The 128,366-nt window shown below is 36.9% G+C and overlaps 3 protein-coding genes and 1 pseudogene across 6 annotated transcripts; 2 read left to right on the top strand and 2 right to left on the bottom strand.

The window, feature by feature from the left end:
* Positions 1–35,066: 35,066 nt before the first annotated feature.
* On the bottom strand, positions 35,067–109,871 carry BRCC3 (BRCA1/BRCA2-containing complex subunit 3). Of its 3 annotated transcripts, XM_045538941.1 has the most exons (12): positions 109,647–109,871; positions 108,961–108,977; positions 108,200–108,254; positions 104,140–104,259; positions 101,174–101,261; positions 89,981–90,069; positions 88,647–88,702; positions 66,315–66,389; positions 41,367–41,498; positions 40,818–40,861; positions 36,398–36,567; positions 35,067–35,512 (listed from the first exon to the last, which is right to left on the bottom strand). In XM_045538941.1, exons 1-11 carry the CDS (start codon positions 109,767–109,769, stop codon positions 36,416–36,418), a joined length of 951 nt encoding a protein of 316 aa, XP_045394897.1. In that variant the 5' UTR covers positions 109,770–109,871; the 3' UTR covers positions 35,067–35,512; positions 36,398–36,415. The 3 variants fall into 3 exon arrangements, with proteins under 3 accessions (XP_045394897.1, XP_045394899.1, XP_045394898.1); XM_045538943.1 differs by lacking the exon at positions 66,315–66,389; XM_045538942.1 differs by lacking the exon at positions 35,067–35,512 and having other exon boundaries at positions 36,093–36,567.
* On the bottom strand, positions 49,872–50,537 carry LOC123628908 (annotated as a pseudogene).
* A 623-nt stretch (positions 109,872–110,494) lies between the features above and the next one.
* On the top strand, positions 110,495–117,250 carry MTCP1 (mature T cell proliferation 1). Of its 2 annotated transcripts, none has more exons than XM_045538945.1 (5): positions 110,495–110,579; positions 115,180–115,331; positions 115,439–115,609; positions 115,691–115,742; positions 117,193–117,250. In XM_045538945.1, the coding sequence occupies exons 2-4, from the start codon at positions 115,227–115,229 to the stop codon at positions 115,736–115,738; spliced, it is 324 nt and encodes a 107-aa protein (XP_045394901.1). In that variant the 5' UTR covers positions 110,495–110,579; positions 115,180–115,226; the 3' UTR covers positions 115,739–115,742; positions 117,193–117,250. The 2 variants fall into 2 exon arrangements, with proteins under 2 accessions (XP_045394901.1, XP_045394900.1); XM_045538944.1 differs by lacking the exon at positions 117,193–117,250 and adding an exon at positions 115,830–115,921.
* Positions 116,302–122,800, top strand: CMC4 (C-X9-C motif containing 4). Its single transcript, XM_045538947.1, has 2 exons — positions 116,302–117,260; positions 122,432–122,800. The coding sequence occupies exons 1-2, from the start codon at positions 117,152–117,154 to the stop codon at positions 122,578–122,580; spliced, it is 258 nt and encodes an 85-aa protein (XP_045394903.1). The 5' UTR covers positions 116,302–117,151; the 3' UTR covers positions 122,581–122,800.
* The last annotated feature ends 5,566 nt before the right edge of the window (positions 122,801–128,366 follow it).

Here is a 128,366-nt window from a genome sequence, read left to right as displayed (position 1 = left end):
TCTACTTATAAACTGTACTGGATTCTGAATTTTTCTAGTTTCCTCCAATATTTGGCTATAACTCTTTAACATTTCCAATTTTTCTCCCACCTTTCTGACTTGGAATCACCACAAATTAAAACTGCCCTTTTCCTGAAGCCCTGTAAGCAGAAGCTGGATGACTTGATTTAAACTTCAGAGAAATCCCCACAACAGCTCATGTATTGACAACCCTTATGCATGTTGCTGTGTGGGCCACTCAGAAAGTTCACTGATCCATCTAATGACATCACCAAAGACATTCAAACTACAAACCAGGAAAATCTGTCAGAATGACACTGCCTGCCCTCACTCATCTAAAGATGTTTTGAGCTCAACATCTATAAATCTTCTCGACTGACTGTCCTCTGGACTTAAAAACTGAGTTTATTGTTTGTTCTAACCATTAACCTTTGTTTTTCTTTTGTTTCCATAGAAATACCTCTTATTAAAAACCTGATCACTTGTACCATATAGAGGCCTAACCTTGGTGGGAGACTACCTGCAACACCACCTGCTGGAATGAGAAACAAGTGTTTAAAGGGACTGGCCTATTTCTAGGACTAAGAGACTGGTTCAATAGAATGTGGGACAATCAGCTTCTGGACTGTGAAACTTCTTAGGGAAGTTTCAGATGAGGAAATGATGGGGTTCAGGACATGCTACTCCCAAAATATGGCACCTACACGTAATGAATGTTTTAGGCTGAAGGAATTTGAGAAAATAACAGATGCAGAAAGGTCTCTCTGACATTTCCCTACCCTTCTCCTTGGAAGTAGCTCATAAAACCTAGGAAGGATTTTCTGACCTTTCCCTGAAAGAAGTCAAAAGACCCCCTAGTGAGAGGTGCCTTCCCTATACCTGAAGGAAAGAAACATTCTTATGTCTGAAAACAAAGGGTTACATCTGAACAAATAGGCCTTGCTAAGTTTCCCCTAAGTTTATCACCATAGGTAATAAACATTTAGAAAAGTGCAGATCATGCCCTTTTTGTCCTATCACATGTCTCTATGACTATCTACTCTTCATCAAACCTGACATAAAAATACACAGGTTTAACTGTTTCTTCAGGTCTTCATTTCCCTATGAAGGCTCCTGTGTTATGTAAAACTTAAATATATTTGTATGCTTTTCTTTTGCTAAAAAAAAGGTCTTATGGCTTTAACTACCATGTATATATTGACTACTCAGAAAACCTTTATCTTCAGCCCTAATATCCAGACTCATATGTCCACCTACCTCTTGGATGTCTAATATATATCTCAAACACAACATGTCAAAACAAAACTCTTTTTTTTTTTTTGAGACAGAGTGTCACTTTGTTGCCCTGGCTAGAGTGAGTGCCGTGGTGTCAGCCTAGCTCACAGCAACCTCAAACTCCTGGGCTTAAGCGATCCTACTGCCTCAGCCTCCCGAGTAGCTGGGACTACAGGCATGTGCCACCATGCCCGGCTAATTTTTTCTATGTATATTTTAGTTGGCCAGATAATTTTCTTTCTATTTTTAGTAGAGACGGGGTCTCGCTCTTGCTCAGGCTGGTCTCGAACTCCTGACCTCGAGCAATCCACCCGCCTCGGCCTCCCAGAGTGCTAGGATTACAGGCGTGAGCCACCATGCCTGGCCAAAACAAAACTCTTGATTCAATTTACCTACTCAAACTATTTCTCCTCCAATCTTTCTCCTGATGATATGTGACACCACCATCCATGTAATAGCTCAAGCCAAAAATTTAAGCACCATCCCTTGATTCCCTCTTTTTTTCCTTACTTATAATAGTATGTGCTATCAACTCTGCCTCTAAAATGTATCCCAGATTCATCTACTTTTCATTACACCACCTCCGGTACTATCATCCCAGACAGGGTGTTTCATATAGCATACACCAATAGAAAAGAAGCAATCTGTATAGGCACTAGATTTTTAAATTTTATTCCTGGATTTTATTTGTGAATCTTTTATTTAGAATTCTGAAAAATATAATGAATAAGTGAGATTAGTCAGCAGTTTCCTTTCTTTAGTCTGTCTTCATCAGCTTTGGCATTAGAGTTATATCATTTTCTATACTGAATTGAAGATCTTCCCTTTTTCTATGGCCTGAAATTATCTATTCTTTAAGGGTTAGATAGCTCAATTGTGAACCCTTGATATGTTGGTAAATATTCAATTATTCTCTCAAAGACTTACGTGGTAATTGATCTATGCATCTTCCTGCTTCTTCTTGGATAGCTTTTAGTAATTTATATTTTGCTTGGAAATCATTGATTTCCTCTAGATTGTCAAATATGATGTTCCCAAATAGTCGCACAGAGTATTTCACTTATAATTATTTTAATCTCTCCTACATATGTAGTTATGTCAGCTCTTTTATTCCTAATGTTTTATACTTTTGCATTCTCTTTTCTGTTTAATCAGAGGAGCTTATTTTATTGGACTTTACAAAGAACTTTTGTATTTGTTTTTGTTTGGAATGTTATTAATTTAAGCTTTTATCTTTATAAATTTTATCTTCCTAATTTTTTATTGTTTTTTTCCTATTTTCTTAAGATAAAAACCAAATTCTTTCTTAAAATGTCTCTTCTTTTAGCAATGTCATTTAAAGGTACAAATTTTTATCCGAGTTTAGCTTTCACAGTACCCCGTTAGCTCTGGTATGAAGTTTTCTTTTTCATTACCTTTAGACAGTTAATAACTTTCCTTTTAATTTCTTCTTGGGCAAAAGGATTATATTTTTAAATTTCTAAATGGTTAAGATTTTCCTGGTCAACTTTTTATTAAATAGTTCTAATTTTATTGAATTATGAGAAAATATAGCCTGCAAAATTCTTTATTTCAAAATTTTGTTAAGGTTTTCTTTGTGGCCAAGCATATTATTGCTTTAAAGAACACTGTGTGTGTTTTTGTGTATACTCAGGTTTATCATTTACTTATTATGTATTATTCAAATTCTTCTCTTTACTTATGTTTTATGTACAAGATCTGTCTAATTATGAAAGATGTAGTTTGAAAATACCCATTATAATTATATTTTTCTTAAGTTCTTCATGTATTTCTGATAATTTTTGGTTTATGTATTTAGCTTAGTGCATACAGTATTGATACCTTTATGTCTTCATAAATAGTGCCTTTTATCATTACATGATATTCCCCCTTATCCTGTTTAACATCTTTATCTGGCTTTTAACCTTACATTTTTTATTATTTGTTATCAATATTACCACTTCTGCCTTCCTTTGGTTTCCATTTGCTGGATATTTCTTTGGCTGAAATTTTAGGGATTAACTTACTGAAGTAAAATTGGTTATCTTATGATACACAGAAGCTTCAAGTAGTAGTTGTATTGTCTTTGCTTAATAAAGCAAAAAAAATACTCATTTAATACAGTCTAGATCATAATTTAAGAAAAGTACCAAGAATACAAAGATCTATGAGGAATGCTGCAGGGAGTTAGTTACGTTTCCAGCAAAGAATAGGGTCACTTAGGCAGGGGTCGTTGCAAAGGATGAAAAAATAGTAGGAAATAGAAAATAGAAATAAAATAATACATAGAGGCAAAAATATAGTTTATAAAGAATAGATTTATGAATATAGAAAAAGGAGGGTGTTTGGGGCACCCCAAAATATCCCTGTGAATTTTGAGGTGAGGACTGAAGTTTTACATCAGTATTTATAGGTACAGTGATTGGTTGCCAGGGGTAACAGATTTACATAATAATAGGTAGTTTGTTTTAGGTTCAAAGTCTCCCAAAAGGTTTCTATAGGTTTTTAATTAATTGTATTTATGTGAATAAATGGTTACAAAATTTTTTTAGGACAAACTTCTAAGTTTTAAGATAAAACTATCACTTTAGTAAAATAGAGATATAATGGTTTCATATTTTATCTAGTTATTGTGTATTGAGACAGATTTTTTGGAAGTTAAGTAAGAGTTGTCTCTTAGGCTAATTGTTCTAGCCATAGGTGTTTGTCTTAGGCGGCACATCTTTTTGATCAGTTCTCCATCCTGTGGCTTCATGTAAACCTGCTTTGTCGTTCAAAGAGGCGACAACTACAGGCTTGAGACTGTAGTGTCATCTTGGAATGTAGTTGTTACTGACCATTGAGACGTCCTTCTGAGGCAAGGCAGCTTTTGATACGTGAACTATCACCTTCACATATTTCTTTAGGGCAAAGCCTTGCAAAACTCCTGAAATTATTTTTGTCTCTAATATTATAGGGGGCACTTCTATAAATTAATATTTCTTAGGTGCAAGAGAATGCTAATATTTAAGAATGCTCAGAAAAAGAAGATCCTTTAGATGAACCAAGAAGGGATTATCATAGGGGTAGGAGAACCATGAAATACTTTAACCAAGAATTTTACCTACAAAAGTTGGAATACTATATAAGAAATAAATTTTCTACTTTAATTATTTAAGTAAAAAACCCACATATTATAGAGTTTTATAACAAGTGATTATGATATCTAATTTACAAATTATATTCTAGTCATTACTCTTATAAGTCTCTTCCTCTAATATTTATTGGCTATCTTTTTTAAATAATAAAAACTTACTCATTGACTGGGATTTCTTCAATGTTAAGATCTGTTTCATAAAACAAACACAAATTTTATATTATTTTTGTGTAAATACTTTTTCTTAAAAGTGCATTTAAAATATATTTAAAATATTAATTTAAAAATAGATGCTTACCTCCTACAAGGGTAGCAAGTGAGTCATCCAGGTTGCTTGCTATAATTGTTCTGTCTTGCTGTCTGGCTTCAACAGGTTTGTGGGCTTATGAAGGTAATGTTGGTTGTAATGTACCATGTAGGAAAAATAATCTGAAAACAAGAGACTGAATGAGATGAAAACATAAACTAAATTTATATTAATATAGTAATAACATATGTGTACCTTCCCATTATGAACTAACAGGACCTCAGATTACTAGGTGAATAAGTATAAAGTGATCTTCAGTTATTATATAAATTTTAACTGAGCACTTGTTATGTGCCAGACACTATACTAGGTGCTAAAGATACATTAGTGAGCAAAAAAGATAGAGATCCCTGCCTTCATGTAATTTACATTCTATCAGAGACAGAAAATAACCATGACAAAGTATATAATACTCGAGATAGTGGTACATGCTAAGGGAAAGAACATGCTCAGGGAAGGGATATGATATGTTGGTGAGGAAGATCTGTCCAATAACGAAAGAAGTGGCTTGAAATTGCCCAATACATAGTATTTTCCTCAAGTTCTCTATGTTTCTAATAATTTTTGCTTTATTTATTTAGCTTAGTACATGCAGTAATTTAAATTTTAAATTGCCGAGAAGGGGACTTTTAAGTAAAGACCTGAAGGATGTGAGAGAATGAACCATGTTGATTCTGCAGAAGAAAATGCATGAGCAAAGGCCCTGAGGAAAGAATGTGCTTGGTTTGTGTGAGGAACAGTGAGAAGGCCAATGTGTCTGGAGTTAGAATGATCAAAAAGGTCAGAAAGGCAATTGAAAGGTGGGAGGGTTCAGATCATTAAGGGCCTTGTAAGGGATTGTAATGATTTTGACTTTTATTCTGAGGCACTCGGTCAGGCCAATTTCTTTGAAATAGAAAAGCCATTGGAGGTATTCGAATAGAAGAGAGATGTGATCTAACTGGTATTTTAATGAGAGCACTCTGCTCTGTAAAGAATGGACTGCAGGGAGCAAGGGTAGAAACAGAGAGGTGGTCAGGAAGTTCTTACAGTAGTCTCTGTTGATTTTCTGTCTCCCTGGCTTTCAGTGCTGTGTCCCCAGTGCCCACAAAGTGCCAGGCACACAGTAGGCAGTAAATAAGCCAGTAAGTCAAGAAATATTTGGCAAATGAGGAAATAATATGCAGTATTGCACAGAAATGTATGAAATATATATTCAAAAAGCATTTTAGCAACATAACTGCACATAATGACCTAAATTTAAATGTTAGTAGTTCACATTTATAATGTAACTATTCAATTGCAATAAATTTTTCACTGCTCTTAAATAATTTTCATTATCAATTTTTAACAAATGTCAGAATATTTATACCCAAAAATCTATTTCTCAATGATAATGTTAGAATATAATTTTTCAGAAAGTCATTCTTATATATAATATTTTGCTAATAATCACCCTTCTCGGTGATTTAAATTTATTATAACTTCATGTAGGGAATCAAGAACAATTCTTCTGTGTTAGTTAATGCGAAACTTAAAGGAGCTGGAACCCATTATACTAAGTGAAGTATCCAAAGAATGGAAAAACAAGCATCACATGTACTCACCAGAAAACTGGTTTCCCTGATCATCACCTAAATGTACATCAGGGAAGGATACCAATTGGATATCAGACTGGGATGGGGGGTGGGGGGAGGGGATGGGTGTATGCCTACATGATGAGTGCGTTGCACACCCTCTGGGGAATGGTCATGCTTGAAGGTGCAGACCCGGGGAGGTGGGGGGGGAAGGGGATGGAGGTATGACTACATGATGAGTGCCAGGTGCACTGTCTGGAGAATGAGAACGGACGCGCTTGGGACTCTGACTCGGGGGGATGGGTGGGACATGGAAAATGTATATAACCTAAACTTATGTACCCCCATGATGAGCTGAAATAAAAAAAATATATATAAAAAAAAAAAAAAAGGATAAAACTAAGGATGTGGCAGTTTGGAAGGACATAAGAGGAGAGAAATGAGAGATCATTGAGTAGTAGAACGAATAGGATTTGGTGATGGATTGGATATGAGAGTGAGGGGAAAGGAAGTGTCAAAAAATAACCCCCAGGTAGCAACTGAGCACCTGGATGGATGGCAGTGCCACTTACTACAGCTAAGACAAAGCCAAAGGCAAAGGAGCAAGGTTTTCACAGAGATAGTAAGTGGGCAATTTCATTTTGGATAAAGTGAGATGACTGCAGAACATCCATGTGGAGAAGTCCAGTAGACAGCTGGATATACATGTATTTGGATCTCTAGACATAAATATAAACAGGAATATAAACTATCTCTGTCTATCTAGAATATAGATAGTAATTAAAACTGTAAGGGAAGTATCCTTAACCAAGGCCAGAGATAGAGAAAAAACATTCAACGAAATCACCAAGGATGTAGAGCAGCTAGAAGATTTGAGAAGAATGAGCAAAGTAGACAGTGGAAGGAAGCTGAGACACAGGTCAAGTGACCTGCTCCAAAACACACAGTCCATGAGTCTTAGAGTGAAATTTGAACCCAAGCACTCTGGCTCCATGACCAGCATTTTTGAATCACAGTAATTTAATTTAATAGAAAAAGTAGTTTCAGCTGGTCATAGGATTGTCAAGCGAATTGGCTGAAGCAATAAAGGTGGCATGTGTGGAGATCACCTGTAGTCTTGGTCTGTTGGTAATCAGGCCTATAGCCTTTTAAAATAATGTAGTTCCCCTATTTCTCCTACTCTCTACTTGGGATTCACATTCACTTTGGACTGAATCCACAGCTTGTTCTCTTAACCACTATGTTAAATTGTCTTATAATATCTTTCGCAAGCACTAATGATTCCCAAACCACACTCAGAAAAGTGAATGTAGTCAACCTTTTGGAAATGAAGCAAATGTATAGTACATGGTTTCACTAGAAGGACTTATGTTCATAATAGTTGTGGTCAAACTCACCCATTAAAAATGCAGAAGGTGTGTCCATTGAAAACATATGTACAAAAGAAACATAAAAACATTTAAAATAGATATGATTTAAATCTTCAAGTTAAATTAAGAACAAAATTTAATTCAAATACATATAGACCCTATGATACTATAGCTCATTATTACATAGATTTGTGTCTAGAGAATCAAGTAACCTCATTGAAACAAAATAACTTATTAAAAACCAAATATGGCTGCCTATGAGTAGTTGTAGGCCAGTAAATAACAACTAGCTCTTGAGAAAAGAGAGGCCTTATTTGTAGTGTTTACCCATTTCTGTGGTGTAAATACTCCCATCATGGCCAATTTCAAGCTACCAAAGTGACATAAATCAGCTAGCCAAATTCCTGAAAATTTAATAATTGGCTCTTGTAAGCTGGTATGAGCTGGCTTCAGCACACCACTTAAGTATGAGGCAAACTAACCTCAAGGGATTACAAAGGACTTCCACCTTAAGCATTATAAGGTATAACACTGTATGTATATTTGTGTTTCTTTGCAAAATTTACATATTAATAGGTAATTATTTGCATGATACAAATTCAAAAGTTACAAAAGTTACAAAAGGCCATACAGTGAAGACTCTCTCAGCCATTTCTTTCCATTAACCACCACGTTGTTTCTGGAGGCAACCCATTTTAACTCATTTCTTATATATCCTTCCAGAGGTATCCTTTAAGAAATTATAAATACACATATATTCTTTCTTTTTTCTGTTTTAAAAAACAAAAATAATAGAATACTATACTTTGTTCCAAACTTTGCTCATTTGTCATTTAACAATACATCTTGGAGATTGTTTCATTTCAATACATAAAAACAAGCCTCTTATTAATGTCATTTTGCTATTACTATGTTGCAATGAATATCCTTGCTCATACATCATTTCACAGTTGTGAATATATATGTTGGATAAATTCCTAGCAATGAAATTGCTGGGTCAAAGACTGCTTCAGGGAGAGGCAGAAGATATAGTTGGTGGTTGAGCAATGGAAAAATTAAAAATTCTAATCCTGTCTTCAGTTGTTACCACCATAATCATGTAATAACATCATATTACCTGCAAAGCAATCTCTGATTGCTGAAGCTTTCACAACTGGAATATTTGGGATGGATGCAATCAATGCATGCTGGAGACTTAAAAGATCATGAGAAAGATGAGGCACTCTGAATAATAAACAGAATCATATATATCCTACCTAGCTGAGTCTATATTTCTTAGATTCATTGACTTATCCATCCATCTATCCAACTATATACTAACTATATATCTATCTGTGATAGAGATAATTAAGAAATAGCACTGGACTTGTAGCCTAAGAGAGGGTAATAATATGAATTATATTATAAGTTATAATATAATTACAGTCAACATAATATAAAGAAGTGTAATGAATACATAATACACAACCTTTGTAGAAATTTTAGACAATAAAGAAAAGTACAAAAAAGAAAACTGAAATCAACTATAATTGTTCCACTCAGAAATAGCTAATATTAACATTTTGAGGTAATATACATCAAATTTTATATTATTCAATTTGTTATATATGCATGTATAGAGAAGTACATATACAAATATGTGGGTATACATACACACATATGTGTCTTGAATGTTACTGTGTACGCTGTATCATGAACAGTTTGCCATGCCATTAAATAATCTTCTAAAATAACAGTTATTCTCACTAGAGGAGCCCCTAGGGGAAAGAATCAAGTTCTTGAAAAGAGGGGGATATTCCCATCCCAATCTCTGACTTCGAGAATTATTCGGTTTAATAAAAGATGTTCCTTTGGGAAGCATATCACCCTTGTGAAGAGTATGGAATCACAGAAAAGACTGAAAAGTTCTGTTCCATATCATCATTTAAAATAGCTGAACAGTATTCTATCATACTCATAGCCCATAATTTATTTAGTCAATCTCATATCATTTAACATTTAGGATGTGGGAAATTATTTAGAGGAAAACAAAATTAACCTATATTAAGACATTTATTAACTTACCTGTAAGGAGGGAAAATGTCATTCTCCTCCTCCAAAGATGCTAAATGCTGTTTTAGTGCTTCAAGTAAACTGTGGGGTGCCTAAAAAAAGTTATGAAAGACTTATCATCTGGTAGTTTTAGCAAATTCATACCCTTCTATATTACAGTCAGCCTTCCATGTCCATGGGTTCCACATCTGTGGATTCAATCAACCATGGATTGAAACTATTCTGGAAAAAAAAAAAACACGGACTGTTACATATGTACTGAACATGTACATACAGACTTTTTTCCTTGTCATTATCCCCTAAACAAGACAGTATAACAACTATTTACACAGTATTTACATTGCATTAGGTATAATAAGTAATCTAGAGATGATTTAAAGTACATGAGAGGATGTGTGTAGGTTATTTGCAAATACTGCATCATTTTATATCAGTGAGTGACTTGAGCATCCGTGGATTTTGGTATCCATGGGGGTTCCAGGAATAGTCCCCCACAGACATGGAGAGACAACTGTATAAAAATATTTTGTACAAAAATTAAAGCACCTCTATAGAAAATGCATTAAAGTTAAAATTGGTACATGTAAATTCATTAATAAAATGAATACACAGCATCTTGATATAAAATCAGATTTTTCAAACTATTCTTTGAAATACACTTCTAAAAACAACAAATTTTCTTAAAACAATCAAAGGACTGCTAAAATATCTATCCCCTGAGGAGAAGACATTGGACTTAAAATTATTCATTATCTATGGTTCCTTCATGCATGGCCAGATCACTACATAAATTTAAGTAAAGTATTAAGCCTAGTGGAGAAGAGGAAGTAGGGGGAGAGAAGGAAACAGAGAAAAAAAAGGGAAAGAGAATCTCATCATATTAGCAAATTCAATCAATACCAAACATATAAATAGAAACTCAGGTGTGGACATGGTCCCTTGTCTCTGCTGAAATGTCACCTCCTCAAGGGGGATTTCCTTGACTACTGATAGTCTCTTTATAAGTTTTATTTTTCTTCTAAGCACTTATTTTTTACTAACATTACAGGTTTCTTTCTTCATATGTTTATTGTCTATGTCCCTGCAATAGAATATAAGCTCCATGAAGACGGGGATTTCATCTATTTTGTTCACTAATGAATCCTAAATGCATGGCACATCATGAGTGCTTAATTAATATTTTCTGAACGAATGTGGATATATCTTTTCATTCTCTGTTTCCATTAAAAATACAAAAAGTAGACTTCCTCTTACATAAGGCCAATTTCCCACTAGGATTCTATATTCTACCATCTCCCTCCTGATCCATTCACTCATTCTTTATTCAAGAAAAATTTATTGATAATAATTTACTCTACAGTAGGTACTAGGGATATAGCCATGAGCAAAAACAACCTGATTCCAGGCTTCATAAGCTTACAGTCTACAGGTCTAGGGGAGAAGAGATATCAAATAATCACACAAATAAATGTAAAGTCAAAGTTGTGAAAAGTAGCATGAAAGAGAGGTACGTGATACTCAGTGTTGAAGGAAGAGAATCTGACCATCAGGGAAGATCAGGGAAGCAATTCCTCCTGAAGAAAGTAATAGTTTAGCTGCGATCTGAACAATAGTGGGGAAATAAGTAAGTTACAAGTAGAGGAAGGAGCATTGTAGGCAGAAGAACATGTGCAAAGGCCCTGGGAGAGGGCATATGGCACAGGCCAAAAATAAAGATGAACCATATTGCTAGAGCAGAGACTGCAAGGGGGAGCATGAGGGAGATGAAGCTGGAGAGTAGGTAGGGATTCCACAATGCAGGACCTTAAATTATAGGCAATGTTGAGGAGCTTGAACTTTATCCTAAGAATACTGGGAGACAATTGGAGGGCTTTTAAGTGAGGGGTGAAATGATCGGATCTGTATTTTGGATGCATTGTTTTACAACGAACAGAAGGGGGCAGAGTATATGAAGGCAGATTGGTTGGAAGGTGAGAGATGAGGGATGTTGAAACTAAGCTAAAATGGAGAGAAGGGGATGCAATGAAGATAAGTCTAAAAGTTGATAGAACTCAGTGTTGGATTGTTAAGGGGAGTTGAGGGAGAGGGTATCAAGGATGACATGGGGACACAGGAAAAGGAGCAGATTTGAAGGTGAAGATGGGTGATATAAACTGTTGAGCAGAAAGTGGAAAGAGGGTTTAATGAAGGAACTGTTTACAGTGGTGTGTGTTAGGTTTGTTCCAGGTGGGAACCCGAAAAGTATGTATAGGACAAAATGTGGTTAATGCAAAACTTAGACGTGTGAAACAATAGCCTCAGGAGTCTGGAGAGTCCCCAGACTTTGTAAATGTAACAGACAGCTGCAGCCAGCATTCCTTTCCCCTCCCTCCCTGATAGAGACCAAGGCTATCCCTCCCTAGCTCTCCTGATAAGAAGAATACCAGAGATGAAGGACGGACGCAACTGGGACAGGGGTCCTAGGAGCTGGTTGTTTGAAAAAGAATTAATTTCAAATGGTTGCTCTGGCCCACTTACTTTCTCCCCCCGGAAAAACCCTCCATAAAACCCAAGGCTCTCCCCTTTTCTCTGGTGGACGCTCTTTGGTCTCCACCCATCTGCACCCAGATGCTCAAAATAAACAGCATTTTGCTACACACAAGGCTTCGTGTGTCTCTCTCTCAGCTCCGGACCTAATAGTGTGGACAGAGCTAAGGCACAATTCTGAGAGAATAAATAGCAAAAGTTATTAGTATTTGAATAACATTGGTCAAAAACATTTTTTTTTGTCTGCTTTGCCTTCAAACAATTCACTGCCAGCTACAAATTTGTGGAAACACTGCCACGTGATCTTAGCACTCAAGATTGGCAGGAAACTGCTTAGAAATACAACTTAAAATGCACCAAGGTGCTCTGCATGAAAAGCGTAGCCGCAAGGCTGTAAGACCTCCTTGGCGAGGGACACGGTCCCTCTCCAGCCACCAACCCCACAGAAACGCTGTGGTAACTGAGGGAAAACACAGGTAGGCACAGGTCAGGGCGGAACCGTTCAGCAGGTCCCCGCAGTTGTGCCCCTGGAGCTCTGACAGGAGTGTGGCCCAGAGACTTTATGTTTAAACTATGCATTTTAGTGAAAACTGCAAATGCACCAGCCTGCAGACACAGCGCACTCCACCACTTGTGTGCACGGGAGCCACACACAACAGGAACTGCGGGCAATGGTGGAAAGGGGAGGGACAGACAGAGACAGACACACAAGAGGGCTGCTCACAGGAGGCTCTGTGAGTCCCAGACGACATTACAGTCAAGGCAGAGGGGATTAACTGAGGAAATGAGGGAGATTTCCTCTTAAGAAACGGACAGTCCAGAAGAGAGCGCCAAAATGGTGAGCGGTGTAAACCTAGCGGTTTAGCCTCAATTCACATCAAGTAAAAACTGTTGGGAGCACAAGCACAAGGAGAAACTGGTAACTGTGGTCACAGAGGAAGACCTTAATGCCCCTTTGTGGGATGTAGCAGCAGAGTGGCTGCAAAGGGTCCTTGCAACTCTGCATTGTGCTGAGCAGACCTCTCTCAAGAGACTGAGTGACCGAGTGGGGCGAAGGTGGGGCCGACTGGATTCCCACCTCCCTCTTCTCCCACATAGTGCTGCAGTTCACTCCATTCCAGGATTTCCAGGACACCCAAGAAAGCACGTAGCTGTGGGAGCAGTTCTGCCAAGTGAAGGCCACGACAAATGACTTTCTGTACTGGCTGAGGGCCAGGGGCCGGCATACTGATAAGGATGCTGTTCCAGTAAAAAGAGCTGATTTACAGAGGAATCAAGGGGGCTCTGCATGAAAATTTACCAGCAAGATCCTCTCCTGCCTTTTGCAGACTCTTCTGCAGCCAAGTACTTCATTTTTGATCCAGGGATCCCCGGGACCAGAGCTGAGGTAAGGACGAGGGTGGCCCAATCGGAAATGTAGCTCTCCACCTCGGTACTCCTCCTGGCAGATGTCCCCTAGAGCTCAGGCCACAGGTGCTGGACAGTTAATGCTAATCTGTGCCTCAAGAACAGCTGAGGCTATGGTTTCCAGGAAAGGTCCCCTTCCTGCCCGCACTACCTCCCTCAGGGAAGAAAGGCCAATGTAGAGAAAAAGCAGACAACTACATTCTGGTAGATATCTGGGACGCTTCTATGGTTTTTGTTCCACCTTCAGGAACTCAGGCGCTAGGATTGTGTCTCATTCATTATAACTGAATAGGGGTCGAGCATGTGTTTATGAATGAATGTTGATTGAAATCCACCAGTTATGGTGCCATGAGGCAATGAAACCTCATCTTCTACTCTACCAACCTAGACATTTTCATTATCTGTCTGTCTTCCCACCACTGGTCATCTGACTTCTCATTTGGAAAGTTGTGCATTATTTCACTCAACAGTGGTTCCCATTGTGGACCACTCTGTGGGGTTTGATGTCTATATACAAGCCCCCTTTGTACTTACCTGTACATGAAGGAATGTTGATGCTTGTATACTTAAGAGAACACATTCCTTTCCTTCAAGTATTGACAGGTCATCATACAGAAACTCCCTGCTTCTCTGCCACCAACCCTAACATTTTATTTGTATCTGCAACCATCCTCTCCTCCTTGCCTCCTCTATCCTCTTATTTGAGGCCACTGCTTCCACTTGTGCTCTGTATCCAGTATCTTCTCATTCCCTAAGGGACCTCACTCAATATACTACCCTCTCCCCCTACATCTTCACCTTCTCTCTTCACAGGCTTCTTCCCATACACAGAACTGCCTCCTGAACCAGGCACCATCTGAGCACTCTACGTGTGTTATCTCAGATAAGCCTTCATTCTTCCAGTCCCAACCAAGGCAGGTCTGCCATGTCAAGTACTGATATATCAGATGGAGATAGCTGATGGATGGCTGTGAAAGTCCTGAGTCTCCATATTTTCCAGAAACTTCTGAGCTTCCTTTTTCAAAGATGCTACAGAAGCCTCTACCCAACAAGTTATATGCCCCATCAGGATCTTCCCCCGTATCCCCTCCCTGGCCCCTAGGCCTATAACTATAGTTAAGTCACAGCAAAGCTCAGCTGGGGACATGCCTCTGAAATAGCCCCTTCCCATCTCCTAAACAAAATAGTAAATAAAAAATAAGATCCCCTCACAGGAGGATGGCAGAAATTAGTGCTGATCTTGAAGATACAAAAGATGTAGGGGTGATGGTCCCCATCCCCATCAAAATTAGTCAGGCTCTAGAGAATGACAAACTACAGTAAAATCAATCAAGTAGTAGCCCAGTTGCAGCCACTGCACCAGCCACTATAGTTTCTTTGGTAGAGGTGAGTTAACACAGCCTCAGGTACATGGTATGTGGCTATTGGTTTGGTGAATGTGCTGCTTTCTATAACTGTCAGAAGTGTGATTCAGAGAGTTCACAGGCACATGGAATGGATAATAGTATAATTTACACCTCTGACCCAGGGCTGTGTTAACCCTCTCATCTTCTGTCATAATTGGGATGGAAGAAGTTTAGACCATCTGGTCACCCCTCAGAACATCAAACTGATCCACTGTATCCATGATGTCATACTAACAGATCAGATGAACAGGAAGTGAGCAGTATAGTGGAGACCTTGGAAAGATATGTGGAGTCCACATTCCTTCCACACTGACTAAATTTTTAGCATTCCATTGCCTAGAGCAGGAAAGCACTCTGTAGCAGATCCAGGCTGGGCCAGCAGCCCTGTTTCTCAAGCCCCATGGTGCATATGGGATGGAACACAGGCATTTCCAGAGGAAAAAGCCTGAGCTCATTTGATTCTTCTTACAACACTACTGTGAGGTAGGAAATAGCATTACACCCATTTTGTAGTTGCAGAAATGAGGAACAGAGAATGGAAACGAGTCCCTTGAGATCACACTCCTGTAGGTGGTCAAGGCAGCCGTCAAATTTAAGTTCATTATTCCAAATACCCTTCTGTCTCCACTGATCATTTTAAAAGCATGGTCTAGTTGTTATAGCATGAGTCACCATTTGTGTGTGGGGGTGATATTAATACTTATGGGAAAATTAAAATGCACACATATATAAGTATATGGCAAAGGACAGAGTCTCAGATGATGAGTAATATAATAAACATATAAGCATAAACACAAAAAAGTCACTTAAATACATAAGAGAGATACACTGACCTGAGTAAGATAGGGAATGTTGCTCTGGTCAATTCCAACTTGCTGAATTCACAAAAAAGGGGGAAAATACACATTACAGCAGGAAGTGGCAACAAAAAATAGTAACTAAGAGATCACTGTATACATGAAAGAGAAAATAGCGCAAGAACATGATGTCTTCCTTGGCTGGTACCATATCAGGCTAAAGTATGCCTTGTATACTTAAATATATACTTATGTTATAGACTCTAAAAGAAACTACTTGCCAGGTATTGAATCTTTGATGTCTGGGGAAGAGCTAAGTTGCATTTTGGATATCATACAAATTTGTTCCAATTTTTCAAGTAGTCACCATTATTCATATTGTTGTTATCTTGTGGGTAAATATGTCTTTGTTTTCTTTGGTTTTCAGAAGTTTGACTATCATGTGCCTAGGTTTCTCTTTGTATTTATCCTGCTTGGGTTCTAAGTGTCAGGCAAGACATGAGGCTTATCTCATGTGTTTCTTTTTCTCACTGATTACAGAACTGTTCTACCTAACTGTTCATCCACTCCCTAAAAAGATTTATGTCATATGTATTTTGGTCCAGTTTTAGAGTTGTTTCTGGTGGGAGGGTAAGCTTGGTACTGGTTATCTTCATGGCTACAAAAAAAGTCCTTGTAAGATTGTTTTTGAGCACAAGTGCATTGGACAGTACATTTGAAGTATTTAACCTCAGTTTTTAGTTTTACCATTTACGAAGTAGTTAAAACTACTACCAATTTCTGAATGTTTGTGTGGTGATGGTGGAGGAGGGAAGAAGTATAGTTATGCCTGATAGTAAACTAATGCAAAAAAAAAAAAAAAGCAGAAAAGCCGTTGGTAGAAATGGATTTCTATACCTCTGCAACTTTCAGAAACTGTGCCAATTTGGTTGTTCTTCCAAGAAACTTGATGTAAATACTAAACTTTACTTGCATTGATTCTTCCTCATGTCGAAATATTTGTCTAAAAATAGAAAAAACTACCATGAAGAAGTCAATATCTTAGCAATTTTAAAGTTTCACCCCTTTCTGATTATTCTGTTTTAAGCTGATTCTGGATATGATTTTAACCTATTCAAAACTATTAAAGTTTTAATCAAGTTATTTTCTTATTGATAACAAGAAATAGCACTCCTCGATCCCTATAATCAACAGATTTTTATGTAGTCACTAGTGTATACCAAATACCAGTGCTGGGAATATATACAGAATTTAATAGCAGATAGTTTAGATTTTAATTTCTACAACTTCTAGCCTATAGTCTTTTTGATTAACATCGAGCTTTGCAGCTCTTTGAAGGAAGGAGCTGTATTTCCTACCCTCTTATAACCCTACAAATGTACCAGGTATTTATTCAGTATAAGAAAAGATCTCAAATTCTCATCAACAAAGTTCAGAGAACCTTTGCAATGAAATGAATCATTCTTTAGGGCTAAATGATGACAGTAGTTTCCTGAAAAGCCTAAAAAATGCATGTATATAATCAACAACAATTACTTACATTATAGGCTTTACCTTCTTGGGCAAGTCAGAACTGTTATTTGACCTTGGCAGAAATGGGCCTCAATGTACAATGTTTAAATATGGCAACCCATGTTGTTTCTCTGGTAAATCTCCCAGAAATATCAGTTAGCACTTACATAAAAATTGAGGCCGGGAGTGGTGGCTCACACCTGGGGTCCTAGCCCTCTGGGAGGCCGAGGCGGGTGGATCACTCGAGGTCAGGAGTTCGAGACCAGCCTGAGCGAAACCCTGTCTCTACTAAAAATAGAAATAAAAATTATCTGGACAACTAAAAATATATATACAAAAAATTAGCTGGGCATGGTGGCGCATGCCTGTAGTCCCAGCTACTCGGGAGGCTGAGGCAGGAGGATCGCTTGAGCCCAGGAGTTTGAGGTTGCTGTGATCTAGGCTGACGCCACGGCACTCACTCTAGCCCGGGCAACAGAGTGAGACTCTGTCTCAAAAAAAAAAAAAAAAAATGACAGTTATTGGATTATAATGATGAAATTATGGATGAGTTTCCCTTTTCATTTTCCAAGTTTCCTTTTAAATTACTCTTTTTGATTTTTTAAAATTTATTTTTAATTATTAACATGGCTACATAATACCTTTGTATCTTTATAATATACATGTAATATTTTGATACAGGTATAAAATGTAGATTAATCAAATCAGGGTAATTGGAGTATGGATCACCTCCACCATATAACATTTCTTTGGGTTATGAACATCCAATTCCATTCTTTTAGTTATTTTAACATATACACTAACTTATTTTTGATTGTGGTCATGTTGTTGTGCTACCAAATGCTGTTCATTCTATCTAACTATATTTATGCACCCGTTAACCATCCCCACTTTATCCTCCCCTCCCTACTGTCCTTCTTAGCCTGTGGTAACCATCATTTTACACACTGTCTCCATGAAATCACTTGTTTTTAATATTTAGCTCCCACATGTGAATGAGAACATGCAAGATTTGTCTTTCTGTGCTTGGCTTATTTCACTTAACATAATGTTCTTGAGTTCTGTCAATGTTGTTGCAAATGTCAGGATTTCATTCTTTTTTGTGGCTATATAATATTCCACTGTGTATCTGTGCCACAATTTCTTTTTTTTTTTTAAACCTGTGGCGAATATCATATTATACTTAATTGTGAGAAACTAGAAGTTTTCCCATTAACATCAAGATGGATGTGGAGTTATAAAGTCACACTTCGGTTTTTCCTTAGGGATAATCTAATCCTTAAGATTAGAATTAAAATGGCTCAAAACCTGTTTATTGATTTAAAATAGAAATTCTAACTGATGCCATCACCACCTTTAATACTTTGAAGCCTCAGAGGTTTCCAACCATGTCTAAACTAAATGATCTCTGAAGTTATGTTTAATTTTTAGTATCCATGACTCTTTTAGGTTAACATTACAGATTTTTTTTAGAAACAGTGTCTCACCCCGTCACCCAGGCGGGAGTGGAGTGGTGCGATCATAGCTCACTGTAGCCTCAAAGTCCTGGGCCCAAACTATCTTCCTGCCTAAGCCTTCCAAGTAGCTGGGACTATAGGCATGTACCACTGCACCCAGCTACCATCATAGACTTTTATACCCATATTGGTGCATTTTTCTTAATTCTTTTTTTTTTTTATTTCAGCTCTTCATGGGGGTACAAAAGCTCAGGTTATATACATTGTCCGTGTCCCGCCCATCCCCCTGAGTCAGAGCCTCAAGCGTGTCCATTCTCCAGACAGTGTGCCTGGCACTCACCATGTAGTCATACCTCCATCCCCTCCCCCCACCCCCCCACCTCCCCGAGTCAGCACCTTCAAGCATGATGTGCCACAATTTCTTTATCCATTCATCCACTGATGGACACTTAGGCTGATTCCAGATCTTGGCTTTTGTGGATAGTGCTGTAATAAACATGGGAGTGCAGATATCTTTTTTCTTCTTTTTTTTTCTTTATTTTTATTTCAGGATATTATGAGGGTACAAACATTTTGGTTACATTTTAGATATCTTTTTGATATACTGAATTCCCCTCCTTTGGTTATATACCCAGCAGTGGGGTTGCTGGGTCATATGGTAGTTCTATTTTTAGTTTTTTGAGGAACCTCCATACTGTTCTCCATAGTGTTTGCACTAATTTACATTCCCACCAACAGTGTACGGGGGTTCCCTTTTCTCCATATCCTTGCCAGCGTTTGTTATTGCCTATCTTTGACAAAAGCCATTTAAATTGGGGTGAGACGATATCTCATTGTAGTTTTGACTTGCATTTCTCTGATGACTATGATGTTGAGCATTTTTTCATATACCCGCTGGCCATTTGTATGTCGCCTTTTGAGAAATGTGTATTCAGATCCTTTGCTCATTTTGAATCAGATTATTTGATTTTTCCCTATTGAGTTTTTGGAGCTCCTTACATATACTGTTTATTAATCCCTTGTCAGATGGGTGGTTTGCAAATATTTTCTCCCATTCTGTGGGTTGTCTCTTCACTTAGTTTATTGTTTCCTTTGCTGAGCAGAAGCTTTTAAGCTATATGTGATCCCATTTACCCGATTTTGCTTTGGTTGCCTATGCTTTGGGAGTATTACTCAAGAAGTCCCTGACCAGACCAATGTCCTGAAGTGTTTCCCCAATGTTTTGTTCTAGTAGTTTCCTAGTTCTAGATCTTACATTTAAGTTCTTAATCCATTTTGCTTTGATTTTTGTATATGGCAAGAGATTAGGGTCTAGTTTTATTCTTCTGCACATGGATATCCAGTTTTCTCAGCACCATTTATTGAAAAGACTGTCCTTTTCCCATTGTATGTTCTCCGCACCTTTTTGGAAGGTAAGTTCACTATAGATGTGTGGATTTATTTATGGGTTCTCGATTCTGTTCCATTGGTCTGTGTGTCTGTTTTTATGCCAGTACCATGCTGTTTTGGTTACTACAGCTCTGTAGTGTAATTTGAAGTCAGGTAATGCAATTCCTCCAGCTTTGTTCTTTTTGGTCAGGGTGGCTTTAGCTATTCAGGGTCTTTTATGGTTTCATATAAATTTTAGGATTATTTTTTCTATTTCTGTGATGAATGTCATTGCTGTTTTTGCGGGGATTGCATTGAACCTATAGATTGCTTTGGGTAATATGGACATTTTAACAATATTAATTATTCCAGTCCATGAGCATGGAATATCTTTCCATTCTTTGGTGTCATCTTCAATTTCTTTCATCAGTGTTTTATAGTTTTCATTATAGATCTTTCACTTCTTTGGTTAAGTTTATTCCTAGATATTTTATTTTATTTGTAGCTATTATCAATGGGATTACTTTCTCGGTTTCTTTTTCAGATTGTTTACTGTTGGCATATATAAATTCTACCGATTTTTGTATGTTGATGCTATATCCTGCAACTTTACTGAATTTGTTTATCAGTTCTAATAGTATTTTTTTGTGTGTTTGGAGGTTTTAGGTTTCTCTAGATGTAAGATCATATAATCTGCAAACAAGGATAATTTGACTTCCTTTTCAATTTGGAGGCCCTTTATTTCTTTCTCTTGTCTGAATGTTCTAGCTAGAACTTCCAGTACTGTGTTGAATAACAGGGGTGAAAATGGACATCCTTGTTGTGTTCCAGATGTTAGAGGAAAGGCTTTCCGTTTTTCCCCATTCAGTATGATAATCACTGTGGGTCTGTCATACATGGCTTTTATCGTGTTAAGTTCCTTCTATCTCCAGTTTTTTGAGAGTTTTTATCATGAAGTGATGTTGAATTTTGTTGACAAAGTCATATGGTTTTTGTCCTTCCTTCTGTTGATATGATGTATCACATTGATTGATTTGCATATGTTGAACTATCCTGGCATCCCTGGCATGAATTCCACTTGATGATGATGAGTGATGTTTTTAATGTGTTGTTGAATTTGTTCTGCTGGCATTTTGTTGAGAATTTTTGCAGATATGTTCATCAGAGATGTTGGCCTGTAGTTTTCTTTTTTAGTTGTGTTTCTTGTATGGTTTTGGTATCAGGGTGATACAGGCCTCGTAGAATGAGTTTGGCAGTATTCCTTCCTCCTGGATTTTTTGGAATAGTTTAAGTAGGGTTGGTGTTAGTTCTTCTTTGAATCCTTGGTAGAATTCAGCAGTGAAGCCATTGGCCTTTTCTCTGATGGGGGACTTTCCATTACTGCTTCTGTCATGTTACTTGTTATTGGTTTATTCAGGTTTTAGATTTCTTCCTGCTTCAATCTTGGTAGGTTGTATGTGTCTAGGAATTTATCCATTTCTTCTAGGTTTTCCAACTTATTGACATACAGTTGCTCATAGTCTGTGATGATCCTTTAAATTTCTGCGGTATCAGTTGTAATGTCTCCTTTTTCAACTCTGATTTCATTTATTTGAGTCTTCTCTACTTTTTTCTTAGTGTGGCTAAAGGTGTGTCAATTTTGGTTATCTTTTCAAAAAACCCATTTTTTTGTTTTGTTGATCTTTTTGTTGTTGTTTTGTTTTCAATTTCATTTATTTCTGCTCTGATCTTCATTATTTCTTTTCTTCTACTAATTTTGGAACTGGTGTGCTCCTGTTTTTCTGGTTCTTTGAGATGCATCGCTAGGTAGTTTATTTGAAGCTTTTCTACTTGTTTAATGTAGACACTTGTTGCTATAAACTTTTATTACCGCTTTTGCTGTATCCCACAGGTTTGGATATGTTGTGTTTTCATTTTCATTTGTTTCGAGAAACTTTTAATTTCCTTCCTCATCTCTTCATTGACCCACTGGTCATTCAGGAGCATATCATTTAATTTCCATGTGTTTGTATATTTTCCAGCGTTACTCTTGTTAACTGAACTCTAGTTTTGTTCTATTGTGGTCAGAGAAAATACTTGGTATGATTTCAGTGTTTTTGAACTGTTTAAGACTTGTTTTGTGGCCTAACATATGGTCTATCCTTGAGAATGATCCATGAGCTGAGGAGAACATGTATTCTGCAGCTGTTGGATGAAATGTCCTGTAAATATCTGTTAGGTCCATTTGGTCTATAGTGCAGATTAAGTCCAGTGTTTTTTTGTTGATTTTTCTCTCTGGATGATCTGTCCCATGCTAAAAGTGGAGTGTTGAGGTCTCCAATGATTATTGTATTGGGGTCTGTCTCTCTCTTTAGCTCTGATAATATTTGCTTTATATATCTGGGTGCTCCAGTGTTGCATGCATATATATTTAGAATTGTTATATCCTCTTGCTGAATTGATCCGTTTATCATTATATAATGACCTTCTTTGTCTCTTTTTAGAGTTTTTGTCTTGAAATCTATTTTATCTCACAGAAGTATAGTTACTCCTTCCTGTTCTTTTTTGGTTTCCATTTTCATGGAGTATCTTTTCTCATCCCTTTGTTTTCAGTCTCTGTGTCTTTACAGGTGAAGTGTGTTTCTTGCAGACAACACATGATTGGCTCTTGTTTTATTAATCCAGTCAGCCATTCTATGTCTTTTTATTGGAGAGTTTAGTCCATTCACATTCCGTGTTATGATTGATAGGTAAGGACTTAGTACTGCCATGTTGTTATTTGATTTGTGATTGTTTTGTAGTCTTCTTTCCTTCCCTCCCTCCCTCCCTTCCTTCCTTCCTGTCTTCCTTTGTTAAAGGTGATTTTTTTTTCTGGTAGTGTGTTTTAATTTCTTGCTTTTTATTTTTTGTGTATCTGTTGTAGGTTTTTTGATTTGAGGTTACCATGAGGCTTGCAAAAAATACTTTATAACCAATTATTTTAAACATGACAACTCTGCTTACAAACAAACAAGCAAAGAGAAATCTAATGGAAATTCTACCCTTTAACTCCATCCACCCCCTACTTTTTAACTTTTTGTTGTTTTCATCCATATCTTTTTATACAATGTATCTCTCAAAAAGTTGTTGTAGTTATTTTTGATAGGTTTGTCTTTTAGTCTTCCTGCTCAGGATACAAGTGGTTTGTTTATTCACTGCCATTACAGCAATAGAGTATCGTATATTTGTGTAGTTACTGTTACCAGTGAGTTGTGTACCTTCAGATGATATTTTATTGCTCATTAACATTCTTTTCTTCAAACTGGAGAACTCCTTTTAGCATTTCTTGTAGTACAGGTCTGGCATTGATGAAATCCCTCAGGTTTTGTTTGTCTTGGAAAGTCTTTATTTCTCCTTCATGTTTGAAGGTTAATTTTGCAGAATATAATATTCTAGGGTTAAGGTTTTTTTTTTTCCTTCAGCACTTTGAATATGTCATGCCACTCTCCCCTGGCCCGTAAGGTTTCCACTGAGAAGTCTGCTGCCAGAACTATTGGAGCTCCTTTATATGTTTTTTTCTTTTTTCTTGCTTCCCTTAGGACCTTTTCTTTATCTGTGACCTTTCTAAGCTTGAATATTAAATCCCTTGAGGTAGTCTTGTCTGGGTTAAGTCTGCTTGGTGTATCTGAACATTGATATCTTTCTCTAGGTTTGAAAAGTTCTCTGTTATTATTTCTTTGAATAAACTTTCTACCTCAATCTTTTTCTCTATCTCCTCATTAAGGCCAAAAACTCTTAGATTTGCCCTTTCGAAACTATTTTCTAGATCTTATAGGCATGCTTCATTCTTTTTAATTTTTTTTCTTTTTTCTCTTCTGACTGTGTATTTTCAAATAGCCTGTCTTTAAGCTCACTAATTCTTTCTTCTGCTTGGTCAATTCTGCTGATGTGAGTGAGACTCTAATGCATTTCTCAGTTTTTCAGTTGAATTCTTAAGCTCCATAATTTCTGCTTGATTTATTCTTTACTATTTCAATCTCTTTGTTAAATTTCCCTGATAGGCTTCTGAATTCCTTCCCCTTGTTGTCTTGAAGTTCATTGAGCTTCTTCAGGCCAGCTGTTTTGAATTCTTTGTCTGAAAGCTCATGTATCTCCATCATTGCGTGATTGGTCACTGGTAGCTTTTTTAGTTTATTTGGTGAGGTCATGTTTTCCTAGGTGTTCTTGATACTTGTGGATGTTCGTCGATGTCTGGGCATTGAAGAATTAGGTATTTATTTTAACCTTCATAGAACCCATCCTTCTTGAGAAGGCTTGCCAGGTATTCAAACTGAATTGAGTGTTGCGATCTAAGTCTTTGGTCACTGCAGCTGTATCGGCACTGGGAGTATCCCAAGCCTAGTAATGCTGTGACTCTTGCAGACTCCTGGTGGTACCGCCTTGGTGGACTTGAGTAAGATACTGGAGAATTCCCTGGATTACCAGGCAAAGTCTCTCACTCTCTCCCCTCACTCTCTGTGCTGGGCTGCTAGAGTCAGGGAAGGGGTGACGTGGGCACTCCTTCATGGCCAGCAGCGCCAGGCAAGATGTGAAGCAAGCCCAGTCTCTCCCAAAGCCTGTGGTAACTGCTGCCTGGCTACCTCTGATATTTATTCCAAGCCCAAGGGCTCTTTAGTCAGCAGGTGGTGAATCCTGCCATGATGGGATGAATTCCCTTCAGGACAGCATGTTTCCTTCTAGCCTAGGGTGGGTCCAGAAAAGGCCATCCAGGAACCACGGTTGGATTCAGGGACTTCAGCAGTCTTCTTGGTACTTGATTTTACTGTGACTCAGCTGGTACCCAAGTTGCAAAACAAAGTCCTCTGAACTCTTCCCTTTCCTTTCCCCAAGTGGAAGAAGACTCTCCTGGAGCTTCACTGCCTAGAGTTTGGGGAGGGGTGACATAGGCACTGGCTTGGCCGGCGCTGGTGTCTCACTGGGTCACATGCATCCCAAGTCCACTGACTCGGAGCCAGCACAGCCACAGGAATTGCCCAAGGACTGCAGCCTTTGTGGCCCAACTGCCTTAGGAATTTAGTCCAGGCTCTGGGCTGCTTTTTGTCAGCCTGTGGTGGAGGTAGCCAGAACTTGGGTTTGGGAGTGGAGGATTTCCCTGTGGCCAGGCTGGTCTAAATGCTCCCTCTGTGGGCACCAGCAGAATTCTTCCCCGTACTGTGTTCCCTTGTGCCAGGACAGCCCTGAGTTTCAATGCAAACCCCCATGATCACTCCGCCCTCCCTCTCCTGAGCACACAGAGTCTCTCTCCACTTGGTGCGCTAGCACTGCATGGCCAGGGGTTGGGGGAGGAGTGGTGTAGGCAATGCAAGATTTTGTTTTCTGCCCTCTTCAGTACCTCCTTCCTTGATACAATGTTGAAACCAAGTAGCATGATCACTCACCTGATTTTTGGTTCTCCTGAAGGTGTTTGCCTGTGTGGATAGGTGTTCATTTTGGTGTTTGTGCAGAGGGATGACTGCTGGAGGGTTCTATCTGGCCATCTTGCTCTGCCCCCTCCCTACTTTTTTGGATTTAAAAATTAGACATTTTTAGTTTCGTGTTATGAAAGTAATATATGTTCATTTTAGAAATTAAAAAAATAGTTTACAGATGAATTCAAAGTAAAAAACAAGAGTCCTTCTCTCTGGCCTTAATCTCTATCACCAGAGGTTATTATCCACTTACCATTTTCTCATGTAGCCTTCCACAAAGTGTGAATTATATGTAGAATTTAAAAGTTTGTTATAATTTTAAAATTACCAAAAAGTTGGAGAAATAGTAGAAAGAACTTCCATATACCCTTCAGATTATTCAATTGATAATATTTCACCACATTTCTGCTTTATGTGTGTATCACCATTATCATTAGGCTTTTTCTGAACCATTTGAGGCCAAGCCACAGATATGATGCCCCTAATACTGCACCAGTTGTGAGATACCCCATTGCCAGGGAGCCCCTTCTGGACTGCAGCTAACAGTTTTATATTGTGTAGCTACACACTGAGTGAGGCAGAGCAGAGAGCCTCAGACCTCATCAGAATCCAGAAGGAGAAGAGAAACTGTCTCATGACAGACTCCCAGGGGACATAAGGAGGTCAGAGTGAGATGGCCTTGAGGCAGCACCTCACAAGGCTCCCATCCTCTTGTGTTATAAGAGGATCACAAGACATCCTGTCCAGACTCAGATAAGATGCAATTCAAGCTTTGCTTGCAAGGATATATGCATTCAAAGTCACAAGGGCACCATGGCAGACCCATTCTCTACAAATCCACCTCTGACTTTTCAAATATTGAGCTAAGAGTTCTCAAGAGCATAGACCACCCCATCAGATGCACTTTAATTAATTGTGATTTATAGGGGCCTTTACCAAATACATTCTGTTTTAAGCAACATAGGAGGAAGATGACTGTTACTATGATTCTGTAGTATTATGATCAGGTCTACTTGGAGAGTACATTTCAGCCAGGCTCCCCAACTGGAGCCAAGCCAGTTAAATATTTTGTTAATCCAGGTGCAGTAAGGGATGTTGATGGTTTCTCATAACCTGCCTTGACTGACCAGCAGGAAATCCAGGGCAATGTGTTATATGGTCCATTACCACTTACATTAGAGATTATATACCAGTTTGTGTGTGGCAGGCTAGTATAGGCCTGACCTTCATATAAGTTGTGTGACCTCAGCAGTGCCATTGTGCTGAGCTGGGATCAGCTGGGATCAGGGTCCAATTCTATTACGTTTTTGTACAAAAGAGTTTTGTTTCCACAAAGTTAATCTTGTTCTATCACCTTGAGTAGAGGCTGTTAACTCTTTGAGTCAGCAGCTACTAGGATGTTTCTTAGAGTCCTTGGATTAAAATTTGTTGGCCAGCCATCAAGTTGAGAGTGGAGGTAGCAGTCTGAGCTAGATTGTCCAGATGCTCTGCAGACAACAGCTGAGAGAGATGTTGGTGGTCCCTCCCCCATCTCTGACCTCCTAGGATTTAAGGTGTGCTCACCCCACCAGCCACAACTGTTGCCCTCCTTCCACAACCACGATTGATTTGACCAGTCCCTGCAGCAGTCACTTCACCCTTTTCCAGTCCTCTCCTTGGCTTACCCTGCTCCTAAACTTGTCCCTGGTTGCCCAGTAGTTTCTTCTTTGTAATCCTTACACCTGTAACATCTCTTGCCTGAAACATAAATCACCTTAAGAGTCATAATTTCATATTCATGATAACATAAATGTTCATAAGTATCCAAATCCAGCAAGCATACCCAGGTAGCAAAAGGAGTACCAAGTTAGAATCCCCCACCGCTGGCTCCTTTTTGCTACTCCCAAATTCCAGTAGCCCTGGGTCCCAAGGGTAGGCAGGGAGGAGCAAAGGTAGAGTGGGAAGGGTTAATTATGTAGTCTGTATCTCTTACAGCCAGTCTAAGCTGCTTCTCCCTTCCCTTCATCATAATTAAAGATTCTATTTTGATAGAAGGTATCCTTCTGCAGAATTGCCACATTTATAGCCCAGACTGTCAAAAGTGTATGCTACACTGGAAGCTGACCCTTGGTCATTCAGTTGTCTTTTTCAGTTTTTCCTTTGAGTCTATGCCATCTTTCAATAGTGCCTGCTGCCCATGAGGCAGTGAAAATGTAACAGAGTGCATTTGGTCTCAGGGCAGTGGGGAGGGTCCAAGATTAAGCACCACAGAAATCCTGCCTATTGTGCAGAGTTCCCTTTTTCATGCACAGTTTTAAGACGTTTTCTTTGGGGCTGCACTGCTCAGTACTGAAAAAAGATAACTGGACTACTAAGTTTTGATGCAGCATACACTGAAAGAAGGCAGTTGGGGCTGTAAATGTGCCAATTCTCTGGAAAAATATCTTCCATTTAAATAATTATGAGGTTGGGAGATGGTAAGAGGCTCAGTCTTGTTTTTAAGTGAGTTGATCTATCTCTGACTCAAGCCCAGGTATCTTCACAAACCTCAGGCCAAAGTCCCCAGGGAAAGAGAATTGGGGAGAGGTGGTCAAGGAGGTAAAAGTCAGTGTAATAATGAAAGAGCTAGTAGAAACAGGAGTGTGTAAGAAAACTATTCTGAACAATGTCTGAGCAGTCTTAAACATTCCTCTTTCTACTAGCTCCTCCATCAGGATAGTGATCCCCCACTTCTCTTGCCCTGGAATCCTATACTGCATTCCTGATGACATACAGCCAGGCTTGAGCTGCACTTGCACCACCATCATTGTTCTAACCTTGGCATTCTGCCATTAGAAATGTCCGTGACTACCTGAAGAACCATTAAACATTCTCAACACATCAAGAACTTCAATGGTGTGATCAGAGTCAGCTGATTGCACTGAAATAGCAACACTGTATCCTGAAAAACTCTTAATGGCTGTGAGCCACCAGCAGTAGCCCAAGATGGGGGTCAAAAGTCTGATATAGCCTCTTTTCCCTAAAACAAAAGGGCCAATTTTTGGCAAGAGTCATAGCTTTAAATATATATATAATCAACAACAACTAAGACATTATTTATACAGTGAAAACTTTGGACATCAGAGAAAATTTCTAACACTTTGTAAGCATATACAGTTTAAACATGTACCACATTTCAACCACCAATTATACATTTCACAACAATGCATACAATTAATTAGCCAAACCTTATTCACAATGTTAATTAAAATCATTTTTTAAAAATCTTCACTGCAAGTTTTGTCCAAACCATAAGGAGTTGGGAAGGGGCTTCAAGATGGCTGACTTAAGACATCTGGCACTTGCCCCCTCCACAAAGAACCAAAATAGTGAATAGATAACTATACTCTGAATAGATCATCTAAGAGAGAACACTGGAATTCAACAGAGAAGTGACAGGAAACACCTAAGGAAAGGAAGGAGAGCAGACTGCTTCTCCAGGAGCCTGGAGAGACTCCCCAGTGTGGGGAAAGGTAAGTAAGAGACCCCCAACAGTCCATATCCACACTACAGACTCCTGCATTCCTAGCCACAGGAGAGCCCCTCAACCATCATGGGCCCTGAGACTAAATAACATAGGGAGCTGCCTGGAGGCCACATGATGGCACTGCTCCACAGAGGGAGCTCATGCTGGGTTCTACACGCTCCCAAATCCTAAGCAGCCGCAGCAAGGCACCACTTGGAGAGCCCAGACCCCACCAGACTGCATCCTGCCCCAGGGCCCAGCAGACTCTGTATCTCTACATTCCTGAAGCCCCACTGACAACCCTCCCTACAGCCACCACTGCTGCTGCCAGGGCTGAAGCACAAGCCACTGGCAGCCACTCTGCTGCCCCCAGCAGTGGAGCCAGTGCATATTTTCAACACCCCAAGGACAGACTCGCCCACCTGCAACCACTGCTGCTTCTGACTGCCACTGCCAAGGCCAAAGCGTGAGCCACTGACAGTGGCCCACTGCCCCCATGCTGCCAGCAATGGAGTAGCCCTGCATTTACAAATGTCTTGAGGACAGGCTACCTGCCTGTAGCTACCACCTAGAGCCAAAGCACATGCTACCCAGATGCCTGCCTAGGGCTGCTGTACTGAAAACAACCACAGCCTCCCTATCCCTGCCTACCACAGCCAGTGCCAGCATGCACCACCAGGGAACCTGCAGACAGGCCCACCCAGACCACCTCCACTCCCCCAAATGCCCAAGCTCACTCTGTCCAGGGACTTGGGGATCGTTGTGCCCTGCTCCATCCACCACCATTGGCACCTGAGCACTCCTCCTGGGGGCCTGAGGATGGGCCCATCCAACATGCCACTACCACCACAGCTGGTACCCATCTGCATGCACCACCTACAGGCCTGCACACTGGCCTGCCCCACCTGTTGCAGCCACCGCTGACACCAGTGTGGACTGCTGGGGAGCCAGAGGGTTGTCCCATCACTGCTACCATCATCACCCATGCCATTCCCACTGCCCAGGGGCTCAAGAACCCATCCATATGCCCAGCCCACTGCTGCCATTCCCAGCACCCAAACAAACTACCTGGAGGCCCAAGAATTGACCTGCCTGGATCTGCTAACACCAGTGACAGTGTATACTGCCCTGGGGCCCAAGAACAGGCATGCCAGGCTCACTGCTGCCACCACTGGGGCCTGAGCTTTGACTCACTTAGTGTCCTTGTCCCCAGCAAAACTTCACCACAGCTTTCACTAACAAATGCACCCTAAGCCATTGAGGAAATCACAGACACCACTGACAGTGTTTACAGCCAAGGAACCATACAAAGACTACACTACTGCATGTACCCAGAATCAAAGCCAAAGTGCCCTGACCGACCAACACCATAGATACATCTTTGGGAGAAAGTTCCCCCCTACGAAAGCAAATTAAACAAATTGGAAGAAACAAATGTTATACCAGGTGTACAGATATCAATGTAAAGACACAGGAAATGTGAAAAAGGAAGGGAAGATGACACCTCCAAAGGCATACAATAATTCTCCCACAACAGATCCCAATCAAAAACAAATTTATGAAATCCTGGAAAAAGAATTCAAAATAATGATATTAAAGAGTGAGATACAAGAGGACACAGATAAACAATATAAAGAAATAAAAAAAACAATTCAGGATATGAATGAGAAATTTACCAAAGAGACAGATATCATAAAAAAGAACCAAACAGAAATTCTGGAACTGAAGAATTCATTGAATAAAATAAAAAACACATTCTAAAGCTTCAACAGTAGACTAGAGCAAAGAGAAGAAGGAATCTCAGAACTTGAAGACAAGTCTTTTGAGACAACTCAGTCAGAGAAAAATATTTCACCCATTTAAAGTGAACAATTCAGTGGTTTTTAGTATAGTCACAATTGTACAACCATCACCACAGTCACTTAGAATATTTTCATTACTTCAAAAAGAAACCCTTTACCTTTCAGCTGTCACCTCTCTATACCCCCTCCCTCCTGTCCCTGGATAACTTTCTATCTCTATAGATTTACCTATTTTGGACATTTCCTATAAGTGGAATCATACAATAAGTGGATTTTTGTAACTGGCTGCTTTCATTTAGTGTGTTTTTAAGGTCCATGTAGATTGTCATGTATATCAGTACTTCATTCCTTTTCATGGTGGAATAATATTCCATTGTGTGGATATACTATTTTGTTTATCCATTCATCCATTGATGGACATTTGGGTTGTTCCCACCTTTTGGCTATTGTGAATAGTTCTGCTATGAACATTATGCACAAGTTTTTGTTTAAATTCTTGTCTTCATTTTTGTGGGATATACACCTAGGAGTGCAATTGCTGGATCTTGTGGTAATTCTGTATTTAACTTTTAGAGAAACTACCAGAGAGTTTTGCAAATTTTCTTCACCATTTTACATTCCCACCTGCAGTATACAAGAGTTCCAACTTCTCCACACCCTAGCACTTGATATTGTCTTACATTTTTATTCTCATGGTTTTGATTTACATTTCCTCATCTTTTCATGTGCTTATTGACAATTTGTATACCTTCCTTGGAAAAAATGTCTGTTTTGCTCCTTTGCCTGTTTTTGAATTGTGGTGTTTGGTTTTCGCTGTATCTGAGGTGTCAGTGTTCTTTATATATTCTGGATACTAGACTCATAGATATACGATTTGCAAATATTTTCTCCCATTGTCTGAGTTTTCACTTTTTCACAATGTCTTTTGATGCACAAAATTTTTTAATTTTCATAAACTCCAATTTATCTATTTTTTTGTTGCTTGTACTTTTGGTATCATATTAAGAATCCATTGCAAAAACCAAGGTCATAAAGATTTACCACTATGTTTTCTTTAAAAGTTTTTATAGTTTAAGCTTTTACATTTAAATCTTTGACATATTTTGAGTTAATATTCATTTATTGTGTGGGGTAGAGGTCCAACTTCATTATTTTGCATGTGGATATCCAATTGTCCAATCACCAATTATTGAAGACTATTCTCTTCCCATTCAGTAGTCTTGGCAGCCCTATCAAAAATCAGTTGACCATAGATGTGTGAGTTTATTTCTGGACTTTAAATTCTATTCCACTTTTAATATTTGAAAACCAGTGTCTTGGTGCTGGGTGTGCTCATAACTACTGTGGTATCACTTCTAGTCCCTCTTGTTGGACAAAGCTAGGAAATGTATGTATGTATACACACACTCATCTATATCTGTGTATATATAGTTTTTCCTTTGAAACATATTTCATATTAGTACTTCCAATTTCAATCCAACACTATGGGGTTCATTTTACCCTTACCCCTTTTTAATGTTTGTAAATTATTTCTCTGACACTGAGAAACCTAGCTCCCATTTTCCTCAACATATTTACTTATTTGCTCAGTTTACTTATTTGCTTAATGTAACAGATTGCTGGCTGCCTCCTCACTCGAGGGCATTGACAGAACACGATTTTCACTAGATCTTTCCCTCCCACCCCCATGGTCCCATAAGGCTGGGAATTCTGATGCCTTCATGCAGTAATCCCAGTCCTGCTTCCTCAGCCATTAGGCACTTTGACACCTCCATGAACCCCGCCCCCACCCCACATGCCTACTCTACAAATTACAACTCAGATTATCAGGTTAGAAAAATAATTTCAAATTGCTGTAACTCTATCAATGTAAGTAGTTCAAAAAGTGATGGAGAGAGATGTTAAAGATATTTGTTTCATTTATGGTTTGTGCAAATGGATATTCCATTCACTGAGGTAAGAAATACTGGAAGGAAATATAGTTTAGACTGAAAAACCATGAGTTCAGATTTAGATGTATTGAGTTTGACGTGCCATTAAGACAGCCAAGTGGAAATGTCCAGTAGGCAGGTGGAAATGTAAGTCTGGAGTTCAGACAGAGGTGTGGATGGAGATACAGATTTATTTGTCTGCATATAGGTAAGCAAAGATAAAAAAGCTTATGAATGAATTCAAGAAGGAATAGCCAGAGAAGAAAATAAACCAGAAAGGAATAGACTACCAGAAGACAGAGAGGCAGACTTCAAAGAGGAGTGACCAACTGTGTCAACACTGAGAGGTTCATTAAGAACAGGGAATACATCTATGGACTTTCACTATGTGGAGGTCATTGGTGACTCTGGCAGGAGTGGTTTCAATGGAGTAATGTGGGCAGATGTCAGAATGCAATGAGTTAACTCTATAGTAGATAAGAAAACAGAGAGAGAACAAGTATATATTGTTCCCATCAGAACCTTGACTATGCTTGAAAATAAAGAATCTGGTGTCCAGGAAGGAGTACAGAGTTATGTGTGGAATGCAATATTTTTTGTAAAGGTAAGCCAAATTGGTACAGCTGGGAAAATAATGATATGTCTTGTTCACATCACTGTTTCTTGCAATGCTCAATACTTTTAAAGACTGAACACTGAGCTAAAAGGAAGCTAGGTGATCATCTACTCTAGTCTTCATTTTATACCCAAAGAAAATGAAACCCAGAGAGGGAAAGGGACTTGTGCTCAAGGTTGGCCTATAAAAAATATTAAAATCATTTTATTCCCCTCAGATTTTCTTTTTATCATCCTTTTCTTATTTCATAAAATAGGTACCATACTTTCTAATTCCTTACTTAAAACTTGTAGCTTTGTATTTTGCAATAATTATAGACTTACAGGAAGTTGCAAAAATAGTTCAGAGAGTCCCATGTACCCTTCATCCAGTTTTCCCCACTAGTAAGGTCTTACATAACGGTAGTATAACTTCATAACCAAGATACTGACAATAGTATAGACTAGATTTTATTCAGTTTCACCAGATTTTACATGCATTCATTTGTGTATATGTAGGTCTATACAATTTTAGCACAGGTATAGATTTATGTACTTAACACCACAATCAAGATACAGAACTGTTCCATGAGCAGAAAGGAACTCCTTGTGTCTTCCCTTTATAGTCATACATATCCCACATCTTCTCTAGTCCCTGTCCCTGGCAACCATTAATCTGTTCCTTATTTCTATAATTCTGTTATTTCAAGAATGTTATTAATTCAATCATAAAGTATATAACCTTTTAAGATTGGCTTTTTTCATTCACTGTAATACCCTGAGGTACATCCAAGTGGTTGTATCAATAGTTCCTTTTCATTGCAGAGTAGGATTCCAAGTTATGGATGACTTGTTTAACCATTTACCCATGGCAGGAAATCTGGGTTGATTCCAGTTTTTGGCTATTAAAAATAAAGCTGCTGTGGACATTTGTGTACAGGTTTTTGTGCCAGCATAGGTTTTCATTTCTCTGGAATAAATGTCTGGAAGTGCAATTGCTGGGTCATATAGTAAGTATATGTTTAACTTTATAAGAAATTCCTAGACTCTTTTCCAGAGTGGCTGTATCATTTTACATTTCTTAGCCATTCTGATAAATCATTATCTTATTGTGGTCATAATTCACATTCCCTGATGACTTACGAAGTTCAACATCTTTTCATGTGCTTACTTGCCATCCATATATACTCTTTAGTCAAACGTCCATGTCTTTTGCCTATTTTCTAGTTGGATTATTTGTTTATTATTGAGTTTTGAGCACACTTTATATATTCCAGATTGATCAGATATATGGTTTGCAAATAATTTCTCTCAATTTGTAGCTTGTCTTTTCCTCTTCTTACATTTTTTACAGAACAAAAGGTTTTAATTTTGATGAAGTCCAATAAATCAATTTTTTTCCTTTTATGGATTGTGTTTTTGGGGTGAAGTCCAAGAACTTGTTGCCTAGCCCAAGATCCTAAAGATTTTTCTTCTATGACGTTTTTCTAAGTTTTGTAATTACGTATTACATTTAAGTCCATGATACATTTTGAGTTAAATTTTATATAAGATGAGAGGTTTAGGTCAAGGTTCATTTTTTTTGCCTATAGGTGTCCAATTGCTCCAGCATAATTTGTTGAAAAGGCTATCTCTCCTCCACTGAATTGCTTTTGCACTTTGTTGAAATCAGTTGGGCATATTTTATGTGGGTCTATTTCTGGGTTCTCTCTTCTGTTCCATTGATCTATATGTCCTTCTTTTGCCAATACTATCTTGATTACTACAGCTTTATAGTAAGTCTCGAAGCTGGGTAATGTGAGTCCTCCAACTTTTTCTTCTTCAAAATTGATTTAGCTTAATTAATTTTATACTGGATATTTTTATCTTTCCTATAGGGAAAGAAAAAGAATAGAGAAGGACTGGTTCTGTGGGGAATTATGGAAAACATAACGTTGACATTCCACATGCCCTATGGGTAGTACTTTTCAAATGTTAGTATGCCTCAGAATCAGTTGGGCAGTTCATGCAGAATTCTGGGTTCTACCACCAAAGACAGAGTTTGACCTCCAATTGATTTTGATGGAGGTGGTTCTGGACTACACTTTCAAATTTGCAGAACAATATCTAGGGAGAAACAGGAAGAAAAAAACATTGAAAACAATCTTTATTACTTTAATTTCTTGTATGCAATAGTCCTGACTCTTCTGAAAACAGACTTATCATTTGTGGTTACACATGATAAGAATAAGGCAACTGAACTTTTTAAAGCATGATTTTTATTACACCCTAAATCCTAAATGTTTCTGGAAGAACACATTTATATTATAATGGAAATTCCAAGGCAGATAGGATCTGCTCAATAGGAATTCACTTTAGAGTCAAATATGCTAGAACTCATCTGTTTGTTTAAAAAGGACACCCACAGAGATTCAAGAGATAGGTATTTCAGAATACATATTTTAGAGATCAAGAGGGAAGACATGAGACATGCCTCTGAATGGGCAAATAATAGAGGTGGGGTGCTATTGAGTCACCTACACTTCGCACTAACCCTAGTGTACTTATTATTTACTTGTTCAGCATAAGCATCATAACTACAAAATAAAAATATGAAATACTCTTCTTCCTTTAACTTACTCTCAGCAGTGGATGTATTTGAAAATGAAAATAAAGACTTCCAAGTTAAAAAATGGCAAAACAAACATTTAAAATACACTCCCGACATTTTATTCCAAGATATCCCTTGCCAATGTACCTCCCATAGCCTTTTTAAAAAATAACTTTTATATTCTTCTTAAATCATCTTGCATATGCTTTTTGTAGGCCAGTTATGGGTAGAAGGGTTCAGTAAGTTCTAATGAAACTTTTAGGAAGATATCTTACATTTATTACATGTGAAAAACTTATCCACTAGGATGTAAAAAGAGCGGCTCCATTGTCTGCCTGCACATGAGTTATGTACATTTTCAGGTCACATTTAGTACACAAATCGAAAAAAAAAAATTTTACCCCACTTTGTCTCCTGCTTTATTCTAGAGAAGAAAGTTCTTGCATAAGTTCTTCCTTTTCTTGTTGTAACTCCTGCAAATGTTGTTGATTTTGCTCCAATCTGTCCTCCAACCACTGTAGAAGAGGCCCACTGACTGCTGACATCTGACTGCACAGATTCTTGGTAAAAACTTCAGTAGGAAAAAAATACATGAGATAATTGTGGAAAAGCACTGTCCACTAGCATGTTCCCACTCCACCACCAATAACCCAACCATGAGCACAGAAAGAAGGGGTTGTAGGGGAAGTACAAAGGGTGTAATAAGTAGGACTGTAAGCAACTTTCTATGCCCAGCCAGGGGAAAGACAGAAGAGCTAAGCAAAGAAGCTACTTATTCTGAGGCCATCGTGAGCACCCCTGGAACCATAAGCCAGAGGAAGGCTTGGCTGTTTACTTCATTAGGCAAAAGGTCTTAGAGCCATAGAAGGCTTCCTTTCCCTAGCCCCTCAGACGTTCCCACACTGTAAACCACTGTAACCTCCTAAAGAGCTAGAACTCTGCCTTCTGCAACTTGGTTTTCCACAGAGCCCTGTAGTAAAACTGCTTATTAAATGTTGTATATATTGAAGAAATAAATATATTAATTAAAAATTTCTTCTTCTAAAATGAGAAAAAAAACAGAGGGATGAAGAGTAAGGGAGTTATCGACTTTCATGCCTTACTGTGAATGTTGAGCTTCATGGCACTCTTCCAAAATAAATTCCACCTCATGGAAATATATTTTTCTCTCTCATAATATGTGACTCTTATTGAAATGACTACTGTTACACTGTGAGGCATATCTTCCCAGATATATGTATACATATATGTGTATGCTTTTGAATAAAAACCGTATCATTTTGGGTGTTACTTTTCCCCCTACCTAGCCATATATGACAGACATCTTTCTGTGTCAATAAAGATCTAGCTTTCCTTCTTAAGGGCTGCAGAATATTCATCTGAATGGATGGACCAATTTAATAAGTCCCCTACTGACGGACATCTCAGTGGCATCCAATTTTTTGCTATTACAAAAACTGTGATTAAATGGAATTGCTAGACCTAAGTCCATGTACATTTTAAAACCAATTATCCAGTATTTTCCAGATGGTACCAAATTATACCTCCAGGAACAGGGGGACTGTTCACTTCCCTTACATCCTTACTTATCTCTCAGTTTAATCTTTGCCAAAAGAAAAGGTGAAAAACTGGTAATTTTATCTTAATCCATACTTCTTTTAAAGATTATAATTAACATTTTAAATTTTTTTGTAGGGGCTTATAAAAACTCTTTAATTTTTATTTAGTTAAACTTTTCTTTCGTGAGTTCAGGTTCTCAGATTATACTTAGGCCATGACATCCCTAGTGTTTGAAAAATATTCTTTTATATTTTCCTCCGTATTTTTTTAGCTTTTAAAATGAGCTTTATTGGGATGTAATTTACAGATGATAAAATGAACAAAGTTAAAGTATACAGTTCTATGAGTTTTGACAAACGTATACTCTGCTACGGTTTGGATATTTGACCCTCTAAACCTCATGTTGAAATTTGATCTCCAGTGTTGGAGGTGGGGCCTAATGGGAGGTGTCTGCATCATGAGGGCAGATCCCTCAGGAATGGCTTGGTGTCCTCCTCATCGTGATGAGTGAGTTCCTATTCTAATAGTTCTCACGGGAGCTGGTTGTTTAAAAGAGCCTTGCACCTCCCCCTTCTCTCTCTTGCCATGTAATCTCTGCACATGCCAGTTCCCTTTCCCCTTCTGCCATAAGTAGAAGCAGCCTGAGGCCCTCACCAAAAGCCAACCAGATGCTGCCGCCGTGCTTCTTGTATAGCTTGCAGAACCGTGAGCCAAATAGACCTCTTTTCTTGATAAATTACCTAACCTCAGGTATTACTTTATAGTAACCTAATGAGTAGGACAGCCTGTGTAACCACTTGCAAGTCAAGATATAGATCATTTCCATCACCCCAAAGAATCCCCTCTGCAGTTCCCTTTGTAGTTAAAAATACCCTTCACCTCTGGCTCCAGGCAGCTACTGATCTACTTGCTGTCACTATACATTAGTTATTCTTGAATTTAGAACTCTAGAATATGTAGCCTTTTGAGTGATGCTTCTTTCACCTGGCATAATGTTCATGAGACTCATCCAGGTTGTTCATGTATCAGTAGTTTGTTCTTTTTGTTGCTGACTAGTACTTTACTGTATGGCTACATCACACTTTGTTTATCCATTCATCCACTGATGCACATTTGAGTTCTTTCCACCTTTTGGATATTGTGAATAATAATGCTATGAACATTTGTGTACAAGTTTTTATTTGAATAGCTGTTTCAATTCTTTTGGGTATATGCCTAGGTATGGAACCAGTGGAACATTTGGTAATTTTAATTGCCAACCTCTTTCCCAAACTGGTTGTACCATATTTAATAGTAAACGTTTAAATACATCTGGAATTTATTTTGTGTTAGGGTATTAGGTAGGAATCTATTTTCCCCCAAATGGAAATAAAATGTAAGTCCATGTAGGTTAAGATGGTCTCTTTTGCTTTGCTTAGCACTATAGAGCAAAATAGTGCCAGCAAAGTAGGCACTCATATGGTTCCTGAATGAATGAACTAACAACCAAATGAACTGTCCCAGTACTACTTAGTGAATAATCCATCCTTTTTTACATTGATTTGAAGTAATACTTTTATTAAATATAAATTCTTATATATACATGGACCTATCTCTGGGCTCTGCTTAGTTCTACTGATCTATTTGTCCATTTTGAGCTATTACTTATACTTTTTAAATTACTGTAGCTTTACCGTATGGTTATATATATTACTAACTTTTTTTTTTTTTTTTTTTTTTTTGAGACAGAGTCTCGCTTTGTTGCCCGGGCTAGAGTGAGTGCCGTGGCGTCAGCCTAGCTCACAGCAACCTCAAACTCCTGGGCTTCAGCGATCCTCCTGCCTCAGCCTCCCGGGTAGCTGGGACTACAGGCATGTGCCACCTTGCCCGGCTAATTTTTGCTATATATATTTTAGTTGGCCAGATAATTTCTTTCTATTTTTTTTTTTAGTAGAGATGGGGTCTCGCTCTTGCTCAGGCTGGTCTCAAACTCCTGACCTTGAGCGATCCACCCGCCTCGGCCTCCCAGAGTGCTAGGATTACAGGAGTGAGCCACTGCGCCCGGCCACTAACTTTTAATTCTTTGTTATGTTTTACAAAACCCAGATAGAAATGATAAGACAGGCTGGGCACAGTGGCTCACACCTGTAATCCCAGCACTCTGAGGGCTGAGGCAGCAGGATCACTTGAGGTCAGGAGTTTGAGACCAGCCTGAGCAAGAGTGACATCCCATCTCTACTAAAAATAGAAAGAAATTAGCTAGGTGTGGCGCATGTCTGTAGTCCCAGCTACTCGGGAGGCTGAGGCAGGAGGATCGCTTGAGCCCAGGGGTTTGAGGTTGCTGTGAGCTAGGCTGACGCCACGGCACTCACTCTAGCCCAGGCAACAGAGTGAGACTGTCTCAAAAAACAAACAAACAAACAAACAACAAAAAACCAAAGAAATAAAAAAATAAAGTCTACTTTAAAGAAAAAGAAAAAGAAATGATGAGACAGACAGACCAAGCTATTTCTCCCTTTTTTTCTTCAAAAAGTAATTGCCTATACCACTTGAAAGCTTCCCCCTTTGTCCTCACTGGTGACCTTACCAGTAATAGGGAAAGATTGCACAGAATGATAAGAATGACCAGGGAGTCAGGGTTAGTCAGAAAGTGTGGCTGGGGAGGTGTGTATTTTGGGGGAAAAGTGAGTTAGTATATATACTGTATTGAGATTTTTGTTCCTTTGCCTTGTATAGGAATTCCTTCTATATTTATTGACATGATAGGATTTTATCCCTCATGCCTTCCCTTCTATCTGTCTATCTGTCTGTCCATCCATCTCTTTCAATTCTCATCACAGTAGGCTGGTACTGGTGTGCTAGAACCAGCTCATCACTGGCTCACAAGGGCCAATTATTTCAATTTTAGGAAATTGATGCCATGTTAGTTACTTGAAATCAGCCATGCTAGGGATACTATGCCATGGAAACTGGCAAACAGAACAAACTAGCGCCCTACCTGTTCCTTGAGAACTAGTTGTTAAGCATGTGCCAGCACACCACTGAGTAGATCTATCATAAAGCTCTTTCCTGTCTTTCCTCCTTTCTTACTCTACGTTGCATTTACAGCATTCATGGGTCCCCAGGGTTCAAAAGAAATGTTGGGAGCAGGATCATAAAACTCTTGGGAAAGGAAACCCAAGGATCACTTGTACCCATCACTTCAATCACTTAAACTAAATTTGCCTCTGTCAGCTGAGTATTTCAAGGATCACTGCCTATATTCAAGGAAAAAAATCTTACCTGAGCCATTATGGATCTTGGTTACTGAGTCCAGATGTGTAAGGCTAAAGGGATAAAATAGTTTAGGTTAGTAGCAAAATAGCACTGAAGGGAAAATAAAATGGTCATGGACTATAACAAAACAATTAACTGCATCAGACCTTTGCCAACTACATTAGACAAATATGTGTGATTTAAATTTTCATTAACTTTTTAATGATTTAGGGTATATTATTTTATTCAAAAATTCAAGAGATAATTCAAAGAGATAATTTTGAAATTACTGTCTCTCACCAAAGCCTTGACATAGTATGCATTTAGTGGGCAAGACCTAGTGTTTGGCAAGCAACAGGACTACTAAGATGTTGTGGTTTTTCTTGTTTTCACAACGAAAGAAGAAACTGTCTTTGCCTTTGAAGGATCCAAAGTATAGCAGGAGAAAAACAAATGTTAAAGAGATTGTTATGATACAGTATGACTGGACACTGCTATAAAGCTTTCTCCCAGAGAGGTGAAAGGAAAGGGGGCTCAAAAGTTGCTAAAGATAAAAGGACAGAAGAGGGTCTCTACCTGTGGATCCTCCTATATGCATCCTGCTCCTCCTGGCACAGGATCTTGGGCAGCTCTACTGCTGATTCAAGGCACACTTTCCCAATGGTGACATGAGGTACAATATGGATTGGGATTTCAATTCTCTCATACCTGCAAGGCAATTAGTTTAGGTCAGTTTTTAAACCGTGAGTTGTCATAATCAGTTCTCTGTAGTTTTAATTGAATCTTTGGGATACAGCATACTTCAAAGATTAAGTGTTCTTATAATTAATTTAATGGATCAACTTCAAAGTGGACAGAGTTCAAACTGGGTTCATCTGGGAGAAAATTGGAAGCCTCTTTGCAGAGCTAATACTCCCATAGAGAATCTGAGGCCACTTCTGTTAACAGAAGCTTTGGGAGTTCAAGGTCCTTATGTCTGCTCCCAAGACAAGGGGAATAGCTAATTAATATTATTTTTTGTTTGGAAGCTGCCGGTGAGTTTGAACAAATTAATCACAAACTCTGAAAAGAGGCATCACAAAAGTCTAGAGAAGAGGCATTGCAGACTCTTCAACAACTCCATCGGATTCATTATGTAGATGGGATTACTCAAATAAACGCTCATTTGTTCTAAGTGTTCACCAGTGATCCCCACTTCCCATTCTCTCTCCTGGGGGGAAATAGGTAAGAAATTCACAAATACTTGCTTTTTCATGCTATAATGAGAGAAACAGATATGCTTGTTACTAAGGCCAACCAATCTACCTTTACCCACTTCTTACCTTAATATACCTAAATTCTACCTAATACTGAGTTCAGTGGAGAATCCAGGTTGAGGGTCCCTGGCACCATGTGGCCCCATTGGCCATGGCGGTAAAGCAGTATAAAATCTAGTTCCCCATTCTTTCTTCCCCACCAGAGTATGTCTTGGCCTCATACCACAACCTAGATGGAACACAAATGATAGGGAATTAAAAGCACCCCTTCCCCCTCTCCACACCCAAGTAGTCAGGGAAGAATTCATGAAAGAATATGCCATAGTTGTTGGTTATTTGCAAAAGGCCCTTTGGAGTAACAAAAAGACCAGCCCATACATGGACTGGAAGCCCAACTTTGAATCATCTCAATTCCTATTAGGATTAAAGTGATCCAGTAGTTCTGCTACTAGTTAGGACGTAGAAGATTATCAAAGACCATTGCTCCAACCATAACAATAAGAAAACAACAGATAAAACAAAAAGTATAGATTAAAGAAAAGACACCAGAGAGCTATGAATACAAAGATAAGTCTAAATGAACTATGTTCCAGAGAGAGACAATGAGTAAATGAGTAGAGACCAGTGGCCACTCTTCTCCCAGAGGCATCTGTCCTGTCTGGAAGTGTAGAAAGGTAAAAGATGGAGCTTGTCACACAAAGATGAACTTTTCTGGGGTAAAGAGAAACTAATGGGGCTTATAACAATCATGTGGGCTGATGTGACAGACTGAAATCTGTAGAAGCCCACAACATAGAGTTAGTTCTCCTCTCCTGCTGACTTTACCCTTTAGGACTTGCTAAGAATATGGAGGCATAAGAAGGTGGGACCTGAGCTGAAAACAGAAAGAGAGATATTCATTATTTCATGTTTCTTAGATCTAAAATTCCTACCAGGAAGTGGGAAATGGGCAGATCTCCCCTGTGCCCAAAGCCTGGCAAACCAAAGTGAAACAGAGAATAACTAACATAGCAATAGAGCTGACGCAGGTAGCTTCTGACTGGATGGAAGTAGTAAGATTTTTATCCTAGCTGCTTGATACAGGAATGGGCATGCTTTCTCCCTGGGAAATAATAATATTTAGTCCAATATATCTGGCTCCTTTTAATAACTCTACCATATAATATTTTAAAAAGCCAGACATGTAAAGAAACAAGAGAATATCACAGATGATCAAAACAAAAGGTTGATAGAGAAAGGCCTACAGATGACACAGATATTGTAATTAATAGACAAGGAACTTTAGAGTAACTATTAAAATATGTAAAAAAAATTAGAGGGGAAGATGGACACAGTGGATGAAAAAATGGAGAAAATATCTCTTCAAGATCCTGCTTTCAATTGTTTTGGATATATACCCAGAAGTGGGATTGGTGGATCATATGGTAGATCTATTTTTAATTTTTAAAAGAAACTTCACACTGTTTTTCGTAATGGTTGCACTATTTTACAATCTCAGCACTAATGCATGAGTGTTCCAACTCCACCACATCCCTACCAATATTTGTCATTTTCTGACTTTTTAAAATAGTAGCCATCATCATGGGTGTGAGGTGATATCTCATTGTGGTTTTGATTTGCATTTCTCTGATGACCACTGATGTCAAGCATTTTTTCATATGTTTGTTGGCCATTTGCATATCATCTTTGGAGAAATGTGTATTCAAGTCTTGACTACTTTTAAATCAAGTTATATTTTCCTTATTGAGATGTAGCAGTTCTTTATATGTTCCAGATTCCAACTCCTTATCAGATATATGATTTATAAATATTTTTCCCATTCCATAGGTTGCATTTTCACTCAGTTGTTTCCTTTGATACATAGAACTTTTTAAGTTTTATGTAGTCTGCTTTGTCTATTTTTGCTTTTGCTGGCTGTGCTTTTGGTGTCATATCCAAGAAGTCCTTGCCAAATCTAATATCATAAAGATTTCTCCCTATGTTCCCTTCCAGGAGTTTAGCAGTTTTAGGTCTTACGTTTAGGTCTTTAATCGGTGTTGAGTTAATTTGTGCATGTGGTGTAAGATAAGGGTCCAACTTCTTTCTTTTGCATGTGGATATCCAGTTTTTCCAACATCATTTATTGAAGAGACTGTCTTTTCCCCATCTAGTGGTCTTGACACCCATGTTGAAGTTCATTGGACCATATATGCAAGAATTTAATTCTGGGCTCACTATTCTGGTCCATTGGTTTATATGTCTGTCTTTATGCCAGTACCACACTTTAGCTTTGTAGTTACTTTTGAAATCAGGCAATGTAAATTGTCCAGCTTTGTTCTTTTTCAAAATTGTTTTGCCTATTTGGGATCCCTTAAGATTCTATATGAATTTTAGGATGGATTTTTTTATTTTTGAAAAAAAAAAGCCACTGGGATTTTGATAGTGATTGCATTAAATCTGTAGATAGCTTTGGGTAGTATAGTATCTTAACAATATTAAGTTATGCAATGCATGAACTTAGGATGTTTTTCTATTTATATGTGTCTTTAATTTATTTCAGAAACATTTCATAGCTTTGAATGTACAAGTTTTTCACCCCCTTGGTTAAGTTTATGCATAAGTATTTTGTTATTTTTGATATTATTATAAATGAGATTTTACTTTCCTTTTCTGATTATTCATTGTTAGTACATGGAAATAAAACTGATTTTTGTGTGTTGATTTTTGTTATCTTGCCACTTTGCTGAACTTATTTATTAGTTCTAACAGATTTCTTGTGGGTTTTCTACATGTAAGATCAGGTCATTTGTGAACAGAGATAATTCTACATCTTCCTTTCCAATTTGGATGCTTTTTATTTCTTTTTCTTGCCTAATTGTTCTGGGTAGGAATTCCAGTCCTGTGTTGAATGCTTATTTTTAAATTGAGGTGTGTGTCTTTTTATTGTTGAGTTGTAAGAGTTCTACACATATTCTGGATGCCATACTATTATCATATACATAATCCCCCCTTATCCTCAGTTTTACTTTCCAAGGATTTCAGTTCCCTGCAGTGAACCATGGTCCAAAAATATTAAATGGAAAATTCTAGAACAATTCATAAATTTTAAATTTAGAACCATTCTGAATAGTGTGATAAAATCTCACGCTGTCCCACTCCAACTTGCCTGGGACACAAATCACCCCTTTGTCTATCATATTCATGCTGTATATGCTACCTGCCCATTAGTCACTTAGTAGCTGTTTGGTTATCACATCAACTGTCAGAGTATCGCAGTGCTTATGTTCAAGTAACCCTCATTTTACTCAGTAATGGCCTCAGGACACAAGATAGTGATGCTAGCAGTTCAGAAATGCTGAAGAGAAGCCATAAAGTGCTTCCTTTAAGTGAAAAGGTGAAATTTTTTTACTTAATTGGGAAAGAGAAAATATATGCTGAGGTTGCTAAGATCTATCTATAGTAAGAATGAATCTTCTATTCTTGAAATTGTGAACAGTATATTGTTATATTCAGTTACAAGTTTATTATTAGTTATTGTTGTTAATCCCTTACTATGCCTAATTTACAAATTAAACTTTATCATAGGTATGTATGTATTGGACAAAGCATAGTGTAATAGGGTTCAGTACTATCCATGGTTTCAGTAATCCATTGGGGATCTTGGAATATATCCCCTAAAGATAAGGGGACTGCTTTATATAATTTGTAACTATTTTCCCTATTCTGTAGGCTGTTTCTTCACCTTCTTGATAATGTCCTTTGATGTACAAACATTTTTAATTTTTATCAAGTCCAATTTATCTGTTTTTTCTTTTGTGCCTTGTGTTTTTGGTGTCATGTCGAAGAAACCGCCAAATTCAAGGTTGTGAAGATTTACTCCTATGTCTTCTTCTAAGGGTTTTATTGTTTTAGCTCTTCTATTTATGTCAATGATCCATTTTAAGTTAATTTTTGTATATTGGGTGAGTTAAGGGTCCAAATTCATTCTTTTGCATGCGGATATCTGGTTGTTCCCACCACCATTTGTTGAATTGCCTTTTCTTTACCCATTGAATTATCTTGGTACACTTGTTGAAAATCAATTGACCATAATACATATATAGGTTAAACCATAATAAATGTATAGGTTTATTTATAGACTCTCAATTCTATTACATTGATTTATATATCTATCCTTTGCTACCTTTTACTGTTTTTCTACAGGTTCCCAAAGTTCTGTTCCTTATTCCCCAATTTTTTTTCCTGTCCCTTGTTCAGATTGGATAATTCTATTGACCTATCTTCAAGTTCACTGACTCCTCTGTTTTCTGTACTGTGTTCTCACTTATAATCTAGCGAATTTTTAAATTGTGGTTACTATATTTTTTGATTCTAAAATTTCCATTTGGTTCTTTTTATTTTCTAAATCTCACTGGATACTTTCTTTTTAAATATTTGTTTCAACATTTTTGTGTTTGATAGTTTAAGCATTTTCACAATGGCTGCTTTTAAAATCCTGTTAGATATTTCCAACATATGTGTCATCTTGCCTTTTGTGTCTGTTGATTATCTTCTCCCATACAAGATGAGATTTCTGTGGTTCTTCATATGTTGAGTAATATTGGTTTGTATCCCAGCTATTTTGGATATTATGTTATGAGACTTTGGATCTTGTTTATACCCCCACTTCTGTGATATTTCGAATTTTGAGGTCCTTCCCCCATCTATCTACCTGTTATTTGCTTTCCAGAGTTCATAAATAGCTAGGCCTAGCCTTCTGTCCAGGTTTTATAGTTGAGTTCATCAAAATATGGGGGTAGCATGTGTTGAGTTCATCTTATGTGTGAAATTATCCAATGATTTGAAATTCAGTTATATACTTCTAAATAACTACTGCATCAAAAAATAAATCACAAAGGTAATTAGGAAATATTTTGAACTGAAGTATATCTTTTTAAACAATAAAAATTCTGGATGTACCTAAAGCAGTACTTAAAGTAACAATTATGGCTCTTTTGAAAAGACTGATAAATTTAATAAGTCTCCAGCAAGACTGATCAAGGAAAAAACAGAGACCACAAAAATTACCAATGTAAGCAATGTAAAAGGGGAAATCACTTCAGATCCTACAAACTTTAAAAGGATAATAAGAAAATATTGTGAACAATGTAAATAAACTTTCTAGGATAAATTCCTAGAAAAGTACAACTTGTCAAAACTAAAAAGGTACATAAAATCAGAATAGTCCTATTTTTTAAAGAAATTGAATTCGTAATTTAAAACTTTTCATTAAAAAATTCCACACCAAGATTCTAATCTGTTGTATTCTATCAAACATTTTAAGAAAAAGGAAAACCAAACTTACACAAACTAGTTCAAAAAACTGAGATATGGGAACACTTTCTACTTTGTATTATGTAGCCAGCATAACCCTGATATCAAAATCTAGCAAGGGTGTTTAAAGAAAAGAAAATTATGGATCAATCTCAGTTATGAACAAAGATATAGAATTCCTAAAAAGATTAGCCTCCTGAATCCAGTGATACATTAAAAAGATAATACATAATGAATAAGGAATGCAAGGTTGGTTGCAGATTCAGAAATCAGTCATACAATTTACCACAATAAAAGAATAAAGGAAAATAATCATATAATTATGTTAATAAATGCAGGAGGAGCAGTTGATAAAATTCAATGTTCATTCGTGAGAAAGAGCCTTAGAATACTAGGAATAGAAGAGAATTTCCTTATTATAACAAAGGCTACCTACAGGAAATCTATATTAAACATCAGAGATAATGGGGAAATTTTGAAAGCATTCTTTTTGACATTTTGTTCAAAAATTTTACTGGAAGACTGAGTCAGCATAAAGCAAGAAAGAGAAATAAAAAGGTGTAAGGATTGGAAAGAGTGATATTAAACTTCCCTTATTTATGCAACACATGATCATTTACATAGAAAATCCCAAGGAAACAACATCTGTAGATAAATCATTAGAATTAATAAGTACATTTAGCAAGGCGGCTGGGTATAATGTCAATATACATATATCAACTTACTATCTAAATAACCAGCACTAATTAGAAAATAAAAATTTTGAAAAGATACCAATTACAATAGCATAAAACACCAAATTCCTAAGAATAATTTAAATGAAAAATGTGTAAGACCTCTGCACTGAAAAAATAGAAAAGATTATTGAGAGAAAATAAGTAAAATCTAAATAAATGGAGGGATGCATACAATTGATAAATAGATCCGATCCTATCCCAGCCAAATCTCAGCTGACAAATCTCAGCAGGTTTTCTTGTGGAAATCAACAAGCTGATCCTAAAATTTATATGTGATTATAAAGGGCCAAGAACAGCAAAGATAATCTTGAAGAACAACAAAGGGGAGAACTAACACTCCAGATATTAAGACTTAATATAAAACTATAATAATTAATATAGTATATTAATGGCATGAGGATAGGTACAGAGAAAAAAATAGAATGGACTAGAGTCCAGAAATGTACCCATACATATATGGACACTTGATTTAAGCCAAAGTGGCAGGGCAGCAATAAATGGTGCTATGTCAACTGGATACACATATGGGAAAAAAGGAAACTTGAGTCCCATCCCACTTCACATTCTAAAGTCAGCACTAATTGGATTATAGATTTACATATCAGTGGTTAAATAAACACCATCTCTTTGGGGTAAGAAAAGATTTCATAAATAGCATAGGTCACTTAAAAGTAGTGGACTGAAAAGATAAAAAGATAACATGGACTATTATATTAAATAAACAATTTAGGCTCATCAAATGATACCATTACCAGGTCAGGGAGACGGAGAAGATACTTGGAATAGGTATAGCTGACAAAGAGCTTGTATCCAGAATATATTAGAAGTCTTTCAAAGTAATAGAAAGTTAAAGAAAAATGAATGAGACTTATACATGAAGATTATCCAAAAGGCCAATAAACATTTTACAAGATACTTAACCTAATTAGTCACTGGGGAAATAAAAATTAAAACCACAATGAGATATCACTGCAAACTCATTAGAATTTGCAAAAAATGAAAAAGTCAGAAAGTGTTAATTGTTAGTGAAGCTGTTAAGCCATGAAAACCCTCAAACACTGTTGGCAGGGATGTAAATTTGTACAATAACTTTGGGAAACTGTGTGACGTATTTTACTGAAGTGCTAATTCAGCAATTCCACTCCTATGTGCATACCCAAAAGATACGCATGTACATGGGCAACAGGAGGCACATATAAGGATTATTTTCTTAGCAGCTTTATCTATGGTGGCCCCAAACTGGAAACAACCCAAATGCTTAACAACAGGAGAATAAATAAGTTGTGGTAAATTCTGACAATGAAATAGTACACAGCAATAAAAAGAACTAACTACTGATATACGGAATATATCAGATATTGAATGAAAGAAGCCATACACAAAACTGTACTTACTGTGTTTTCCCATGTATATAAAAAATCAAAAACAGACAATCTGTGCTGTTAGAAATCAAGATAATGGTTACCTTTGTAGAGGAGGGAGGGGATAGCAGTTGGGAGGAGCCACAAAGGAGGCTTTTGGAGGGCCAGTATGGTTCTATTTCTTTTCTTTTTTTTTTCATTAACTCATAGTGTATTTATAAAATGAAAAGATCTCTATCAAAATACACTTTTCACTGGGAAAAATAAATAAAACAGACAAATGGATGTAAAGTAAACATTAACTTTGTTAGAGTGCAGTGTAGGATTGTCCGTAACAAGTGTATGTGCCCTTATTCCCCCAGAGCTGCTCAACTTCCAAGTCAAGAATTTTTAAAATATTTTTAACTGAGATTTTATTATGTTGACATTTGTTTCTCATTCCACATCATCTTCAGCCAAGCTCAGAGCACTTACAGTTCTCTCATTGTCCTGAGCTTAGTCAGAAGCATCTGGAACACTGGTGGTGGAAGAGTTTTCTGTTAACACCTGCAGTAACTGCTGTGGCTGTCCATGGCAATTATATTTGTAAGATGGTCCACATCCTTCTTGTATTCACCTTGAACTAGCAACTCTTCATAGGGATGTATTTCTTCAAGGAAGAATTTCTGAACAGCTTCAGCATCTTTAAGGTCAGGTAACTTGGAATGTCCAGCTCTCTCCTTGGCAGGCTTCTGTTTCTTTCTTCGTTCTTGAAGCCTGTTCTTGAAGTTGGGGTCACTCTCTCTTGCGATGGAAGTAAACACAATACCCGATGAAAAGGGCCCAGCATACACCAGTGGCGAGGGCACTGTTCTGGCCCACCATCTTCTCTTTCTCTAGAACACTGTAGACGACCATGGTGGCAGCGGGGAACACAAAGGAGCAGTTGGCCATGAACCCTCGCAGTGGATGGCACCTCTCTGTACCCAATGCCCACCAGCCTTGGTTCTATTCCTTAATATGTGTTGTACTTTCATAGGCATGTTTGCTTTGTGAAAATTCATAGAGCTGATCTGTGTTATGGTTCCATGGGTGTCTTTTCACTTTGTGAAAATTAAGCTGGACACATAATTTGTATACTTTTCTGTATGTGTGTTACACTTCAATTGAAAAACTAACACCAACCATCCAAACTAAGTTAGTGACAAAGAAAATCTAGAGTATGTTAGAGCTCACGGGTCAGAACATATGTATTAAAATGATAGTTTTGAAGTCTCTAGCTGATGGGACATTAAACAAATATTTAAGTAACATAGCAACAGTGATAAAAGGGTAATCCTTGTTTCAAGGATCTTACAATGTTAGTAGATAGACAAAATATTAAAATATAATGTTATAAGTATTATGATAAAGGAAGTATAGGATTCTATTAAGTTTCCAGGAGGAATGCTTAACTGGGGTAGTATTGGTAGTTAAGAGGTATCAGAGAAAGATTCCTAAATTTGATCTTCACCTTCAAAACTGAGTAGACATTGCCCAGGTAGTATAATGAGAAAGGATACTGTAGACAGAGTGAGCATATATACAACTGAGAGAGTACATGGCTGGAGAAATAAGAAAACCATGAAAAGCTGCAAATTTGGGGCTTTATTCTGAGAGTATTAGGGAGCAGTACCATTTTATAAAGGCTACAGCATGGATACCCAGATTGAAGGGAAGGAAGACTGCAGCACAATGTGTGGGTGAAAGGGAAAGTAAAATTAAATAACTTATTAAAAAATAATTAAAATGAAAATACTACTTGTCAGCATCTATAGGATATATTTAAAACAAAGATCAGCAGAGATTCATAAGCCTTAAGCACATATATCAGTAATAATGAAAGACCAAAAATATTAAATTCCAACCTCCAAACATGAAGACATAGCACAAAAAAGTAACCAGAATAAAACATAAGGAAGGAATTAATAAATATAAAAGAAAAATTAATAAGGTAAGGAATAGAAAAAATAACTAAATAAAAATTGTTTCAGGGAAATTAACAAAACTGACACACCACTAGCTAACATAACCATGGAAAAAAGAAAAAAGCACAAATATATAAAATATGAAATGATAAAGGAGAGATAACTTTTGAAATAGAAGAGATTTAAAATACCATAATAGACTATCTGGAAGACAGATCTCTATGTAAATAAATTTGAAAACCAGGTAAAATGAATAATTTATTAGGAAAATACACTTTATCAAAATTGACCCTATTATAGGCAGAAAGCATAAACAGATCAATTCTCCCAGCAGAAATAGAGAAATATATCAAAGAACTATCCCACAAAAAATAAAAGGCCCAATAGATTTCATAAGGGAATTATCAAAGAATAGATTGTCCTCAGTACTACATACATTGTGTCAGAACCTAGAAAATGAAAGAAAACTCTAAACAATTTTAACGAAGCAAATATATATATAATATAGGTACCTAAACCTCATAAAGATAGTACAAAAAAGAATATTCCAGAAAGATAGCACTTATGATTATTGATGAAAAAGTACTAAATAAAATATTAGCAAACATAATCCAATATCACATCAAGATATATCATAACCTAAATTTTTTTTCCAGGAAGGCAAGTTTGGCTCAATAGTAGTAAATCTATTATTAATAATATAATACACTATATAATTTTTTTTGAGACTGAGTCTTGCTCTGTCACCCAGGCTAGAGTGCAGTGGCATCAGCCTAGCTCACAGAAACCTCAAACTCCTGGGCTCAAGTGATTCTCCTGCCTCAGCCTCCAGAGTAGCTGGGATTACAAGTGCTCGCCATCATGCCTGGCTAATTTTTCTATTTTTAGTAGAGACGGGGTCTCACTCTTGCTCAGGCTGGTCTTGAACTCCTGACCTCAAGTGATCCTCCTGCCTCCACCTCTCAGAGTGCTAGGATTACAAGTGTGAGCCACCACACCCAGCCTAATACACCATATTAATAGATCTAAGGAAAATCATAATTACCTCCATTAGATAGTGAAAAACTTAACAAAATTCAACACCTATTTCTGATTAAAACACAGAATAAAAGAAGAAAGTATGAATTTATGGACATTTTCTTAATATGAAAAGTATGTATACCTTAGTCCTGAATACAGTCTTTCTTAATGTAGAAATACTACAGAAATTTCCACAAGGATCAGAAACAAAGCAAGATTTCCTGCTATTTCCACTACTATTTAATGTTGTAAAGGAAATATTAGGCAATGTAACTGAACATAAGACATCAATTAGAGGAATAGCAATTGGATAAGAAGTAAAAATATTTCTGTTTACAGATGGGATGTGATATTTATCTGGAAAGCTCTAGAGAATAAAAGGTAAAATTAACTCAAAGATTAAAAGAATTCAGGAAGGTAAAAATTTACAAACAGAAGTAATACCCTTCAAATACACAAACAAAAAACAGAGGATGTAATGGAAAAAACAAACACAGTCACAAAAGCAAAAAAGAAGATAAAATACTTAAGAATAAATTTCAACAAGAAATATGCAAAATCTATATGAGAACAACTTAACATTCTTGAAAGACACAAATGTAGACAAGATCAAATGGAAAGACACCCAGTATTCTTGGATGGGACAATGCAATATCATAAAGATTAATTACAGATTAATTTATAAATTTAACACAGTCTCAATGGAAATACCAAAAAACATTTTTATAGAGCTAGATGAGTTGATAATAAAGTTCACATGGAAAACAAAATTTGTAAGAATAGTTGGGGAAACCCTGAAAAAGAAAAACTGCAATTGAGACTAGCCTTACAAATAGTAAAACATATTATAAAGCCACTATAATTAATGTCATATCGGTAAATAAATGGACAGCAAGACAGAATAGAAAGTCTAGAAATGGATCCAAGTGAACAGGGAATTTTTGTATATAAGAAAAAGTGGCATCTAAAATCACAGGTGTGAAGATAAACTTTTTAATCATTGGTTTTGGGTCAGTTGGATAACCATTTGGAAAGAGAGAAAATTAGATCCATCTCAGCATACGCAAAATAAACTCTAAACTATATAGTTCTGACTTTTGACTTTTGGAACCATATTTATAATTCATATACTCCAAAGGGAAAAAAGAAGTATGGGTTAGAAAAAAATTCTGAAATGGAAAACAAACAAGAAAAATTGTCTTTCAAATGAATAATATAACCACACTAAAGTGATGTGGAGAAAAAAGGACCAAACCCAGGTAACTGTGAACACATTTTGAGTATACACTCTTGGACATATGTCCAAACTCATCAAAATGTACACATTAACTATGCAATTTTTGCATGTTAATTATACTTGATAAAAAGAACTATATTTCTATTTTTATTAGGTATAATTATCACATTAATTATACCTAATAAAAACAAGTATAAACCAATTTTAATCTCTAGTTAGTAGGCTTGTTTTTCACAATGATATAGGTTAGCAATTCTGAAACTATTTTTTGTATATTCTAAGACTGAGCAATGAGTAAACAGTGTGGATAGCAGAAGCAAGGTTTCTCTCTTTCGGAGAAAAAAGTTGCAAATATGGAAAGGGAAACTGCTAGAATGAACCCTAAGGTGTGAGAACGGAATTGGAGTTATCAGATTGAACTCATGGTTAGCTAGAAAAAGTTTCCAAGGCTGCAGCACAGAAAGGGGAACCCCCAGGTAGAGCTTGGCAGTCGCCCTGAGTTGGGAAGCTGGACCTGAGGCTCTGGGAAAGCCAAGGCAGCTTGAGTTTGCAGGGCAAAGTACTGTAGAAGGGAGAGCTGCACAGGGAGGGAACTCCAGAGATCTTTGGAGGATCCTCTTCAAGCATTCAGTTGATAACTGATCAGGGCATGTGAGTGAATAAACTACCCACAGTTAGGGAAAGAACAACCTAAAAGGATAAAAGGGAACTGACCACAAAATATACACAGGGCCAGGAATAGCACTTATTTCCAATAGCCTGAATAGAAAATCTCATAATTCTGGGGGCATCAGAGTACTAAAAAAAAGTCTTGCCTCGGTAGTGGGGAAAAATGAACTTTGTACTAAACACTGCTTTGTTTTTGCCCAATAAAGCTTAAAAGCAAGATCCGAAGAGATAAAATTGTTTCCTAGTAACTTAACAGTATCTCAAAACAAAGCCTAAGAATATTTTTAGGAATATAAATATATCTAACACCCAATAATGTAAAAATCACAATGTCTGCATCCAATCAAAAATTGCCAAGCATGCAAAGCAGCAGAAAAGTCCAATCCATGATGAGGAAAAAACATCATTTGGAAGTGACCCAGAAATAATACTGATTTAGTAATAAGAATTAGTAGACCAAGACATTATAATAGACATTATAACTAGTTTATATGTTCAGGAAGCTAGAGGAAAGATTGGACCTGTTATATAGAGACAGGAAGAAATAAAAAAAGATACAAATCAGACTTCTAGAGATGAAAATCACAATGCCTGAGATAAAAAGTACAGTGGATAGGATTGACAGTAAATTAAACATTGCAGAAGATTAGAAAACTAGAAGACAGCAATAGAAACTATACAAAATAAATCACAGACAGAAAAAAAAAACTGAAAAACAACGAACAACATCAGTGAACTGTGAGACATTGTCAAGAGGCCAACATATGTTTAATTGCAATACCTAAAAAAGAGGAGAAAATGGGACAGAAAAAACTGGTGAGAATAATAGCTGAAGTTTTTTTTTCTAAATGTGATGAAAAATACAAATCCACAGGTCTAAGAAGTTCAATGAAACCCAACCACAGGACATATGAAATCAATTACATCATGGTACACTATGATCAAATAGTTTAAAACCAGTGATAAAAAGAAAGTCTTAAAAGAAGCCCAAAAAGGGACACATTAATAGAGAGGAGCAAAGGTAAAGATGACAGCCACTTTCTTGTTGGCCAGTGGAGAAATATCTTTATAGTTCCAAAAGCAAAAAAAGGCAACCTAGAGATTTTTACCCATTGCAAATATCTTTCAAAAAATGAAGGCAAAGTAAAGACATTTTTTTAGAAATAAAAAAGTCAAAAGAATACAGTACCAACACAGCAATACTATAAGAAATATTAAAGGATGTCCTTCAAGAAGAAAGAAAATGATACCAGATGGGAAGAAATGAAGAGTACTAAAAATGGTAACTATATACGCAAATACAAAGATTTCTTTCGTATTTAAATTTCTTGAAAAGATGATCAACTGTTTAAAATAAAACTAATTAACATATTATTAATAGTTTATAACATACATACAAGTAAAATATATGACCATACTAACACAAAGGCCAGGAGGGGAGAAATGGAAGTATAATGTTGCAAGATTCTTATAGTATATGTGAACTAGTATAATATCACTTGAAGGCAGACTGTGATAAGTAAAAGATGTATATTATAAACTAGTGGTTTTTAACCAGTGGTGATTTTTCCCTGCAGGGAACATTTTGCAACATCTAGAGAAGTTTTTGATCGTGACAACGGAAGAGATGCTACTGGCATCTAGTGAGTGGAGATCAGGAATGCTGCTAAACATCCTACAATGCACAGAATAACAACCCTCACATATACACAATTATCTGACCCAAAATGTCAATAGTGCCAATGTTGAGAGATGCTGTGTTAAACCCTAAAGCAGCCACTAAAATAATACAACAAAGAACTATAGCTAATTAACCTACAAGGGAGATAAAATGGAATCAGAAAAATTATTCAATTCTGTTGAAGCGATGGGCCTTGCTAATAAAAATAAATTACTCAATTCATCCAAAAGAAAGCATAAAAAAGAAGAAAAAGTGAATAAAAATCAGAAGAGATGAACAGAAAATAGAAAGATAACAAATTTAAACCTAGCCACATCAGTAATCATATTAAATGTAAAGGGCCAACTAAAAGGCAAAGATTGTCAGATTAGATAAAAAAGAAAGACCCAACTGTGTAAGACAAGAGCCGTACTTTAAATTTAAAGACACAGGTTAAAAGTAAAAAGAGTTGGAACCCATTCTACTAAGTGAAGTATCCCAAGAATGGAAAAATAAGCACCGCATGTACTCATTATCAAATTGGTTTCACTGATCATTACCTAAGAGCACATTTAGGAATAACATTGATCGGGTGTTGGGCAGATGTGGGGGGGGAGGGGATGGCTGTATACATACATAATGAGTACGATGCGCACCGTCTAGGGGATGGACATGTTTGAAGCTCTGACTCGGGGCGGGGGGTGGAGGGGCATGGGAATATACATAAACTAAACTTTTGTACCCCCACAATATGCTGAAATAAGAATAAATAAATAAATAAATAAATAAATAAATAAATAAATAAATAAATAAAGTAAAAAGATACAATATGCTAACAATACTCAAGAAAGTTGGTGTGGCTGTACTAATATTAGACAAAGCCAATTCTGGAGCGAAGAACATCAACGGGGTTAAAGAGAAGTCCTTGCTAGAGCAATTAAACAAGAGAAGGGAATTAAGGGCATCCCCAGATGGGGACAGAAGAGATCAAACTCTCACTCTTTGCTGATGATATGATGTTATATCTAGAAAACCCCAAGGATTCAACCAAGAGACTCCTGGAATTGATAAATGAATTCAGTAAAGTCTCAGGATACAAAATAAATACACACAAATCAGAGGCATTCTTTTTTTTATTTCAGCTTATTATGGGGGTACAAAAGTTCAGGTTATATATATTGCCCATGCCCCTCCCATCCCCCAAGTCAGAGCTTCAAGCGTGTCCATTCCCCAGACAGTGCGTATTGCACTCATCATGTAGTTATACCCGCATTCCCTCCCCCCAGCTCCCCACCCCCGAGTCAGAACATTCAAGCATGATCATTCCCCAGACAGTGGGCACAACATTCATCATGTAGGTATACACCCATCCCATCCCCCCACCCCCCACTTCAGTCCGATACCCACTTGGTGTTATTCCCAAATGTGCACTTAGGTGATGATCAGGGAAACCAATTTGCTGGTGAGTACATGTGGCGCTTGTTTTTCCATTCTTGGGATACTTCACTTAATAGAATGGGTTCCAACTCTCTCCAGGAGAACAAAAGAGATTCCATATCACCGTTATTTCTTATAGCTGAGTAATACTCCATGGTATACATATACCACATTTTACTAATCCACTTACGAATTGATGGGCATTTGGGTTATTTCCACATCTTTGCAATTGTGAATTGTGCTGCTATAAACATTCGGGTGCAGGTGTCTTTTTTATAGAATGACTTTTGTTCTTTTGGGTAGATGCCCAATAATGGGACTGCTGGATCGAATGGTAGGTCTACTTGAATCTGTTTAAGGTATCTCCATATTGCTTTCCACAGAGGTTGCACTACTTTGCAGTCCCACCAGCAATTTATGAGTGTTCCTGTCTCTCCACATCCATGCCAACATGTATTGTTTGGGGACTTTTTGATAAAGGCCATTCTCACTGGAGTTAAGTGATATCTCATTGTGGTTTTGATTTGCATTTCCTTGATGATTAGAGATGTTGAGCATTTTTTCATATGTTTGTTAGCCATTCTTATATCTTTTGAAAAATTTCTATTCATGTCCTTTGCCCACTTTTTGATAGGGTTGTTCGATTTTTTCTTACTGATTTTCCTGAGTTCTAAATAGATTCTTGTTATCAGTCCTTTATCTGATGTGTAGTATGCGAAAATTTTTTCCCATTCTGTAGGTCATCTGTTTATTCTCGTGACTGTTTCTTTGGCTGTGCAGAAGCTTTTTAATTTAATCAGGTCTCATTCATTTATTTTTGTTGTTGCTGTGATTGCCTTAGAGGTCTTCTTCATAAATTCTTTGCCTAGGCCAATGTCTGTAAGAGTCTTTCTTACATTTTCTTCTAGAATTCTAATAGTTTCACACCTAAGGTTTAAGTCTGTTATCCACCGTGATTTGATTTTTGTGAGAGGTGAAAGCTGTGGGTCCTGTTTCAGTTTTCTACATGTGGCTATCCAGTTTTTCCAGCACCTTTTATTGAATAAGGAATCTTTTCCCCAGAGTATGTTTTTGTCTGCTTTGTCAAAGATTAGATGGCTATATGAGGATGGTTTTATATTTGGATTATCTGTTCTGTTCCACTGGTCTGTGTCCCTGCACTTGTGCCAATACCAAGCAGTTTTAATAACCACAGCCTTGTAGTATAGTTTGAAGTCTGACAAATTAATACCTCCCATTTTGTTTTTATTGCTTAAAATTGCTTTTGCTACACGGGGTCTTCTCTGGTTCCATACAAAGTGTAAAATTATTTTTTCTATATCTGTGAAAAATGATGTTAGTAAGTTAATAGGGATTGAATTGAATCTGTAGATCACTTTGGGTAGTATAGACATTTTAACAATGTTGATTCTTCTGATCCACAAGCATGGTATGGTTTTCCACCTGTTTACATGCTCTGCAATTTCTTTCCTCAGTGTTTCGTAGTTCTCCCTATAGAGGTCCTTTACCTCTTTAGTTAAATATATTCCTAGGTACTTTATATTTTGTTGTTGCTATTTTGAAGGGTATTGAGTCCTTAATTTGGTTCTCCATTTGACTGTTATTGGCATATAGAATGCCTCTGATTTGTGTGTATTGATTTTGTATCCCGAGACTTTACTGAATTCATTGATCAATTCCAGGAGTCTCTTGGTTGAATCCTTGGGGTTTTCCAGATATAACATCATATCATCAGCAAAGAGTGAGAGTTTGATCTCTTCTTTCCCTATTTGGACTCCCTTGATTCTGCTCTCTTGCCTGATAGCTCTTGCAAGGACTTCCAATACTATATTGAAAAGTAATGGGGACAGTGGGCAGCTGTGTCTGGTTCCAGTTCTAAGTGGGAATGCTTTCAATTTTTCCCCATTGAGTATGATGTTGGCTGTGGGTTTGTCATATATGGCTTGTATCATTTTTAGGTAGGTCCCGTCTATGCCTATTTTGTTAAGCGTTCTTATCATAAAAGAGTGTTGAATTTTGTCAAATGCTTTTTCTGCATCTATTGAAAGGATCATATGGTCTTTATTTTTGCTTCTATTTATGTGGTGAATTACATTTATAGATTTGCATATGTTAAACCATCCCTGCATCTCAGAGGCATTCTTATACATCAATAACAGTCAAGCCAAAATTCAAATCAAAAACACAGTACCTTTTACAGTAGCCTCAAAGAAAATTAAATATGTCGGTATATATTTAATGAAAGAGGTGAGAGATATATACAGGGAAAACTACGAAACACTAAGAAAAGAAATTGTAGAAGATGTAACCAGATAGAAAAATCTATCTTGCTCATGGATTGGTAGAATCAACACTGTTAAAATGTCCATACGATCTAAAGTGATCTACAGAATTAATGCAATCCCTATCAAAGTACCATCATCATTCTTTACAGATCTAGAAAAAATAATTCTATGTTTTTTTTTCTTGAACATCTCATCAGAGCATGTATCTTTATTTTTTAAGTTTGTACAAAATATAGAAAATATTTATTTTATGTCTTTTGAGCATACAAACCAGAAACATGTCTTTATTGTACTTTCATCCCTCAGTTGAAATATTTTGAAAAACATTATTTTTTTTATTTCAAAATATTAAAGGGGTACAAATGCCCTTGTTACATGGACACCTTTTATAATGCTTAAGTTGGAGCTTTTAGTGTGCTCATCACCTGAATAGTGTTCATTGTACCTGATAGGCAGGTTTTTCCCTCTCTCCTCTTCTCCCCACTTCTTGATTGCCTGTGACCTTTACATCTCATTGTGCTCATCAGTTAGTTCCCATTATTAGAGAGTACATGTGGTGTTTGTTTGGAAAAACATTATTAATGCTCTTAATATTCCTCTGAAATACATTTTAAGAAGTTATATATAACTTATATATAACTTCATAATTGGACAAATAGTCTTATAAATATGATATTAAGTCTTATCCAGATTTTATGTTAATGTCAAGTAATTTTCTAACTGTGCTGCTCATGTGACAAATTAGCCCCAATGATTTCAATATTAGATTGCTTTATATTTTCTCAGAAATTAGTATATATAGGCAAGTTATATATTTAGGAATATTACAGACTATGGCACTATAAAAACATGATGTTATTTCAGGAGATAAATTTTTTCAATAGACTTTTAAATCACATATAATTTTTTCAACAATTCATGCCTTAAAAAATATTTTATCAATATACACAGATTGCCTAAAAAATGAATCATAGCATAGGGTCAAACATTATAAATGGCAAGCCTCTCTTAAATCATCTTTTATATCACAAAGGTAGAGAAGGAGTTATTTTCTCAGTGGTTGGATGTATAGTCAATAATTTACAAGATTTAAGTTGATAAAACATTTTATATGCTAAAGCTCAATGTGCCCACTTGTGCTAAATAGTTTATTGTGCCTTGAGCTTCTCATATATTCTGAAACGTGACTTAAGGAAAAATGGAGTCTCTTCTTTGGGGGGTGGTTTATTTCAGGATATTATGAGGGTACAAATATTTTGGTTACATTTTACGCCTTTGCCTCACCCAAGTGAGGATTAGAGGCATTCCCTTCCCCGCTACAATGCTCACCGTGTCTGTGACCATTAGTTGCAAGTTACCCCCCCAATCCCCTAATCCCTGCAGAATATTACTACCTTGTGAACACCATAGTGTTGATCAGTTAGTGCCAATTTGATGGCGCGTACATGTGGAGCCTATTCCTCTGATCTTGTGATACCTCACTTCGGATAATGGGCTCAAGCTCTATCCAGGAAAATATAAGAGGTGCTAGATCACTATCGTTTCTTATAATTGAGTAATATTCCATTGTATACATAGATCAAATTTTAATAATCCACTCATGAATTGACGGGCACTTGGGTTGTTTCCACATCCTTGCAATAGTGAATTGTGCTGCCATAAACATTTGGGTGCAGATGTCTTTATTATAGAATGTCTTTTGCTCTTTTGGGTAGATGCCTAATAGTGCTATTGCTGGATCCAATGGTATTTCTATTTTTAGCTCTTTGAGGTATCTCCAAATTCTTTTCCACCAGAGGTTGCACTAATTTGCAGTCCCACCAGCAGTGTAAGAGTGTTCCTGTTTCTCCACATCCTCACCAGCATTTGTTGTTTTGGGATTTTTTGATAGAGGCCAATCTCACTGGGGTTAGGTGATATCTCATTGTGGTTTTGATTTGCATTTCTCTAATGATTAGAGATGTTGAGCACTTTTTATATGTTTGCTGGCCATTATTCTGTCTTCTTTTGAAAAGTTTATGTTCATTTCCTTTGCCCATTTATTGATGTTTGATTTTTTTCTTGTTTATTTTTTTCAGTTCTAGATAGATTCTCGTTATCAGCCCTTTACCGGATGTGTAGAGAGCAAATATTTTCTCCCATTCTGTAGGCTGTCTATTCACTCTAATGATAGTTTCCTTGGCTGTGCAAAAGCTTTTTAATTTGATCAGATCCCAATTATTTATTTTTGTTGCTGCAGTGATTGCTTTGAGGGTCTTCTTCAAAAATTCTCTGCCTAGGCCCATGTCTGAAAGGGTTTTCCCAACATCTTCTTCTAGAATCCTTAAGGTTTCATGCCTTAGGTTTAAGTCTGTCATCCATCTTGAATTGATTTTTGTGAGAGGTGGGGATCCAGTTTCATTCTTCTGCATGTAGCTATCCAGTTTTCCCAGCACCATTTATTGAAAAGAGATTCTTTTCCCCAGTGTGTATTTTTGTCTGCTTTGTCAAAGATTAGATTACTATATGCGGATGGTTTCATCTCTAGATTCTCAGTCCTGTTCCAAATATCTAAGTCTCTGTTCTTGTGTGAGTACCATGCTGTTTTAGTTACTATAGCCTTGTAGTACAGCTTGAAGTCTGGTAGACCGATGCCTCCCACAATGAGGTATCACGTAACCCCAGTGAGATTGGCCTCTATCAAAAAATCCCAAAACAACAAATGCTGGTGAGGATGTGGAGAAACAGGAACACTCTTACACTGCTGGTGGGACTGCAAATTAGTGCAACCTCTGGTGGAAAAGAATTTGGAGATACCTCAAAGAGCTAAAAATAGAAATACCATTGGATCCAGCAATAGCACTATTAGGCATCTACCCAAAAGAGCAAAAGACATTCTATAATAAAGACATCTGCACCCAAATGTTTATGGCAGCACAATTCACTATTGCAAGGATGTGGAAACAACCCAAGTGCCCGTCAATTCATGAGTGGATTATTAAAATTTGGTCTATGTATACAATGGAATATTACTCAATTATAAGAAACGACAGTGATCTAGCACCTCTTATATTTTCCTGGATAGAGCTTGAGCTCATTATCCGAAGTGAGGTATCACAAGATCAGAGGAATAGGCTCCACATGTACTCGCCATCAAATTGGCATTGACTGATCAGCACTATGGTGCTCACAAGGTAGTAATATTCTCCAGGGATTAGGGGGTTGGAGGGGGCGGTAAACTCATAACTAACGGATGTGGTGAGTGTTGTAGGGGGGAGAGGGCACGCCTCAAATGATGGTTTGGGTGTGGCAAAGTCATAACATGTAACCAAAAAGGTTTGTACCCCCATAATATCCTGAAATTGAAAAAAAAAAACAGTACACAAAGCTAAAAAAAAGAGGGAAATTTCAGTGACAAAAAGGTCAATTTGTAAGAAAGACATAATCTTAAACATGTATACATCTAATAACGGAGCTTCAGAAGATATTAATTAAAAACTGATAGAACTAAGAGAAGAAATAGACAAATTCACAATTATAGTCACAGATTTCAATATACCCCTCTCAATAACTGATAGAACAAATGGACAAAAATATAAGGATAAAAACTTAAACAACACTATAAAACAACTTGACCTAATTGATATTTGTAGCATACTCTACCCGACAGCACAATACATATCCTTTTCAAGTGTAGACACAAAAATATTCACCTATATAGACCATATTCTGGGCCATAAAACACTCTCAATAATTTAAAAAGTATTCAAGTCACATAAAGTTTTTTTTTCTGACCACAGTAGAATTAAATTAGAAATCAATAATAGGAAAATATTAGGAAAATCCCAAAGTATTTAGAAACTGAATAACACACTTATAAATAATTTGTGGATCAATAAGAAAGCCAAAAGGAAAATTAAAAAGTATTTTAAGCTGAATAGAAACAAAAACACATACCAAAACTTGTGGGATACAATTAAAGCAGTACATAGAAGGAAATTGATAGCACTCAACACTTACATAAGAAGAAAGGTCTCAAATCAATGAACTCAACTTCCATCTACCTTAAAAAACTAGAAAAAGAACAAATGAACTTCAAAGTAAGCAGAAGGAAGGAAATAACATAGATTAGAGTGGACATAAATGGAACAGTAAATAGAAAAATAGAGAAAATAAATGAAACCAATGATTTTTTGAGATATTCAGTAAAATTATTATGTCTGTATAGTCAGACTTACCAGAAAAAAGATACAAATTATCAATATAAGGATGAGAGAGAAGACTTGAATTACCAATATAGGAATGAGAAAGATGACATTACTATAGATTTTATAGATAACAAAAGGATAAGAGACTATTATGAACATGTTTCAAGGAGCACAAGGAAACTTTTAGAGGTGAGGGACATTTTTATTATCTTGATGATAGCAATGGTTTCACAGGTGTATACATGTCAAAACTTATCAAATTGTATATTTTAAACATGTGCATTTTATCATGTCAATTGTATCTCAGTGAAGCTGTTAAAAAAATAAAACAAACCAAGGTTCTTTGGAGAAATGCTGAATCCAGGCTGGGTACTGGAAAGAAAAAGATGAACCTGGAACATCTTGTGCCAGAAACTCAGGTAGTACTCAAAGAAGGATGGAAACGTGTCAAAAGAACACAGGAGGAGCTTCAACTAGTTGATTCTGAAATGATGTGCCTCAAAATAACTAATGATAGTAGTGGATTAAACCCACTGAATAAAATAAGAATTCAGGTGTTCATACTAATATCCAATATAAATAAGTAAATGAATAACCAAATGGGAAGAAAGGAAAACTCTTTCATGGAGTAGAATGCCACCTAGTAAATATAGAAGGAATGATGGAATTAGAACATTGCCATTTGATAGCCATCTTAGTAATAAATAATTTAGTAAAGAATCATTGATGAATGATAAAACTCCCCACAAGGTACAGTCATTCCTCAGTATCTGTGGGGGCTTAGTCTTGACCTCCTGCAGACACCAAAATCCTTAAATGCTCAAGTCCCTGATATTTGCATATAACCTATGTTAATCCCCCCATATACTTTAAATCATCTCTAGATTTCTTGTAATACATAATACAATGTAATGCCATGTAAATAGTTATTATATTATATTGTGTATAGAATAATTACTAGAAAAAGTCTGTATATGTTTAATACAGACACAATTTATTTTCAAATATTTTCTATTAGTGGTTGCTTGAATCCATGGATATGGAACCCACAGATATGGAGGGTAGACTGTATTTATTAATTTCAAAGGGAAGAATAGTAACTTTAAAGTGGAAAAACCTACCAGACACTACCTTAAGCACATGGTCAAAGTTATTAATAAAATCACCAGTAATGGAACAAATTTGTGCCTTATGATACAAATCACCAAGAACACATCACTTCAGTATTGCCAAAAGTGCATAATCTGCATCTAATCATGAGAAAACATGAACAAATCCAAAATGAGGGATTTTCTAAAATAACTGGTCTGTAGTCTTCAAAAACGTTAAGGTCACAAAAGACATAGAACTATTTCAGATCAAAAGAGACTAAATAGCCAAGACAATTATAGGCAATGGGTGAAATCTGGACTGCATCCTGGACCAGAATAAAGATTTTTTTATTCTGTTATAAGGGATATTAGGAAAATTGGTGACATTTGAATACTATCTGTGGATTAGATAATAGTATTATTTGGATTTTAATTTCCTGATATTGACAATTATATTGTGGTTATATAAGAGAATGTCCTTGTTCTTTAAGAAATGCCTAAGGAAATGCCTTAATGTATGCAACTTATTCTCAAAGGGTTCAGGAAAAATATACATACATATAAAGAGAAAAAAATGATAATGGAAATGTGACAGAATTCTGACATTTGGGGAGTTTGCAAGAGGGGTATACAAGAATCCTTTGTACTATTCTTACCACTTTTCTGTAAATCTGAAATTATTTCAAAACAGAACACTAAAAGAACTTTAAGAGTAATAACAAAAAATTGATACAGTAAGGACAATTTCTAAGACAGAAAAATAAGGTAACAAAAAACTCAATCAATCCAACAAGTGGCAGGAAAGGGGAAAAGAATTAAATTGACAGCATGGCAAACAGAAAGCAAAAAGGATAATGGCAGGAATACTGCCACATACATCAGCAATAGTAATAAAATGAATGCATTACACTCACCTATTAAAAGACAGATGTTCTGATTGTTTAAAACCAAATAATTCAAGATCATGTAATATTTTACAAGAGACATGCCTGAAACAAAATAACTGAGGAAGGTTGAAAATAAAGGAACAGAAAAGGTTATAACAGGCAAATAAATGCTAATGACAAGAACTACAATATGCAATAGTCAGTGGCAGAGATTGCTGGCTGCCTATTTCAAATGTTCATTCTCACCTTCCTCCTTGATAACAAAATGCCAAGTTTTAGCCAAGACTGAGCTACCTGAAGCAAAAGACTAGATTTCCTAGCCTCCTTGGTAGCTTAGGGTAGGGCCACTTGACTAAGTTCTGCAAATGAGATGGAAGTAGAATTGTTTTCTGGGACTTCTAGGAAGGTCACTTATTGGAAATCAGCTGAGCTGGGACAGGACCCTTTTTGTCCTCCTACCTTTCCTCTTCCTTCTGGCCCTCAATGGAGATGTGCTGGCTGGAGTTCCAGAAGTCTCGTGGACCATGAGGGGACCTTAGGATGGAAACCATATACCAAGATGGTGAAGCAGAAGAGAGGAGCCTGGGTCCCTGATGACATTGCAGAGCCCTGGGATATCTATCTCCAGATTTCTTTTACCCAAGAAAGAAATAACCTTTCTTGTTTAAATTCATTTTAGTTCTTAATTTTTTAAAAATATATGCTGCTGAAACTAATTCTGACAGGATTAACAGTATTCTTTAGAAAGAAACAATTCAAGGAATAAATAAATAAGTAGGACAGAGAGGGCTATTTCATATTGTATAAAGGAAAACACAGCAGAAAAAAATAATAGTTATGACCTTTATACATTATACACTAACAGAACAGCTTCAAAGGATATAAAGCTAACCCTGACTAAAGTATGAGAAGTGGACAAATTTAATTGTGATGGGAGGTTTATACACATCCCTCTGAGATGTCTACAATCAAAACTACAAGCATTGAGGAAAGATATAAGGATTGGTATAGTACAACGTAAGCTTATTCTAACAGGATGTAAAGAACTTATACCCAAGAGAAATTACATGTATTTTCAACCCATATGAAAAAGTCACAAAAATTGACTGTTTTGAGTCAAGAGTCAGCAAACTTTTAAGGTTAAGTATTTTCAGGCTGTGTGTACCACAAGATCTCTGTTACAACCACTCAGCTCTGCAGTCATAGCTGGAAAGGAGTCATAGACAATATGTAAACAAATGGGTGTGGTTATGTTCCAATAAAACTTGATTTATAAATATAGGCCTCAGGCCAATCTAGCCTACAAGCTATAGTTTGTGGACCCCCATTCTAGGTAACAAAGGAAATACTGTAAAAAATATCCATAAAGCTGATATCACACAGGCCACACTTACCATAATGTATTATTAAATATTAACATAATATCACCCCCCAAAAAATCCCTACACACCTGGAAATTTAAAAACACACTTCTAAATAACTCTTGGGTTGAAAAGAAAATAAAAATGTAATATACAAATGATTTTCAGGTAAACAAACAAAAAACATTGGAACTATTGTACTATATTACATATCAAAACTCATGGGGCCAAAGTGAGGAGGAAAACTTATGCCCTTAAATGTATTTACTAGAAAACAATAAAGACAGAAAATAAACTTAGTTTTCACTTCAAGAATTTAGAATAAAAATAAGACTAGAACAATAAAACACAAAAAGAAGAAATAATAGAGAGAGAAATGCAGAAACTTAAAAAAAAAACCCACAAAGCTAAGAAACTGAGTTGATCAAGAAAACCTAAAGCTGGTCCTTTGAAAAGATGAGTAAAATAGATAAATCTCTAGCAATAGAATCAAGAAAAGAGAGAAAACACAAATAAACAATATTAACAATGGAAAAGGGGACATACAGAGAGATCGCACACAATCATTCACTCAACAAATATTTACTGAGTAGCTACTATGTGGCAGGCCCGGCTGCAGGTATTATGGGTACAGCAGTAAGCAAGACAGAAAAAGTCCTCCTGTTATGGAGACAAAAATCTAATAGAGGGAAGGAGAGGCGATAAATAACAAATGAATAAGTAATTTAAATTAGTGATAAGTGCTACAAAGAAAATGAAATAAATAAATAAAAATAAACTACATATATCTTTAAGTCAAAACAATTGAAAACTTAGATAAAATAAATGGACAATTTCCTAGGAAACTATATATTACCATAATTGACTCAAAAAGGTGAAAACATGGGGAAAAACTCCCAAAACCCAAAAAAGAAATGAAATTGGTGAGGAAAAATCAATTCCATAGAAGACACTGGGCCAAGGTGGGGTTTGTTGTTTTTGTTTTTGTTTTTTTTTTACATTTAATAGCCTTTTATTACTCATTGATTTTTTTTAAATCTGTTTTATTTTGAGTAACAGTAAAGATTTGTTTAAATGAAAGAAAGCATTTTACAGTATGGGGTTTTTTTTTTTTGTCCCAATTTTTTTATTGTAGTAAAATACACATAACAAAATTTACTATCTTAATCATTTTTAAGTATATATACTTCATTGGTACTAAATATATTAACAATGTTGTGCAACCATCACCACCATACATCTTCATCTTATAAAACTGACACTCTATACCCATTAAGCAATAATTCCCCATTACACCCTCCCCCGAGCCCCGGAAAACCACTAATCTACTCTGTCTCTGATTCTGACTACCCCAAGTACTACTTCATATAAGTGGAATCATACAGTATTTGTTCTTTTGTGACTAAATTATTTCACTTAGCATATTGTTCGCAAGGTTCATCCATGTTGTAGCATATCACAGAATCTCCTTCCTTTTAAAGGTTGAATAATATTCCATTGTATATTTTATCACATTTTGTTTACCCATTCATCTGTTGGTGAACACCTGAGTTGTTTCCATATTTTAGCTATTGTGAATGATGCTGCTACGAACATGGATGTACAGCTATCTCTTAGAGACTGTTTTCAATTCTTTTGGGTGTATACCAAAATAAAGAATTACTGAATAATATGGTAATTCTAGTCTTAATTTCTTGAGAAAACACCATAGTGTTTTCTATACCAACTGTATCATTTTACCTTCCCACCAACAGTGTACAAGTTTTCCAATTTTTCCACATCTTTGTCAACACTTGCCATTTTCTGTTTTTGTTTTTTTTTTTCAAATGCACCATCTAGGGGATGGACGCACTTGAAGCTCTGACTCGGGTGGGGCAAGGGCAATATATGTAACCTAAACATCTGTACTCCCGTAATATGCTGAAATAAATAAAAGAATAAATAAATGTAGCTATCCTAATGGATGTAAAGTGGTGTCTCACCATAGTTTTGATTTGCATTTCCCTAATGGTTAGTGATGTTTGCATCTTTTTATGTGCTTATTAGCCATTTATATACTTTCTTGTAGAAATTTCTATTCCAGTCTTTTGCTCTTTTTTCTCCCCCAGCTTTACTAAGGTATAAGTGACAAATAATATATTTAAGGTATATAGCTTTATGTTTTGATATATGTATATGTTATAAAATGATTGCTACAATTAAACATATTAATCACCACATGGATTTACCATTTTTGTGTGTGGTGAGAAAACTTAAAATCTACTCTTTTAGCAAATTTCAAGTATACATTATTAACTATAGTTACCATACCATACATTAGAGCAATACCTTAATCATTTCAAAACTGAAAGTTGTACTCTTTGACCAAAATTGTCCCATTTCCCCACCCTCTGCCCCTGGCAACTACCTTTTTACTCTCAGTTTCTATGAGCTTAACTTCTTTAGATTCCACATATAAATGAGATCATGCAATATTTGTCTTTCTTGGGTCTGGCTTATTTCACTTAGCATAAAGTTCTCTAGATTCATCTTTGTTGGTGTAAATGACAAGATTTCCTTTTTAAAGACTGAATAATATTCCATTGTCTGTGTGTGCATGTATACATATATGCACATACATACTCATATATACTCATATATGTGACATATATGGTCATATATACATATATATGAGATTTTCCCTATCCATTCATCAACATTTAGGTTGTTTCCATATTTGGCTGTTGCAAGTGATGCTGCAGTTAACATGGGAGTGCATCATCTTTTCAAGATATTGATTTCAATTCTATTGGGTATATTCCCAGAAGTGGGATTGCTGGATCATATAGTAGTTCTATTTTTAGTTTTTTGAGGAATCTCCATGCTGTTTTTGCATAATGGCTTGTACCCACCAACAGTGTATAAGGGTTCTCTTTTCTTGACATTCTCACCAACACTTATCCCTTGTCATTTTGATAATAGCCATCCTAACAGGTGTGAAGTGATATCTCATTACAGTTTTGATCTGCATTTCCCTGATAGTGATGGTGAGTACCTTTATGTGTACTTATTGGCTATTTGTATGTCTTCTTTGGAAAAATGTCTATTCAGATCCTTTGCCCATTTATTAATGATTTTTTTTATTTTTTGGGGGGGGTTTGAGTTGTATGAGTTCCTTATATACTTTGGATATTAGCCTCCTATAGGATATATGGTTTGCAAATAGGTTACCTTCTCATTATATTGTTTCCTTTGCTTTGCAGACCTTTTATTGTGATATAGTCCCACCTATTTTTGCTTTCGTTGCCTGTGCCTTTGGAGTCATATTCATACAATCTTTGCCAAGACCAATGTCAAGGAGCTTTTCCCCTATGTTTTTCTCTAGTAGTTTTATAGTTTGAGGCCTCACATGTTAAGTCTTTAATTCATTTTGAGTTGATTTTTATATATGTGTGAGAGATAAGGATCCAATTACATTATTTTGCATGTGAATATCCAGTTTCCCTAATCCCATTTATTGAAGAGACTATCCTCTCCCCATTGTTTATTCTTGGCACCTTTGTGGAAGGTTAGTTGGCTGCATATGCGTGAGTTTATTTCTGTCTATGTGTCTGTTTTTATGCCAGTACCATACTGATTTATTATAACTTTATAATATACTTTGAAATCACACAATGGGATTCTTCCAGCTGTGTTCTTCTTTCTCAAGATTACTTTGGCTATTCAGGTACTTTTGTTGCTCCATATGAATTTTAGGGTTGTTTTTTCTATTTCTGTGAAAAATATTATTGGAATTTTGACAGGGATTGCAATGAATCTGTAGATAACATTGGGTAATATTATATGGGAAGTAGTATCTCATTATGGTTTTTATTTGCATTCCCTAATGATTTGGGGCAGCTTTTCATGTGCTTATTGGCCATTTTTATATCTTCCTTGGAGAAATGTCTATTCAGGTCCTTTACCCATTTTTAAAAGTTTAGGTGAAATTCACATAACATAAAATTAACCATTTTAAAGTGAACAATTCAGAGGCATTTACTGCATTCACAGCGTTGTACAAACACCACCTCTATCTAGTTCAAAAACATTTTCATCACTCCAAAATAAAACATGAACACATTAAGCAGTTACTTGCCATTCTTTCCTCCCACCAGCCTATGCCAACCACCAATCTTCTGTCTTTGTGGATTTAGCTATTCTGGATACTTCCTATAAATGAAATCATAGCAATATGTGACTTTTATGTGACCTCTTTCACTTAACATGTTTTTGAGATTCTTCTAGATCAGAGCATATTTCCGTACCTCATTCCTTTTTTATGAATGAGTAGTATTTCATTGAATGGATATACAGTCATGTGTCACTTAATAATGAAGATACATTCTGCGAAATGCATTGTTCGGTGATTTCTTCGTTGTGTAAACATCAGAGAGTGTACTTACACAAACCTAGATGATACAGCCTACTACACACCTATATTATATGGTATAGTCTATTGCTCCTAGGCTACAAATCTGAACAGCATGTTACTGTACTGAGCAGTATAGGCAGTTATAACACAATGGTATTTGTGTATCTAAACATAGGAAGGGTACAGAAAAAATATGATATAAAAGATAAAAATGATATGCCTGTATAGGATACTTACCATGAATAGAGGAACTTGCAGGACTTGGAAGCTGCTCTGGGTGAGTGAGTGGTGAGTGAGTGACTGAATGTGAAGGATAAGGATATTACTGTACACTACTGTAGACTTTATAAATGCTCTATACTTAGGCTACACTAAATTTATTTTTAAAAAGCTTTCTTCTCTCCATAATAAATTAACCTTTGCTTACTGTAACTTTGTTACTTTTATAAACTTTAATTTTTTAAAAAATGTTTAGACTGTATCATAATAACACTTAAGTCAAAATAAAAACACATTGTAAAGCTGTACAAAAATATTTTCTTTATATCCTTATTCTATAAGCTTTTTTCTATTTTAAACAAATTTTATTTTTATTTTATTTTTTAAACTTTTTTTGTTAAAAACTGAGACACAAACACACACATTAACCTAGGCCTACACAGGGTGAGGATCATCAATATCACTGTCTTCCACCTCCACATCTTGTCCCACTAGAAGGTCTTCAGGGACAGCTGTCATCTCCTGTGATAACAGTGCCGCCTTCTAGAATACCTCCTGAAGGACCTGCCTGAGGCTATTCTACAGTTAACTTTTTTCTATAAGTAGAAGGAATACACTCTAAAATAATGATTAAAACTACAGTATAGTAAATCATATACCAGTAACAGTCATTTATTATCATTATCTAGTACTATGTACTGTACATAATTATATATGCTATACTTTTATAGAACTGGCAGCACGGTAGGTTTGTTTACACTAGCATCACCACTAACACGTAACACATTGTGCTATGATGTTATGATGATGGCTATGATGTCACTAGGCATGAACAATTTTTAACCTCTACCATCTCGGGGGAATACCATCATATATGCAGTTTGGCATTGACCAAAACATTGTTTTGCAGTGCATGACTATTAAATTTTATTTATTCATTGATTATTTGATGGTCATTTGTGTTATTTCCACCTTTTGGCTATTGTGACTAGTACTGCTATGAATATTCATGTACAAGTATTTGTTTGAGTACCTGTTTTTAATTTCTTTGGATAAATACCTAGGAATGGAGTTGCTAAATCATATCATAACCCTGTTTAACTTTTTGAAGAACTGCAAAACTGTTATCCACAAGTGCTGAACCAATTTACATTCCCGCTAGCAATGTTCCAAAGATTCCAATTTCTCCACATTTTTGCCAACACTTTCCTTTTCCTTTTTTTTTTTTTATTATGGTCAACCTAGAGGGTGTGAAGTGGTATCTCATGATTTGCACTTTCCAAATGACTAACGTTAAGCATCTTTTCATGTGCATGTTGGTCACTTACATATCATCTTTGGAGAAATGTCTATTCAAGTCTTTTGCCATTTTTAATTGGGTTGTTAATTTTTTTGTTGTTGAGTTGTAGAGTTCTTCATATAGTCTGGATACTAGACCATTATCAGATATATAATTTGCAATTTTTTTTTTTTTTTTTTTTACAAATGGAGTTTCACTTTGTTGCCTAGGCTAGACTGCAATGCCATGATCATGGTTCACTGCTGTCTCAAACTCCTGGGCTCAAGTGATCCTCCTGTCTCAGCCTCCCAAGTAGCTGGAAATACAGGCATGTGCCACCATGCTGAGCTAATTTTTCTTATTTTTGTAGCGATGAGGTCTCACTATGTTGTCCAGGCTGGTATCAAACACCTGGCCTTCAGTGATATTCCCCCCTCAGCCTTCCAAGTCCCCGAGATTACAGGGTCTTTTCACCTTCTTGATAATGTCTTTTGATGCACAAAAGTTTTAAATTTTTATAAAGTCCAATTTATATACTTTTTCTTTTGTTATTCATGTTTTTGGTGTCATATCTAAGAATCCACTGCCAAATCAAATGTCATAAAGATTTACCCCATGTTTTCTTATAAGTGTTTTATGATTTTAGCTCTTACATTTAGATTACTAATTTGAGTTAATTCTTAGAAATGGCATGAGGTATGGGTCTAATGTCACTCTTTGGTATTTGGATATCCAGTTGTCAAAGCATAACTTATTGAACAGACTGTTCTTTGCTTATTGAATGACATTGGCACCCGTGTTGAAAATTAATTGGTAATGGATATTTGGGTTTATTTCTAGACTCCCAATTCTATTTCATTGGTCCGTATGTCTATATTTATGCCAGTTCAAAACTGTTTTGGTTACTGTAGCCATATAGTAAGTTTTGAAATCTGGAAGTGTTATTTCTCCAACTTTGTTGTTTTTTTGATATTGTTTTGGCTATTCAGTGCCCCTTGCAATTCTATGTGGATTTTGAAATCATGTTTTCCATTCCTGCAAAAAAAGGCTATTGGAATTTTAATAAGGACTACATTTCATCTGTAGATCTCTTTGGGGAATACTGTCATCTTAACAGTATTAAGTCTTCTAATCCATGAATATAGGATGTCTTTTGATTTATTAGCTGTTCTTTAATTTCTTTCAGCAATGTTTCTAGTATTAACTGTATAAGTCTCTCCCCTCCTTAGTTAAATCTTTGCTAGGTATTTTATTATTTTGGATGCTACTGTAAATGGAACTGTTTTCTTAATTTCCTTTTTGGATTATTTATTGCTAGTATATGAAACATAACTTATTTTTATGGAACGCTGGAACTTTGCTGAATTTGTTTATTAGCTCTAGTAGCTTTTGGGGGATTCTTAGGGGTATTATATATATAGGATCATGGTATCTGCAAATAGAGATAGTTTTACTTCTTCCTTTCCAACTTTGATGCTATTTTCCCTCCAAGTGTTCTGTCTAGAACTACCACTACAGTGTTGAATAACAGTGCTAAGTGCAGGCATTCTTGTCTTCTTCCTGTTCTTAGGGAGAAAGCTTTCCATTTTCACCACTGAGTATAATGTTGGCTGTGCATTTTTCATAAATGCCAATAAATGTTGAAGAAGTTCCCTTCTATTCCTACATTTCTGAGTGCTTTTAATCATGAAAGGGTGTTGGATTTAGTCAAATAGTTTTTCTGCATCAATTGGGATGATCATGTGGCTTTTTCCCCTTTCATTCTATTAATTCTTTTATTATATCGATTCATTTTCTCATGTTGAATCACACTTGCATACCTGGGATAAGTCCTACTCGGTCTTGGTGTATAATCCTTTTAATATGTCATTGGATTCAGTTTGCTAGTATTTCATTGAGGAGTTTTCATCTGTATTCATAAGGAATATCAGCTGGTAAATTTTTCTGCAATGTTTTTATCTAGCTTTGGTATCAGAGTAATGCTGATCCCATAGAATGAGTTGAGAAGTGCTCCCTCTTCTATTTTTTGGAAGTTTGAAAAGGATTGATGTTATTCTTTGAATGTGTGGGACAATCATGCAGTGTAGCCATCTGTTGGATTTTTCTTTTGGGAAGTTTTTCTACTACTTATCCTATCGATTTTTTGAGATGTGTTCAAAGTTTCTATTTCTTTTTGAGATGTTTTTGGTAATTTTGTTTTTAGGAATTTATCCACTTCATTTAGATTATCTAATTTGTTGGCATATAGTTGTTCATAGCTTTACCTTATAATCCTTTTTAATTCTGTAAGTTTGGTAGTAATGTACCAACTTTCATCTCAGATTTTAGTTATTTGAGTCTTCTCTCATTTTTATTTTATCAGTGGAGCTAAAGGAATGTCAATTTTGTTGATCTTTTCAAAGAACCAAGTCCCGGGTCCTTTGATGATCTCTATTGTTTTCCTATCCTCTATTTTGTTTGTCTTCACTCTAATATTAATTATTTCCTTTCTTCTAATTGTTTTGGATTTGGTTTGCTCTTCTTTCTCTAGTTTCCTAACGTGTAAAGTTAGGTTATTGATTTGAGATATTTCATTTTTAATGTAGGTATGTACAGCTATAAATTTCCATGTGAGCCCTGCTTTTGCTGAATCCCATAAATTTTGGTATGTTTTCATTCTCCTTAGTCTCAAAGTATTTCCTAATTTCCCTTGTGATTTCTTCTTTGTCCTATTGGTTGTTTAAGGGCATGTTGTTTAATTTCCACAAATTTGTGAAGTTTCCAGGTTTCTTTTCTGTAACTGATTTCAGATTTCATTCCATTTTTGTAAGAGAAGATGAATAGTAAGATTCCAGTCTTCCAAAATTTATTGAGATTTGTTTTTTGGACTAACATATGGTTTATCCTGGAGAATGTTATGTACTTGGGGTGAATATATATTCATCTATTGTTGGGGGAGTGTTCTATATGGCTGTTAGGTGTAGTTGGTTTATATTGTTGTTCATGTGTTCTATTTCCTTTTTGTAGTTTTTTTTTTTTTTGAGACAGAGTCTCACTTTGTTGCCCGGGCTACAGTGAGTGCCGTGGCGTCAGCCTAGCTCACAGCAACCTCAAACTCCTGGGCTTAAGCGATCCTACTGCCTCAGCCTCCCGAGTAGCTGGGACTACAGGCATGCGCCACCATGCCCGGCTAATTTTTTCTATATATATTTTTAGTTGGCCAGATAATTTTTATTTCTATTTTTAGTAGAGACGGGGTCTCGCTCAGGCTGGTCTCGAACTCCTGACCTCCAGCGATCCACCCACCTCGGCCTCCCAGAGGGCTAGGATTACAGGCGTGAGCCACCGCGCCCGGCCTCTTTTTGTAGTTTTTTGTCTAGTTGTTCTATTCATTATTGAAAGTGGAATGTTGAAGTCTCCCACCATTATTGTTGAACCTGCTGTTTCTTCCTTCAATTCTGTCAGGTTTTGCTTCATATATTTTAGGAACTCTTTTGTTAGGTGCATATATTTTTACAACTATCATATCTTCTGGTTGGATTGGCACATTACTATGTAATGCCCTCCTTTGTCTTTTGTAATAATTTTTGTCTTAAACTCTATGTATTGTGTGTAATATTAGTATAGCCATTCCAGCTTTCTTTAGCTACTGTTTGCATGGAATATATTTTTCCATTCTTTTATTATAAAGCTACTTTTTTCTTTGGAGATAAAGTGAGTATTTTGTAGAAAACATTTAGTTGGATAATGTTTTTTCTCTCTTAACCATTCTGCCCATCTCCGTTTTTTCATTGGAGAGTATACTACATTTACATTTAATATAGTTATTGATAAGGAATTTATTCCTGCCACTTTGCTATTTGTTTTCTTTATGTACATCTTTTTTGTTGGTGTTATTCCCCAGTTCCTCCATCACTGCTTTTTGTGTTACATACTTTCTAGTGTGCCATTTTGATTCCCTTCTCATTTCTTTTACCATATATTTTTAAATTATTTTCTTAATATTTACCATGGCAATTACAATTAACATCTTACTGTATAACAATCTACTTTGAGTCAATAATAACTTAGGTTCAATAATATGCTCATTGCTTCTATACAGCTCCATTCCCATCCTTTTATGTTATTGGTAGAAAGTATATCTTTGTAAAACACGTGCCCATCAACTTAGATTTGTAACTATTGCTTCGTGTAGTTGTTTTTAAATCATATAGAGAAAAAAGTGGGGTTACAAACTGAAAATACACTTATATTTACTTTTATATTTAACTAAGTAGTTACCTTTCTGGTGTTATTTATTTCTTTTTGTGGATCCAAGTTACTGTCTAGTGTGCTTTCATTTCAGCCTGAAGGACTCCCTTTAGCATTTCTTGTAGGGAAATCTACTAGTGATGAACGCTCAGTTTTTGTTTATCTGGAAATGTCTTAATTTCCCCTTAATTTTTTAAAGGATAAATTTGCCAGATATCAAATACTTGCCTCACGGTTTTTCTTTCCTATCAGCACTTTGACTATATCAACCCACTGCCTTCTACTTCCGTAGTTTCAGATGAGAAATTGCCTCTCAATCTTATTGAGGATGGCTTGTATTTAATGAGTCACTTCTCTATTGCTGCTTTCAAGATTCTGTCTTTGTTGTTGGCTTCCAAAACTTAGGTTATAATACATCTTGACATGGATCTTTGAGTTTATGCTGCTTGGATTTCTTTGAGCTTCTTGGATGTGGAGATTCGGGTCTTTCATCAAATTTGGGGAGTTTTTTTAATCATTATTTCCTCAAATACTTTTTCTGTGCCTTTCTCTCTCATTTTCCTCTGTGACTTTAATTATGAGTATATTGGTATATCTGATGGTATTCTGCAGGTCTCTCAGGCTCTGGTCATTTTTACTCACTCTTTATTCTTTTTGCACCTCAGACTAGGTAATCTTAGTTGACCTATCTTCAAGTTTGCTGATTCGTTTGCCTTCTGAAACCTACTGATGAACCTCTGTAGTAAATTTTTCACATCAGTGATTGTATTTTCTCAGCTCCCGAATTCCTATTTCCATTTTACAATTTTTATCTCTTTCCTGATATTCTCTGTTTGATATTCTGCATTATCACGGTTTTTAGTTATTTATTTATACATTATTCCTGTTAGCTCATTAAAAATATTTTAAATAAAGTCTTTGTCTAGTAAGTCCAATGTCTGGATGGGCAGCGAAAGGATCTGTTAATTTTTCAAAAAATTTTTTAAATTTGTTTTTAACTGACATATAAAATTTTATGTATTTCTGGTGTAAAACATAATGTTTTGAAGTATACATAGTGGAATGGTTAAATCTAGCTAATTAATAAATGTATTACCTCATATTTATCATTTTTGCAGTGAGAATACTTAACATCCATTCTCTTAGCATTTTTCTAAAATACAATATATCATCATTAACTATAGTCACCATGCAGTATAACAGGTCTCTTAAAATTATTTCTCCTGGCTGGGTGCGGTGGCTCACGCCTATAATCCTAGCACTCTGGGAGGCTGAGGTGGGTGGATTGTTTGAGCTCAGGAGTTTGAGACCAGCCTGAGCAAGAGTGAGACCCTGTCTCTACTAAAAATAGAAACAAATTAGCCAGGCATGGTGGCACACGCCTGTAGTCCCAGTCACTTGGGAGGCTGAGGCAGGAGGATCGCTTGAGCCCAGGAGTCTGAGGTTGCTGTGAGCTAGGCTGACATCACAGCACTCTAGTCCGGGCAACAGAGTGAGACTCTGTTTCAAAAAAAAAAAAAATTATTTCTCCTACCTAACTGTAACTACATGTCCTTTGACCAACATCTCCCCAACTCACTTCTCCTCCACTCTAACCACCCCAGCCTCTGGTAACTACCATTACACTACTTTTATGAGGTTAACTTTTTTAGATTCCACATGAGTGAGATCATGCAATATTTGTCTCTCTGTGCCTAGCTTATTTAACAAATGTCCTTCAAATTCATTCATGCTGTCACAAATGAGATTTCCTACTTCTTAATGGCTGAATAGAATTCCATTGCGTATATATGCCACATTTTCTTTAGCCATTCAGCTGTTGATGGACGCTTACATTGATCCCATGTGTTGGCTATTGTGAACAGTGCTGCAGTAAACATGGGAGTGCAGATATCTCTTCAACATACTGATTTCACTTCCTTTAAATATATACCCAGTAGCGGGACTGCTAGATCATATGGTAGTTCTATTTTTAATTTGAGGAACTTTCATACTGTTTTCCATAATAGCTATACTAATACTACAACACTACAAGGGTTCCTTTTTTCCTACGACCTCATCAACACTTGTTATCTTTTACCTTTTTCAACAATCATTGTATCATAAGTGAGGTGATATCTCATTGTGGTTTTGATTTGCATTTCCCTAATGATTAGTGATGTTGAATATTTTTTCATATGCCTATTGGTCACTTGTATGTCTTCTTTTGAGAAATGTCTACTCATGTTTTTTGCTGATTTTTTAATTGGGTATTCACTTTCTTGTTATTGAGTTCCTTATATATTTTGGATATTAACCCCTTATCAGATGTACACTTTGAAAATAGTTTCTTCCATTCTTTAGAATGTCTCTTTTCTCTGTTGATTGTTTGCTTTGCCATGTAGAAGCTTTTCAGTTTGATATAATACCATTTGTCTATTTTTGCTTTTGCTGCTTGTGCTTTTGAGGTCACATCCAAAAACAGTCATTGGCCAGACCAATGTCACAGAGCTTTAACCCTATGGTTTCCTCTAGTAATTTCATAGTTCCAGGTCTTACATTTAAGTCCTAAATCTATTTTGAGTTGATTTTTGTATATTGTAAGAAGTAAGGGTCTAATCTCATTCATCTGCTTGTTTTCCCAACACTATTAATTGAAGGGACACTTCTTTCCCCATGGTGTGTTCTTGGAACCTTTGTTAAAAAACAGTTGGCTGTAAATGCATGGATTTCTGGGCTCTCTATTTTGCTCCATTGGTCTATTTTTTCTGTTTTTAAGCCAGTACCATACTGTTTTGGTTACTATAGCTGTGTAGCAGATTTTGATGTGAGGTAGTGTGGTGCCTCCAGTTTTGTTATTTTTGCTCAAGATCACTTGGACCATTTGGGGCCTTTTGTGGTTCCATACAAATTTTAAGATTTTTTTCTTCTTCTGTGAAGAATATTATTCATATTTTGATAGAAATTACATTGACTCTGTAGATTGCTATGAGTAGTATGGACATTTTAACAATATTCTTCCAATCCATGAACACAGAGTATCTTTCCATTTGTGTCTTCTTCAATATCTTTTACCAATGTTTTATAGTTTTCAATGTAGAGATCTTTCATCTCCTTGGTTAAATTTATTCTTACATATTTTTTAAAGGTACATGGGATTGTTTTCTTGATTTCTTTTTCAGAGTGTTTGCTGTTAGCATATAAACATGCTACTGAATTTTTTATCTTGATTTTATATCCATCAACTTTACTGCATTTGTTGATTAGTTCAAAAGTTTTTTTTGTGTGTGGTGATGGTGTCTATACATAAGATCATGTCTTCTGCAAAAGGGATAATTTGACTTCCTCCTTTCCAGTTTCACTGCCTCCTATTTCTTTCCCTTGCTTACTTGCTCTGGCAAGGACTTCTAGTACTATGTTGAATAGAAGTTGTGGGAGTGAGCATCTTTGTCTTGTTCCAGACCTTAGAGGAAATGCTTTCAACTTTTCCACACCCAGTATGACGTTAACTATGAGTTTGTCATATATGGCCTTTTTTGTATTGAGGTACATTCCTTTTATACCTAATTTGTTGACAGTTTTTATCATGAAGAGATGTTGAATTTTGTCAAATGCTTTTTCTACGTCTACTGAACTAACCATGTAGTTTTTGTCCTTCATTCTGTGTATGTTATGTAACAAATTTATTGATTCATGTATATTTAACCTACCTTGCATCCCTGGGATGAATCCCACTTTATCATGATGAATAATCTTTTTAATATGCTGTTAAGTTCGCAAGCATTTTGTTGAGGATTTTTGCATCTATGTCCATCAGGGATATTGGCCTGTAGTTTTTGTATTTTTGTTGTGTCCTTGTATGGTTTTGGTATCAGGGTAATGCTGGCCTCTTAAAATGAGCTTGTCAGTACTCCCTGCTCTTGAATGTTTTGGAACAGTTTAATGAGAACTGATATTAATTCTTTAAATGTTTGGTAGAATTCAGCAGTGAGATCATCAGGTCCTGGGCTTTTCATTGATGGGAGACAGTCTATTAATCATTCAATCTATTTGTTATTGGCCTGTTCAGATTTGCTATTTCTTCATAACTCAATCTCGGTAGGTTTCATCTGTCTAAGAATTTATTCATTTCTTCTAGGTTACCTAATTTCTTGGTATATAATTGTTCATAATAGTATCTTTTAATCCTGTGGTATCAGTTGTAATGTCTCCTTTTTCATCTCTGATGCTGAGTCTTCTCTTTTTTTCTTAGTCTAACTAAACGTTTGCTCATTTTATCTTTTCAAAACACCAACTCTTTGTTTCATTGACATTTTGTATTGTTTTCCTAGTCTCTATTTCACTTATTTCTACTCTGATATTTATTATTTCCTTCCTTGTACTAATTTCATTTCGTTTGTTCTTGTTTTACTATTTCCTTGAGGTCCAAAATTAGCTTATTTGAGATCTTTCTTCTTTTTTGATGTAGGTGTTTATATAAAGTCCCCTCTTAGAACTGCTTTGCTGTATTCATAAGTTTGGGTATGTTGTGTTTCCATTTTCATTTGTCTCAAGAAATTTTCAAATGTCCCTTTTTAATTTTTTCATTGACCTATTGACTGTTCAGGAGCATGTTGCTTAATTTCCATGTGTTTGTGAATTTTCCAAAGTTCCTCTTATTGATTTATAGTTTTATACCATTGTTGTAAGTAAAGATACTTGATATGATTTAAGTTTTCTTAAATTTGTTAATTTGTTTTGTTCCCTGTTATATGATGAATTTTGGAGAATGTTCTGTGTGAAGTTGAGAAGAATGTATATTCTACAGCTGTTGGATGGAATGTTCTGTATGTCTGTTAGGTACATTTGGTCTAGAGTGCAGTTTACATCTGACGTTCTTTATTGCTTTTCTGTCTGGATGATCTGTCCATTGCTGAAAGTGAGGTGTTAAAGTCCCCTACTATTGTTGTATTGCAGTCTATCTCTTCCTTCAGATCTGTTAATATTTTATATATTTGGTGTTCTAATGCTAGGTGCATATTTATTTACAATTGTTATGTCCTCTTGTTGAACTGACCCATTTATCATTATATAATGACCTTTTTTTGTCTTTTTACAGGTTGGCCTTAAAGTCTATTTTATCTGACATAACTATTAATACTTCTTTCTTTTGGTTTCCATTTGCATGGAATATCTTTTTCCATCACTTCACTTTCAGTCTATGTGTCCTTACAGGTGAGGTGAGTCTCTTATAGGAAGCAGAGAGGTTTTTTTTTTTTTAATCCATTTAGCCACTCTTTTGATTGGAGAATTTAATCCACTTATAGTCAAGGTAACTATTCATAGATAAGGACTTACTATTGCCAATTTGTTGTTTCCTGGTTGTTTTGCAGATCCTTTCTTCCTCTCTGTCTTCCTTTGTGTTTAACTGATTTTCTCTAGTAGTATGTTTTGATCCCTTGCTTTTTTATTTTTTGTGTATCTGTTATGCTCTCTATTGCATTTTTAATTTTGTTCATTTTATTTTTCACCTCCATGATTTCAATTATTTTTTTCAATCTCTTTGTTAAATTTCTCATTCTGGTCCCTTATCCTTTTTCTCATTTTTTTGAATTATTTTTTTTGTATTTTCTTAAAGTGCTATGAGCTTTTTAAAAACACTTATTTTAAATTCTTTGTCAGGCAGCTCATATATCTCCCTCTCTTTAGGGTCAGTTACTGGCACCTTATTTTTCACTTTTGGTGACCTTATGTTTTCCTGATTGTTCTTGGTCCTTGTGGTCATGAGTCGATGTTGGTGCATTGAACTAGCTACTTATTCCAATCCTTGCAGTCTGGCTTTGTCTGGGAACACACTTCAACAGTAAGCCTATCCAGAATTTTTGAGCAGACTGTCTGGTATGGCCCCTAATCCCATGACAGTGGCAGTTGTTGTAGCAATGAGGGGGTGCCTTAACCCCAGGACTACAGTGACCAGTGTAGTTCCAGGATGGGATCCTGTCATTGCTGAGAGCAGCACATCACTGGAGTGTACCCAAAGCTCATGGCTGCTGAGGCCAACACAGCACTGGGGTGCACCCAAATCCCACAGCAGCTGTGACCCACCTGCTGCTGAGTTTTGTCCAGAGCCCAAGGCCACTGTAGTAGGCCACTGATGATGCAGACTGAAGACGAGTCCACATGGCAGGGGCTATGGGTTAATGCCTGGTACCAAGGCAAATCTGGATGAAGGCTCAGTCCATGCGTACTGGCCTGGAGCCAGGAAATATGGGGAACTGTCCAGTGCTGGGTTATACTGTGGCAAGCCTGGTATTGGGGTCCAGAGCAATGTCCAGTGGTCACCTCCCTCTTTTTCCCCAAGCAGATGGTATCTCTCTCCATTCAGTGCTGTCTGGGATTGAGGGAGGGGCAACAAGGATAATAGTAAGCCTGTATTCTTAGTTACGTGCTGCCACTGAGATCTCTTTCCTGTTAGCTTAGCAGTTGTCTGGTGACTTCATAGATGTTTCTTTAAACTCCAAGATTCTGGGTTTTTTTCCTTGATCAAGCATTTTTCTGGTTGCAGTAAAGTGTTGATTAGTTTCTAGAGTTCCAATAAAGATGATTCTGACAGTTTTTGACAAATTATTCACTGCTTTTGTGGAGGAGTTTTTGAAGTTTCATACTCTGCCATTTTTGCTGTCACTCCTTCTCTTCATTTTATTAGTCAATCTGGGTTTTTTTTCTCTCTTGTTCTGACTGGATAATTTCTATTGATCAATCATTAAAGTTTTCTGAGTCTTTCCTCTGTCATCCCCATTCTACCATCAAGTCCATCCAATAAGTTGTGTATTCTGATTATATTTTTCAGTTCTAAAATTTGAATTTGGTTTTTTATGTCTTGCATTTATTTCCTGAGATTTTCTATTAAAACATTTGTTGCAAGAGAGTTTGCAATTGCTTCTTTTAACATTTTTGTAATACCAGTTGACATCCATCCCTAATCTAAAAATCTGAAATCCAAAATGCTCCATAATCTAAAACTTTTTGAGTGCTGACGTAACAGTCAAAGGAAATGCTGATTGGAACATTTTGGATTTTGGGTTTTCAGATTAGGGATGCTTAACCAGTAAGCATAATGCAACTATTGCAAAATTTAAAAAAAAATTCCAAATCTGAAAGACTTCTGGTTCCAAGCATTTTGGATAAGGGATATTCAAACTGTAGTTCCTTTAAAGTCTTTATCAGACAATTCCTATGTGGAAATTACCTCAGTATTGGCATCTTGTAATGTTCTTTTGAATGCAAATTGAAAGTCTCTTACTTCACATACCAAGTAATTCTGAATTGCATTAGGGGTATTTTGAATATTATGATAAGAGACATTGGGTCTTGTTTATATTCTACTGGAGAATGTTATTTTTGTTTTAGCACACAATCCACCTAGTTAGGTTCAGGTTGAAATTTCCATTGCCTTCTTTGGGAAATGATTCCAATGTCTACTCAGTTTTCAGAGCTTTTTTAGTGTTCGTTGGATCTTTCCTGCATGTACACCACCTAGTGATCAGTATAGGACTTATGTGGTGGTCTATTCATTAACTGTTCTCAGTTATGCTAATTAGGATCAGATCTATGCATATACTGCTCAAAGTTTAGCCCAGAAATTTATGAACAACTTTATGAAGTTGCTTTATCATGCTTCTCCCTTTATGTGATTTCTTAGACCCCTTTTGGTCCTTCTGCCAGAAACTTGGGATTGTAGTTACTCCCTTCTTTTATGCTCTTCCATGATTGGGCCTGCATAGACACCGAATGTTTAACAACCAGGCTTTCATTCTTAAGTAAAACTCATCATCATTATTATCATCATTAGCAGGAACACCAGCATATCAACAGTTCTTCTAATTAACAGTTAATAATAACAATAATAATAATGAACTATCTGGGAGGAAATATGACAGGAACTGGCAAGATTGGTATCCCAAAGCAAGATATCTCAAGTCTAGAATTTAGTGATACCTGAACAAAATGGCTGGCTCCCACTCACCCAAAAGTGAAGCTTCCTGTTGACAAGCCAAGGCCACAAATAATGAGCTACCACTTCACTTTTTATTGCCTTTTTTAAAAAATTGATGGACAAGAAATATTAAAACAAAACTAAGCAAAAAAATTATCAGAACAAACAGATAACCGAAATAACAGAATTTAACATTTCAGTATCATATTAATAAAATAAGAACAGGATGCTGGGAAATGAGAGTAACCACCAAATTAAAAAAGCTCTTAGAAATTAAAAATATAAAATTATCACAATAAATAAAAAATTAAAGGAAAGGGTTGGAAGTTAAAATTCATGAAAATATCTGAGAAACTGTAACAAAATAAAATTCAGAAAATATAAGTGAAAAGAGCCACTAAGGTCAATCTAGGACCTTTAATATCTGACTGATAGGAGTTCTAGAAAGAGAAAAGGTAAACTGGGAGAGGAATTATCAAAGAATACAGAAAAGGATGTGACAAGTCTGTCCTACTAACTTATGGGGAGAAGAAGGGAAAGAGCTGTAAGAGAGAAAGCTGGTGATGGATCTCCTTCTGATGGGACTTCAAGTCCATGAGAGAGGAGTATATTGGGTAAGTTAAAGAGAACACTGACCATGAGAACAAGGACTCCTTCCCTGATTCCCATAGCCAGCATGAGACCAGTCACCTCCCCAATACTTCTGATGCCATCTTAAAGTCAACCTGGGGAGTAAGAGAAGTAATTGAAGTAATGAGAAATTATTCCCCAAAGACTGATTTAAACTCGAAGAAGCTTTAAATTATGAAATTGGACTGAGTTATAAATAAGATCTTTTCTCCCCAGGAACTGGGTAAGTTGTGGATTGTCTTATCTGGGATACAAAAGAAAACAATAGAGATCTTCTCAGAGCTGAAGAACAAATACTGTCTGAAAGAATACAGCAGTTTGAATAACATACCTACATCCTAAATATATCATAGAAAATTTCACAACATCAAGAATAAAGAGAAATTTCTAAAAGCTGTCAGATAAAGAGGGGGGAAAAGTACCCTACAAAAGAAGAGTTATCAATGAAACAGTGCCTTCAAAGTTCTGAGGGGGGAGATTTCTATTTAGAATTCTTAATGTAGTAAGGTTATTAAATAAAAATAAAACATTTCAGAGAAGCAGAACTCAGAATGCTTATCTCAAATGCACACCATTCTTAGGAAGTTACTAGAGCATCTTTTCTAGCAAAATGGCATACTAAACCAAGAAAGATGCCATGAAATTCAGACCACAGTGGATCCAACCCAGAAGAATAAGGAAGGAAATTCCCAAGATGTCAGCAGTGCAGTAGGCCTAGAGAAGATACTACATTAGGGTAGAAAGGTGGAGGATTTCAGGGAGCAATCCTAAGAAAAGCAAGGATTCTAAATATTTTTATATTACTCCTAAGACTCTGGAGCTCTTAGAGGTGATAAAGGCAGAAAAGTAAGGGGAAAAAAGCCATTCAAAACCCCATGTAAAAGCAAAAAGCTATACAAGAAAGGAAGTGTAATCATAGTATACTACTTTATACTGCTTTGTTGTATAGAGGATAGTATTTACATAATCATAATAATGTAAACATTTCATTTTCTGTTAGAATCAAGCAATAGACAAACCACAGAAAACAAAATTATGGTTACAACACAGAATACAGATGTTCACAACTGTTAAAATATAAAGGCTTAGGGTAAAACTACAGGTAACAGCAGGGAGCCAAAAGATATTGTCTGTCATCAATTATTAATAGAATAAATAAAGGGGCAAATTTTATTCAATATTAGAAAAGTAACCAACAGAAAAATAAAACATAGTTATGTAACTACATTGGGGAGAATGGAGATGGGGGAATGGGAGCTAAATCCGCATTTATGAGAGCAAGGTAACACAATAATAAAGAATGGACAATATCTAAAATATGTAAATCAAGAAAGAATATCATAAGTACATTATTTAGAGATACCAAAGTAAGCACATGAACTAAAAACAAAATTAGAAGAAAGAAGATGTTCCTTTTGAGGAGTGAGACTATATATTATAAGTCCTTCTACACCATTTGATGTTTTTATGTATATGAATCTATTAGTGTGGTGAAAATTTTAAAAATTAATGTTTCTTGGCTAAGTAACACTCTTGTATGGTTCTATATTCCAAATCTATGAAAAAGATACAATGAAGAAGTCTTCACACTTCCCATTCCCTCATACCCACTTCATCTCTGCTGATGTGACTAATGTGTTTCCAGACATTTCTGTGCATTTATAATCAAATATGCAGGTGTGTTTATTTATCTATCTCTCTTCCACATCTTTACACAAATGAAATGATACTATACACACTGTTCTTATGCCCTGCCTTTTTCATTTAACAGTATATCTTGGAAATATTTGTATATTACTACCAAGCTTCCTCATAGTTGTTTTACTTCATAGCTGCGTATCATTCCATTATATGAATGAATCATCAGTTCTATACTGATAAACATCTAAGTTTTTTCCCAATTCTTTGCCATTTCAAACAATGCTATACTAATAAATAATAAATTCTTTATTATTGTGTTATCTTGCTCTCATAAATGAGGATTTAGCTCACATTGCCCCATCTCCATTCTCCCCAATATAGTTACATAACTATGTTTTGTTCTTCTGTTGGTTATTTTTCTAATCTTAAATAAAATTTTCCCCTTTATTTACTCTATTAATAATTTGTAACAACAATAAATAATAAAAATAAAAATATTATAAATATAATAAATATATAAGAAAAAATTTAAGACAGGCTTTGTTTCTATCTCCCAAATAGACAATGAACTTGGCTTTCAACTCTGCATCCTCAGTGCCTACCATGGTGCTCGGCATACAGTAAATACTCAATTAAGATTGCTAATTTAGATTGAATTGAATTTAAACTGACTTATGCAAACATTTAAATGAGATACTATAATTCTGAAATCAACTTTATTGCACAGCAAAGATAAGAATCGGTACAAATCTATAATAACCTGCACACTCAGTCTTTGTTTTACAATTCACCAAAGAAAGAAAAAGTAGGAGTATAACTCAATTTAAGATAAGTATAGGAAATGTGGAGCAGGACTGTGGTGATACAATTACATATAATTGCTTATATGATCCTAGCTTCCTAGACCCCCAATATCCAAGCTGCTAAAGAGATTCTAACTCCTCATCGAGCTGTTAATGGGTACAAGTAGATATATAGAGTTCTTAGTATGCTTACCAGCAAAATAAATAAAATGAAATAAAACAATCAATTCCCTGGGGGAGATTAGTCCACCAATATATACATATATCTTTGTCATACTTACTCTGAGCTCTTTTGGGCCTGTATGGATTGGAAGCAAGTGTAGAGTACCCGGCCAGTCTACCAAAAAAAAAAAAAAAAACCAAGAAAAGGAAAGAAAAGACACACGAAGAAGGATTAATATTGGGAAAGGTATAGCAATTTAGTAGACTCTAACACAAAACTCAAAAGCCCCTCTAGAAGTAGAAAGTTAAAAGAGATTCCAAAGATGGAATGTGCCATAAATCAACTTCTGTTAGATGGATCATATACTCAGTCAACAATAAATTCATTTTTACCACAGATTCTGAGAATATAAATAATGCACTAAATGACAGGACACTCTTGGTATTCTTGGCAGAATTCATACCTATTAATATAATGTTAAATAGTAATTTTCTTTTTGTTTGAACTGACACATATATAACCTCTTGACATGAAACATAAAATTCAAACATAATCCAAATAGAGAATGGCAAGACCAGCCATTAATCAAGCTTCTTAACCTCTCTGAGCTTAAGTTTGTTCATCCATAAAATGGGGATAATAATATTCCTCATAGGCTTGTTGTCAGGGGTAGAGCATATTTTTGTAAGGCACCTAATAAGTGTATGCCATACAACAGGTGACAAATGGTAGTAGTTGTTACTATTAATATTATTAGCAATCAAAATATATGCAGCATCAGACCACTTCTCATTGTCTCCTACCAGTGGTCAAGCTTCCATCATCTCTTGTCTAGATTACTGCAGTACCTTCCTAACCAGTTTCACTGGTATCATGGATTCTACCCTCCATCCCCTGCCCCCCATTCAGTCTGTTATCAACACAGCAGCCAGAGAGGTCCTATTAAAACATAAATTCACCCTCCAGAGACTTCCCAACTCAGAGCGTCAAAGCCAAGGCCTTACAAGGTGTGGCCCCCAGTTATCTTTTGGACTTCATTTAGGATGATCAAATGAGTTATCCTCCAAACCAGGACACTTCTGAGAGGGAAAGAGACTAACTAAATAAGACATTAGGATAATAGGGTAAAACTGGGACTGACAGGGGCAACCTGGGATATATGGTCATGGTCTTCCTCACTTTGGTGCAGCCACACCAACTTCCTTGATGTTCCCTGAAAATGCACACTCACCTTAGGGTCTTTGCACTGGCTATTTCCTCTGCCTGGAATGCTCTTCCCCCAAGAAATCCACAAGACTTGCTCCCTCACTTTCTTCAGGTCCTGACTCAATGACCCTTCTCATTGAAACCTTCCCTGGCCACCCTATTAAAATTGCAAAGAGATTTTTCTCTACTCTGTGTATGTGTGTATTTATTTACACACACACACACGACACACATACAAAAGGATACCTTTGTGTTCTTATCTTCTATGAAACAGGAAAAAATAAGTCCTACAAAGCCTTGATCCATCATCTGGTACATGGCTTGTGTGCGAACATCTGAAAATGAATAAAATAAAATGAATAAAAGTAAAACTCTTCTGTCAATAAACTAGAATAACTTGAATATTTAAAGATAATAATGGCATATAATCCTCCCAGGATTCATATTCTACAGGCAGAACATGGATATACCCTAAGGACAATGTGATTGTCAAAGTATAAACATTTTGCTAGGTTAATACTATAGAAAATCTACAATTAAATAAAAAAACCTTATTAATAACTCTATGCTGCCTAGCCCAGGAATAACCCTGTTATGAAATATAGCATAGAAAAAGAAATTGAAAACTTCAGTTACCTCCCAAAACTTGAAAATTTCTTCCACGGGGACTCAAAGAGAAAGGCTTTGGAAGGAGAAAAAAATATTTCCTAGAAAAATCCTTTTGATAGGTTCTAGGAAAGTGAATATATTAGACTTGCTACTAAAGAATAGACGTATAGAACTATTATGGAAGAAACTCTTAGAGGAAACCACTGTATAGAAATGATTACAATATAATTAAATTCAACATTCCACAGAGTAGACACAAAACACCACCATATGGTTACTCAATTTTTGAAAAGGATATAATAAACAGGTACTAAAAAAAACATTTGAAAGGATTAGTTAAAATATGAAATACCAAAAACTAATCAGAAGCTACATTTGAAAAGCTAAACTCTTCAGACCGTCGTTTGTAAAGGATACAAAAGATCAGGTATTACAACAAAACACTGCAGAGCATAGTTTGGTTTGACGATTTCTGCTTAGTTTGACAATCCGTTCTTAAACATTCTTTGCATCTATAGCTTTTAGATCTGGACTGGGACTTCTCCCCAGTGTCTTCCTAAGTGAAGACTGAGGCCAAACAGCACCCAGCAGTGAGTATGAAGGAAATACTGGCAGAAACTGTTGCTGAAAATATGTAGCATTGTATACATGGTCTCTGTACTGCTACATGACCTTGATAAAATTCTTGATACTCTAAGCCTATTTCCTCATCAGTTAAATGAGGATAAATATCATCCCTTCTCTCACAGGGTTTGTATTTTTTTTAATTGCACAATGCCTAGCATATCAAAGGTACTTCATAAGCATTAGTTCCACTCCATTTCATCCATTTCGTTTCAACCACTGAAAATGATTACTGTCCTACCATGTCACCCAAACTGCTTTTGGCAAAGTCACCAATGATCTATTGATTCTTGGTCTTCCTTTTACCTGACCTCTAAGCTAATCACTCCCTCCTTGAAACATTGTCTTCGCTTGGCCTTCTCACTCTCAAAATATTGGCATGACCAGGGCTCAGTTTTCAGTCCTTTTACCTATCTACCCTCACTTCCTGGGACATTACATTACATCCAGTTCCGTGGCTTTACATCTTGTCTCTACTCTGGCCACTCTAAACCACATATTTGTTAGCTGTTCACAAGGAGCTAAGGAGCTTGAGCTAGAATGCAAATTAAGGCACTACTTCCTTCATTGAGAAGGCCTTCTTAAAGAAAAAAATGCAAACTGAACTAAACAATGTGCTTAGTGACTAGATGACTTAAGTTTGGTGAAAGCTCCTTATCTCACTGGTCACAGTTTGCACACCGGAGCCAGTCTATGTATCACTGGCCTAACGGACATTTCAAACTCAACATGTCCAAAATCAAATACTTAATTTCTCCCCCCAACACACACACACAAAAAACTACCTTGCAAGATTTCCATATTTCAGTCAGCAGCAATTCTATCCTTCTAGATGTTTACTGTTTAAGGTAAAAACCTTAAGGACACTCTTCTTCTTTTTTTCCCCTATGAGATGGGGTCGCACTCTATCGCCCAGGCTTGGGTGCAGTGGCACAATCATAGCTCATGGCAGCCTCGAAGTCAGCGATCCTCCTGCCTCAGCCTCCTGAGTAGCTGGGACTACATGTACACAACACCACGCCTGGCTAATATTTTTCATTTTTATTTTTTTAGAGAATGATGGGGTCTCACTATGTTGCCCAGGCTGGTCTTGAACTCCTGGCCTCAAGCAATCCTCCCACCTCAGCCTCCCAGAGTTGATCCTCTTGACTCTTCTTTCTATCATACCCTATCCCCAATTCATCAGCAAACCCTGTTAGTTCCATCTTAAAAACAAAACCAGGATTTGATCACTTCCTACCACCTCCTCTTCAACTACTACCATGATCCAACAGAGCCGCCATTACTTCTCTTCAGTGCATCAGCCTCCCAACTGGTCTCCAAGGTTTCCACCTTTGCCACCCTGCAAGTCTGTTCCCAACCCAGTATCCAGTGATCCTTTGAAAATGTAAGCCAGATTGTGTCATACCTCTGCTGAAAACTCTCCAATGGCTCCTGATCTCACTCAGAGTAAAAATTAGAATCCACAGTAGCCTACAAGAACCTACATATCTTCCAGTGCCCCTCTACCTCCCTGCCCTCATTTCCTACCACTCTCCCCCTGCTGCATCTTAAAACAGAGAAGGCTGTTAAAGGTTTCAAAACAGAAAATTAAAAAATAAGAGGATTAACTGACTATCTTGCTCTATAAGGCAGCAAATTCAACCTATTCTTTTCTTCTCTAATCCCCAAATACCCAGCCCCTTGTTTCTGAGCCTCCTACTTCACTGAAAAACTTAATGTTCCCTCACCTCTTCTTTCCTTCACCTGAAAGTAACTTCATCGCTTCATCTAACTCTCTGGACTCCCTGCGGTCTGCAAAGAGAAAGGACTACAACCCCTTTTCAGGGCTAACAGTGATGGGCTAGGCTTCCTCCTAGATTTTGTTACATTAATCATCCCCCATCTCTCTTTTGTGTTCAACATCTCTCTTTATGCCTTAGGGTAAGATGGCTTTTTATGCGTCCTCAACCTTGTCCTCACATCAAGCAATTCTCCTGTCCACACAGATCATATTCGCCACCCATGGTTCTCCATCACTCATCCACCTCTCCACTGCCTAGAAGTGGACTTCCTTCCATCTCCAATATTTCATTGAAAACACTTGTTCAAATGTCTCTGATATCGTTCTAAGTGCTAAATCTTCATCTCAGTCTCCTCTGCATATTTGACCCCTCTGCAACATTTAGTGTAGCTATCCTTTCCTTAAGCTATGTTTTTCTTCTGTGCCCTGTCCTCCTACTTTTTTTATTGTTTCTTCTCAGTCTCCATTGCCCATACATCTTTCTCCTCCCTATCTTAAATGTAAAGACTTCTCTTCTATTTTCCATGCACACCTCTCTCTCTGCAATCATGCCCTCCTTGCGTCTAATTATAACACCAATGCCAAAGACTTTTAAACCTACCTCACTAGTGCTGACCTTACTTCTGAATCACTCAGTTCCTTCTGAGATTTCCAACTTCATGCCAGACATGACCCCCAAAATTTCCTATCTCCATTGCCAGCTCATTTATTCTAGAAGCATTTTAGAACAGAATTCATGACCTTCCCCACCAGACCCCAAACAATCTCCTTCACCAGTGTTTCTTCTACCTACCTTCCCTTTAATTATTTTCTGTTCTTACCCAGTGTATACAATTAGGGTCTTCCTTAGTTTACCTTCATGGAGCTCCAGTTCCCCACATGGCTGAACACTATGAAGTCACCATGTCTGTTGATTCTTTTCCATTTCCGTTGGCACCATCTTTATATCACCGACACTTTATTACTGGCAATTTGTCTTAAATCTCTCACCTCTCCAAATGATGTATATTATACAGCAGTAACAGAGTCAAAGCCATAGCCATAAGGAATGAGATCAACCCACTGGAGAAGTATAGTGAGTACAGGGAACCACTGAATGGAGACAAGGCTAGGTTCAGAGAGATGACCCTTGGTTGTCTACTTACAAAGCAAAAAGCAAGCAACAGGGATTGCAAGTCACAAATGCATATACTCTTTAATTATTGGGGCCTGTAAGAATAAAGGTTATACTTTAACAATACTGAATAATGCCTTGTCCAAAATAAGGGCCTTGTGCTTTCTGGTAGAGCCACCAGGAAAGAGGACATCTCTGAAAAGTATTATAAGAGTTCCAATAAATGAGCACAATTGTCTTTTTTAGTTTTCCAGGGCTATGACTGGGAAAATAGATACACTGTGCCAGGGGCTGTTCTCGGTTGAAAACCAGAGCTACCCTCCCTGTTCTCTACCTTGTCAAGAAAGAAAATTCGTATGTTAGTCTTCTCACATTGGGACCACCTTCCCGGGGAACTCTGATGCAGAACAGAGTGCAGTCACTTTCAGCTGATTCAAAGGTTCTTGTGATTTATCAAAACTTCAATCAAGACAGGAACATGGTCCTAAGCTAAGCATGTTTGCACTACTGATAATGAACTTGTGAAGCAGGCAGGAAAGGCCAGAAACCATCCGATGGCCATAAGGCAAGCAAGGCCAGCTTTCCTAACCAAAGGATTCAGACACATGTGTCATTCCCTGCCTTCTGCATGCAGGTGCTGCATCTTCAGAACTCAGGGCTCCTGTTTCAGCAACCATGTGTAGAAATATGCAGGCTATTTCTACTTACCTACATGCAGCACATGTCCCTTTTCTTCCTAGTTTAATAGTGATTTATAGGGATGGCAAGCAGCACGGAGTCAGCAGTGATTAACTGGAGGAGATACCTCCAAGTCATAGATCAATTCGCTTCCTTCTTTAGTAATCTGAAGATGGAATCTCATTTCTTTGTGGTAATTTTAGTATCTTTAAATCTCAATAATAAACAAGACTTCTAGAGCTCAAAATAAATAAATAAATATAGAGAAAAATCTGAATATTAGCACAAAACATCATGTTTAAACAAGGATAATTCCCGTGGAAGCTGCAGCCCCATGATTAAGACAGGGAGCTTTCAGGCCATGCCTGGCATCAGGTATTGTTAAAGCCTAGCCACTGACTTCTGTTTATACCAGTGGCCTCTTTTCTTACAGATTAGGCTGCATCTGTATACTGTATTTTCAAGCAAGGGGTCTTCTGCCTTCATCAATGAAATCTGTACCCCCACCACTTCCCTGAAATTATATTTGCTAAGTAACAGTCACCTCCTAAATCCCAAATCCAAAGGACACAGTTGACTACCACATGAAGTAGTTTGCTTGCATTTAGGGGCCATATTGTATAAAAAATATATATTTGTAAACACTCAAGACACATTCTGAGAGGAGATGTTCACATTTGGGAAAATAGTCTGAAAGGACAACAGAATTACACCTCCTATTCCTAGTGTGAAAGTAGAACACTTTAAGCACAAGATTCTTTAATTTACTCCCAACTAAAAATTTTTCTGAAACTAAAGCCACATCCCCCAATTGTTGATTTAAAAAACTATATATACCAGTGCTTTGAGACTACAAACTTTGAGATAGCCATTACATTTTGTCAGATAGCTGAAAAGAGTAGCACTTACTTATATACCTATTAAAATAAAATTTTGGTTCAACCTTCACTTATTCTATACCTTGTCCTAATAGTTTTCACCTAAATCTGTTTTGTCAAGGGCATATAAATGTATTGAAATATTTATAAGTTTCTTTATAATGGTTCCAAGGAGTATGAACTTGTAACCTCTACAATAGAATGCTTATTTGGGAAAATGTAAGTTGTTAACATGATTGGTTGTAGAAAACTGTTTGCTAAATTAAAGTTGCAACCTATATTTGTCACTGGAGGTTGACTTTCCCTATTGATGCTGGTGATAAATTAAGTTCCTATGATATCACTGATCAGTGCTAATTACCTCACTCTATAAAATTGAGATATTAAAATGAGGAACATAACTATAGGTACATGTCTCCTTGTAAAAAGCATTTACAAGTAAAATGAAGTGAATATAAGAGTAGCTTCTACAAACAGTGCCAAGTCTCATAAGATTTATGAAATAGGCTGCACTATTTAAATCATGTCTCTCTTTCTTTTGCAAGCATGTACTTTATACGTAAAACTTAAGTAGGTTAAGTGTATGTATGATAAAACTCAACTATATCTCTTTTGCCACCACCAAACCTATGCTTCCTCCTCCATTTCTTATTTACATGAATACGATTCCCATTTGTTCAATCGAAGTGAGATGCTGTAGAAATTCCTAGGCTCCTGATTCATATAAACCTGTTCCAATACTGGCTCTGCCACTTACTAGCCATCTGGTTTTGGACCAGGTATTTCACTCCGAGCCTTAGCTTAGTTTCTTCCCTTAAGAGACACACATTCCTCATGATTACTTGGGAGGTATTTCAATAAGTAGAGAGTGCTTGACAGTGTCAATGCTTCGTAAGTTGGGTTTAAAAATGTTCACTAGATTTTTAACATGGATGTCATTGATGTGTCTAGCAAGATCCGCTTCAGTGAAGTGGTGGGCTAGAAACCAGACCAGAGTGGAGTGAGGAATAGGTGAATGGTGAGAAAATGCAAGTTATGTATCTCTTTGATTTTGAACGGGAAATGGAAGACAAGATGGACCTGAAGGAGAAGTGGGATTGAGAAAAGTATTTTTCTTATGTTTTCCTCAATGTGAGATCTGAGCATATTTGAAAGCTCCATGAAGGCAGGGACCTTCTGTCTCTTATTCACTGTTTTATCTTCAGCACCTTGACATGTAGCAGACACTCAAATTTATTTGTTGAAAGAAAGAATAAATGATGGGAAGAATCCAGCACAGCATAAAAGGATGTAGATGTATAGGAAAGAGAAATATAACAAACAGTGTAAGGTTCTTGAGAACATGGGAAGCAAGGATAAAGGAGGAGAGGGAAAAGGAGAAGATGAGCACAGTGACAAGTAAGTGAGTAAAGAGAAATGGATGAAACTCCTTTCTAATGGCTGTTTTTTATATGAGGGTGGGAAGCAGTGTTATCTGCTGAAAGTGAAAGAGGCAGTGGGGAGATCAGAAGTTTGAGAATGAAAAGGTTTGCCCTTGCATACAGTAGGAGCACACTGATCAGAGATATCATGGAATGTGCACAACTTCCCAATTTTGGAATTGGATTCACAGGTATTATTACAAACTGGCATGAGGCAGCTCCTCAGTATCTGTTCAACGAAAGGACATTTAAGAAGAGGCTCCTTATCAGCAATTCCCATTTAACCCACATTTGTTAATTCTACCTTATCAGATGCATGAAAGTTTTAGTGTGCAGCAGAAAGACTTATGACTAAAGTTAACATCATAGTGATGAGACAGTCACCATGTGCCTCCTGATGGGACACACTGAGAAGGGTCCAGAGGTGCTCCTGCCAAAGGTGCAAAACCTGAATCTGGTCATGAACAAACAACAGACAAATCCAAATCTTCCAAAATGTCCCTGTCATGGAAGACAAAAAAGGTCTGAGGAACTACTCCAGAGTAAAGGAGATTAAACCGACAGGAAGACTAAATACCACACATGATATGATACTGGATCCTATATTAGAAAGAAAAAAACTACTCTAAAGAACAGTATTGGGATAATTGGCAAAATTTGAATAAGTTCTATAGTTTACATAATAGTATTGTATCAATATTTAATTTCCTAATTTTGATAATTGCACACTGGTCATGTAAGCGAATATCCTTGATCTTGAAAAATACACAAGGAAGGATTTAATGGTAAAGGAGCATCATGTCTACAACTCACTCTCAAATAGTGTTATGTGCATGCACAGGTATATGCACACGTTTTGTATAGCAAGACTATGATAAGGCAGATGTGGCAAAAGGTTAACAATTGTTAAATCTTGTTCTTTAGACTATTCTTGCAATTTTTCTGTAAGTCAGAAATTCTTTTAAGATAAAATTTTAAAGTCTTAGTCTTGGTCTACCTCACTCTTGCTTTTGTTCACTCCCCTCCCCACCCCACCCCCACTGCAAACCCCAGCCCAAGGCTAACTCTCTTCATGCTCTTTTGAAGGAATGAATAAATTCTGAAAGTGAGTTATCACGCTATTCTATTCCAACTAGCTTCCATTCCATTCCTTACATGTGAAATTTTATCCTTTATATATTTTTTATTGCTATGGTGAGGAATGTAATCTAACCTCATTAGAGTTTCCTTATTTACTGTGCCTTTTACTATAGAATGACCTATCTTCTCTCATTTATCCTTTTGCTGATGATGTAACTGTTACCTTTATTTCCCCCATATAGCTTAACCTCACCTGCTAGTTTTTGTTCAAGTCTTTAGGTTTGTAGCTTGTCTTTAATGACATCTTACTACTGTGTTTTTTCCTAATCCTGAGGCTTTTATTTTTATAGGTATCTACCGTGTTTATATTTGGTAGTACAAATGTTCTATGTGGACTACATCCTATTTCTTCTTTATCATTGTTATTCTTTGTTTTTCCTTCAGTATTTTTAACTGTTTTTTCCCCTCACAAAATTGTTATGGTCCAGGACAACAGGAGCCAGGACTGTATCATTCCATACAGATATCCAATAAATTTCCTGAAGGATCATTTTACATAATGATCCTTTAAAAATATATTTAAGACATGGTCTTAGATATTTAATATACTCTCTCTGTGTCCTTGGGAGTTTTATAAGTAAATGTTTTGGTTCTTTCCTTTGTTGGTTGTTTTATAGGTGAACAACAGCCACTGTGGTCAGCACAGGACAAGGTGCCACATGTCATGATTTCATATGCTGCTCCTAACAACTCTGAGACAGATAATATGGTCTCATTTTCTGACAAAGAGGGAACTAGAGAGGCAGGTTAAAAGATGTTCTCAACTAGTAAGTGACTGAAACAAGATTTTAACACAGACCTGGTCTCTAACGGAATCCAAAGCTAGTGTTCCCAACCTTCATGCTATGATGATCTCTCTCTAAACTTTCTTTGAGCGTAGCCTTTATTGCATATTCTGATATTTGTTCCAGGTAGGATCTCCATGCTCTAGACTCCAAATCTATTTTGTGTTGCATTGTTTATATTTGGCTCCTTAATCATTTCACAATTTAAAGTTAATTTTGTTCTGTTATACTCTGCAATCTCCTTCGTTCCTGTCTTATATAAAGCTTTAAATTGCCTCACTGCTATTACCACTGCATTACAAATTCCTACCCAGGTTCTTGTTTAATGGCTCAGGCCTTCTTCCCTGAGAGAATTCAATTATTTTCTGAATTCTGAAACTTTTTGGGTGCTGTACTTCAAAGGCTGATACAGTTTTTTCCTAAGTTCTTAGGGAGTTTCTTTTTACTATAAAATTTTATCTTTCCTATTCTAATGTATTACCAACACACTGACTGCCACACTAGAAAAAAAATATTATTCCCTTGGGCCACAGTGTTTTATTACAAAAATAGAATAAAAACTTCAAAAACAAAATGATCCTTTTTAATTTAATGAAAAATGAAATTTATTGACTTCTCTTCACTTAATCCATGATTTTAGAATTAATCTGTCAATATTTTTAATTGTAACAATAAGAACATCAACAAATAAGACTTTCACAAACCACCTGCAGGGTTTTGCCCAGGTTTTGCTTCACGAGGCCCCAGGGTCAAAACTAGCATGAGTTAAATACAATTCACATGGCAGTTAATGTGTTAATGACAACTGTTCAGGAATGTGTAGCTCAAACTTTCCTTCATTCGTGGTTAGTACTTAGTTCTTTCTGGCTGATGGTACTGCCATAGGAGAAATTTGAAGCCAGTCCGATTTTAGTGTTGATGATGACAGGAAAACAAATCAAACGCTGACTTTATTCAGTGATATTAAGACTTTACAGGAATACACTTATAGCTATTAAAACAACCTTTACTGGGACATTAGTGAGCCAAATAAAGAACTTGAATAAAGTCTATAATTTAAATAATATTATTATATTAATGTTAATTTCCCAGTTTTGATAAATGTACTGTGGTTATATAAGAGAATTACTTTGTGTTTAGGAAATTCATGCTTTACCCCTTTGTGTTTAGGGGTAAAGTATACCATGTCTGCAACTTATTCTCTAATACTTCAGAAAAAAATTATGATCAGACACATACATATACGCACATATATGTAGAAAGAGAATGATATAGGAAATGTTGCAAAATGTTAACATTTGATGAATCTGGGAGAAAGTAAGTCTATCACCTCCCTTATTCTAAATCAGTATTTAACTGGGGCTGTTCAACAATATCCTGCCTAGGACCCAGTCTCAGAGGTTGTTCGAGTAGGTCTGAGTTGGGATCTGGGAAAGATTAATTTGGGGCAGGTACATTTCATAAAAGACTTCCCAGGTGATTCTGAGAGACACCCCAACCCCCACGACTGAGAACTACTACTCTACCACTCGTCTTTGATTAAAGTCTGAGACTGCCGATGACTTTTTGTCATTCATATCAGTGTAGATGAATAGAGAATTTGTTATCAACTCAAGCCCATATGACTAGAAATAGCACATCACAGTGGAAAGAGCACAAACTTGGGAGTCATACCTGGGTTCTGACCTCAGCTCTGCCACTTACTTAACCCACCACCTGAGCCTGTTTACTCCTCTGTATGGTGGGGCAGGAAATCTCTAATTCACAGGTTACCATGAGGATTAGATGAGAAAACATTCATAAATCATTAGCACGTAGTTAATTGCTCATCAATATTAATTCACTCTCCCCAAATAAAGATATTCTACTTCTTTCTAGAGAGGCACGTAGAGACCAAAAATGATGATTCTCAAAATGGGTAATGACAGAAAGAAAACAATTTAGTTACATTATACTGATTAGTGAGGTGAGGAGGTAGAGTCCCAATGGCTAAGATGGATTATGTGTAAACAGAGATTGTAAAAACCAATTTTGTAAATTTCACCCTTAACAACTTTCAGTCTTCAGAATGGAGTATACTGGACAGTAGTGGTATTCAGTAATCAGCAATTTTCAGTTAGTTAGTTGTTTTTTTTTTTTTTTTGATGTCAGCTGATTCTCAGGCTTTAGTCAATCCTGATTTCCTCAGTACAGATCAAAATGGGGTGCTGAAATTTTATCTCATTATTAAAAATAATCACTATGACATAAATCATTACTTTTAAAACATGGCAAAATAAATCAAAATAATGACATTTGTTTAAGGGTACTCAAATTTTTGTTTCAAATAACCATGGTCTATGTAATGGAGATGGTAAAATGATATTCATTTCTGAGAACAATAAACACTTAACCCCATAATACTTACCAACATGCGAAGGCCAAACAGTTATATGAGGATGCGAATGATACCAGCCCACAACTCTCATGGGGCGACCTGTTAGTTCAGCCAACCTGTGTGCCTGTCAAGGTATTTTTAACACAAAATTTCTGGTGCTAATAAGGGGTCATAAAGCATCCTGAAGTTTAAAATCAACTTATTACAATTTAATGACAATGAAATAAGGTGGATGCTCAGAATTTCCCATACTCCCCATTTAAAGCCAAGGGTTTTTTTTAAATAGAATCCATATGGTTTCCATTAATGTATAGTTACACTCTCTTAATAGAATTTAGCTAATGCTTATCACTCAAATCCTCACCAATGTGCTATCTGAAAAGAAGTTTATCTAAATCTTCAGAAGCTGTCACTTCTGAGACTGCTGCTATCCTGTAAAATGCTAATTAGTTTTCCTGCAAATTATTTACATTAAATCATAATAATCCCTTTTATATAATTAAGTCTGAAAAACAATACTTTTAAAATATACTTTTAAATTTTCAAATGCTAAGAGAAGTTACTTAACTTCTCTTAGCCCATTTCTTCAGCTTCAGACTGGGGAATAATGCTTTGCAGAGCAGTGGAGAGTAAGTGAGTAATCCATGCAAGCTGTTTCGCAGACCACTGATGAGTACAACCTGTGAGGGAACTACCCGAGGCCAGGGAAAGACCCCTCAACCCCCTGAGAAAATGAAAGGTAACTCTGCCCAGCACTCAAGCATAATAGGGACTAGGCGGCTGTCCCCACCTGCCAGGACAGAGAACCTCATCATTCTTTCGGGAGGCCTCAGCCAGGGTGCTCAGAAGGGTCCTGCCTCAGCAGCGTGGGAAAATCAATCCTACACTAAGAGCTGCCTTGGTCTCACACAGCACATCTTCAAAGCAAGACTCGGAAGGATCAAACTGTTTCCAAGTAACTTCACAGCATCCCAGAACACAGCTCATGGACATGTCTAGGAAAACAGAAATACCCAGCAGTCAAGGGAAAAGGTGCAAAATCTGACATCCAATCAAAGACTACCTACCAGAGCAAAGAAGGACAACACAACCCTTAATGAGAAGATGGAGAAAAGATTAGTGGTTGCAAGGGATTTGGGTTGGGGAGAAAGACAGTCTCAAAAGGTCACATACTGTATGATTCCACTTGTATTAATATAGCATTCTTGAAATGGCAAAATTATAGAGATGGAGAACAGATTAGTGGTTGCCTGCGTTTAGGGGAGGTGTGACTATAAAAAGGTAGCAAAACACAGATCTTTATAATGACGGAACAGTTCTGTGTCTTAACTGCTGCAGTGTTACATGTATCTACCTATGTGACAAAATAGCATAGAACTACACATATTGCATCAGTGTCAATTTCCTGGTTTTCATATTATACTCTAATTATGTAAGATGTAACCTTTAAGGGAAATTGGGTGAAAGGTACAGAGACCTTTCTGTACTATTTTTGTAGCTTCCCATGAATCTATAATTATTTCAAAATGAAGAGTTAAAAAACAAGATGGAAAAGGTATACACTGTAAGAGACTCATAAAAATGTAAAAGCAACAACTCGATTGGGAAACACACACACACACATGAATAAACTGGGAAAACTCACTATCCTTACCACTAAAGGCTAATTTTCTTAATATATAGAATGCCTATAAGTTATTAAGGAAAAGATTATCAAATCAATAGAAAAAGGAACAAAGGAAGTAACGACATAATTCAGAGGAAAACACAAATGACTCATAAAAATGAAAAGCTGATCAAGTTAACTCATAATAAGAAAAATGAAAATTAAAATTGCAAGAAATAAGATATAATTTTTAGCTGACCAGATTGGAAACAATCAAAAACTGTGATAGCACATGTTTTTGAGGGTGTCGGGAAATAGGAACTTCTGTACATTGCTAGAGGGTGAACTGGTAAAACATCTATAACCACAAGTACATACAACTTTTGCCCCAGCAATTTCACCTCTAGGAATTGATCCTACAGATATATACACACAGTATGAGATGCAGTATGTACAGGGTTATTCACTGCAGCACTAAGACTAAAAGATTACAAACAACTTTAACATCTGCAGGAGGACAGGTGAAATTTTCAAGACACACTGTTAGATGAAAAAAAAAATACTGTATGTCATAAGCTATCATATGTACTAAATAATTTTGGAAAAGAAAATATTCATATGTATTTCTGTATGCACAGAATTCATCTGTAAGGATACATGGAAAACTGATATCCCTGGTTTTATCTGGAAAGGACCCTGGAGGCACAGGGTTGAAGAGAAATACTCATTTTATATATCTTTTTATACTCTTTAAAGCTTATACTATGCATGCATAGTATAGCAAATTACTTTTTAGTTGACTAAAAGATTAATCCAAAAGAATGACAAATTACTAAAACCAGTGATGCAAATTTAACTTGCACAGCTGAGGTATGGAGTCCAGATCATAGGGAGCAAATGCTCCGTTTGAACATTCTTTGGTTGTATTTAAATATGGAATATTGCATTTAGTTCTCAACACTGCATTTTTTGAGAGTAAGTCTCAAAAGAGAATCTCTCCAAAGGATAAAGACCAGGATAGTAAAAGTCCTAGAAATTAAATGATACAAGGCAAACTGGAAGGAGGGGCAAAGAGGAAGAAGAGAAGAGTGAGGAATAGGTAGGGCTTTTATTGGAAGAATTGGGTATTTGACCCTGGGATCTTTTGGCATTTAGGAACAGGAATGTCTGAAATTTCTAATTCTTCCAATAAAAGCCACTTAAAAGAAAAAATAAAGAGAAATTCTGATTAACCAAACAATTGGATCTAAGGGGTAAATATGAAAACTGGGAACAGTCACCAGGAAGAAAGTTTGTGAAACCATCTAAAGCAAGATGACTGCAGCAAACAGACCAGTGTGGCCCAGGGGCCCCAGAGCACTAAAAGCTTCTTATTGACTGATAAGGATATTTCTGCCTCTGTTGAGGCTGCAGACAGCTGCTCTGGAGAAATTTCAACTCGGTCCTTCCTCTTATCAGAACGTCGCAAAATGATGACAGAATGAATATGAACAATTCTGACGGTGTCAACCTAAAGGAAAATCCACAGAAATGGTTACTTATGTCTCTTTCCAAAAACACATCTCCCTTCAATTATAGAATTGCATTTTATTATAATATCAAAGATTCAATTTTAGAAAAATGACTCTTTTCTCATAAACAATGAAATGTTTCAAATAAAAAATATCCAACCTCAATATATACATTTCAGAAACAAAAATATAAAAGCTAATATTTAGATCAAGGAAAGACTTTTTGAATGATCAACTAATTATTTGATTTACAACTATGTGCAAGACACCGTGTCACACAAAGGAATATAAACCAAAGTGTTCAAAGTGCTAACGATATGGTTGGGCAGCAAGTACTATACATGAGTAAACTACACTAAAATAATGTAGTAAATCAATGCTGTAGGAGCTCAGAGGAAAGGATTCACTTAGATTTTAAAAAATCTTCATAGAAAAGGCATACAAGTGCCTTTTCTTTGGTTACTGTCTGTGCGTGGGGGCAAAGAGGAACAGACTTTCTACAGGTGCCAAATGGATGTACAAGCTATAGAAGCAGTAAAGTGTGAGTGAAATGTTTGGGAGATAAGCTGGGCAACTGATTTAGACACAGAGCTTAAGGTGAAATGGCAGATGATAAGGCTAAGAAAGTTGGGGTGGGAATGTACAAGGCTTCGAATGCCAAGCCATGATTTGCAGGATGAACTGGAAAGAAATTATTTCAGATAAACTGTACATGAAGTGGTGATGAAGTACTATTAATAGACTAAGTAGATGGCACAGATGGAAGAAATAGATTTGAGATCCACTAAGAAGGAAGAATCTACATGATTTGGTAGCTTATGGACCATGGGTGATAGAGGACAGGAAGTTGGCAAAGATGACTCTGAAGTTTCGAGGTTGAAAGTAGGTGGAATATGGGAGGCAGATCTAAGTTTAGAAAGGGCCAGGAAGAAATGAAGATGAGCTCATTTTCAGATGAGCTGATCTGGGATGAGAGGATGTACAATATGGCAATTTCTAGCAGGTAGGTGGGATTACACCTTATGCTCAAATAGAATCAATGGAGGAAGCAATAAAGGTTTATGAGTAGACAAAAAAGGTGTGGACAGAGGGAGCAGATGTCTGAGCCTGAATCAAGGGGGGTGCCCACATTAGGATGAGGTAGAACAAGAGTAGCCAGGGAGGAAGATAGAGGAGGCAAAACTAGAACAATGAAATGGTACGAGACTTTCAGGTGAAAGGATGGGCTTAGCATTGTCAGAAGTTGAAGGGACATGGGTGAAATCTGAGAGGAGGCTTTTGAAATAAGCTATAAACCTACACTGTGCAACACAGGAACCATTAGGCACATGTGGCTACTGAGCCCTGGAAATGTGGTAAGTCTGACTTCAGATGTACAGAAAGTATGAAATACACATTGGAATTGAAAGACTTAATAAAAAAAGAAAAGAATGTAAAATATCTCAAAATGTCTTAATATTGACTATATCTTGAAATAAAAATCCTTCAGATGTTTGGGTTAAATAAAATATACCCTTAAAATTAATTTCACCTATTTCTTTTTACCTTTTTCCTTAGGTTACTAGAAAAGGTAAAATTATGTATGTGGCTGACATTTGTGGCTCATACTATATTTCTAATGGATAGACAAGCAAAGATTTTATTTATTCTTTATATTCTGCTTGTAATTTTAATTTTTTGACACAAGAAAGCTAACCAATTTAGCTCTTCAGTTTCTCTTGTGGAGAATTAAACCAAATGGTAGAACTGGTTTTCAAAAAAAGGCAGACTTTGCACACCAAATGCTGATTATTCTTATATTTGCATTTACTTTCATAAATACAAGCTGCCCAAATGATAAACTGCTGAAAAGCAAGTATGATGAGCTCTGCATAACATCTCAAAAGATTTTATGCTCTGGCATTATTCAACTACTTGTAGTTCCCTATACACCATGTGGTCTTTTTTCATGCCTCTGTGCCTTGCTTCCCAGCCTTTTTTTTTTTTTTTACCTAGTGAACTTTCATATTCTTTAAATTCTCTGATCATACTATAAAGAATTAACCATTCTTCCCCCCATACAACTTATTTTATAATGCACACATACTTATTTCTGCTAGGACGTATATCATCTTGTGTTCTATTGATTTATATAATTTTCTCCCCAACTACAATGTAAGCTCCTTAAGTGCAGGGACCATGTTTTTTGTGTTTTTATCCCTAGCAAACAGTAGAGTATCTGACAGGGACAGAGTATGAAATAAATAGAATTAAAAGCATAGATAGAAAGATGCATGGTTTTCCAAGGAGCAACAAGACAAATAGCTGACTTTTCAATAGAAACAATGAAAGCCCAAAGAAAACAGGACAACATCTTAGAGTGCTAAAAGAAGATATCTGCCAACTGAGAATCCTATATTCAAAGAATATATCCTTCAAAAATAAAGGCAAAATAAAGACATTTTCTGATGTACAGAAATGGAGAGAATTCATTACCAGCACAAAAATACTGGAACTAGTTCTTTAGGAAGAAGGAAAATCCCAGAAATGAGGGAAGGAATGACAAACACCATAAAGGGTAAATATGTGGGTAAATACAAATGAATATTAACTGTACAAGACAGTAATAACAATGTCATGTGGGGCTTAAAATATCCATAGATTTAAAATGCATGACAACAATAATCCAAAAGGTTGGAAGGTGTAAATGAGTGTTCTAAAGTTCTAGTATTATTGGAAAAATGGTAAAAAAAAAATGTATTAGACTGTAACAAATCAAGAATGCATATTATAACATGTAGGATAACCACTAAAAGGAAAGTAAAATAATGTTATAACTAATTAGTGGAGGGTCAAAGTGGAATAATAAAACATATTTGATTAACCTTAAAAAAGGTAATAAGGGAGAGAAAAAGTGACATAAAATAAATAAGTGGGTCAAATAGAAAGCAAAAAGATGGCAGCTATAACCCATAAATATCAATCATTACATTAAATGGTATTGGACTAAATACTACAATTAAGAAGATTATCAGACTGTATTTTTAAAAAACTATATGCTAATAAGAGACATATTTTAAATAGTACACAGTAAGTCTAAAAAATAAAAGAATAAAAAAAGATATACAATGGCAACACTAAAAAGATAAGATCACTAAACTCACAAAGTTAATATCAATTTTGACAATACAAATTGACATAAAATTCAAGATGAGAGCATGAATCCTTGAAAAATAAAATTATATCATTAAGATTTGGAATGTATTTTAGTAGTTGATGCCCAGGGTAAATGAAGAATGAGCAACATTTAATGCATAGACAGACGGGAAATGCCCATAAAGCGGGGCAAGGGGGAAGGAAGAAAGGAAATACAGCAAAGCAAACAAAACCCATAAGAGTCCAGAGATTCAAGGAGAAAGTTTAAGATAAACACCAAGAAATTACCCACTGGATGTAGCAATGAGATGGCTGGAGAGGTAGAATTGAAAACCGGACCTTAGTGGATTTGACTGGGGAAGGTGAAGAAGTAACAATTGTAGCCCATTCTTTTAAGAAGTCTGGCTATTCAAGGAAGAATGTAAGACTAGTGACTGCAGGAAGATACAGGTTTGAGAACTTGTTTTTCTTTCCTTTCTGAAAATGAAAGTAATTTAAGCATATTTGTATCCTAAAATAAAAGAACAAGGTGACAGGAAAAAGACCCAGAAGAGACAGTAGAATAGGAAGAGGACTTCTTTCCTTGATATGGAAAGAAAGGAGGCAAAGTGGTTACAGTGAAGAAGTTTGCATATAGCAGTTGTATATGAAGTTGTTGCCTGATAGCTTGGTGGGAGGGGAGGAAGTCATTCATTTTTATTGTATTTTACACAAACTGAAATAATACTCCAGCTGAGATCATCAGAGTACAGAAATCTTTCCCCAATGGCAAGTTTCCATCATGCAAAATTCTAGCATACATACCTTTTCAGCAACTGTGCGCATTTCAGTTCCAGCATATGCAAATTTGGAGTCACTCCTATTAGGTATAAATTAGAAAAAAAAAAGGGAACTGGGGTTTGGAATATAAAAAGGAATTAAAGCAAAATAAGAGGATTAACAGTTTTTGCAATGAAACCACAGCAGAGACAAAAGAGGAGGAAAAGTGAACCGAGGATAGAGCTACACTCATAGATCTGTTGGAAGCAAGCTGGGACATGTGCACAAATGGCTGAGTGTATAAAGTTATCACGAGCAAAAAGTTAAATTCCTGGAATACTGGGTATTAAGAAGGTGGGTTTGAGAAGCAAACTATGGTATGCTTTGAAGTTTAAATTACCCAAAAGTTTCAGCACTTCAAGCATTCAAGCTACTGGGGAACTCTGAGATAGGGCCCATGGTGGGAGTAGAGGGTGGTGGCAGAAAGTCACTAACAATTCAGATGGAAGCATGGATCAACAGGGGGAAATGGCTCTGAATGTGTACTTTCTCCGTCACAGAGAAAATTGCCAGTATCCCACTGACATTTCAGGGCAGAGAGAATATAAAATATATCAAGCAAGGAAATGGAAAATAAAAATTGATAGTTTTTTTAATGCGCTGCCTTTATTTTAGTCGACAGAAATCTACTTATAACAGCTTTCACAGGTTCATGCATGATCTTGGTTCCCCCAACTATATTTTGCGCATACATAATTCTAAGTTAACAATGATCATTAGATATGAGTAAACGAATATAGTCTTACCTTGTGTCATCATTCAACTAGAGTGGGAAAGAGCAGAAAACATTATTGATCACATTATATTTGTTTGATGTACATGGATGCAGACTATATTAAAATTAGCTCATGTGTTCGTGCATACCGACATGAAAGAATGGAGAATTACTTTAGATTGTAAACAAGTAAACTCTTATTTCCTCATCCTCATTTGCCCCTCTGCAACACTTAACGCAGCAGAAACTTTTGCGTCCTTGAAACACGTCTCCTTTCTTTGGTTTTTTGATATGCTGCAAATGCTTTGTTGATACCTCTGCTCTCCTAGAGGGAGGCGACGCAAGGGGCTCTAACCGTAGTCTGCTGCTTCCTAATACGCCGATGTCCTCATTATACTCCAATGTCTTTCTGGCCTGGCTTGCAGTTTCGGTCAACGGGGTGATAACCCCAGATCTAAAGAAAAGCCGCAGGCTACAGGAGAAAAATGCACGGCTCCCTGGGGCATCTGCCGATCACTGGCAGCTTGCGAGAGACTAAACAAGTGTTCAGCTGCCGGAAGAAATGGGAGTCCCCGCAACAGAGCCACCTAAGGATGTCCAAGGATCTAAGTCAGGGATGCCCGTGGCCTCCACTGCCCAGGGCGCTGCTGGCACTCATCCCGGGGACACGCTGTGACTGCTCAGCAAGGTTCCAGACAGGCTGACTGACCTACTCACCTCCCCTATACACAGCCCCATCACCTCCTCCTTCTCTGTGCTCAGAGCGTGGTTGAGACAAACTAGGAAAGCGTCGGACTCGAGATGAACCGCCTGCACCGCCTGCACCACCTGCACCGCCATCTTGGTCCGACCCTGCTCCCGTCCGCCTCGGGCCCACTCTAGCCCGACCAACCGGGTGCTCCGGCGCAGCCTCCCGGGCTCCCCGCGCTCTGTGCCCCGCCCAGGCCTGGCCTTCCGCGCCCGGGTTCCGCGGGGGCGGGGCTTTGGGAGCGGGCGGGGCCGTGGGGGCGGGGCTGTGGGGGCGGGGTGGGGGCAGCCGGCGCGAGGCAGGCGCGCGGGGGCGGGGCCCGCCCAGCTGCACCTGGGAAACGCCCGCGCCGCTTGGGGCGGGCGTGGCCGTCGGGGCGAAGGGCCGTGGTCGTCCGCTGTGGGGGTGTCTGGCCGGGCCGCGGGGGCTGCAGGGAGGCGGCGCTCTCGGGCTGCAGGCGGACGTGGTCTGTGAGCCGCGCCCGGGCGCTTGGGTAGGCACCTCCCAAGCTCCGGCGCCCATTTTGCCCGCCCGCTGAGGAGAGCCGTGCGCGGCCTACACGCTTAGGGGACAGCCCTTTGAGGCGACATCACCGCCAACGCCGGTCTCTTGAGTCAGAGGGACGCTCTTTTGAAAGTCGGTCCTAAAACAGTTAAGGTTTATATTTTGTTTTATTTCCAAGTCACAGCCCCTGAATCTTGTACAACTCTCCCTGGACCACTTCCGGTCGCCGGCCCGCGCCTCTTAACTTCAGTTCCAGTGACCTCGGCTTGGGATGCCCCTCGGTTCGCCCCGGGCTCACTTCGCGATCCCGGCTTGAAAGGCCGGGGGTGGGGGACCTGGAAGTTTTAGCCTAGCTGTTCTCGAGGCGGATTAATTAGCCCAAGAAACATTATATTCATGTGAGTAACCTTTTGCAGGAACAGTGCTATACTGTATCTGAAAAAGTATCACTCTTAAGCTTGGCTGCTGCTACTTTCTACAAAGGCTTTTAGGTAGCTATTTGTTTGATACAGTGAAGGGGAATTGAGGGACGTCGGTTTTTATTCAACTTCGTACATACCACATTAGATATCCAGAATACCAGTTTCCGCAGATCTCCTTGCCTTGATAATGTCAGACATGGATTAATTATATGTAAAAGTAATTTTGTTTTGAGGTATGTCAAACGAGCCAAAGGTAAAAGTACAGATCTTCCAACTCACAAGTTTAGGAATTACACGTGGATTTTAGAAGCGATTCTAAGCCAAAAAAAAAAAAAAATACGTGCTGTGCCGCCTCCACAGCCCGTCCGTGTTTGTTTCTTTGATTTATTTTTCTATTCTCTGTGTAGTTTTGAAGCCAGGCAGGTATGGCAGTACTGGAAAGGGAACATTCTCAAGTTATTCTCTAAAGAGGTGTTGATGCTTTGCTCTTTTCTCCCAAGTCAGTTCCAACCCAAGTCTCCCCACAAATAGGGTCTTCATCCAGTGGAACTATCTGTAATATATATGCCAGAAACTTCCGTTTTTACCTAATGCTTAAGGATCACAAGGCACATCTTTCCATGATTAATTTGATAATGACGAAGGTTGGAAAAGTTTGAAGTGTGCAATTACATTGGACCCATCTAAATTTTCTCGTTACAATTTTATATCATATGCTATTTTCAGTTACTGTTTGTGGCTAGTTTTCCCTGCCCTACTGGGGCAGGAACAGCTGGTGTTATCATTATTGTATTTGGTGATGGGATAGTTTGAGTTTAAAAAGTGCCTGTTGTTTGATGTTGGTGTTAGTCAATCTCATATTCCAGAATGACATTCATTAACTTTTCTAATGCTCATGGCTGCCTTCTACAGGTCCAAACATTTAATTGGAGTAGAAAAAAACAACTAGCATTTATAGCAAGTTTATTATGTGCTAAATAATTCTACTAAGCACTTATATACCTGGTATATATAAACTGCCCCCGTTGGAATCAGGCTCTGCAACTTCCTAGCTGTGTGAACTTGGGCAAGTTACCTAACTTCTCTGTGGCTTACTTTCCTCACCTTAAAGTGGGGATAATAATACTGCCCGCCACATAGCACCCTATGAAGATTGCAAAGATTACATGAGTCAATATATGTAGACAGATGTAAAACATATAGGAAGTGCTACATAAAAGCTATTATGATTAATGTTTTTTAATTCTCATTTTACACCTCCAGAAATTGAGGTGGAGAGAGATTAACTTGGCCAAAGTCACAAAGCTAGTAAACGGCAGAATCAGGATTCACAGGCCAGGTTGATTCCACAGCCTGTATTCTTGGTAATATCACCCATTGAGACTGAAAGAGTTTATTAATTGACTTCAAATAAAATGTATTCAACTGATCAATGTTTAAAAACTGTTCAAACACCTGCAAATTAAAACAAACCATGTTTTAAAAAAACAAAAGAATTTATTCTGTAAAGAAAAAATGGTTTTACTTAAATTATTACTTAAGGAAGCTCTTCTGTGTTATTTGTCATCCACTTAGAACCTAATTTACAAAGTGTCTTACAAAAACATTGTCTATCTAGGCCAGTGTGGTCTCTGGGCATGGCATCAAGGTCACCCCCATGGGGACAATCTCTTTTAGTGCATGATAAAGTTATAAAGTTATCTAAACGTTTTTTTAAACCATTTGTATTTGCAGCTGGTAGTATTCCTTAAATTGAGTTGCACAGGTTTATATTCCATGTATTGTATTGCACCTTGTACTTAAGTTTATCTTGAGATTTTAACATATCCAACTTAGTTCAAGGAGTCCTGAATTTTGTGAACAAGTGTCGTGTGTCAAAAAATGTTTTCTAGTCAAATAAATTTGGGAAATGCTAAACAACGTAAAGTTTTTTTCCTGCATAACTTACCAGAGCTTTTACTATGCTAATGTGCTTTATGACTCCAAGATTCCCAAACTTATTTGACCAAGGAAAATGTAGGGAGCAAGGGTTCTAAGAATCAAATTTTTCCATTCATACAACCTGTGATTTTATAGGCTTTGATCTGAATTTCTCTCACTCAGCCTTTACTTTTCTCTACTGAGAATGTTGTTGGTTTGTGTTCATATGGTGGCTTCTCTGTCCCTTGATCACTGCAGTTGCCTTTCTCTAGGCCTTCATGCTCTCGGAATGGTAGCACACACAAGTCCAGGATAATGTGCTAAGGGTCGTTCCAGGCTCATCATGCTGATGCTTCTGAGAATATTTTGTAGTGATTCATAGTAACTCAGACCATCATCTACAATCTGTTTGCTCTCTATTCTACTGGAATTATTTCCTTTTAATGTCAGTATAACCAATAAAATTTTGTTTTTCATTCAAAACAAATTTATATTTCAACATGTTGGTTGGTGCTAAGACCTATCTGTGAAGTTGAGATGGTCCTGAAAGCCTTAACACTTGGTTTCCACTTAAAAAAATATTATTGGCCACACTTATGTCTTTTGTGCTTGAAATACAGGCTTTAATATCTTTTATTTTGACATTGGTGTTTACTAGGTTTTTGTTTGTATCTCTCTTTTCCAAAGCTCTTGGGTGTGGGGAAAGAGGCAGAACAATTGTATCTGCTAAGTGAAAAAAAAGCCTTTAAAAAATTTAATATATAGCTAGAGACCTAGGCCTAGAGAATCAGTCTCTACCCATGTACACGTGGTAAATCATAACCACCATTGTGGCCTTCCTTTGTTTCACGTATCAACCATGTATATGCACCTGTTCACAGAAACATTATTTGACTAGTATTTGAGACTCATAGTGCCCAGAACTGTATCATTCCTGCTATTAAGCAGCATACAATACTATACCTTGGGGAGACAGAACTTGTGAAATAAGCAGAGAAAATATGCAAGGAGATTTATAATTAGAGGCCAAATATGCACTTTAGTTTAAATATAAATGCTACAGTAGTCATAAAAGGCAAGAAATTTTAAGGTTTTCATAGAAGAGGTAGCCACCTGGACTCTGCTATAATAGTACTTAGATAAGCATAGAGGCCTTAGAAGGCATTTAAGGCAAGTGGAAATCAAGAGCAAGAGTATGGAGCTAGAAAATGAGCCTCGTATTTAGGGAAAGTTTGTCTTAAATACATTGGTAGTGGTGGTACCTGCTGGAATTGATGACAGATAGGATATAGCAACTGAAGAAGAGGAAGAAATCCAAGATAACCCATAAGTTTTAAGTTTGCAGGATCAGGAGTGGTGGCATTGCCATTGACAGAAACTGGGAGTTGATTAAGGAGACAAGTTTGAAACTCTTAGACGAGTTTGAAATGAGAGAGGACATCCATCTGAAAACTAAGATGGGAGCTTACAGCAGGCTCAAAGTCAGATCCACTCAAGGTACAATGTGTGAAGCATCTGATTTGCTATTGACAGTCTCACTGTGAGGGCTCTAACAACCTCTCACACTTCATTTCCTTTTCCATCTAATGGCCACCTAATGGGAATAGGAGGTCTTTGTTTTGTGGGGCAGATTCTCCAAAAGCCGTATCTGTGCTCTGCCAAAGGTAGAAATACAGTACAAGTGTGCTGTGATGCTATAAGTGAGGTCCGCAAGATTGATTCATGCAAAATGCACGTCAAGTTATTGTGAGGTCCTGAAATGAAATCTGGGGCTGGGCAGAGGATCATTGTGGGGAGAGTTTGCTTTACCACCCAGACACTCCAGGAGGTACATTTCCTTTACTCCTCTCAATGAGAACAGGGGGTTTTCTGGTCTTCTGTCTTGGGAAATCAAAACTTAAACCTATGCCTCTATGGAAAAATGGGCTTCTGTAACATCCTGCAGCATTATTAAAATGAAACAAGGACCTAGATAGATAACTGTCATTTGCTTTCACATCACCATGATTCCCAAAGTTTCTTGCAGCTCAGAAATTCCATGAAGCTACCTTAAATACTTTTCCTAACATGAAAATCCCCTTCTGGAAATGCGAAGCTGCTGTGCATAACCTTTCATAGTAAACTGACAAATGCCCTTAAAACAAACTTTTAATTTCAACTTAGAAAGCCATGCATATGATTTGTCCTTCAGAATTTTAACTTTTAAAGGTAAATGCTTGAGAGTGGCATTTACCTAGGAAATATGGCATGCACGTATCTGTTATACTGCCTTCCTGTGAAAATGAGTGTGTCCTTAGGCACACTCTTGTACATATTCTATTGCTACCTACACTTTGTCAGACACTGCTTTGTGAATACAAAGAATGTGAGACCACTGTCCAGCGTCCTATAGTGTTAGCTATATATTTCCACAGAACTCACCTAGCCAAATTCTTGAGTGCTTTGCAGTCAAAAATTAGCAACCTGAGGCTCTAAGTATCACTTCAGTTGTCTTGCAGAAAGCTTCAGATGTCTTTGGTTCTGTTTAGGCTGTGCAAGTAGACATGTACGAGGTTTGGTTCTGGTTGGTGGCTGCTAGTACCAGGTCACCTTGCTCACTGATGAGTTCATTCAAACCCAAAAAGTCACGCCTGTGTCCTGTGCGCGGGTGCTGCAGGCTTAGGTGGAGAAAAGCAGGGCTAGAATTGGAACCCAAAGCCCAGAATGGCAGGAGAGGATGTGGGGGCTCCACCCGATCACCTCTGGGTTCACCAAGAGGGTATCTACCGCGACGAATACCAGCGCACGTGGGTGGCCGTCGTGGAAGAGGTAACTTTACACTTTGCTTATTTCTTTGATTTTGCTTTCAAGCAACTTGTTTCTATCCAGTCTCAATATTCTGAAATCTTTGGTTTTATTTTTGATCATTCCATTAGGAGACGAGTTTCCTAAGGGCACGAGTCCAGCAAATTCAGGTTCCCCTAGGTGACGCAGCTAGGCCAAGTCACCTTCTTACCTCCCAGCTACCTCTCATGTGGCAACTCTACCCGGAGGAGCGCTACATGGATAACAACTCTCGCTTGTGGCAGATACAGCATCATTTAATGGTACACATGCTGCTTAATCATTTTCCATTGTATTGGGACTCTTATAACAGAGTACTCTATAAATTTTTCCTTTTCTGACAGGTCAGGGGAGTACAGGAGCTGTTGCTTAAGCTTTTGCCTGATGATTAACCTGGTATGTATTTCTGTTTCTCCCCCATCCCTCCCTGCTTCGTTTTCACTCTATTCATTTGTGGTGATTTTAATGATTTTTTTTTTCCAGGTGCTGGGATTCTAGGAAGATATGCTTCTTTGTTCTGTTCAGTATATGGCAATCACTTCATCCACTACTGCAGTGCACCCACCCTTGGGCCTGGGGGGAGGGAGTGGGGTGAAAAACTGCTCCAGAACACAGAAGTTTAGGAAGGGTCATGAAGAATACTGCAAGTGAAACTGCAGAGAGAGGGAGAAAGCAGGCAGAAAGTGAGTCAACAAAAGCACTTAGTCAGGATACGTAACTTGAAATTGACTCCTTTGGAAATTGCCATAGAACCTTTAATGGACATCATCGGCTGGAACTGGGATCTGATGAATCCCACAAAAGTCAGCACCTGCTACAGAACAGATGCCTTGATCACCAAGGACTTGGTACTGATTTAGAGAGAAGAGAGCAGCTCCTAGCAGCATCAACATCTATTTGTCGCTTATTTGCCCTGCAGCAATTCACCTGCCTTTCCTTCTCCCATCCTGTAAATATCCTAGGTTTTGCTCCAGTGTTTCCCATCCCAGTACTGACCTAATTTGGATCTACTGAGAACTTAGGAGGCTCTGAAAAAAAAAAGAGATTTGCATTGATGAAATTAGCTACAGAGGCTCCTGGGCCTTTTTTCTTTCTGAAATTGTCTTCAAATTAGTAGAAGTTGATCAAAATTTTGGGCACCTAAATTCATTCTCTGGTTACAGATATTTTAAATAAGCTGGCTTCTATAAGAACTTTAAAAAAAATTAGTGCTTAACTGGCACCTTTTTCAGGAAGTAATAGCATCAAATATTGCTGATTCCTAGGAAAGCATTTACTACTTGTATATAATTTCTTGAGTTAAAGTAGTCATAACAGTTTATATACATTAAAAGTAAGGTTTTACTTTTTTAAAAAGTCTTGAATAATAGCTACCATGTATTGAGTCCTTACGGCCTCCCAGGCACCATTGTGTGCACTTTATATACTTTATCACATTTAATCCTTTTGTCAATGTTTTGAGGCAGGTATGATTCCCATTTCATACATGAGTAATAAAGAAAAAGGCTCAAGGAGTTTAATCATTTACCAGGGGTTTCTTCTGTGAATGACAGAGCCGGGCTGCGGTGTAGGCTCCTCTAGTCTAACATTGGTTTACAATATTCAAGACGAGTTGATTGAATTCAAAGTTTTTTCCATGTAAAGCTATTCATATCTTCCAAACCTAATGAAATGGATATTATAAAAATATGGTTGATGCATCCTATAAATGGGAAGAGTATTTTTTAGTGTAATTTTCCAGCAATTGTATGGGCATACTACTTGTCTCAGAAGAAAATTCCATGTAGAAGGGTTTTTAAGTCTTTATGGGAAAAAAGCAAAATAAAAATAATTTTTCTTGTTTTAGTTTTCTGGATATGCCGCAGAAGGATCCGTGCCAGAAACAAGCCTGTGAAATACAGAAATGTTTACAAGGTAGTATGTTAAGTGCTTTTTAAATATTTTTCCACTGTGAACTAACTATAAGAGATCAATTATTCTTTTATCAGCAACCTGTATTAATTCTTTTCTCAGAATGTAACATTTCTGTAATTATCCTGAAGATTTTCCTTGTTGTATTATTAAAGATCCAGAAAATAAAGTGACGTGATCAAAGCTAGGGGTTTTCAATACCGGTTATACATTAGAATCACCTGGAGAGCTTTAAGAACTTGCCTAGAACAATTAAATCAGACTTCCTAGGGCTAGGGTCTGACCAGGAATCAGTCTAGAAAGCTAACCAGGTGATTCTAATGCACAGCCAGAGTTGAAAATTACTGAGCTGAGCAAAGTTCTTTTTCAAAAAGGCTACTTTTAAATAGGTTGGTTATACTTCAATGCAGCTGACAACTCTGTTTTTAAAAGCAATCTGGCAGAAGAGGGTTTGAAAATACAATTGGAATTCAGGCTCCCAAAATCAGCAACTAACTCTTAAACACATTTCCCTGATGATTAGAGATGCAGAGCATTTTTTCATATGTTTTTTGGTCATTCTTCTGTCTTTTTTTGAAAAGTTTCTATTCATGTCCTTTGCCCACTTTTTGATAGGGTTGTTTGATTTTTTTCTTGCTGATTTTCCTGAATTCTAAATAGATTCTAGTTATCAGCCCTTTATCGGATATGTAGCATGCGAAAATTTTTTTCCCATTCTGTAGGTTGTTCGCTCTCATGACTGTTTCTTTGGCTGTGCAGAAGCTTTTTAATTTAATCAGGTCCCATTTATTTATTTTTGTTGTTGCTGTGATTGCCTTTGGGGTCTTCTTCATAAATTCTTTGCCTAGACCAATGTCTATGAGTCTTTCCCACATTTTCTTCTAGAATTCTAATAGTTTCACACCTAAGGTTTAAGTCTGTTATCCACCATGATTTGATTTTTGTGAGAGGTGAAAGGTGCGGGTCCTGTTGTAGTCTTCTACATGTGGCTATCCAGTTTTCCCAGCACCATTTATTGAACAAGGATTCTTTTCCCCAGAGTATGTTTTTGTCAGCTATGTCAAAGATTAGATAGCTATATGAGGATGGTTTTATATCTGGATTTTCTGTTCTGTTCCACTAGTCTGTGTGTCTGTTCTTGTGCCAATACCAAGCTGATTTAATAACCACAGCCTTGTAGTATAGTTTGAAGTCTGGTAAATTAATACCTCCCACTTTGTTCTTATTGCCTAAAATTGCTTTTGCTACACGGGGTCTTCTCTGGTTCCATACAAAGTGTAAAATTATTTTTTCTATATCTGTGAAAAATGATGTTAGTAATTTAATAGGGATTGCATTGAATCTGTAGATCACTTTAGGTAGTATAGACATTTTAACAATGTTGATTCTGCTGATCCACGAGAATGGTATGGTTTTCCACCTGTTTACATGCTCTGCCATTTCCTTCCTCAGTGTTTCATAGTTCTCCCTGTAGAGGTCTTTTACCTCCTTAGTTAAATATATTCCTAGGTACTTTATTTTCTTTGTTGCTATTGTGAAGGGTATTGAGTCTTTGATTTGGTTCTCCATTTAATTGTTATTGGCACATATGAATGCCTCTGATTTGTGTGTATTGATTTTGTATTCTGAGACTCTACTGAATTCATTTATAAATTCCAGGAGTCTGTTGATTGAATCCTTGGGGTGTTCTAGATATAATATACTATCATCAGCAAAGAGTAAGAGTTTGATCTCTTCTGTCCCCATTTGGACACCCTTGATTCTGCTCTCTTGCCTGATTGCTCTCACAAGGACTTCCGGCACTATGTTGAATAGCACTGGGGACAGTGGGCAACCTTGTCTGGTTTCAGTTCGAAGTGGGAATGCTTTCAGTTTTTCCCCATTCAGTGTGATGTTGGCTATGGGTTTGTCATATACGGCTTGTATCATTTTTAGGTAGGCCCTGTCTATGCCTATTTTGTTAAGCATTCTTATCATAAAAGGGTGTTGAATTTTGTCAAATGCTTTTTCTGCATCTATTGAGAGGATCATGTGGTCTTTGTTTTTGCTTCTATTTATGTGGTGAATTACATTTATAGATTTGCGTATGTTGAACCATCCCTATATCTCTGTGATGGATTATTTTCTTGATAAGCAACTGGATTCGATTTGCTAGGATTTTATTGAGAATTTTTGCATCTATATTCATAAGGGATGTTGGTCTGTAGTTTTCATTTTTTGTTGCATCCTTTCCTGGTTTTGGTTATCAGGGTTATGTTGGCCTCATAAAATGTGTTGGAGGATTTCGTCCTTCTCAATATTGTGGAATAACTTTTGTAGGATAGGAATCAGTTCTTCTTTGTAGGTGTGGTAAAATTCGGGTGTGAAACTATCTGGTTGGGGGCTTTTCTTTTTGGGAAGGTTTTTTTTTTATTGCTGTTTCAATTTCAGTTCTTGATATTGGTCTGTTGAGGAATTCTGTTTCTTCCTGGTTCAGCCTAGGGAGGCTGTGTGTTTCTAAAAATTTGTCTGTTTCCTCCACATTTTCCAGTTTGTGTGCATAAAGGCTTTTGTAGAATTCATAGATGATATCTTGTATCTACATGGCATCAGTTGTAACTTCTTTCATGTTCCTGATGGAGTTTATTAGAGATTTTTCTTTTCTGATCTTAGTCTAGCCGAAGGCGTGTCAGTTTTGTTTATCTTTTCAAAGAACCAACTTTTTATTTTATTAATCTCCCATATAGTCTTCCTGTTGTCCATTTCATTTAGTTCTGATTTGATCTTATTAATTTCACTCCTTCTGCTGAGTTTGGGGTCGGTCTGTTCTTTCTCCAGCTCTTTGAGTATATTCATTAGGTTGTCTATTTGTAAGTTTTCTGTCTTCTGGATATAGGCATTTATGAAAATAAACTTTCCTCTCAGGACTGCTTTATCTGTGTCCGACAGATTTCGATAAGTTGTGTCTCCTTTGTCATTTAGTTCAAAGAATCTTTTGATTTCCATCTTGATTTCCTCATTTATAAAGTAATCGTTCAGGAGAATGTTCTTTAGCTTCCACAACTTTGAGTAGAAATGAGAATTTCTGTTAGAGTTGATTTCTACATTTATTCCACTGTGATCAAAGAAGATGCATGGTATAATTTCTACTTTTTTAATTTTTTAAGACATGTTTTGTGTCCTAGGATATGGTCAATCTTAGAGAATGTCCCATGAGCTGATGAGAAGAATGTATATTCAATGGATTTTGGATAGATTGTCCTATAAATGTCAGTCAGGCCCATTTGTTCTAGCATTCTGTTTAAGTCCATTATTTGTTTATTTTCTGTTTGGAAGATCTGTCCTGTGCTGTCAGCAGGGTGTTGAAGTCTCCGGCTATTATGGTGTTGCTGTTTATCATTCAGTTTAGATCAAGTAGGGTTTGCTTTATGAATCTGGGTGCACCTAAGTTGGGTGAATACATATTAAATATAGTTATGTCTTCTTGTTGAACTGTACCCTTCACCATTATATAGTGACCATCTTTGTCTTTCATTACTTTTGTTGACTTAAAAACTAAGTTATCTGAAATTAAAACCACCACACCAGCCTTCTTTTGGCGTCTGTTTGCTTGAAATATTGATTTCCACCCCTTTATTTTCAGTCTGAATGCATCCTTGCAGGTTAGATGAGTTTCCTGGAGACAGCACATACTTGGCTTGTATTTTTTTATCCATTGGGCCAGTCTATGTCTCTTGAGTGGGGAGTTCAAGCCATTCACATTTATTGAGAGAACTGATAGGTGGAGCAGATTTCTGTTCATCCGGTTGGGTAGAACTTCATTGCTATGTTTTCTCTCTTGAGCCATTGTGGTATCTGGTCTTAGATCTTTAGCTTTTGAGTAGTTTTACATTCGTGAGTGTTTCTTGTGCTGGTCTGTGTGCAACTGTGTTTTGAGTACTTCTTGGAGGGCTGGTCTTGTCTTGGTGAATTCCCTCAGTCTTTGTTTATCTGAGAATGTCTTAATTTCTCCTTCATATACAAAACTTAGCTTTGCAGGGTACAAGATTCTAGGCTGGGCATTATTCTGATTCAAAAGAGTGAGAATGGGGCCCCAGTCTCTTCTTACCTTATTTTAAATAGCAATCCATGGCTAAGGGAGAACAAGAATCAAGTTAAAAAGAGCTGTTTACACCCCCTTTGTACAGTATGAGAGGATAAGAGAATTAGCATTAAGTGCTACAGCTAGATGACAAGCACTGTTGTAAGGAATTTACACATACTAATCCTTTCGTCCATGAGGTAGATGCTACTGTGAACCCCATTTTACAGGTGGGGAAATAGACATAGAAGTTATAAAACTTGCCCAGGGTCACAAAACTAGTAAAGGGTATGGTGGAGATTTGAACCCCCAATTGATCTAACTCTAAACCTGGACTCATAGCCACCTTGCTATAGTGTCTTTCTAGGCTAACTACCATGGACCCCATTTTAGTACTGGGGGACTCAGATCAACTGCAGCTGACCTAGAACCTTTAGATCAAGTCTTCCTTAACTTAGGGTTTGTATATAGTAGGGATCTGCAAATGTTTTATGAAAGGGCTAAACAGGTAATATTTTAGGCTTTGGGGGCGAAAGGTCTTTGTGTGTGTGTGTGTGTGTGTGTGTGTGTGTGTGTGCGTGCTTGTATGTGTGTGCGTGAGTGTGCACACACGCATGCATGCATGCATGCTTAAACCTTTTAAAAATCTAAAAACCATTCTTAGCTCCCATAAAAGGGTTGAATTTGACCCTCAGGCTGCAGTTTGCCAACTCCTGATGCACAGACTTGGTATGGGAGGTCCAGCAACCAGCTTAAACGTATGCAAAGTAATGTGTGGGGTATGGGCATTTTTCTAATTCATCAAATTACAAGGGATTTTTGATCAATAATAATGTTAAAAACTACTGACCTAGCGAAAGGCACACATAAGCTATTAACCTTAAAAGAAAGTAAATTATATATTAAAATAGCTTTCGACTACTTGTAAATCATAGTTTTCTTCCTAATGACCCTGTTGGCAGGTCTCTAAATCAGGTAGAATTCAGTGTACTTGGGTATGTCCTCTTTCTTCCAGTTCCATGGGTACTGAAAGTGAAAAGGGGTGGGAATTGCTGACCTAAACCTCCCTTAGTCCTATGAGATCATGACTAGGGTCTGCCTGTCTGTTTTTCAGCCAACAACTACATGGAATCGAAGTGTCAGGCTGTCATCCAAGAACTGCGTAAGTGTTGTGCTCAATATCCCAAGGGAAGATCTCTCGTCTGTTCGGGATTTGAAAAAGAAGAGGAAGAAAACCTGACACTGAAGTCTGCATCAAAGTAAAGTTCTGCTGAGAAGTTAAATGCTGCTCTATGTTTCCACCAAGAGAATTTTATTTATCTTCCTAACTTTCTTCAGGCCAGGTAGCAGCCAATAAAAAATGAAAAAGTCAACTGTAAAAGTTAATGAATATACCATCTATGCAGAACAGGCAGAAATATAAATATATTAAAAGACAAATATGTAGAATGTAATAAAACTGAGCTTCTAAAATAAACTTAAGTGAAAAATTTTGGTTTCATACTAAATGTATTTTAAGACTATTAGATATAGGTATTAATGGGTTCTCTTTAGCACTCAGACCACTAGCGCCATTCATAAAACTTAAGTCATGAGGTATGTTAGGTGAAAGGACTCACCCCTCCAGCATCACAATTTTGTCACCTTTAATAGATTACATGCTAAATTAAAAGTTTCCTTTAACCTAACTCAATACCTATTGTACTTACAATAATACAGCACAAAGTGTCTTTCCAGATGCCAGTAAGAGCATTTCTTTCTGCTTTTGCATCCCCACCACAGTTCCTAGCCAGTGGTGCTTAATATTTGTTCAATCAGTGGTAGGAAAGGCATAGAAATGATTCTTGTAATGTCTAATGAGCCCTAATTTATCATGAAGGAACTGAAGAAAACAATTTCATTGGAACTCAGGCAGGCAGCAGGAGAATTAAAATTTTTAGGTGATTTATCTATTCTTTATATCCTTATAATCAAAACCTGTTATGGTGGATGTGGACATTAACACAAAGCTGCTGAAGGAAACTTGTTGACAGTTGTCACTTTATGGAGTAGGAGGAGGCACTATCCAACAGGCCATTTGCTTTCCTCAAATGAGTGCTAGAACCACCGTTGCCCCAACTATGTAAGAGCAGGAACAAATTCTGATAGGTCCTGATGTTCAAATACCATTATTATTTGAGACCAACAGTTTTCTTTAAAGCAGCATTCCCCAAAGTGTTTCCAGGAATTGCTGTAACGGGAGAAAAGAAAGGTTCCCGTAGTCAGATTAAGTTTAGGGAATGCTAGTTTAGACACAAGTAAACAGGATTCTTTCCTGTCAGACTTCAGATATTTTTGCATGGTAATATGAATTATGATTCTTCTGAAAGGAATAGTGTATGCAGTCCTTGCCAAATTAAACCTGTTTTGCAGACAGCATTTCTTCAGGGGAATGTTCTCCAGAGGGACTTGAGGAAATGCTGCCTTAGAGATGTTTCATCCACAAAGTAGACTAATAGTACTAAATTCCCATGAAATAATTTTAACGAACTTTTGTGTTTATAATAGAACAATTTAATAAAAGATTGTACATGTAATGTTTACAACATCTACAAATCTAAATTACATTTAAAATTATCAATTGATAGTAGTGCTAGGATTTACATTGTGTGTCACTACATGATCAAATAGGTATCTTTTTGGTTTTATTACAAAATTATTTTTACTGCGTTAACTACTCAAGTTTCAGACTGTTTAAAATGTTTTTTTTTCCTGAGGTATATTACTTTAGAGTTTTGAAAGCTCCAAATCAATTGTTCCTTCCTTTAAATGGTTCTGCCTCAGTGGAAGATGTTGATTTAAGTCTTATTCTTAGTTATCATTGATATACAGAAAAATAGCCATCAGGGAAAGTTTAACATTTACCACGTGCATTTTATGTGTTTAAGACTGAGATTACCAGTGAATCTCAGTCTTCAGGAAAGAACTCTAGTAAGATAAGAACTATGATCTCATCCCCTATTTTAGAGACCAAATAAAGCCCCTAAGTTGGCTATTAGTGATTCTAAGTTACATCACTTGGTTAGTGACAGGCCTTTTAGCTGGAAAGGTAGTTTTTACCTTTGTAATGGGTAAGTCATTTATGGGGTGATACTTTAGTGCGATATGATATGAATATTCCATTACCCCACAACCTGTTCTTCCATTTTGCCATAGTACAATAACTCCCTTCCTTGCATCCACTCCATGATTCCTAAAACATTTAATAGACCGTAATATTACACTTGTGCTCAGTATCCAGAAGGCATCTGAGGTTTATGGTACTTAATTTAAAAGGTTTTAAAGGCCTGTTAAGTAATCACTTGTTAACAGAAGAACTCTTTATCAGCACCAGCTTCCAACTCTGTACTTCAGTGGTTCTCGGTCTTGGGTGGTTGCTAGAAATGTCTGAGACGTTTTAAAACCTCAGGCCCGCCCCAATGGCACCCCAGACCAGTGAAATCAGAATCTCTAGAGGAGCCAAGCATCAGTAGTTTTTAAAATTCACAGGTAATTCCCATGTGCAAACAAGGATGAGGACCACTGCTCTCGGTAATCATGTCATTTCTTTCCATTTTAAAATTCAAAAAGATAGATAATTTTGGCAAGTCAATAAGCTGATTTCACAGCTTTATAAAAATGTGAAAAAGTGCAACACTGTTTTCTTTAGAAAAATAATGTTCTTAAAATCAATTGATTCCTTAAAAATAAAAGCATCACAGATGTAAGCCACACCATACGACTTCTGGGAAATCAGGTCCAGAACTAAAATAGATTTTCTGCTCAATTACTTAAACGTTAGTGTGATCTCTTAGAGAACTGGGCAGAAAATGTATTTTAGTTCTGGACCTGATTTCCTAGAAATCGTACTGGACTTCATGACAGAGAAATGAAGCTGATGATTTGGTGGAGGGAGCAGAGACAGCAGCAAATTTTTCTACAGGGTCCAAAACTGGCTATAATCAAATTTCCCTCAGAGAAGAAACATCATCATGAAAACATTGATGATACTCAGAAACTTCAAATCCATCCCTGTATCATTTTATTCAAGCAGAGGTTTATTGTATTTTCCAAGACCGTACAAAAGTAGAGGCTTCAAATAAGAATCCAACCATTAGTTATATCCCTCTTTCTGGCAAACGTCAAACAAAAGGATCATGGAGAGAACATTGTTACAATAGTTAACTACACAGTAACTCTGCTGTTCAAAGCCACAAGCACCCAATCCCAAGAGCATGTTTGCTGGGATTTTCTAAGAGTTGATTCCTTGTAGAATCCGGTCCTCCAACTTGAATCCTGTCTGGTGTTCTGCCAGCACCCACGAGATAGTAACTGCCCAGATTCAGTAGCAAGGGCTCTCGCCCAAGTGGTGGGCCAGGTTGGGGAGTTAAGACCTCTACCCTTCTGTTAATAAATGTCTGGAAGCTGAGTGGTGAGAGGTTGGAACAAACAAGCGGCTATTTGAGAGGAGAGTCTTGTTAGGGTGTTATCACAATGGCAATGACACTCATGACAATGGGCTGCTCAGGCAGGGGGTCCCCCAAGCTCAGGTGTCAGCAATGAGGACACAGTGTGGGGGTGACTGAAAACATTGGACTCCATCTGTTGATCCCAAACGGGCAGCCGCTGGAAAGGAAAGTGGGCCTGGATCCCTTTCCCCTTTCCCGGGAGAACTTTCAGGAAGGAGAGACTCAAATGCCATAGCTCTGCTGTAGCATGCTCCAGGTACCCATCCTACCCAGTCCTATTGCAGGAGGAACACTGGGCCAAAGGGTAGCTCAAACTGGTGAGGACACAGGGTGAAGCTGTCTGTAGCGTGACCCAGGAGACAGAACGGGTCTCTGAGCCCGCAAGTTGTCCAGGCACTGCGGAATCCGGGAGAAGAGGCGGGGGGCGGCATTGGCCCTAGGCGAGGAGCTTTCACTCCTAATGGTTGAGAAGTTGGAAGTCCCGAGTGCGTTGTTACTGGGTTCCCGCCAGCAGGGGGAGCCGAAACCACTAACACATTCAAAGCCAAGTTTTTCGGTGAAAACGCTCCTCAGTCACTCAAGGAAAAAAAACTTCGGCCCCACCACTACTAAAAAGGAATCCCCAGAATGTTATCTGACTCTGGTACTGCAGAAGATACGTGCTTAGCTAAACAGGCCTCGCTAGTGGAATGAAAATGATATATTCAAGAGTGGAGATGCCTGGTCCTAGTATCATCTCGGTTTTGCATGAAGGGGTGGCAGCTTTTCTTTTTGGGGGGAACTTTATCTCCCACACTTCACCACCCGAAGCAAAGCTACTGGTACAATGGGGCCTCGATTCAGAGGTTACCCTAAATGCCTGAGCCTGCTTCACTGATGGCTCAGCTAAACTGAAACCTGAGGTGTGCATCGGTGCAATTGTTCAACCTCCACACCAGCTCTGCACAACTCCAAGTGGGCATGGTGGCCCTGCTCTGTGGGCAGAACTCAAGGCCATTCTTTTAGTGTCAGGATGAGGCCAACCTGCAATAGTGACCTCAACCATATCCCTCATGGTCCCAGAAGCAACTAGCTGGAAATAAACTTCAGGAGGGACCTACAGATCTCATTTTGGACGATCAGGATAGAATCTGAGGCCAGACTATTATCTACTACAACCTGCTCAAGGAAGTTTAGACCAACTTGCTGATTAATCTTTGCTGTCCTCACCAATATTCACAAGAAAAACAGATAGGCCAAAAGACAACCCCACCCCACTGGAGAGGAACTGGGCAGCCACTCTCCCCAACAAGCAACCCAAAGGGGCACAGGGCACTTTGGTTAGGTTTTGCTGTCACCATTCCATTGCTGTGGGTAAGTCACACAAGTAGAGTTAAATATGCAGCCATGACCACCATACATGGCATGACCCAGGGACCCAGGCAACAGGAGAAGCAGACTGTGGGGAACTAGGAAACAGATGACTCAGTGTTATCAATATACTGCAAACAAAAAAAACCAGGAGGACCTGTAAATCTTAAAAGACAGATCATCCAAACGCAATGTGGACCTCGTATGGATATTGACTCAAACAAACCAATGTAAAATACTTGAGACAAGGAAATTTTGAACATTTACCAAATATTGGATAATATTGAAGAATTATTAATTTTTGATGTGATGAGGTATTGTACTTATGACTTTTTTAAAAAGAATTGTTACCTTTTAGAGATACATACTGAGATAAAATAAAATTATATTTTGGTCTATTTGTTTCACAATAATTGATAAAACATGTATAGCTATTAATGTCATGATTGTTATAGGTGGGTGATGAATACATGGAAGGGTCATTGTACTATATTCTTTACTTTTATATGTTCCAAAGTGTCCATAATAAAAAGTGGGAAAAATTTAAGTTCTTGTAGAAAAATATGCAGCAAAGAGGTTCATACCATTATGATTTTGAGATGATTCACACATATTGCAAAACAAATTAACTTATCTTGCCTTAAATGTAATAAGAAAAATGCAAACAGGTGATTTCTATAAAGTTCCACATAGCCACTGGTGGTTTCAATTTTAAAATTCCATACATTATTTTTAAGATAGGTTAAAAACATTTTAAACGTATGGCCTTAGAAACACACACATTATTTCACAAAGCATCTTCTGCAAGTTTAAGAATTACTAGTAGAACTAACCTTTTAACAGTGAGTTTTCTTTCTATAAGGTCATTTTTCATATATTCAACAAATAGCACCTGTTAAGTGCTGGGCCCTGTGAGTATAATGGTGAACACGACAGAAGCCTCGCTCTCTGGAAGCTGATATTCTAGTTGGAGTTGCAGACATAGCAACATGCCATTACAACAAAATGTGCTAAGATTCTAAATGTGTGTGTGCATAAACTTTTATTTCAAAGAATAATTCTAAGAGCTGTGGTCATCATGAGACAGCAAATTACACTTGATGGAAATAATTTATTTCACATGTACTATCATTATATTTCTCAATTCTGAATGTTTGGACAGCTACTTCTTTAAAATGAAATGTTATATTTCATACTTTACTAGATAAAAAA

This window comes from Lemur catta, chromosome X (genome assembly GCF_020740605.2).
Source record: "Lemur catta isolate mLemCat1 chromosome X, mLemCat1.pri, whole genome shotgun sequence".
Taxonomy (NCBI): domain Eukaryota; kingdom Metazoa; phylum Chordata; class Mammalia; order Primates; family Lemuridae; genus Lemur; species Lemur catta.
Note: the sequence above shows the minus strand (reverse complement) of the source record. Positions and strands in the feature narration are given on the sequence as shown.

Excerpts from the sequence above, each read along its gene's own strand:
- CMC4 (XM_045538947.1), top strand. The coding sequence starts at position 117,152 with ATGGGAAAAAAGCAAAATAAAAATAATTTTTCTTGTTTTAGTTTTCTG. Across the intron at positions 117,261-122,431 it reads AATACAGAAATGTTTACAAG|CCAACAACTACATGGAATCG; the intron begins GTAGTATGTTAA and ends TCTGTTTTTCAG.
- MTCP1 (XM_045538945.1), top strand. The coding sequence starts at position 115,227 with ATGGCAGGAGAGGATGTGGGGGCTCCACCCGATCACCTCTGGGTTCAC. Across the intron at positions 115,332-115,438 it reads GGGTGGCCGTCGTGGAAGAG|GAGACGAGTTTCCTAAGGGC; the intron begins GTAACTTTACAC and ends TCATTCCATTAG. Across the intron at positions 115,610-115,690 it reads AGATACAGCATCATTTAATG|GTCAGGGGAGTACAGGAGCT; the intron begins GTACACATGCTG and ends CTTTTCTGACAG.
- BRCC3 (XM_045538941.1), bottom strand. The coding sequence starts at position 109,769 with ATGGCGGTGCAGGTGGTGCAGGCGGTGCAGGCGGTTCATCTCGAGTCC. Across the intron at positions 101,262-104,139 it reads CAGCCTCAACAGAGGCAGAA|AGGTTGGCTGAACTAACAGG; the intron begins ATATCCTTATCA and ends TGACAGGCACAC. Across the intron at positions 66,390-88,646 it reads CAGGCCCAAAAGAGCTCAGA|GTCCCCTCATGGTCCACGAG; the intron begins GTAAGTATGACA and ends TTCCATCCTAAG.